Here is a 144,179-nt window from a genome sequence, read left to right on the forward strand (position 1 = left end):
AAAGGATTAGAATGGATTAGATAGGCTGAGGAGAAAATACAGGGAAAAAGAAAAATACTGAGATGAAAGGCTGTGCAATAAAATTTGGGAGATGGGAAGAAAAGGAGACAGAAGAAGCAGTCTGTGGTTTGCCACAGACGTCAGGAGAGGAAAAAGTGACAAGAAGGATCACTCTATGCCAGATACTCTGGGGTGAGGCGAACTGAGAGGAAGCCATGGGATTTGTTGACTAAGGACATTCCTACCCATACTCTTAGTTTGCTCTGAGCAAAAGCAGAGGTAGTTGAGAAGGTCTTATCCAATAATACCCTTCTCATCCAGCCTTTTCATTATCATTTGGTTCCCTTAGTATTTACTCTTATCTCAAGTTCTTCTCCAGGATAGCCTTGCCTAAAAAAGTTCCTGGGGACAAATGAGCCACTGCATTAGCCCTTCTCAGACATATTAACACAGGAAACCCTTTTGTGAGTAATGCTTTATTACTAATCTAGATTACTAGATGTTTGCTGTACCAATTTCTTTTACTCAAAACATTTCAAAGTCCACATTCTCTAGGAAGGTTCATTCTGATAAAGTCAGCATCAGACTGCTCCTTTCCATTAATTCTTTGTGTGGCTATTTGGAAGCCGGGGGTACTGGGTATGTTAGTTGGGATACTGGCTCTTGATTCTAGACAACTGAATCTCCCCCTCCCCCAGAAAAGGATTCATTCATTGAGGATTTCTGCCATTCACAAAATCATTGGGAAGTTGTAAGAAACAGGGCTCAAATTTCAGAAATAACTCCCCAAATCACAGTGTAGAACTGACTGACCAAGGGATATGTTGTTTCTGCTGTGGTCAGGAAATGGCAGAAGCAGGAAGCTGCTGCTCCAGTTGTTGGCCCAGAACCCCACCAGCTCTGCTGTAATCTGTGCCAGAAGTGGATGCTCCTCACAGGGCTGGTATCATCCTTCCAACCAGTCTTGAGTTGGGGCAACATGGGAGGGTTCTAAGTCACCTGCCTGCCACCGTATGGCAAGGAGACTGAGAAATGGGGTGTTTGAGTTCTTTCTTAGGAAAAGCATTTTACATTTATGCTTGTAAATGACACAATCTCTGTAACTTCTTTTTACACTTAGAGTATAAGCTCTAGGATATAAAGAGTACTTTAAACTTTGTCTACCTGATTCTAGGTCCTCAGTAAATAGTAAACCAATCTCTATCATAGTTTCAGGAACTCTTAAATACCCAAGAATGCACACCAGTTTGAAATAATGGTATTTTGGACAGTATACATAGTGGTCAATATATAACAATAATTTCTCTATAAATGCAAGCTAGTATTGTTTTCTGAATATCCTCTCACACAAGTTATCTTGTTAAAGGTTAAAAATAAAAGTGAATTTTAATGAAAGCAGTTTTGACTTGAGACCCTCGGCAAGAACTCCTCATCTGGAATTCCAAAAAGAAGATAAAGCAGTTATTTATAAGTAAGTCTGCTATTCCATGGCTTTGTTCTTCTTTCATTTCACATGCTTGACTGCCACCACCTGCCATCATTTTAAGTTACTGGAGTCAGTCCTGAGGAATATAGCAGACTCTCGTGGCCAGACATCAGGCATTTACCACCATTGAGTCTGGGTGAGATGGCAACTTTGCTCAGCTTTTTCTGGTTTTAAAGAACAAACAGCGGACATGTTCAGAAACAACAAGCACAGATACAGAAAAAACTTGTTAACAACTCATATTAAAGTTAAAAGTTAGGAGATTTTTAATTGAATTGGAATGGTAAAAATGAAATTTTGGACTAGTTCTGGTGGGTAGTAGCTGTTACAATATTGTAACCAGTAACAAGAGGTTATTGGCAGAAAAGCATACCTAGACTACTGTGTGTGTAACATGGGGAGTCACCTCAATTTACTAGGTATGGAATTAAAAGTAAGAGATTTCTCTATATAGTTATATAACTTGTTAAGCATCTGATTAAAAGTAATGAGGTCCCTCAGACATTGCTGAAGGGAATATAAAATGGTACAGCAGCTTTGGAAAACAATTTATCTGTTTCTCAAATATTAAACGTTACATTACCAAGTGACCCAGCCATTAAACTCCTAGGTTTCTATCCAGGAAAAATGGAAATATATGGCCACATAAAGGCTTGTATATGAGTGGGTGTTCAGGACACCATCAATCACTCAAATGTTCATCAATTTGTGAATACATAAACAAAATGTGGTACATCCATACATGGAATATTATTTGGCAGTTAAAAGGAAAAGAAGCACTTACACATGCTACAACATGAACTTCGAAAGTATTACATTTAGTGAAAGAAGACAATCACAATTTTGATTCTATTTGTATTTATGTTGAATGTTCAGAAGAAGAAAATTTGTGGAGCCAGGAGGTGGATTATTGGCTGCCTAGTGCTAGCGTTGGGAATGGAGAGTGACTGTAAGTGAGGGTGAGGTTTTAGACTGACAAAAATGTACTAAAATTAGACTGTGGTGGTGGTTACACATCTCTGTAAATATAGGAAAATCATTGATCTGAACATGTAAAATGGATGAATTTTATGGTGCTAAATTATATCTCAGTAAAACTGTTGACAATAATAAAAAAAAGAACCTAGCAAGGCAGAAGGGAGCTTATATGACGTTTAGGAGGTTGGCTTATAATTCTCTGTTACTAAAAAGCCACAAAGTAAGCTGCAGTGGGTTTCCCTTTTCTTGTTCTGAATAAACTCAGAATTTTTTGAACAAATATAATGTGACAGAAGCCAGAAGGCTTTTAGAAATGCTTGATTCTGGCATGTCCAGCAGAGAGAACAACTAATTGCCTCATGAGGGTCTTTTTAGTAGATTTAAAGTAGAAACAGATGACTGTTAGCGATGGTGCTGGGCATTCCGGACTTCTCAGTGTCCTTGAGGTACATTTAACACTTTACTGCTCTTCTGCATGGGAACTGAAATTGAGGGATAATAGGAAATATTGAAACTAAGCCCTATTCGCTTTGCAGCTGAAGTCCTTAAAAGATGGACTGATTCAACATCACTCTTGTATATTAGGCTCTGAAAGAGTAAGTTCCTCTAAAATCTGTAACTGCCATGATCTCATACACACTTGTTTGAGTCAGGTTTTAGAATAGTAAACATTTTAGTCTTATTTAGTTTTTGTATATTGTATAAAAGGGGTGGTTTTGTCTTTAAATATCTTTTATAGCACAGTATGACTCAGATATGAAGGAGAATATTGCATCATTAGAATGTGTAGGGGTTTAAACTAGAGGCTTAAATTCATGAGATCTCCCTGAATAAGGAGGAAGATTACACTGTATTTTCTTCCATGAATTAGGGAATCATCCCAAGTATGCCTTCCCTGGTAGCTCAGTTGGTAAAGAATCCACCTGCAATGCAGGAGACCAGGGTTCTATCCCTGGGTCGGGAAGATCCCCTGGAGAAGAAAATGACAGCCCACTCTATTATTCTTGCCTGGAAAATCCCATGGTCAGAGGAGCCTGGCAGGCTACAGTCCATGGGGTTGCAAGAGTCAGACACGACTTAGCGACTAAACCACCACATCACCCAATTACAGCATCGAGGTGGAAAAGGCATACTTGTCTTTGACAGAGTTAGACCTTCCCAGGGAAGGTACAGTGTATACCTCTGTAAGGGGGTGGGGGTCATTTATGCCAAAGGACCATCACTCACCTGTTTGATTAAGCAGTAATGAGATTTTGGATGAAAATGTTAGTAGAGCAAGGTAATGCTGTTTATTTTTCAAAAAAATATATTAAGTCATATAGAACTCATCAACCTCAAATTTAAATAAGATATTAAATGCTATAGTTGAGTTGATAGAATTCTTTCCTTCCTGGTTCCTTTCTCCACAAACACAGGGTCATCCTTTCTATGTTATCAGGAGGGAAGAATCCAAGTTCCAAAGAAGCCAACTCTAAAGAGCACCTTTCTTCCTTGAACTTCCTTGAGCTAGGAGGTAGATGGGGATTGGGACCAGGATGCAGCGAGAGCTGGGGTAGTCCCATTTTGCAATACATACAGCAGCAATTGCTGATACCAAAATCTGAGCAGTTGGGAACAACTCTGTATGGCAGGCTTCCCAAAGACAGGAGGCAGTGGGCCATCCTCCCTAGCTTCTCCCCCTGCCAAAAAAGGGTGAGGGAGTGAGTAGAAGAAACTGAGGCAGGTTTTCCTGATTCAGGGGTATGGAGAGTGAGACTCCATGTAGTGCCTAATGAAGTGTCCTCTGGAGGGCAGACTGTATATTTCCCTAGCTCCCTCTCCTGAGTTTTTGCTCTTCTTCTACTCCTCCACTGTCTCAATCATCTCTCTACTATTTATCAGATACCACACTCAAGCCATGTCTCAAATTTTGTTCCTCTTAATTTAGCCAAGAAAGGCAAAATTTTTCAAAAGGACCATATACTAAAAGTAGTAAGGTTTGAAAAGTAAAAGTCCCCAAATGTAAATGTATGGAAATATAACTGTTCACCGAGCACAGATTTCTCGTCTAAGGTGACTATGGTTAAAGTTGGCGCCGTTTGACTCTTGTGGCCTAGCTACTGCTTCTAGGCCTAGGTGCTACTGCCCTTCAGTTCTCTTCTCTACAACCTGTGTCCCAAGTCTCTGGAGCGTAGCTTCTTTTAGGAGTGGATTGAAGAAGTCGCAGCCCATTTCCTCATCTCCCAGTTAGAAATCAACATGGAAATGGTTTGTTAGTCTGAGTCTACAGTCAATCTTTCTATTTCTGACTCTCTTTCTATTTCTGACTCTCTTTCTATTTCTGACTTCTTTTCTGACTCTCTGTTTCCTCACTCCTACTCCTAAAGGATAAGGGAGCTCCTTTGTTTTTTAACTAATTCATGATAAATGTATAAAAACTTAAATTTGTGGTCTCATTCCTTTTACTTGTCATGTTTTAATATCCTCCCATGTGCTTGCTTGCTCCTCAAATTTTAACCAGCACCTACTCTGAACCATGCAGTATTTGAAAGGCTGAAGACTAGAGGTAAACAAAACAGATAAATCTCTGATCTCAAGGAGCTTACATTTTGATGAAAGATGGACAATAAATAAGCAAATATATGATATCACTGAGCTAGTAATAAGTGCAGTGAGGAAAATAAAACAGGAAGTTGCTGGAGAACTACCCAACACAACAGGTTTTAATGGACAGTGAGCAAAAGTACAAGTTACTTTGTAATCAAACCTTACAAACCCTCCTTATGTATTGTAATAGTTATGGGTATCTTGATATAATCGGCCCCAAACAAGATTATTCTTTACTTTTGCACTTCTGCCCCTCTTCCTGTCAGGTTTCTCTTACTTCAGTGAATAGGGCCATAATCCAAGAAGGACCCCCAGGATAAAAGTCTAGGAGTCATTTTTTATTTCTTGCTTTCCCTCAGTTCCCGTGTCTTCTAGCTTATGTCTGTTAGCTTGTTCACTTCTCAGTTCCTCAGTCCTGCCACTGGTTCAAGCCACTGTGGTCTTACCATGCCTCTTGCACTAGCCTCCTGACTGGTCTTCCTTCTTCTGCTCTTGCCTCTGTATAATGAGTTCTCATGCAGCACCATAGTCTTTTAGAAATGTTTATTATACCAAAATTCTCCCCTACCCAAAACCAGGAATCCTAATGGCTTCCCTCACACTTTGGATTTTATCCTAACTCTTTAATGGGTCCTCTAACCCCTGTACGGCTGGGCACCTGCCTCCTCTCCACCCTTTATCACCTGCCTTTTCCCCACACTCACTGTGTTCCTTTTCTTGTTTTCCGGCACACCTTATCAGGCTTTTGCTTCTACCATTCTGTCTGCCTGGAACACCCCTTCCCCGGATCTCCCCATGCCTCACTCACTCAGATCCCTGCACAAATATCATCTCTCCCAAGAAGGCTTCTATGACTTCTCTACTTAAAATACCTCCCTCATCCATTTCTCTACCCTCCCTATCCCCTTTACCTGTGGAGAGGTAGGACCCAGGACTCAACTGGAGGTCAGGACAATCTCTCATTGTAAGAGGAAGGAAGGACACAGAATGCATGGATATAGATGAAGACACCTTGGTGAATTTTGTGAATGAAGACTGTTTACTTCTGTTTACTTCATTTTCTCAATGAAATCAGAAGGTCATTCATAACTGACAGTGAAGATGGAGGACAAAGATTTAGAGGTTTGAAAGGAGAAGGGACGAAAGGAACCTAGTATTTTATAAATCACAATAATCCTAGTGTAAATGAGCACTCCAGACATACTGACATCTGAAAGCGGGACCCTCAGATCATATCCCACATCAGTAATCTATCACACCTGTAATAGGGTTGGCTCTGTACTGGAATCTCTGTATGTTTCTGAATCCAGATGGAGTGAGGAGAGGCTGAGTCAGGAGGCTTAGAGGGCACCCTGCCTCCAGGCCACTTAGCTTCAACAGGAGGACTAGGCTTCAGGGAGGTCAGCGCAGCTAAGCAGAGGAATTCTTTCTGCTCTGGAAAGCCCCTCATCCCTATATCAGTCACACTTATCTCTTCTCTTCTGTCACTTTCAAAAGGTTTTAGCAACCAAGGAGTACACACCCTAGTCCTTGACTGGTCAAAGAGGACACAAAAGAAGGCTGCTTCAAAGGAAGCCATCTGTTGCAGGAAGCGCTCAGATTGAGGACCAAGGAAAGCACTCAAGAAATGCTCTCTAAGAAAAGCATCTGCAATGGACTTTGTCTTTGAGTCCAATTGTCTGTATGATAATTAAGAAATGACCGTACTATATATTGACAGTTACTGCAAATGTATTTCCCACAGGAGTTAAATGTTGCCTCAGAGATACAATAAAAATACTGTTGCCTTCCTTAGCATCCACCTCAATTCACTTGCTCTTTCCTTAAATTGTCAGGCACCCTGAAAATCCATACCCACATAGTCTCCCTAGATTTTCCCAACAGTCTTTAGAAAATTTAAAAACTCCTTTTGATTACTCACTCGCTGATTCTGGGTCTGCATGTCTGCCTCTGGCTCATGTTGAGTTTGACTCCTGCTCCCAGGAGCTCAGTAGGCAGGATCTGGAGCACAGAAGACAATGAGGTTTTCCTTGGGCAAAAGGGCCGCTGAAAATCTATCCTCGGCGCTTCTACTTGTAGCCCTAGATCATACAGGTAAATGGTACATTCGCTTTAGTAAACTTTACATGACCTACATTTTTTTATTTAAAATAAAGAAAACCTAAGGTGGACGGTCGGAGAAGGCAATGGCACCCCACTCCAGTACTCTTGCCTGGAAAATCCCATGGATGGAGGAGCCTGGTGGGCTGCAGTCCATGGGGTCGTGAAGAGTCGGGCACGACTGAGCGACTTCACTTTCACTTTTCACTTTCATGCATTGGAGAAGGAAATGGCAACCCACTCCAGTGTTCTTGCCTGGAGAATCCCAGAGACGGGGGAGCCTGGTGGGCTGCCGTCTCTGGGGTCGCACAGAGTCGGACACGACTGAAGCGACTTAGCAGCAGCAGCAGCAGCAGCATCAGGGTGGACGGTTGAAAGGACTGAACGGTTGAAGCCTGGCGGGAGTGGAGGGGCTGGGGCGGCGCGAGGCTGAGGGGTGGGGGGCCCGAGCTCCCCTCTTTGCTGACTTCCGGGTGGATAAGAGGCGTAGGCGGATTGAGGGAAGAGGGGTTGGGGTCTAAAAGAGTGCTTTAGCTTGTTTTTAGAAGGCGCTCCCTTTCCCCCTGCCAGAATGGTCAGTCCCCTGTGCCGGTTCCTGGATGGCCCTGAGCTCGAGGTCGGCGGCAGGGAGCAGCCAGGCCCGCGACCACTCCAGCAGCCGCTCCGCTGTGAGGCCCAGGCGGACCCTGAGGTGTTGCCTGGCTGGGTCTGCAAGGGTGTAGGTTGGGGAGCCTAACTAGTCACCCACTTTGAGAAACAGGTTTAGGGGCGCGGGAGGATTTTTTTGTTTTACTTAACCGAGACTATGAAGTGTTTAACCGCTCTCTGAACTCAAAAGACCTACACATTTTCAACTGGACTTGCCTATCTCCTCAATTTACTCTTTCTCCCCTCAGGGATGGTATTATATATGGCTGCCACAAAAATGTCCAACTGTGGTAAACATTTTGGGCCTGAACAATTAGAAAAGTGGCCAGAACCTGAGTCAGTCACGTTGATGGAGGTAAAATTATATGGCATTTAGGGGCCTGTCTTTTGGTGATGGGGCATAAATCCCTTGAAATTAAGATCTGTTGTGTCTTAATCACAGTTGTTTTCCCCAGAACTAGAACAGCACCTGGCATAGACTTGGTGCTTAAGAAATTCATCCAGTGGGAAGGGCAGGGGGCGGGGGTCACATTTGGCCCAGGGTGGTCGTCCTGTTTCCTGTGGTAGGCAGGGTGAGGACGGCCACAGGGCAGCAGTGGGTAAACACAGGGGTCCCAGAGCTGCCCTGCAGGAGAGCAGGGGAGGCCCGGCCTAGGCTTGCAGTTACTTCATGACACTTCAGGATCTGGTAAAGCAATGATTTTCTCATAAAGAAAGTTTCATTATTTTATAGAGAAGTTCTTGGATATTTCCTCTGTTTTACCCCTTTTACTGTGGTAGCAGTAAGAGTGGTGAGATTATGTGTGTGTGTGCATGCATGAGTGTACATGCACAGAAAATACAGACTTCAAACGTGCTGCTAGAAATCATTAACATCCTCCTCATATTTTCTGACAAAATCACCAAGAGGGAGCTGTTAAAACAAAAACTATTTTCTTTTAAAAAAAAAAGTTGGTTTGCAAATCTGCATATAACCAATAGTATGTATAACATTTGCTAATAGTGTTAATAGGATGGCTAAAAAATTGATTTCCCAAGATGATTGTTAGTGTATGTTTCTACTTCTTCAGATTAATAGGTTGATTATTCTAAATTTGTATTGTATTAGGGGAAAACATTTAATTGTGTTACATGATTTTTCAATTATCATCTTAAAATAAGTTTAAGAAGGCTTTATTTTAAAGCAAGAGTCTGTTCATATTATCAGGAGAGTTTTATTTTGGAGAAGACCCTAGTAGCTGTCCAAATATCATTTTAGATTTCATGCAAAGCTGTTAGATATACAAGTAAAAATACAACTGCCCCTTTCAAAATTTCTGTTATTCACAGAGTTGGTGTTTGAGTGTGGGGTTTAGTTCATTTTGATGCACTCACTGTGACAGAACTGAAAGCAAAGCCAGAGGTTGAATAACATAGTTTTAAGAATCTGTATCACTTTACAGTAGATAATTCTTTTAGGTAACAGCACTTCTCTTACAGACACTTAATTTTTATTGCTTTTCCATTTGTTCCTACTTACTTCTGTAAGAGTAAAGGCTGGAAGATCAGTTCATAGTGATCCAAATGAAAAGCCCTAGAGTAAGGATTTAAGTGCATTAACTTTACCCAGACTCATAATGGAAACAGCTAGTCCCTAAATGTAAAACCATCTTGGTCCTTAGCCAGGAGTTCTCAACTAACTGGCTCTAGTCCAGTCAAACTAAGTCAAACTTCTGCAGTTTTGATTTATAAGGAGGTTTTAACTTATAAAGAGAACTAGCAGAAGTCAGGGAACTTCAAGGGCTTTTAAAACATACCCACAGACTGCCTGTAAAGAGGCTTCATCTTATAGTTGTTGTTCAGTCACTAAGTTGTGTCTTATTCTTTGTGACCCCATGGACTGCAGCACATCAGACTTCCCTGTCCTTCAATGTCTCCTGGACTTTGCCCAAACTCATGTCCTTTGAGTTGGTGATGCCATCCAACTATCTCAATTTCTGTCGCCCTCTTCTCCTGCCCTCAATTTTTCCCAGCATCAAGGTCTTTTCCAATGAGTCGGCTCTTTGCATCAGGTGGCCACAGTATTAGAGCTTCAGCTTCAGCATCTATCCTTCCAATGAATATTCAGGGTTGATTTCCTTTAGGATTGACTGGTTTGATCTCCTTGCAGTCCAAGGGAATCTCGAGTCTTCTCCAGCACCACAATTCAAAAACATCAATTCTTTGGTGCTCAGCCTTCTGTATGGTCCAACTCTCACATCCATGCATGACTACTGGAAAAACCATAGCTTTGACTATATGAACCTTTGTCAGCAAAGTGATATCTCTGCCTTTTTTTTTTTTTCTCTGCTTTTTAATACACTTTCTTGGTACTTTAGAAATCATGGTGTGATGTAAGAGATTTGTTTCAAAATAATCTAGTAGGGGGCAGGGGAGTGAGTAGGTATTAAGATGAAATAAGATTGACTGAATTGATCGTTGTTGAACCTGGGTGATGGGTTCATGGAGAATTGTGTTTGAAAATTTCCATAATAAAATGTTACAAAATGTGTTTCGAGGTACAAATGTTAGATTCACACTCAAATTATTGGTAAAATACATTGAGTTTGTCACAGACTTGTTTATTCAGGATCCATATCTTAATATTTAATTCTATAATTTTAGGCATTAGCCAGAGAAGACATTGATGAAGCTGTATATGCAATATTATTTAGAGAAAATTGTATTACAAAGGTAAGAGTGGGCTACAGAGTGGATTCTAAGTGCGTTCTAGATATGCAAGAGTGATATAGAGCAGTGTGGCAAAGAGGATGTTACCATGTCAGAGAGAGTCATTTTTTCTGGGAGAATGAGCCTCCCTTGAATCACCCATTGATGCTACATAGATCTGCGCTGGTGCTCTCTCCTTGCAGGATCACTAAGAGGTCAGGTTTCCCAGATTTATTCTTAAGGGATCTGAGAGATTGTTCTAACTACTCCTCTGGTACTGAATAGAAATTTTTCCTAGAACTTACCTCTCTCTCTTATGTTCCCACATCACAGTGGGGACCTATAAAGCCACAAGAAATGAATTAATATTTAAGGGTAATGACCAATCACTACTGATCGTCACTATGGAATTAATAAATTTAAGGAGGTTTTCATCTCAATGAGAGGGATTGGAATTTGGTAAATAATACTTGAACATTTGTACTGTGACACAGTTTATAAAGGAGGTTCACATATATATTCTCACATGAGCCTCAAAAGACGAAGGTGGGTTTACCCTCAGAGAGAAAGAGAGGTGTTGAATCAAGTCCAGTGCTCTTATTCCTCTACCACTTGTATCACAGACTTTACTGATGATAAAGGCTGGAGATGAGGAATGGTGACCAGGCGATGCTTTGAATCCTGAAAAGAAGCACAGTTTCCTGAGTGAGGAAGTGTTTGGATGTGGTTTGGTCTGGAGGCACTGTTGTGGTGTAGAACTGTCCGTGGGTTCTGCATGCTCTATGCTCTCAGGTTCTCTTTCTGAACTTTATTCTGTTCTTTGATTATCTTATTCTATGACTTGACAGCCTAAATGTGCTGAGAGCTTAGGAGTGGGAACAAGTGTCCCCCCCAACTTATTCAGATTAAAATAAATGTAAAACCTCTTAGTAACTTGTTTTCTTTCCTTGTTTGTATCACTTCATTAGAGATTGGATGTGTATTTTCAGCATCTGGATGCTTTTAAGGAAAGAAGAAAAGAGCTGTTGCATAAAAAATGGACTGAGAATGTTGCAAAGCCTCTTCAGGAGAGAATTATGGAAAAAGTAATTTCATATAAAGCGTTGGAGAAAAAAAAACAAGAGAATTTTGAATATTTTTTAAAGCACACAAATAAAACGGTACTGATAATTTTTTTAATGAAATATTATTTGAAAATTTGGGCTGTTATTTTCATTGATTATGCAGATTCTCAAATTTGTTTTTGTATCTAAGATGAATTCATGGAACTGTAAAACAGCCTACTACATTTTAAAATCCAAAGTTTAAGGTAGAGGGAACAGAAGTGTTTACTTGGAACTAGATTTATCAGGCATGCTTTTTGGTGATTGTTAATAATATAACAGGGGCTTAAACCATAAGAATATTTATTGGTTACTCAATAAGAAACAGAAGGGTTGGTGGTCTCATGGTGGGCTCTGGAAGTCTAACAATGTCATTAATAACCCAGTTTTGTTTTGTTTTTTTCCTGTTCTGATATCCTGAGTATTTTCAGTCTGTGCCCATCATCCTCACATTTGTAAGCACGTTTGGTTTCTTATAGCTCTGGCATGAGGCAGGAAGAAAGGGTGAGAAATGATATCTGGGGGCCCTTTTCTTACATCTCATCCTTTGATCAGGAAGCAAAAAGTCCTCAGAAGCTCCTAGCCAATTTCCCTGGTTTATTGTCCATAAACCAGGTCACATCAGAAGTCCTAGCTAAAAGCAGAGCTGGGCATGTGTGTGTGGCTTTCCAGTCTCTTTAGTATGTTGTGGGTGAAGGAGAAGGGGACTGTTCCATGGCTATTGAGTTAGCAACTATTAGGTGAAGGGACCACCAGTTTCTATCCTCTGTTCTTCAATTTTATTAAATAAGAACAAATTTTGGCTTCTTCTATGGAAGATTTTTCTCTTTTTAACTTTGAAATCAGGACCCTCTTTTGAAATTGAGGCCCACCTAAATTTCCACGTATTCAGCAGAGATCTAGAGTAATGTGACTGGAATATTAGAGATGTGAACTGAACTGAAGTATATTTAATGAGCAGAATTTCTGGAGGTGTACATTAAATACATTTTCCTAAACACCCTAAGAGGCAGAGCTCAAGGGTAAATCCAGGTCACTTTGAAACAAAGTGCAAAGTCTCACAAGTATGTGCAAAAATGTGATTGCACAAGCATACGATGGGAAAGCCATGCCTTAGGAAAACCATGTGTTGAAGTCAAGTGATTTAAAATGACAGTAAATTCAATGTGAGTCAGCCGTGTGAGCTGGCTTCCAAGAAATCATCCAAGCTTTTAGGCAGTATTGAGAGGCACTGCTCTGAGTGGGAAATGTTGGGTCCAGCCTGTCCACCCACGGACAGTCACCAGTTACAGAACCTTTAGAAAAGGGTGGAGGCTTGACAACACTTCACAGGAGGAAAAGTGGAAAAAAACATATAGTAAGTTTAGCCTAGGGAAGAGATGACACGAAGGGAAATGAAATCTTTAAGTATGTATTGTAAAAGGCTGACATGTGGATGAAGAGTAGATGTATTTTGTGTTGCTTCATGGGGAGAACTGGCAGTGACAAGGCAGACTTCACCTCTGTTCTAAGGACAAGCTTCCTAGTGGTTAGAATGACCAAGAGAGTATCTGCCTAATGGAGCAGAGCTGTGCTGTGCTTAGTTGCTCAGTTGTGTCTGACTCTTTGCGACCCCATGGACTGTAGCCCACCAGGCCCTTCTGTCCATGGGGATTCTCCAGGCATGAATGCTGGAGTGGGTTGCCATGCCCTCTCCAAGGGATCTTTCCAACCCAGAGATCAAACCCAGGGTTTCCCACATTGCAGGCGGATTCTTTACCATCTAAACCACCAGGGAAGCCCAAGAATACTGGAGTGGGTAGTCTGTCCCTTCTCCAGGGGATCTTCCTGAAATTGAACTGGGATCTCCTGTACTGCAGGTGGATTCTTCACCAGCTGAGCTACCAGGGAAGCCCTCATGAAGCAGAAGTTCCTCAAATAAGGCTAGTGGGTGACTTGAGACCAAAGCTGGATGATTGCTTCTTCCAGAAGGTGGTGGACTCTCAGTGCAGTCCAGATTACTTCTAAAGTTTCTCTGAACCCTTTGAATCTATGATTTTATATAAAAAATGGAATAAAGTATTTCACTTTCTTGAATCTTGCAAAAACACACGTGTATGTAGTGGTTTGCTCTTAAGCGTACTTTTTTGTTTAAAGGAAATTATATTTGGAGACTTTTATGATCCTGAAGTATACAATCCTTTTTATATGACAAAAAAGGACCCAAATTATGGGAAGGTAAGTACATTACCTATTATTATCTATTTATTCTTAGAAGCTCTGGGGTTGGGGAAAACCCGGTTGTTTTAGAAGTCTTACAGTTTTTCTGCATTCACTTAAAAAAAAATCCACAAAAGCATTTCCCCTGAGTTTTAGATTAAGAATCCAAAGTAATTTTGACCACTTGGGAATGAACATTGTGAAAAAGGCACATGCATGTGTGTGATAATTCATTTGTTCATTCATTGCTCTATCCACTCACATTCAGCAAACCAGAAGCCCAGGAGGTTGGGGAGGGTAAGTGGACAGTGAATGTGACAGGAGTGTCACAGAACCAGCACAGAGAGAGCTCCTTCATAGAAGAGGTGGATGGAGGGATGCGGGAAAGGCTGTCCAGGAGCCAGTAGTTGAGCTTGTAATGCATCTTCACATTTCACACTGACAATATAGGTATTAACATTTTGAGATGTAGGTTTCATGTCTTTTACTCTTGCGTAGCAGAAGTGGCCACCTGATCTCTGAAGAGGAAAGTGATTTATTTTTGCTTCTCTCTGAAAATTAAGGCAGGTCATAGTTGTGAAGATAGGAAGGTCTTTTTGGCTCTGGGGGACTCACTGAGTATTCTGTTGGGGAGTCATTATGTTGTTCCCTCATTCAGTGGCTGTTGTCCTTGCAAATTGCATTGGGTCAAGATCAAGTGTCTGGGGAAGTAAAAGGGGGGAATAGTTTTTCTGTCTAAAGCCTATACTCAGGATGCGGAGGGAGGGAGAAAACCACCTTCCTCCATGGCCTCTGTAGCTGGCCCTTGACTTCAGCTTGTGCTGTTCTCCTGCCCTTCGGTTCTCACAAGCCCTTGGAGACCAGTGGCCAGCCCTCAAGGAGTGCCCTTCCTCCCAAGCCGGGTTAGAGCTCTGCCTTGTGCTCCCAGGGCTTCCCTGGTGGCTCAGACGGTAAAGCACCTGCCTGCAGTGCGGGAGACCTGGATTCAATCCCTGGGTCGGGAAGATCCCCTGGAGAAGGAAATGGCAACCCACTCCTGTACTCTTGCCTGCAAAATCCCATGGACGGAAGAGCCTCATAGGCTACAGTCCATGGGGTCGCAAAGAGTCGGACGTGACTTAGTGACTTCACTTCACTCTCTTTCTTTTTGTGCTCCTAAAGCAGCCAAGCTGATGCCTCTCACGACGAGGTAGTTGTCATGCTTGACTTGTCTGTTCTAGACTGAGAGGTTCCTGAATACAGGACCCCACTGGGAGGCAGCCACCCCTGCAGTTGCATCAGCAGATACTTGTTGCCTGATGCATTGATACTGTAGAACTCTTAACAGGAGTGTGTGTGCCTTCTCCTTGGGTGGCCCTTGGTCCATTCAGCCACTTAAGGCCCAGTGAAATATTCTTGGGTGAGGTGGGTGGCATTTATGCCTCCCTTGCTCTGTATGACATTACCCCTGGGTCCTTGTTCTCAGCTGCTTTAGTGTATAGTAAGGCTACACTCAAATGCTTCAGACAGATTTAAAACAAATTGTGCTTGGGTCCTCAGAGAGTCATTTTCTCGCAGGTCGTGGTCCCACCATTCTGTGATCCTCTGTTTAGAAGACAGCAAGAGATAGATGAAGAGCAGAGAGCTATTTTTCAGTACACGACAGGTACTTTGTGATCAGGCGGCTTCATCTTTAGAGACTTCAATTCTTGAGTGATCTCCTACCCCAAGGGTGACTGGAGCTGACCTTAAGGGTGTTGATTTAGATTTTTATCTTCCTATAGGAAAACGATGTACCTTAAAAGAATTTAAAGAGCTAGAGAAGGCCAGGCAGTATGCCAGACTGCCCCAGTTCGCGTTCAGTCTCCACAGCATGGTTTCAAAGGAGAGGCCCAAAGCCTCTGCGAGGCCTGTGGGAAGCAAAACACATAGCAAACACAGGTAAAGGTCTTTTTGCTGTGTCCGGAGTTTGGCCTGTACGGCATGTCATACAGCTGGAGTCACACAGCATGTAGCCTTTTCAAGATTTTACTTTCATTTTTAAAGGCTGTTCTCACAGGATTAAGAATGTTAGGTTGGCAGATATTTTCTTTCAACATATATCCCTGTCTTTTGCTCTTAAAATTGCCCATCCTACTGTTGTTCTTTTGGAGACAGTTATCTTTTTATCTGGATGCTTTTAACACTTTCTTGTTGTCTTTGATTTCCAGTAGTTTTCTATGATGTCCCTAGGTGTGGATTTTTTTTTTTTAATCTACTTGGCATTTATGGGTCTTTTTGTATCTGTAAAGTGATGTCTTCAGTCAGTTCAGGGAGGTTTTCATTCATTTTCTCTTTGATTGTTACCTCTGTCATATACTCTGTTTTCTTTCTGGAATTCCAGTTAAATGTATTTTAGATTGTCTCACTGTAACCTCCCTGTCTCTTACCCTTTCTTGTGTTATTTCCAAGTTGCTCCAAATTTAATTCTAGGTATTTTTACTCTTTATCTCTTCAGTTGTATCTAACCATCCGTTGTTAAATCCATCCACTGAGTTTTTATTTTCAATTTTTAAAATTTTATAGTTCAAGCATCTTATTTTGTTCCTTTTCAGGTAAGTTTTGAGGAAGGCTGTGGAGATCCTCAGGGCCTGGAGGATCTCCACCCTCGATGGGGGAACCTATTTCCAGTGCCCTGGTTTGACTTTCCCCTATCCCCAGGGAGGGGATTTGTTCAGAACGAGGTTAACTACCCGCTTTCCAGGACAGCACCAGGCCTGAGAGGGAAGATCTGCCAAAGGTACGCTGGGAGCATGGAGGAATCAGTCTCTGCTACCTGATGCTGAGCAAAGCTCCCAGGGGAGAAGTAGCCAGACTGAAGGCTCCCTCTGAAAGGACTGTTTCCTCTCTGGAAGAATCGTTCCACTGCTGTCCAGCGACTTTAAAATAGGAATTTTGTGGGGCTTGGAGGGGGTGAATTTTTTTTATTTTCTCTTAAGTTGTTGTAGTAGGAGCATTGGCCTTTGCAAACTTTCTACAGAAAAAGGAAAAAAAAGCAGCTGCCATGTCTGTCATGTTCTCTTGGTGTTTCCTTTTTGTCCCCCATCCTGAGTTTTGCTGGAATGAACAACACTGCTTTGTTTCTGCTTTCCTGTGATTTGAAAGTTTTGTGTTCTATTTCTGGTTTCATGGTTTCTTTACAAATTTTAGCGAATATTTTTATTTAAACATCAATAATTATATAACTCCTTATCCCCTAGCAAGGCAAAGCCTTTATATTGCTTTATTTCCTCATCTCCCCTCTCTGGCTCCTCAGCCTTTATAGACGGTCATATTTCTTTAGTTGATATTCTGCTTTTGGGTCTGTCTCTTCCGATGGACCCTCCCACCTCATAGCCGGAGGAACCTCTTCAAAGTGATCAACCAAACTGAAAACCTTTAGTAGATTCCCATAACCATTCCAATAACATCCAGCCCAACTAGCACATAAGGTGCTCTCTGGGCTGTGTTACCTTTTCTAGCTTTGTCTAAAAAAAATCCCCTCTCTCTAAAGAAAAGAAATATGACAAAGCACAGAAATATTTGGATCAAGTCAGCACTTGGCGGATTATCACCTGGCCTTTTCTCTGCTCCCCTTCCTGCCTCTTCTCTCTGCAGCAAGCTCCCTGAGGGCCCGGGGTTGCTAATGTATCTTGGTATTCCCAGCACTTAGCTGGAAGATAGCAGATGAGGAGTCAGTACTTGTGGGATGAATGAATGAAGGGAGGGGTGGAGGCAAAGGTGATTTCCCTAGAGAGGCCTTGGCTTCCCGGGCAGGAATGAGACAGCCCTGGGAAACCTTCCGAGAGGATGCACCTGCGGGTGCCTCAAGTTGCTATTCAATAAAGTAATAAAAGGACTTAAGAGTGAGGTAGCTTTGTTAGTCAGAGACAGTTTGATCACAAAAAGCGGAGTCCTTCTCAACTTGATAAAAAAGGGAAGGGGGCCTGGGTATGTTAGAAAGCACCCATCTCTCATGGAAGCCAGTGTCTCCATCTGTTCAGACTGCGATAACAGGAGCTGAGACTGGGTGGCTTATAAATGACAGAAATATATTTCTCTCGGTGGAGGCAGGGAAGTTCAAGATCAAGGTGCTGGCAGATTCAGAGTCTGGCAAGGACTGGCTTCCTGATTCAGACACTGAATCTTCTCACTGGTGGAAAGGGTGATGGAACTCTCAGGCCTGTTTCACAAGGTCATTAATCCCATTCAGGAGGGCTCTGCCCTCATGACCTATCATCTCCCAAAGGCCCCACCTCCTAATACCATCACTTTGGGGGTGGGTTTCAACATATGAATTGTGAGGGGACACAAACAGACTACAGCAGTCAGAAGGATAGCCAGGCTGCTTGAAGTACCACAAGGTCGCTCCTTGCTTCTCTGGGACTTGATGGCTGATGGATGTGTGTCATCTATCATAGCTTCTCTTTGTGAACCTGCTTCATTTCTCTTTCTCTGCTTTCTTGTGCATGTCCTGGAAAATGGATGCCCTGGTTATGCCTTTCTGGTTTGAGCCCTCTGAGGCTGCCTGGAGTTCCTCTGTCCCAATTACAACTCTGGGGACTGAGGCTCTGGGTCTCAGGCCTCAGCTACAGCCGCAGAAGGTCACATGACTCACTGCCTAAGGATGGAGCCGGCAGGGGTGTGGGTGGGGGGCAGACTGATCAACAGCCACCAAGTGATGTTTTCTCAGTCTCTCATTTTCATAGAGTGAGTGCTGAGTTCACTAACTTAATTTTCAGGCAATTATTGAATGATACAATTCTATTTATACTGAGTTGAGATCATTTTCTTCTACTATTCTTTACAGTCCTGAAAAGCTTGTCTGTGCAGAAGAGAAATTTCCACCTTATAAGGTGAAAATGACTAGTGATGTAAATCAAACTGTTTTTGAAAGACGGTTTTATTCCTCGAAGATCAGCCAGGAGAGTAAAAGGCATGAGAAGAAGGGCCTGGTGAGCAGAGACTGGGGGTGGTGCAGGGTGGGGATGGTACAGCTGTGTAACACCCGCCAGAGAGCACTGACAGACCCCTCCCTCTCAGAGACTCCAAGGGCAGAGCAGGCAGTAGCCAAAGAAGGGGCTGAAAAAGAGGCGGCAGAGGAAGTGGTAGGGTCTCCCCGAGCTCAGTTCTGTTGCAGAGACGGGTTTCCTTCCACAGGACAGCCTTGGGCGAAGGCACTCAGAAAAGGGGCAGGTTGCGGGGCCCTGGACCCCACTGTCGGGGGTCCGATTGTGTCCTTCATAAGGGGAGAGACCACCTGCTCAGACGGGATCCGCCCGCTAAGGTTTCCTCAGCTCTTTTTTTCTGAGTTTTTGCTCTCCTTCCATTTTCCTACCATTTACTACTTATTACATCCAAACTAGACCAGATATTTTTTCTTCATAGTTTAGTCACAATAGGTGGGAATCTTTTGAAATGAAATTTATACTTAAAAAATTAGGGCAGAATGATAGGTAAGATATATAAAAGGCATAGACAGGCAGGCGAGTTCCGTGCGCAGATTTCCTGCCCAGAGCTCGCAGCCCCAGGGCACAGCTGAGAGCTCAGCCTATCCCCCTGAAGCTGCCTGGAAGATGTCAGCTGGGATGGGCCGGGAAGTTCCTTCCTGTCCTTCCCCACCCTTCACCCAACTCTTCTCTTCTCCCACAGGCTTTAGGAACCGGACAGCACAGACTCCACTCCTGGGCGGCAGGAGAAGGCTGGCAGAGGCGCAGGTCACAGCCCGTGGACAGAAGAGTGATGACCGCAGAGGTCCTGGGGCAGCACCTGGCCGCCTTGCAGCTGGGAAGGCAGGTGAGGCAGCCAGGACCAGTGCCCGGGCCATTCGTAATAAATGGTTTCCAGTATCTGTGCAGCAGTTAAAATGCTGCCAACATTTTTTCTCCAGAAATGGAATATTGCGAGGAATGTCCAACTAATAACAGTTACAGTTTATCAAGCTCTGGTTGTGAATCAGGAACTGTGTACTTTGTATTCATTTAAAAGTGTTCCCAGCAAGGTAGTTCCCCTTATGTGAAGTTCAGAGCTTCAGTAACTTGCTCAAGGTCAGCTGCACAGTTTGAAGGTGGCAGTGTCTTCTAGCCCAGGTCTAGTCCCTCAGGTGCCAAGGCACACACTCATTCCCCAGGGCACACGCTCTCCTCGCAGCCACTCAGACTGTGTGATGTCAGTCAGGCGGCTCAGAACCTGGGTCCCCTTTCAGAGGGCACGGCTATCCCGCTTGTCTGCAGGGTACCGTGATACTGAAGAGCACAGGAGGGGCTTTCTGGGCACTCCTCCAGCGTGTGCCCAGTCCTTTCCCGAAGTGTAGGTAATCTCAGGGTGCACCCTCCCTTCCTCGCCTTTCAGAAAATCAGGCTCCTTGTTATCAGGCGAGAACGTGATTTCTTAAGGAGCAGAGCTGGGTTTCTTGGTCAACAGGGGCTACTGGAGTTGCTGGAAGTACTGACATTAACTTTCTGTAATGTCACAGTCATCTGACTCACCTCCTGCAGGCTCCTGTGTCCTAAATCTGACAAGAACATGGTTCATGTCAGCTGCAGTTCATCACAGTGATAAAGTCCCATAGTCCCAGCTATAAAATTATCCTATAGCTGTAGTCACAGCTTTTACACCTGCCTGACCCATCAGTGGCAGCCTTAAGATTTGAAAGTTGGCTGAATATCAACCCACACCTGCTTTCTGATCCAACACAGCTCGACTCCCAGAACCCTGTAAAGATCAGCAGGTTGCTCTGTTCAGTGTGGCTGAGCCTGACCAGCCCAGCTTTCTCTGAAGTAAGCAACATACTCAGTTGTCTGGGTTCAGGTACTGAGTGTCTCTTCCTCTGACACTGGGGCATCCAGGGTCAATACTGGAATGATGGATTTTTTTTCACTTGAATATTCTGAATTATGTTGTCCAGTTTTTCTTTGTCTGTGATGTTCAGGCAGAAAACAGAGGCTGTGATGGAGGCACATCTGAATCCTTTCTTTCTTCCAGCTTCCAGAGAAGACCTGCTCCCCGAGAAATCAGGCACGGCTCCTGCAGCCCCACATGACTCCTTCCAAAAGGCAGCTCTTTTCCCGGCTGTAGTCAGTAACCCAGGGATTTAATGTATAACGCCTTCTTTGTTATCAATGTTCAGGACAGATTTTACGCTTCAGAATCCAGAAGCCAAGTAAATGGCTGTGGATGTGGCTCCAACAGGACGGGGAGCAGGAGGAGAGAATGGCGCTTTAGAGTTGGACAGGCCGGGGGGCCTGCTGATGATCCTTAATACTTATGCATTCCCTTCATGGCTGAGTTCCCCCTGAGGTTTTTACTCAGCAAAGCAAGCAGAGGAGATTAAAAAGGGACAGTGTAGCTCCCAGAGACTCAGCCGTCAAAAGAAACGAAACCCTAGAAACAGTAGGTATGTTGACCAGAGTCATACAGCAAGTCAGTGGCAGCCAAGACGAGGCTCTGGGGCTCCTGCCCGCTCTCTCTGCACATTCTGTCCTGGGTGTGTCTCATTGTTGCAGGAAGGAAATTTGGTTTCGTTACAAGCAGACCCTGAAATCACCTTTTAAAAAGGCCTTTCACATAGACAGTAAATCAGTCAGGCTTTGAAGCTACATTCATAAACTTATATTTTTATTCTCTTTCTGTACATATTGGCAATGATAAAGCTTAAAGATGCATGTCCTATGACATAACACAAAACAAGGGATTTACATAAATAATTTATACTTCAGAAAGTTAAAGTTGAAAAATATTTTCCGCATCATTAAGAGTTCACAGTATTTAAAGTAGATCAAGCTTTCTCCCTTAGATTTCAAACTATATTGTCTCAGCAGAGAATGATAACATCTAGTCAGGAATAAAATGCTCAAGTTTCTTTTCCAGTCAGTGCACAAGTGGACACTGTTTCCATAGCAGGCTGTTCCCAAGCTGAGGCTGCAGCGTTTCTTTCCAGTCCTCCTCCTCCTGAGTGGCTGTGACCCAGCAGGGGCCACACGGTGTGGAATGGTTACAGCGTCACCCAAACCACCCACAGTGGACACATTCAACCAAGTGGTAACGTCTGGTGGTCTGATGCCTCATTTCCACATAATACTTTGTATAGCCCTGAAAATGGAAACCTTGGCATCCAAACACAGCCGAACATGTTAACACTAATACAAGGCACTGTGCTATGGGGTTTGGTTTATTTCTAGGAAAGATCGTGTTTGCATAGATTGCGAGCGATTTAGTGTGCAATAAAACAGAGGCCCCAGTGCGCATGGCCTTGTGATGGATGAAGCTGCATGGTGCTCCTCCGGCTCAGGGGCAGCACCGGTTGTCTTCTCCGGCCCCAGCCCAGTGGGCAGATCCCTGAGGCCCCTACAGGAGAGTTTTCTGCTCAAAAAGCTGCAGGTCAAAGCGGACCCAGACCTCCCCAGTGGGGACCTCGTGCAGCAGGAGTCGGCGGGTTGTAGGGCCTTTGCTTTCCTGTTCTGTTCGAATTTTTGCCACTGGAACTTCAGTGCGACCCAGGAAATCTGGTGAACAGACACGAGTGTCAAAAGTCTTCTTTAAAAAACTGTTAAAAAAACTATCCCAGAAGGAGTGTCTGAAGCAGGATTCATAAAATGTTCACATCCAAAACAAGTAACTCGTTTTGGTTAATGGCTGTTGGAGACTCAGTGGATGGATACGTGCAGAACAAGGGGTCTGTGTGAAGGAAGCTGCCTGTGGGCACCCCAAGCCTCATTGGTCAGGGAGTGTCTCACCCATTCAGCAGGTGCTAGGAGCACAGCGTTTCCATTAGGTAAGCATGGGTGATGGGATGGGGAGACGACACATACCTGAGGCCACCCACCCCTTGCCCCTGAGAAGGGGCCCCACCTGTGGCCACTGAGAGCTCTTGAGGGCCATGGGCTGTATCACTGCCCTTAGGCATCCAGACCCCGGATCCTAGTGTATGTGGGGACCTTCATACCCCTCCCTGAGTTATACTTTACCGTCTGGTGAAAACTGATCTCTGTCGAACATGGTAAGACACAGCACATCCTGATAGAGGTCCTTAATGAAGAACTGGCAGTTAAAATTCCATTTGGGATTTAGTGTGTCCTGGAGGGTTCTGGTGGTGTAGCTCTGGGAGCCCATGCTGATTTCACAGTATGGATTGCTCTTTCCTGAATGAAAAAAACAAAACATGTGGCATGTGATGGAGGGGCCTTCCTTGAGCAGAGCGGATATGGTGTTTCTCTATAGACCATGGCCTGTGGTCTCCGTTCCCAATGCTGAGAGCATCATAAACCTGGGGAGGAACCAACTGTGCGGGCTTGAGCAGGGCCACTCCCCACGAGCAGGTGTCAGTGCAGCCTGCTTCCTGCTTTCTCCACTCAGAAGCACCGAGGAAGGAGGCATCAGTACCCTCTGGGGAAACAGAGGAAGAAGAATTTTGGCCCAATAACCATTTTAGTGGCATTGGAAATACCGACTTTTAAAAAGTGTCCCATTATTCAGTGTACAGAAGAGTCATAAGCAAAGAGCAGGGTTGTTACCACATCTGTTGAATGAAAGAAGCATTTACCATTTGGTTTACAGGCTTTCAGTTCTGTAGCTTCAATGACATGCACCATTAGACGCCCGATGCCTGAAGACTTCTGAGAGCGGGCTACAAAAGAGGAAGATGAGTGACGTTAATGTCTTCTCTGAGAACACAAACAGTGTAGCTATGGTGCTAAGGTGTACATACAGTCTATCTTTCTAACCAGCCCCAGCACTTCCCAGCCATGCCTGCCACCTGAGCTGGAACTGGCAGACCAGCATGGGCCTGCTCTGTGCCTCCGCCCGGGCTGTGTCACCTGCTGGGGCACCTGGCAGCCATCTCTGCCTGTGGGCAGCCTACACACTCTTAAACATACAGGTCCAGTCTCACTGTGTATCACAGGCTGCCCGGTTTGCAATTCTGGGTCAGTCATCCCCTCTTCCAGGGCCCATGGTGGAGTGCAGGTTTTTAAAATTCATCCTTGTGTTAACCCCTCAACTGGCTGGCAAGTAGTGATATTCATAACATCATATTATATTCATTCAGCACTTAGAAGCAGCTACCATTTATTGGATACTTACTTTGTGTTGGGCATTTAAATAAGTTATATTATTTAAACTGCAATGTTTACAAGGTAGCTCTTTATAACTGCCATTGTCATATATGAGGAAATGGCGTCTTAGAAATGACTGTAACATGTTTATGTCACAGAGTCTCTAAATGGCAAGGTCAAAACTTAAAATGTCAGGCACCAAAGTCTACTTTCTTCGCCATTCACCATAATTCCAATTACATGTAAACACTTTAGCTTATATCTTTTACTTAAGACCTTATTCTATTTAAGGAGGTACTCAAAAACACTTCTAATATGGGGATAAATGAGTTAGTGAACTCAGATTTTCTTGGTAAATGTAAAGATAGTTAAGCTGGGTTTGCTCGTAGGGGTTTAAAAACTAACAAGAAAGCTGCTTGGTGAGCTCCTGACTTTTCAAAACTCAGGGCAAGCAGAACTTTCTCTGTGAGAAGCAGCTCATCCCCGCTGTGTGCCCTCGGCCCAAGAGACCCTTGCATTCAGTCTCCTTGAAGGCGGGGCTGGGCTGTATTCATTTGCAGGCCTGGTTAAGCCTAGCACAGGGCCTGGCACAGAGTAAGTAATCAATAAATGTCTAAGAATTGAACACATGGAGAGTGCATAAACGTACATACAGATATTGCTGTGAAGCAAAACTAATAAAAACTTTGATTTATCTTTGACCGATTAAGAGATCATTATACGCTTTCTGAAAAGCTTCAATCATTGATTTTTTTCAATAGCAAGACTTTAAAGTACCATTAAAATAGGATTCCGTTAGCAGAAGCCAATTTACACATACCTTTCAGGAGTATGTAACAAAATAAGGGAAACCTGAATAAAAAAACATAAAGAGCTGCAACTCCAGCAGCCAGGAACCCAAGTAGGAGGACTCGTCAGGGAAGGGCCTCGTGCCACAGCCTGGTGGGAGATGGGGGTCTTACCAGGGCTCTGCCACCAGGAGACGACAGGACCAGACAGAGAACCATAGAGAGGACCACAGAGAGAACATGCGGGACTTGGCAGCTGACTAGAGAGGCCTGGGGGAGGGGGGTCTCGGGGGCACGTTTCCAGTGCGTGGCTGAGGACAAGAGCTGTCCCCTGAGAGTCTCTGGAGGAGCTACTTCTGGCGGAGGGCTGTGAATTAATCCCACGGGAGGGGTGCAGCAGGCGTGTCAGGAGAGCATGGGCTGGAGAGAGAGCAGGCCAGCTGCAACCACTGAAACCACCACAGAAACATGGTGACGTGAGCTGGGGAGGCCCAGAGCCAGGGCAGGACTCACGGGGCACAGTGGGAGGAAGCAGGGCTCAGAGGGAGCCCAGGGACGAAGACTGGGTGCTGGGAGGAGCCTCAGGGTGTCACGGGGGCCTGGGGAGGGAGGGACCTCAATTTCCTGCTGTTGGTTGGGGGGGGGGGGGCGGTCACTGGTGTCACGTGAGCAAGTTGTCTGCACAGGGTGAGGGGACAGCGAGTGAGGGAGAGGGGGAGACTCAAGGTCCACGACCGGGTGTTGGGAAAGGGAGGATGGGTGGGTCCCCAGTGGGGGCAGGGATACAGGCTGGGCCAGGGAGGAGGAGCAGGGTGCGGAGGAGCTGATGGGAATCTTCACAGAGGTGAAGTCTGATGGAGCAAAAGGGACCAACAGGAGGGGGGGCTGGTTATGTGAAGGTCAGACCCTTCTGCCTGGAAACAGAAGTGAAGAGTAAGTATGCAGGCAGGAGGGGCAGAAACTCTGTATGCCACAGGGGCATCCCGGGGCTTGTGCCGGACAGCCCCTATCTGTGCAGTAGGCACTGGCGGGGCTCAGGAGGCCCCCTGGAGTTTCGAAATGGCTGTGGAGGACGTAGGGGGAGCAAGTCTGGTCTTTCAGGCTGTCCCTGTTTAGCCTCTCTCTGCAGCCTGGGCTCTGAAGTTGGGACCCCACCCAGTCCCCAGGGCACCCTGGTGTGGTGAATTACAGCCCTCCAGGGACCGCCGACTACCTTGATAGGCCTTCTCCCGCTTCTTCTTTTCCGTGTCGATGTACTGCTCAGACGCGGCCTTGATCTTCTGGACCCAGGCTGTCCTGGAGGAGAAGCAGAGCGCAGCCATCACACACCTCCCTCAGGGTCACTGGAAGCCCCAGAGCTCCACACTCGGCTTTGAGAGCTTCCTAACCGTAGACCTAGCATGAATGCAACTGAGGGGCTCGTTTGCTTATTGAGGATCAAGCTGAGAATTTCTAGACAGTTCTTGGTGGCACCAGGCACTTGTCAGGTGCTGGACGCACGGAGATGGAAGATGCAGTGACAGTGGACAGCGGGCGAGGGCAGGCATCCCAGACGGAGTACAGAGGATGGGACAGGGGCCTCAGCAGGCGAGGGAGCACAGGCTGCCCCTGAGGGGTCGCGCGGCGGGAAGTGAGGTGTTGGTCTCCCCCTTCAGAAGATCCAGGACAGACCGGAAGCAGGGAAGCGTTAGGGGTGTTCACGGTCACTGGGCAGTCTAAAGCCAGGCCTGCTGGTGGGATTGGTGGAGGCGGGGATGAGTAGGACGGGAGCACAGACAGGAGGTGGGTTATGGCAGAGGTAGAGGTCAGGCTTTCTCCTGGGCCTCAAGGCAGGTCACACACATGGTCGAGACTGACCTCTCGTTAATGTTGTCTGTTCGGAGGGTGTAGACCCGGTCAATGTGAGAGATGTGGAAGACAGGCTCATCGCTGGAAGGGTCTGTGGGCAGTTTCACCAAGGCTTCGTTCAGGAAAATGGGCTGAAAGAATAAGGGCCAAAACACAGGCTGTGAAATGGGTTGGAACCCTCCACCCACCTATGTCCAGAGCCTTGTCTGTCCCGAAGAGTCTTGCTGAGCAGTGGAGAGGACTCTAGCTTCCAGAGTCTTTTACTCAGGAGAAAAGAAACTGCCTCCTGTTTCAGGAAAGTAAATATCTGGGGTTTATCAGCTGTTACTGAAATGGGGACAGGAGCACCGAATGTCCATGACACTCACGTGACAGGTCTCTCCACAGGCCCTAACACTCGGCCCTTTGCGTCAGCCTTGGTTTCACAGAGAGACCTGATGCTGAATGTGGACGGAGGTGGGACTGCCCGTTGTGTTTGCTGGGGAAGAAGCTGGAATCCACAGCTGGGATCTACGGAGGCTATCAGAGGGCAGTGAAGGCCCAGCCACTCTAGGCTTCCTCCCTGGGAAGTGACTGACAATGGAGGCATGAGCCATCTGGAGGTAGGTGAAGAGTCCCCTGAGGATGGGAAGGGCCCAGGCCAGGAAGGAAGCAGGCCCTGGAGGGAGAGAAAACACCTCATTATGTGCCTAACGCTAACTGCCAGGACACTTACCGTCTTATACATCTTGAACTGAGCGTTGGACTTCGAGCTGAAAAGCTTCTCGGAGGCCGAGGAGACCGCAAACTGCTTGACCATGTAGGTGAGAAGCAGGAAGTCATTGAAGAGGAACCCGTGCAGCTCCTTGTTGCTCTTGGTCTTGTACAGCTTTCCGCTGTGCAGGAGCTTCCGGGGCCCCAGGCAGTTGGTAAGGGAGTTGAAAACCAGTTGCTTAAAGAGAGAAGAAGGTGTCACTTTGCAAGCCCCAGCACCCCTGGCAAGGTCCTGGGCCTGAGGGAGGGGTGGCAGACCTCTCCAGTGGGAATGTGGCTGTAATCATTTACCTTCACACAGAAGCTCCTTACACTTATTTCTCTTCAGAGTTCAGACTGGCACAGTGAAAAAGATTACTTAGTAACCCACAGAACACTGATTGTACCAGCTGAATTCAAAGAACGCAAAACATAAATCTCTCTGTGAGAAAGGACAATGACAACCCAAGAAGGGGGCAGGATGCTGAGTCTGTATGGGCTGAGCTGAGGCATACTGTCTACACTAGGAGAAGGCATGAGCCTGGTTCCCCACCCAGAGCTTGCCGGGTGGCACCCAGCTCAGGCCTGCAGCCCTCACCTCCGCGAGCCCATCGCACTGCACATGCGTCTGGATCCACTCCAGTCGGTCTGAATTTTCCTTCTCCCGAACGCCTTCATTCACTTGAGAGCAGAGCTCCTCTGCCCGCTCGAGGGCCAGCTTCAGAGAGGAGTGGTCTACGTGATTCTCTGGGGTGTTCTCCAGAATCTGGAAGAGAGGGGCTGTTTCATGCGGGATGTCTTAAGTCTTCCACCTGCCCCACCAGCCCAGGTGCTGGGTGCTGGGAATACAACAGTGAGCAAGACAGTCATTCACCCTTGAGAGGCTCAGGGGCCCATGAGTTCTTGGGGAGACAGGTGACTCAGGGACAAGAGGGTGGGCCAAGTGCTACATGGACCAAGTGCCCTGCACTGTGGGTCTCTGTTGGCTCTCTGGCTGGGTCTGGGGGTGGCGGCGGTTAGGGATGCCTCCCTACTTCCTCCCAGTAATCCAGGTGAACCCTCCAGTATAAACTGGCTGTACCTTTGATAAGTGTGTTAATTTTCTGCAACCATTCATTATGTTTTTGGGGTCACTGATCTTTCTGAAAAATCTGCTGAAAGCAGTGAATCCCCTGCCACAGAATAAAACAATAAAACCATGATGTCAGCATGTAGGGAAATGCACTCATCTCATTCTGAAGTGACTCTACACTCCTGTTCTGAAGGTAAAAGGATAGAGAATGCATCTCTGCGTGGTTGCTTGGAAAAGGGCGGGCCCACCTGTAGACCACTGTTGTCTGGCTTTCTGGGTTCACGGTCCCTCATTCACAGTCCCAAAATGTGAAAAACTCTGAAAGCCTAATGCTTTTTTCATTACTCATTTGGTGGCAAGACCTGACTTAAACTGAAGAGGTGTACTAATTAAGTCTATGTCTAGTGATTATTCATTAATTTCACTTCAGACTCTTAACATGTTAGTTATCAGTGCTGCCCAGGCTTTGCTGGGGTATCATGTAATGCACAGCATTTGAATTATATTCTGTATTTTGAAAAACATCTGGCCCCAAATATTTCAGGTAAGGGCTTTTGCTTTTCACTTTCATGCACTGGAGAAGGAAATGGCAACCCACTCCAGTGTTCTTGCCTGGAGAATCCCAGGGATGGGGGAGCCTGGTGGGCTGCCGTCTATGGGGTCACACAGAGTCAGACACGACTGAAGTGACTTAGCAGCAGCAGCAGCAATGTGTATTAATGGGTCCGTCTGGTATCAGAACTGTGACATTAGTTCTGTATTAGTTTTGATGTGGCTAATTAGTTCTGACAGGGTCTAACATGGCTTACAGACTGGTGGTCAAGACATAATCAATAAAAGCAACAGTCTTTATGTTATTTCTACTGTGTTTCTTTGTAAGATGACTGAAATTACCTCAATGATTACTTGTGGAATAATCCTTCGAAGGTCTGCCTTCTCCTTTAGATGGTTTATTGGCTCAAAGGGCCTACATGGTGTCAAAAAGGTGAATGGAATTTTAGTAGGACTGTGTGGTCAGCAAGCTGAGGTGGGAACCTCAGCGAGGGGACGTGTCTAGGAAACTGAGTTGGAGACTCCTTGGATGACCAGGTTAGGCATTTAGTTGGTAGATGACTGCAGATCTTGGGGGGAAGACTGGACCCCAAGGTTGTGGGACTAACAAGACACTCTGTCTGGGCTCAAGATGGGCTCCACAGCTGGGGACCTAGAGGGTGTTGTTCTGTCTAGACAACATACACGCACGACCCTGAGAGGCCAGAGGCTTCCTGGCAAGGGGGAGGACAGGCAGCCCAAATGACCCTGGATATGTCTTTTATTTGCCCATGTCCAGGATTTATCCCTGCAGACAACATGTGTGTGTGTCTGTGGGCACACCCACACACACTTGGTGCCTGGTGCATCAGACATGGAGTCAGACCATGTGGCAGGCGGCTGGCGTGCTTGGAGGCTCCCTGACCATCAGCCTTGAAGGACCCTGCTTCTCCCCACTGGACACTCACGCTTCTGATGAGGAGTGGGTAGCGGGTGATCCTCTGCATGGGCTTCAGCAGGAAGCTGGAAAGGGGCATCCCTTTACACCGAGGGTCAGATGCCAACTTCTGCAAAATAATTGAGAGGCTTGTGAGGAAATCAGAGCCTAAGAAAAGCAAGGGAACACTGGAACTACTCCTCACTTTGACAGCTTTCAGGTTTTGAATTTCTTTTAAAAACTCAGGATCCAAAATGATACCCATCAATTTAACAGTAGGAATATCCCACCTCGTGAGCCCGACCCCATGAATACTTTCAGCTCTTTCTTAAGGCGGTTTTGACAGGCTGTGCGAGCCTTCCCTCTGTTACTTCCAGGACCATGCTCTCTCAGCTGTCTTCCTCACTCCTGTCTTCTTTCCCCACAGTCTCCCACAGCTGAGTCCCACAGGGTAGCCCAGACCCTCAGTGGAGCCGAGTTATTCTCCTTTTCATCTGATGTTCCAAAGGCACCTCAATACCTCAGCATACCTCAAAATGAAGTCCTCGTCTTCTGTCATAGAAGCATCGTCTTCTACCTCTATTCCTGCTGGAGTTGGTAGCATCATTCTGCACCCACCCGCCTCCTCCCCACACACCTAGGAGTCAAGACTGACGTCAATCTGTCTTCTAAGCAGCTCTTGCTCTCCCCCACCTCTGGCTGCGCATCACTGGGCTTCATCAATGACAATACCGTTTACTGAGCACCTGGCTGAGTCAGGCTGACACTGTCCTACTGCTTTTTCTTCCCTTGGCTAATTCACACTCATCTCTGAAGACTCAGATTAGCCTCCTCCACTCCAGGGTCTCCCCTCCCTTCCCGTGATCCTGTTCAAGCCCCTTTGGCTTTCTTTATCATCACGCCATATCTGGACTGAGTAACAAAGGCAGAGGTACCATGTTTGAGTGTCTCTATGACCTCGCATTCAGACTGTAAACTCCAGGAGGCCAAGGACCATACTGATTTGATTCTACACCTAGGAGTAGTACAGGACCTAACAGAGTGGCTAGTACTCTAGGATGATCATTTTTAACAACTGAAAAGGAACACATTTACTATAATTTACCTGATTATTCCCCACTTTAAAAATCACCCCCTCCTTCTGTTTTTGGATATTCTGTGTTTCTAAGATAAACATCCTCAAGCTATATATTTCGATATCTTCTGAGTGTTTTTAAAAAGCAACATTTTAGAACACAGCTTGTTAGATCTACTTTTAATGTAATCAACACCATGCCTTTTATGAAAAGACTAAACACTTTATTTTTGCTATTGTTACAATTGTGGTGATGCTGATGTCCTATTTACACTGCTACTTTTATCACTATTTGAAAAAAAATCAAATCTTTTACTATGATTTGGACAGCAAGGAGATCCAACCAGTCCATCCTAAAGGAAATCAGTCCTGAATATTCATTGGAAGGACTGATGCTGAAGCTGAAACTCCAATAGTCTGGCCACCTGATTCGAAGAAATGACTCATTTGAAAAGACCCTGATGCTAGGAAAGACTGAAGGAGGGAGGAGAAGGGGATGATAGAGGATGAGATGGTTGGATGGCATCACCAACTCAATGGACATGAGTTTGAGTAAACTCCGGTAGTTGGTGATGAACGGGGAGGCCTGGTGTGCTGCAGTCCATGGGGTCACAAAGAGTAGGACATGACTGAGCAACTGAACTGAACTGAGAAGGTAAATGTCCTATATTTAATACAATTGATAATTTTAAAACATTCACATATACTCATAATTCTACATTTATCTAATTATTCTGATGAATGTCTGTTTCTGTGATCTTGGGTTTCTTCCTGTGCTTTTCTTCTAGTTCATTTCCAGGCAACCCCTTGTCTCCCACCGGTTGAAGGGTTCTGTCCTCAGTGCTTTATATTGAACTATTTTTGCATTCCTGAGATCATAATAAGATAAATAAATACAATTAGCATTACTATGTGCTGGTCTCTGTGCTAAAGTACTTTAAAAGTAATATCTGATTATCTCCAGGTTACAGATGAAGGGACTGAAGGCACCAAGTGTTAGGAAAGTTGCCCCAGTTCCATAGTGGACTGTGTTGGGGCTGGGATTTCAGCCCACACAGCTGGAAGTCTGTCTTGTTACAAGCATGATATTGTATTGCCTCCTGGAATGATCCGATTTATGTAAGCTATTTTATATTCTTCCTTTGAATAAGATGGGTATAAAATAAAAACAATTTACAAAATTAAGAAAGTAACATTCTGGATGCTTTTTGGAGTAGAAAATAGCTGATTTACATTAAGTAGGCTTAAAAAAACATGCTATTTAAGATGGGCAAAATAATGGTCCCAGAGCCAAGAAAAAATTCAATTCAATAGGAAAGGCAACTCAAAGCAGTCAGAAAATTCTCTGCCATATTTGTGTCTCCCCCCGTGGACAGAGGAGCTTGGTGGGCTACAGTCCACGGGGCTGCAAAGAGGCGGACACGACTGAAGCCACTGGGCACACACAGAAAGTGATGGTCATACCCGTCTCTACCCCTGAGGCCTCCCAGAGGCTTCCACACGCCTCTGCCTCCTGGCTCACAACAGGGCTGGCCTGCCTACGTTCCCGGGATGGAGTTACCTTTAAAAATTCTTTGAAGTCTGCGTGTTCGTCTGTCTTCTGCTGTAACAGGGCTGCTCCATTAAGCTGACAGCTGCAGAAGCGGATGTAGGCCTGCATGTGGGACAGCTCAGCGGCCAGGATGTCCCCGATCATGTGCACAGGCATCTTCTCACCCCCGGTCTTCTTCCGCACCCGCAGCGCCCTGCAACCAACACACTCTCTCTCACTTCTTGTTTAACTGAGTGTCCGTCACCAGTGAACAGTGGATATCCTGGGAGACTAACAGTAATAACAACCAGCGAGTTACCTAAAGATCTCTAGCACTATGGGGAAAAAGTCAGGAGAAGGAGGCAGTTGGGACCTAAAGCTCCACCTGTCCAGCCAACCTGGGTGAACTGTGAGCAAAGAAGAAAAAATGAAGACTCTGCGCTTGGGTGTTCCTCGGTCTTTGGAACTGTTTTGGTTTCAGCCTAGTTTCTTAGCAAAGTTTCTTTTGAAAGTTTTCTAACTTGTTTTCAGCTGAACCAAGAAGAAAGAAATTTCTATTCTCCGCAGGAGAAGTAAGGGAGCAAGAGCCCGCAGAGGCCGGGTGTGGAGGTGAAGGTAGTGGTGGACATTGTGCCCAGAGAGCTGTTAAACCTCACGGAGTGGGGAGAAGCAGCGAGTGTGGGATGGCTCAGAGCGCCCCCAGGAGCCTGTCCTCATGGGCATAAGGGATAGAATTTCACACTGTGCTTAAGAGGACTGCTGGTCCAGCTGCTTATGTCTGGGACATAAGCTGTGGCTTCTCTCCTGACTCTAGCTGATACAGAGTCAAGTATGGTTTGGAATCATGTGTTAATGTATTGTTTAATGACTTCATTTTTTCTTTACTTAATCAAATATTTTGTTATATTTTGCTTCAATAATGATGTACTTTACAGTACATTACAGTTAGCATTTCATAAAATAATAATAGAAAGCCTGAGGGAGAGGAAAGCAGTGGAAGTTCTCTGTTAAGCAGCTCAGTTGCAGGGAGTGAGGTGGGAGTTGTGGTCCTAGGGCTGGGGTGGCCGCTGCCACCAAAAGCGGTGCTCACAACTCACTTCAGCAGCTTCGTGTTAGCCATGATGAGCTCCTTCCAGTTAACAAAGATCAAGGCCATCTCTCCTTCAGTGAGAAAACCTGGCTCTGTTATTCGTTTCTGAAAAACCTAGATTCAGAACAAGAAAAGGAAGTCAGCTCTAGGGCAGTACACAGCCTGTGTGGTCTAAAGGAAATGGTATCTTCATACTCAGAAACCAGGAAGAGCAAGGTACTTTTATATAAACATAGACTGTTGAATTTTAAACTGCAAAATTTTCCCTATGTTTTGCTATTTCGGCTCCTCTCAGGGCTGATTCTGAGGACTGAATCCAGCAGTCCCATCAAGGAGAGTCTCATGCCCACCTCCTAGAGGTCTTACACAGGTTAATTAAACCATGGGCATAAAGCACCCCACACCAGGAGGGCCTGCAGAACTGAGGGAGCAGGACTGTTGTCAGACTGCACCATAGGAGTCTGGAAGCATTTAGTGAGAAGTGCAGCAAGAAACACCAATGCCTTACCTCACCCCCAATGCTGACCACCAAGCACATGTGGATTTCAGAGGCTGGCTGACCAAAGGGGAAGTGATAACACTTTACACTGGTAATCCATAGAACTTAAGTTTTCACAAAGTTCTGATATGCACACACATGCATATGTGTGTGTGCATACATGCACATGTGTGTGTAGGTTTCTCAGTTAACTTCACAGATGATGATGTAGGTCATGCTGAGTCAGGTATTATTATTCCCAACTGACCCACGAAGAAATGAAGGCTGAGAGTGATGTCCTCAAGGTCACAAAGCTAGTTTCCACTAAACAACTAGGGAATGACTTTAAAAGTCTTAAGGAAATGGTGACATCATCTGAGACACCTCTGCTCATGTGTAATCTCTCCAAAATACATGTGACATTACTCTGTTGAAACTGTTCTAAACTGATGTTTATCGAGTTGAACCTGGAGTCCAAGAATTCGGATAAAAGTCTATGGACTGACATCTCTAAACCTCTATGGTTTCAGAGTCAGACGGAAGATGTCTGGATGCTCCTATGAGAGAGAGAGGCCTGGAAACAAGGTCACCCTGCTCTGAGGCGCTCTGGAAGGACAGGGAGAGCATCTGATTGTCCTTTCATTCGCTGACTGACTTGTGTTACTGCTTGTGCCTTCTGTTGACCGGCTCAGTGTCAGCCTCAGTGAGGAGAGCAGAGGAGGATGTGGTGGCCAGGTCCTTTCGGGGAGGGAATGCTGATGAGAATGCTCTCCACTCGCCTGTGGACAGTGCTTTTCATCCTAAACCCTGACCCCAACTTGACGCCTCTCCCCTGAGAGGGTCTTATGAGGTGGCAGAGTGGTTTTCAAAACTGATACACACATTAGATGAACACTCCCACTGCCTCACAACTCCATTGGAAACAACTAAACTTCATGAAAATGTCAGAAATGTCAGGTATCTGACTGGCAGTGCAGATGTCGTGAGAGAAAAGTCTGAGGCAGCACATTTGCTTCAGGCCTCCCCACCCACCCTGTACCCTTGTCCTTCCTGACAAGGCCACCTCACGGCCGACTGAGGCACCGAGCGCCTCTTCTCTCCTCATTCTGAATGGCCTAATCTGACGGCAAGAGCTGACTTGAGACCGTCAAGGCCCCTCCAACAGGCAGAGGAAGCATTCTGAGGGTGTGAGAGTGCCTGTTGCTGCTGGTGACTCCACTGTCAAAGGCAACACCCCGGTACAAGCCCCCACCCCGTAGGGAGCCCGCAGAGCCTGGCGCCCTGACCTCCACGACGAGCTGCAGGTCATCCACATAGCGCTCCTCCGTCTCAATCAGCTCATGGATGTAGCCCTGCCTCTTCCTTTCCACCGGCTGCATGGTGTCCAGTGTTTGGAGATCAGCACACCCTGTGGAAAAGCAGGGTAGAGTTTCAAAATATTATTTTCTTCTCCTGGAAGGAAAGGGACATCTACTGGCAGGATGCACTGAGTTTACAAATATTGCCTCCCAAGAATCCCATGGCCAGCCAAAGGGCCCTCGGACCTGGGAGAGCAGAGCAGTGTACACCTGCGGAAGCTGGATTCACCATCGGCGCCTCGGTGCTCCAGAGCCACAAATTAGCAACGCCTGTAATGGCTCAATGTGGCCTGAATGTCTTTCTAAGGAAGTCAAGACAGTGTGAAGGATTTTCAGAAACAGCCTCAAAGAGGCTATAAACTGTGCTGAGCTTGTGAAGAACCTATGCTATTCTTGCCATCTCAACACATTTTCAAACTATTGTAATAATTAAAGGAATCAAATGCTTGAGAACAGTGTTTTCCAAACTGCAGGTCATGAGCCATTTGTGAGTCATTCTATCAATTGATTTTTTAAACAGAAACAAAACAAAATTAATAAATGAATCAAAGCTACCATGTATACAGGGGGCTGCCCAAGTGGTGCCAGTGGTAAAGAACCTGCCTGCCAATACGGGAGACATAAGAGACACGGGTTTGATCCCTGGGTCATGAAGATCCCCTGAAGGAGGGCATCGCAAAACCCACTCCAGTATTCCTGCCTGGAGAACCCCATGGACAGAGGAGCCTGGCGGGCTGCAGTCCACAGGGTCACAAAGAGTCGGACACGACTAAAGTGACTTAGCATGCACCACGTAAACAGGATCGGTAAGTACTTCCTGAGAAAATTTTCCGTTAGGTATGTATTTGTGGATGTAAAATGTAGTTCTTACTGTGAGCTGCGGTTTAAAAAGTGTTTGAGAAACATTTCTCTAGATTTCCCAAAGTTAAGTGCTCAGTGAAGAAACCTAAAGTGCCCAGAACCCAGCAGTTCCCAGCAGGAACACTACCTCAAACCGAGGGAACGAACTGGTGGTTCAGGCTACTCTGCAGCCACAGAGCTTGAGGACGGCCCAGGGCAGTCTCGCATGGCGTCAGGGTGAGAAATACCGCATTCACTTCAGATCAGTGTACAGGCAGAGCTCAGTGTCTAACTGAAGTGATGTTAATCTCAGTCGTTGGGTTAGAAACTGAAGGCTTGGCTTACGTACAGGAGGTGGGAAAAGGCCTCAGAAAGCCCTTATCAGACAAAAAGAAAAAGCAGGTAGGGGCCCCGCAAGTGACAGCAGTAGGCAGTCGCAGTGTGTATCCGGGAGGCAGACAGGAGGGCAGCAGGAAGGTCTGGGGAGTGAGGCCGCAGGAGCAGGGGCAGCCGCCAGCGGCCTCTGCAGATGGCGGAGCTTGGATCGAGGCAGACGCCCGCTCGGGGACAACCGCACAAAGCTACAGAGGTGGAAAAGGCCAGACCAGGAGGTTCTCTATCTGGCTGCTTCGGGATGTTTATGTGTTTTGTAGAGACTGGGCCTTACAGAGAGTTGTGAAGACAGCTGTTCTACTTTCTGCACGTGCTGCTGACAGCTTAAAAGAAATTACTCCCACGGTTGAACAAAAATTGATTTAAGGCAGGTTCCATTTGGTGGTACCAAGCAGAGAGCACGGTGCCACGGTCACGTTCAAACTTCTCAAGCTTTCTGGGGACTGTGTTTCACCCTGTTCTAGCAGGGAGACCTGCAGGAATGAGCAAGAACTGGGGACAAGTCCCTGCCTGCCCGGCTCTGCAGCTAGGAGGCTGGGGGAGGCTGATGCCTGGGACAGTTGCTGATCACCCACCACCCAGCTGGCTCTGGTGGAAGCAGTGACAACAGTTTCTAAGGCTGCTCCACCTCTTCGCTGGTGGTTTACAAATCTTGGTCATTCATATTCTGCCACATTCACATTCCAGCTCTACTATTACTTAGATAACATTTTTGTCCATGTTTGAGCTAAATACCTAGGGAAATCATGGGTTCGATGTGCTGTTTATGTTTCTTCTAATAGTCACCACCATAAACATATAACCATTAACATAAATTGAATTTTCCTGGGCCCTCTTTTTGCATGCCATTGTGTTGGGCACCAACAGGATAGCACACTTTAGGAAAGAATGATATATGATAAAACCTCCAAGCATTGGCCTGTCTGTTCAGTGTCTGTGAATAACAGGAATTGTCTCAGGTAGTTTATTGTTTCTAACGCTGGAACATACATGATGTGAGCTTCATCAGGATGACTGTGGGACAATCCTTGTACTAACACCCTAGCTGACATTTGTGCATTTCATTACTTATGGTTCTTAAATGTTTATCCTCAAAATTTCTAAGCTGACCCCTACCATCGCTTTTAGATGCTCTTATCTCTGATGTCAGGGGGAAAAAAAAATGCAGGCATGATGCCCCTTTAACATCCTGCCTGTCTCCCAGCTCACTTATCCCTGTACTTCCTGCCTGTGTCAGGGGCCAAGAGGATCCTGCTTTGTCCAGAAGCAGAATCCCAACCCACCCTCTCTGGCAGGACCCTTCCCCGCCCTTCCACTTTCAGTCCCCAGTGGTCCCTCCAGTCTATGAACACAGTCCTGTGTCCCTCCTACCACAGTATTTACCACACACACACGTTCCTTCGACGCTGCTCCCTCCTCAGACACCCGTCTCTAGTCTTATTGCCAAATGGCTCTAGAGGGGTCTGTCATTCACTCCCCCCAACCCCGGCTCTGTCACCTCTCCAACTTAGAGTCACTGGTTTCTGTCCCACTGCTCCACTGACACTGCTTTTTCCTTTTGTTTTTTAACTTTTTATTTTATTTTGGAGAATAGCCAATGATGCTGTGAAAGTTTCAGGTGAACAGCTAAGGGTCTCAGTCATACATAAACATTGTATCCATTCTCCTCCAAACTCTCCTCTCATCCAGGCTGCCAGGTAACACTGAGCAGAGTTACCTTGCTACATAGTAGGTCCTTGTTGGTTATCCATTTTATTAATAAATATGGCAGCAAGACACTGCTTTTGTGAAGGTAATGACGACTCAGCATTGCCAGTCCAGAGACCCCTGGGAGCTCACATCCTCCTGTACCTGCCCACAGCCCTGATACCTCTGATGAGCTGCTGCTTCCAGCCCTCCGGTCTCTCCCTCAGCCCGTCACTCTCCTCTTCCCGGTGTGTCCTTTTGCATTTCTGCTTCTGCCTGCCTCCAGGCTCTCTGCTTCCCCCAGTCCAGCAAACACTACAATGTATTCCTGGCATTCCTGACCTGCAGGGTCAAATGAGTGTGGGCTAAGCTGTCTTTCTCTGCTGGGGTCACAAGGTGCATGGACATATCAAGGCTCTGAGAAATCCTGCTCTAAAGAAACATTCAGTTTGAGTGAACTCAGAGCTCCCCACACTTACTTGACCAGAGAACCTTCTGTTTTGAGGGGAGAGTGAATCTGTTGAGAACTGAGGAATTAGGGTTTATGGATAGAATACACCCCTCTGCCATCCTCTACACCTGCACTGTCCAATATGGTACCCATTAGCAACACGTGACTACTCAGCACTTGAACCTTGGCCAGTCCAAATAGAGAAGTGCTATGAATATGAAATACACAGCAGACTTTAAAGACCCAGTACAAACATCCCGGAAGGTAAAATAACGCATCAGTACAGAAACTGTTACACCAATCACATACTGAAATGATAATATTTTGGATAATGCTGGGTTAAGTAAAAATAATTATTGAAATTAATTCCATCTGTTTCTTTTTACTTTTTAAAATGTAGCTGCTGGAAACTTTTAAGTTACATATGGGCTTGTATTTGTGACTTACATTATATTTATATCGAACAGCTCAAGCCAGCCGCTACATTTTTTTATCAGGTTTCCTCCCTGATGGAAATGTTCAATGGCTGCTGTTTTTTTTGCAGAATGAGGTCCTAACTCAGGGAGAGCACGAGGCTCCGGAGTCTCCTGAATCCACCAGCAGCCTGCCTCTGAGCGTGCCGCCCACCTTCTGGCCAGCCTGGCCTGTGCTCAGTGCTCATGGTGACCTGCATGCACTGGCCATGCCTTGGCTGTTTCTGCTTCTGTCCTGGGCTCTGTCCACAGCCCATCTCCACACAGAAGCCATCTCATTACCCCTTCAGGGGAAGCTCACAGGATCCCACTCTGGGGAAACCTCTCACATCCCCTGCCCCACTTGCTCCCACACTGCCTCTCCTTCATGTTTCCGTGATACTGGTTTGCATCTATATTATAATATTTCACATAACGTGACTTGTAGTCCATCTGTATACAGTTAGTATGGCCATCTCTCCCAGTGGAGGTTAGGGACTGTGTCTGACACAGTCTATAATATAACACTTGGCAGTGCTTTTGCCCATGGAGGTCAGGAAATACTTACTGAACGGAAGACTATTTTGTCTTCTCCAGACCCATTTCTCGTCTTTCCCCTGCTCTGCTCCGTCCTTTTGTCTTACTGAAGCACATCTCTTAATGGTTCCTTTAGTCACATCTATTAGTGGTAAATACTTTCAAATTTTGCCTGAAAATGCCTTTATCTGCCCCCCTTTCATGAATAGTTTAATTAAAATTCTAGTTTGACAGTTATTTTTTCATAACACTGCCTATCGTTGAGTTGTGTGTAGTCAAGTCTGACTGCTGTTCCTATGTAGTTATTCTGCTCTTTCTTGCTTACTATTTTCAACATTTTTTTTTTCTCTTTGGTGTTTTGCAGTCTAGGTATGGCTTTATTTTTTCCCAGAAGTCACTGTTTTTCCTGAATCTGTGAAGTCACATCTTTCATCACTTATAGAAAATTCTCAACCTCTAAACAGGCCAAACTCTAAGGCTACTTTTGTAAGCTCCTTCCTTACTTGGCTTCTGCCTGGATTTGGTTAACGAGAGGAGGTTCCATCAGGATACTGAAGACTATTAGGGTAGACTAGGAAAAGAATCCTCCTGCCACAACAGTGAGATGACAAGAAAGCATTTAGTCCCCGCTGGGTAAAGAACAGAAATGCCTGGGCTGCATCTCACATAAATGTGGAGTTCAAGAACTCCTGAACTGATGAATTAACACAAAAATTAGTTTCTGGCTGGTGATACCTTCAGGGTGCTTCCCAGAGAAAACGTACAACTGGTCTGGAGGGTCACTCTCACAACCTTAGTTCCACAGGATTTACATAGAAAAACCAAGTCTTGCTAAAGCTGAGTTCATAGTAAAAAAAACAAGGACAGACTCCCCATTCATTCTGAGGATTACAGCTGCAAGAACGTTAGAACAAAAGGGGGTATAAAATATGTATGTTTAAAATAACTCAAGACATATATAATGTACTTGAAATCCTAAGTAGGGTCTAAAAAACCAATAGGCAGATTTGAAAAAGAAATGAACAGAAAGGTAAATATTATCGTAATATTAATAGATGAGATAGCCGATCAAACACATCTGAGGAAACAATCAGTAAATCTGAAAAAGAGCTGAAGAAATTACTTAGAATAGAGCCCAGAAAGACAAAAAAATGGAAAACATAAAATTAAGGTTAAAAGATATAGAGGAGGAAATGACAAGGCCCAACATACATCTAATAGGAGTCAAGGAAGGGAGAATAAAAAGAATGGGAAGAGATAATACTGAGAGAATGATTGATAATTTTCTAGAACTGATGGAAGTTATGATTATACAGATTCAGGAGGAACAATGACTCCTGGGAAAAAATAAAATAAACCCATACCTAGACTGCAAAATACCAAGGAAAAAAAATTGTTGAAACAGTAAGAAAGAAGGGGCAGAACAATTACACAGGAACAGCGATCAGACCTGGCTGTAGACAACGCAACCCAAGAATGCTGAGAAATGGGAGTGTCGGGAAAAAGTAACTGTCAAACTAGAATTCTAATTATACTATTTTTCATGGAAGAAAGAAAAGAATGAAGTCACTCAGTCGTGTCTGACTCTTTGCAACCCCGTGGTCTGTAGCCTATCAGGCTCCTCTGTCCATGGGATTCTCTAGGCAAGAATACTGGAGTGGGTTGCCATTTCCTTCTCCAGGGGATCTTCCCAACCCAGGGATTGAACCAGGGTCTCCTGCATTGCAGGCAGACGCTTTACCCTCTGAGCCACCAGGGAAGCCCATTTTTCATGGAAGAGGGGGATATAAAGGCATTTTCAGGCTAAGTTTGAGAGTATTTACAACTAATAGATGAGACTAAAGGAACCATTAAGAGATGTACTTTGGTAAGAAAAAAATCAAAAAGAGAAATAAAGAGATGCAAAGGGCAGTGGGAAAAAAAAGAATGGTGAGCACAAATACTAGTAATGATGTGGAAAAAGTTATTTATATTAGAAAATAATAATAATGACTACATGGGATAAATTCAATGTGAATTTTTAAAAAAGAAGCAAAGCAAATACATGGTAAATAAAAGGTCAAAAAAGATAGATATAAGTATCAGACAGTTCTAGTAAATGTAAATAGCTTAAAACTATCAGTTAAAAGAGAGATTCTAGACTGGATAAAAAAAAATTCAGCTAGATGCTATTTACAAAGATACCTAATATGTAAAGTAACAGAAATAAAGGACTGGGAAAAAACTATCCAAATGCAAAATATAAAAGAGCAGTGTGTGGGGGGATTTATTAGCAACAGACAAAACAGGATTTCAAACACTGTATAAGAAAATATCATAAACAACTCATGAAAATGTAATAATTCTTATTTTATTTGCAACCAACAGGAGCACCTCAAAATCTAAAATAAAAAGCTGACAGAATTACCTCCCCCAAAAAATAAAGAAAAAAGAAAAACTAAAAAATCTATCATTGAAGTAGTATATTTTAATATTTTTCTCTTAGTGAAAATTAGTAAGAATATGAAAGATTTGAACACAATTAACAGGCCTCATATAATGAGAATATAAACAAGAGAATACACATTATTTTGCTCAGGCAACCAGAGACATCTTTGATACTTCTCTTCTCACACTTCACATTCAGTCCACCTATAGCTCCATCTTCAAAACAGATCAGAGTGGTCCATAATCTGACCACGTCCTACCTCATCCACCACCATCATTTTGATCCCCCCTAACCCCCAATGTAGTCTAGCAAGCCAGAGCTATTCTATTAAAACATAGCAGGTCATAACACTCTTTGGATCAAAACCCTTCAATGGGGTGTTCTCACTCTGAGCAAAAGTCAAAGTTCTTAAAATCAGGCCACAAGAAAAAATCTCCCCCATCTCCGTGGATACCTGTCCTCGCTGCCTCCTCCTCTTGCTCCTTCCTCATTCCAGCCACACTGACCTCTGTGTTGCTCCTCAAGCATCACAGGCATGCTCCTTGCACGTCATGTTCCTTCCACCTACAGTGATCTTCCAAGTGTCCACAGGGCTTCCTCCAGATACCCATCACATCTGTCTAGTCTTTGCTCACATATCACCATGTCGGAGAAGCTTCATCTGAGTAGTCCGTTTGAAACTGAAATCCCTCTGCATCCACTTCTCCCCACCCAGCACTTTCTTTCCCTAACCTGCCTCAGTTTTCTAAGATTTCACATACTTACTCGTCTTGTCTGCTGCTGCTGCTAAGTCGTTTCAGTCGTGTCTGACTCTGTGTGACCCCATAGACGGCAGCCCAACAGGCTCCCCTGTCCCTGGGATTCTCCAGGCAAGAACACTGGAGTGGGTTGCCATTTCCTTCTCCAATGCAGGAAAGTGAAAAGTGAAAGTGAAGTTGCTCAGTCGTGCCCGACTCAGCGACCCCATGGACTGCAGCCCACCAGGCTCCTCCGTCCATGGGATTTTCCAGGCAAGAGTACTGGAGTGGGGTGCCATTGCCTTTTCCCTGTTTTGTCTTACCCTACTCAAATATCAGCTTCAAGAGGACAGGACTTTTTATCTAGCTTACAATCTTCTATGTCTCCAGTGGCTGACACATAGTAGTAGGTTTTACAAGTATTTATAAATGATGATATGAAGATAGACTCTGAGCTGCAGGAGACGGTACATAGATGTTAACTACAGGCAGTCAGAAAATGATGAAAACATCCTGGGAAGTTCTTTCTGATAGACAAGAAGAATGGGAAAGCAGGAACAATGAGAGATCATGGCTACTATCAGGTCAAAGTTCCCAGACAAATAATGAGTGGTAGGCTGGGCCACAAGACCCCCCCAACCATGTCCCCCCTCCCCACATACACTTGTTTTTTAGGATGTGGAGACTGAGAGACAAAATATGAATAATGATTATGAAAACTCTGTGTCCCACTATAATTGGGAACCACTCTTCTAAATTACAGCGCAAGCAAGAAAATGAGGCATCTTCACAGATAGCTGCCAAGATTCCAAAAAGTGAAGGACAAAAGGCAATCTGTGATGACTGACACAAAGAGGGCTTGTTCAGATGACATCACAAAGTCCCAGAAAGGTCCTTGCCCATTCTGAGGAGAGGAACGCCTCTGAACAATGCTGTTCTCTGTGTCCCCAAGTTCAGCTGCCAGGGTGTCACATAATGGTTTTCAGTCTCACTGTGTGGAAAATCAGTGAAAAGATGAGATTTTAACAGTAAATCCAGATGACTGAGCTGGGTGCATTTTCTGAAGGCTGCCTTTAATACTGAAGCTTTATCAAGGCAATAGGAAATTACTGGACATCTCAGTTTGTAAGAGAATAGCCTTTTATCTGCTTGGCAAATATTTACTGAGTGCAAACCATGTGCAGGGTAGCATGCTCCCACCATGAAGCCATACACATTTGTGGTTTTGCTTTTGGAAATTTAAATAATCCTTGAACCATTTTTTAAGCTCTTGTGTGGTTTTTTGAGCTTGTCAAGTTCTGTGCCATCAGGTGTTATGTCGCTTAAGTACAGAAAGGTCTGTCTGTGTATAGTCTAATGCTGCAGACCATCAGAAAGCAAAATATTTGACTATCAGAAAACAGACACATTCTAGAACTGCCAAAAGCAGCTCTAATGATAAATGCAAGTGGATCTGCATTTACCAAAATAAAATCAATTTGGTGTTATTTTTTAATTTACAGGAAAATATTATAAGCCTAAAAGACAGCAAAGACCTCCCCAAAGCAGACAGAAGTGCAGATTCTGGCCTCAAAAAGCAGTTAGTTGAAGCTGATTTTTGCATTATCTTCTAGTCTCCCAGACTGGATTCTATATCACTGACTTAACTGAGGGAATTAATGTACTATTCAGAGTACAGAATATTATGAAGAGATGTCATGAAAGAGTAGTTTCATGTCCACGCAGCACAGAACTTCCAATTTTAACAGTACAAATAACCAACATGTGTATCACTATTTACAAACCTCTGATCAATCCTCTGATTAACAAATACAAATTTGACCCCTACATATAAGCATATGGAAAATCTGAGGCTTAGTAGTTAAGGGACTTACTGTACGATTTAGAACTACTAAATCCCTAAATCTAGGTGTGTTGATCCAAGTCTTACACTTTGAAATTCCAGGCCCTTTTAAATGGTGCTTACATGGCAATCCTATTTGGGGTGAAACACTGGCAATAGCGTGTACGAACCTGACCTGGCCTCAAGCTTACTGAATTCTTGAGAAAAAAAAGATTTCAGTAGAAATAGTTGGAATGCCAAAAAATCCAAAGGCACTGAAGAAGCCAACAGGGTCCTTATTCACCTTTAACTCTTTTTATATCTCTGTGACATCATTGGTTCCTTTACTAAACTTCTATTCGGTTACACATACATAACAACGTGTATCTAACAGCCAGTTTCAAACAGACTGTGTTCCCTTCACGCTCTGTATTAGATCGTCCATTGCTACAGTACTGACCTGGGGCAACAGGAGTTTCATCTGCACATATAGTTTTTTCTTGTTATTACTAAGCAGACTGCTACACCTCTAACTTTACCCAATGGTATGACTATACAGCCTGTGTTTTCCAGCTTGTTTCTGACTATATAACACTATGCCCCAAACTGCCAAGTTTAGAACACACTAATTCTGTAGCACTGCCTGACTCTGATTTCATGGTAGTTAACAGATGACCACTGGTGACAGGTTTCAAAGCAGCAGGTCCTTCCAGTACCTTGAAATGCAACTTTACCAGCCTCAATTCATTTAAAGCTGTTAATGCTCTTTACCCTCTTCTCACCTATATCTTGGAATTAAATGATGATTGTTCTAATTTTGTGATTTGAAGTAACAGCAACTCCAAGTTAGTGAGGGATGGCTAGAAGCACAAGCTCTGGAGTCAGATCTGGACACTAGTTATATTCCATCACACCCAAGATGTTTAGTTCATCACTTAGGATACAGCAAATGCTTGGTAAGCATTACCTGTTACTTCCAGTATCTATATGCTAAGACACTGGACTGGTGCTTCATAAATTGCTTAAGTCTCACCTGTAAGATAGATATTACTCTCTTCATTATACAGATGAGGTGAAGGCTCCTAGGGGTGAGCTCATAGAGCCATGATTCAAAGCAGCCACAACTTCCTATTACATTCATTTTATCATTCTTGGATTTTGCCTTTGATAACATCATTAAGACATCTCTCTTAAGCACATCTTTCAAAATCTGTTGTTGTTTAAAACAGTTTTTAAAGTGATTATAAAAACGATTTACTCAACTTAAAAATAAGCAAAGGATCTGAATACACACTTCTCCAAAAAAGACATACAGGTGGCCAACAAGCACATGAGAAGACGCTCCATCATCATTAGTCACAGAGGAGATGTAATTCAAAATCACAAGGAATCACTTCACACCCACAAGGATGGCTTTAATAATATGTCAGATAATAACAAGCATTGGTAAAAATGTGGAGAAACAAAAACCCTTGTATACTGCTGGTGGGAATAAAAGAAAAAATAGTAGCCATTCTGGAAAACTGTCTGGCAGTTCCCCTAAAAGTCAAGCCATTTGATCCAGCAATTTCATCCTAGGTACAGACACAGGAAAAATGAAGGTGTATGACCATGCAAAAACTTGTACATACATGTACATAGCATTATTTATAAGAACCAAAGAGTAAAAACCCAAATGTCCACCAATTAATATATGGATAAATAACAATGGACTATTATTTGGCCATAAAAGGGAATGAACTACCAATACATCCTACAGCATGATGTACCTTGAAAACATTATATTCATACAATGGAGGATTATTTAGCCATAAAAAGGAATGAAGTACCGACACATCCTATAGCATGATGTACCTTGAAAACATTATGCCAAGCAAAATAAGCCAATCAAAAAAACCCCAAACATTTTATGGTTCCATTTGTATATGTCCAGAATAGGCAAACATGGAGACAGAACACAGATTAGGGGTTGCCTAGGGCTGCATGGGAGGCAGGGTGCTTAGGAAGATATGAGGGTGATAACTAATGGATACTGGTTTCTTTTTGAGGTGATGAAAATGTTCTATAATTGACTCTGGTAATGACTGCATAACTCAGTGAATATACTAAAAACCACTGATTTGTATAGTTGGGGAGACTGTATGGAGTATAAATTATGTTTCAACAAAGCTGTTACCAAAAAAGTGATTATGTTCAATTTTATCCTTTTGAATATTCTTCTTAGAGATTCTTATCCTTGTTATAATATTCAGCCCTTGCTTCCTCATCTTCTCTGCATGTACATTTTACACAAACACTGCAGCCTTTGATTTTTCTTCTTTTCATTGGTTCAAGCTATGGTTGTACTGCAGGAACTTCATTATTATGAAAATGGGAGGCAATATTAGCACTGGAGAGTAGAAGCTAAGAGCATGGACTCTGGAGCCAACCACTTGGGTTTGAACCCAGCTCTACCAACTGACTATCTGTGTAACCTTGACCAAGTTATTTAACTTCTCTGTGTTTTAATTTCCATGACTATAAAAAGAAAACAGTAATAAGGACCTTAGAAAAATACCTAGACTAATAAGTACTCAATAAATAGCACATTTCCTCTTTTCATTTTATTGATATAAGCAATGGTTATATAGGTAGAATTTTATTATTTTATAAGAATGGTGATATTAGCATAACAATCTCTTTATTTTCCTAGAACCTTTGTTTCTTGTCTTCATGGGTTCCTTTCACTATACAACCCTTAACTCCTGATACCCTCAAAGTTCTGATTTTCTCCCCAGGTCACCTCATTTACTTTCACTGGCTCAGAAACTATCAATATGCATTCATGCCACCAGCTGATATACATCTGATGCTGTATATCTTAATTATATCTCATTACCTGCTGGACAATTCTATCTGGATGTCCCACGGGTACTTTGTAGTCAAAACCAAACTCATCTTCTCCCAACTGATTTTTACTGTAGCTGGTGGCACCATGATTTCTCCCTGTCACCAAGATACAAATCTGGGAATCAAACTGACCCTTTCACCTGCCCACACAATCCATAAATCCCCCACCTCCTCCCAGTGTTCCCTCAGAAACTATTAATGCTGCTTCATGGTTTTTTCTCCACCTTGGCTTCACGTAAGAATCATCTGAGGAGTTTTTAAAAATCCCCATGCCCAGGCCTCACTTCAGGCCATTTAAATCAGGACTCAGGCATCAATAGCTTGTCAAAGGCCTCCCAGGTGGTGATTCCAACGAGCAGCCAGACCAGGAATCTCTGGTTTAGCCCCTGGCCTGCTCTCAAGCCTCAACTTGTCTTGCTGGCTTTCCACGTCCACTCCAGCAATAATGAACTGCTTATAGTCACCCCTCTCCTCTGGCATCCAGGCTGCTGCTTGTCTCTATCACTCTCCCCACCACTCTACCCTCCAATCTGGCTTTCTCCTACTTATCTTATGCATCGAGCAGTTGCCTTATCCAGAAGTCTTCTCTAATTCACCAGTCTACAGATGAATCAGGCATTCCTCCTCCATACTCTCTTGTGTGCATGCGTGCTAAGTCACTTCAGTCGTGGTCAACTCTTTGCAACCCTAAGGACCATAGCCTGCCAGGCTCCTGTCCATGGGATTCTCCAGACAAGAATACTGGAGTGGGTTTCCATGCCCTCCTCCAAGGGATCTTCCTGACCCAGGGATTGAATCCACGTCTGCTGGAGGGGCAGGCAGGTTCTTTACCACTAGTGCCTCCTGGGAAGTCCCTGTACTCTCTTGGTGCCCAGTAAATCTCTCTCAGTGTATTTAGCATGCTGTTTTATAATTATCTGCTTTCATGCCTTATCCTCTTACAGTTAGGTCCTACCTGAGACCTGGACCACTTGTCACTCATTTTCATATTCTCAGGATCTAGTACTCTGCATTCGCTTATACAAATGCTCAACATACGTTAGCTGAAAGACTTTACAGAGATGAAGAAACGTTTTGTTTATATCATACATTGACAGATGGGTTGGATTTTGATCCACTTTTTTTTCACTCAAGGTGAAACCACCAACTTGATTACTGAAGTGTAAAACTGCTTAACTCTGGTGCCTCCAAGCATCCAGTGGAATTTCTTTTACTGAATATAGATTCTTATTATTTTGTACTAAAAACGTCTTAGTCTACATTTGTAGTGAGTATTAACTTGTAAATTCCTTCCAATCTTTTTAAAGTTGGATTTAAAATTATAAATAACATAGTAGTCTATTATTATCCTAGATATTTTCTTTTATTTTGTTATTATCCTAGAAATTTTCAAATCAAAATTTCTTTTGCTTTTGAGATACATACACTTATCTTAGACCAAACTATCTCAATCATTACCACTTAAAAATTTCTTTTGTCCCTTGTACTACAATACAACTTGCTGGTCTGGACCAAGAGACCACGTTAAGGGAAAAGAGAAATTCCAAAGAAATTCAAACAGGACTACAATATAAACAGTTAAAAATAAGTTTTAAAGGATGCTTCAAAAGAAATACACAATACAAGTAATGTAGTTTGTGTCCCTTTAATAAACACACTTGCATAGTTATATTACAATTTTGTAAAAATGAAAACGAATGACCTCATGCCAAGCGTGCCCAGCATTTGCACAATCTCAATACCTTTAATATTATAGTTTTCAAGACGCACAAAATAAAAATTTAAGGCAAAAAAACAGCACTTTGCAACAATTTAATAATTTATTACATTACAGTAGCATCACAGCAGCATCCAATAATGCCACTATAGGCAAAAATCTCTCAGTCTTTCCATTAGAGAGTCTATTTACAAGAATTTATAACTTGGTAAAATTCATCCTAAGAAAACTTGGCAAATAAACTTTGGACTGGAATTGGCATTTCTTTCTCTACTTTTCCTTCCCCTACTTTATTTTAAACTATCAGAATTCATATTATATTTTAAAACACTAATGTAGCAGTTATACTGTTTTAATAGCTGTATTATTTTAAAATGACTCCCTAGGGTAAAGTTTTAGAGGAAACTATACAACAGGTAGGATTGATTTAGATTTTCAAATTTTCTAAAAAAAAAATCAGCTTTGGTCTTAGAACTGATTTTTTCATTGCTGGAAAACCCATCAGGTTTAATCACATACTGTAGAAATGATTACAACATACTGCAATTTTTAAATAAACATGTATTTTGATTCTTCACCTCCCACAGGGTTCAGATTTGCTCAGTTGTGCTCCCATTTTTAAAATTCTATGTTCCTGATAAACTCCTTCTAATGTCTCTTTCTAAGTAAACTGAAGCTGCCTCTTATACTGAATGAGGAAGAGAGCAAACATGTGGCTGAATATGAGGTATTGCAAAGGACTGCATGCTCACTTAAGGACAAGTTATTATTATATGTCATACCATTTCCTTTACTTTTCACTTCCTGTCAAATATATGACAAAATACCGAAACAGAGAGAGGTATTTCTGTAAATACAGTAAATTTATTTCCCAGACACTCAGTTTAAATACGCCATTATAAGACTTAGTCCATAGTACCTGATGAATATATTCTTTTCATATTGATTTACAGACACTAGTCTCTACCAGAATGTCATTCTTTATAGTTATCAGTGTAAAAGTGAAGCAATTTGAGCTACAAAGATACCTTTGAAATAATTTATCAGTGTATTAAATAAGCCCAAATTCAAAATTATAAAGAGAGAATGTTATACTACACCATGTGATTAATTAAGTGGTCTTATTTCTAACCTCAGGGTTTAAGGTGGATTTAAAGTAACTGCCCTGAATTTGAACCCAACTAACACGTTCAGAAAATAAAAGGCAAGACCAAGTAACCCGTACAATTTAGAAGATCAGCTGAATTTACAAGGACCCAGTCTTTACACTGTACCCTTTAGTGACTGCAGGCAAATCTGTTATGCCACCTGTAAAATAATATTATTGCTTTCCATTTAATGTCATATTTTATAAAAGTATCATGATGATGCCAAATGCTAAAAGTTGAGGTGGTCTAGTAACTAGAAATCCCTGCCTCAGGGAGCATACATGCCTGTCACCATACATCCCAACGATGTGAAGTATTCTGGAACACAAACATTTAAATTTTGTGAAGTTCTAACTAAACTGTTGATTCTTCCTCAAGTGTTGCAAAGTTACGATTTAGGCAATATATGACTAAAATCATTCATTCATAATGTATAGGCACATTAACACAAATATTGCACAAAATATGCCTCAAGAGATATAAAAACACATTTCACTCTTCTTAAAGAACTCTGTGAGGAAATAAGACTCTGTGATTGTATGTACACTTTTCCTGATAATACTTGGACATTCAGAAACAGTAGATTGCACTGCAGTTTGTAAACAGTTTAAATTGCATAATCTTCTCATTGATTTTCAAATATGATTTAATACTATCCACTAAAAGTCAACTAAGTACTCTCACATTTATAATAATGTTTTACTATCCTTGCAGTTTTTGGCTCAAGGAAAAGAAGTAAAGTCCTATGCCAAAGTTACCAATGTGGCTGAAGAATAGATATTAGGTAGAGAATTCTGAATGGTAAAATCAGTTCTGTAGCCACAAAGCAGCTTCATGGTCACAGAGGAATGCCAGCTCCCACGCAGCTTTCCTTCACTCTAATTCATTCTCAACTAGATAGAGACTGTCTGCCTGCTTCAAGGGCATTTAAACTCTTCAAGCATTCCTTATGATCTTTACTAAATACATTAAGAAGAAAGTCAACCAGTGCCCCTTTGTGACCTGGGATATGGAGTCACCTCATTAAAATAGATAACATGAATTTCTGACTTTAAAATGTATAGATATAAATTCTCTGCCTAAGGTAGGGAAAGTTTCATATCTTATAGTCAATAATGGGAGCCTTTCATTCCTCAAAAATAAGCCATTTTTAGGTAATCAGTAAAGAAGTAACAACTGACTGCTGCAGCACACCAGCAGGATCTTCACGAGCCCAGAGGCCCCAGTGGACTCCTACGGTGCAGGGCTCATTCTGGGACAGCCGCAACAGATACAACCCGCCCTGCTTTGCACATATGGCTGGGTAGGGCGGGCCACTTCCCTCTTCTATGAGGTAAGAAGAGCTCCCTCAAAGTGTCATCACTCCCACACCAAAATACACAGAAAACAGAGAAACGGATATTTCCAATTCTTGGCCTTTTAACAAACTTAAATATTGGTACTTATAGTGGCATATTAGAAAGTAATAGAGGAAACAGTGCCTATCGGGGGACAAATCGCATATTGAACCAATTAAGAGCTCATTGTGATCAGGATTAGGACAAACGTAACAGCAAAACATAAGCAGTTCTGAATTCTGTAATGAATATACATGTTGCAATAACATTAGAAAAGCGTGGCAGCCCATTCCAAACCAGCAAGAACAGTTTGTGCAAATAGTGGGTCTTTGTGTGTTTGAACTCCCACCATGTAAGGGCAAACTCAGTATGCATGCTAATGACCTACAATTACCAAATTAAAAAAGGAGAAAAATGCTAAAGGATGCCAGAGTGAACAGCAGGGAAAGCCACACAAAGACCCACTATCCTTTAACTTGTTACAAATAAATTTTAACTGTAAATTAGAAACCCAGAGAAATAACCACAAATGGCTCTAACATTTGAGAACGAAGCTAAGGAATTGTGTAGGAGATATTTGATCAGGGCTGCCTGCCCTGTCTCCACGCTAGAGTCAAACTTGGATAGTGGGTCTCTGGGGTGCTTTCACACTGGATGACAACACTGGGTCCTATAAAAAGAAAAATGAGGGATAAAATGAACATAAAGCAAATCAAGTGGGTGAGAAAAATTCTACTGATTACATGCAACATCAACAAATTTGAACTACTAAAATTCTCAACCTTTAGAAAATATCCTAACTACCTAGTGAAATGAAAATTTATAAAGGCTTGAGAAACACACACGATAGTCTAAAACTTAACTAGTTTTCACTGACTCATATACTTCTGGCTGTTCTTCCTTTAGAACAGTTTCATTTTTTTCTTATATTTCTTATTATAAAAGACTTAAAAGGGAAAAATATGTTCCACCATTGGAAAATAAGATAACAACAAAACATTTGGAACATGATCACTTTACATTGTAGACACTATAAAAGTCAAATGCACTGACAAACCAGAATGCCTCCAAGGATCACTGAGCCCAAGATCTTCCAACCTAGTGGGTCTGAAAAGTACCTTCCTCTCAGGCCCAGGAAAGACACCTCGGGTATGTTTATTAACCAGACAAACTGGCAAGCCCTGAAAACTGCCAAACCATCAGCAGAATTTAAAAATGGTCTTTCGTTTAAGTAATCCAAGTTTTATAATTTTCCTTACTACCTCTTCTGAAACCCTGAGGTATTTTTAGGAATATTCAAAGCATAAAAAACTGGACTCCACGTCCAGACTGGGAAATTCAGCTGCTCTATCTAAAGGACGGTCTTCTCTCCAAATCACAATGATCTTTATAAGCTCTAAAGTGAAAATAATGCACTAATAATTTAAAATGATAGATACAGTACAAAGTAAATTCATAATACTTGCACTTAATTGTAAACACAGCTCAGCTTTGACTGGGTTACCATTTATATGTTCTTAGAAGCTAAGTTAAAATGAAAGGCTAAAGCTTTTAGATAATTTCACAAGAATGATAAAAATACAAATCATGATGTATTTTATTAAGAAGGACAAAAAGATCAAAAGGGTGAGGAAAGGTGACCTCTATTTTATGAAGCTAAAAAAATATTTCCAAGTACTGTTTATTCTCTAATGCTACATTTACTGTCAAGTGTAAGAAAGGTGAGGTAACTATCAAGAAGAAAATTTTATGTAATACCAAATCGTATACATTGAGATATGGATCCCTGCAGTAAAAGTAGTAAAACAGATCTTAATTCATATAGCTCTGTGGCATGAGTTACCTACCTTAAAAAAATCACCTAATGAGATTTTTGCAAGCACTTTATTTGTAAAATAAATTTTATAATTTTCTTCTAACCTGGTGATGTGTAATAACGTGGGAAATAAGGTTGCAAAATTAATAGCACCTCTACATTACAAGGGTCATTCTGCACAGCTGAACACACTAACTGCCAGCTAGTCTCTACTCTCTCTTAAGCTGAAAAAGGCTGGTGTAAAGAGAAGCCGCAGTATAGACTGTTATCACACCAAGGAACTCATGAAAGAACTAGAACTTTTTTTCAGATAAAGTCTAACAGTAAGGTCTGAAGCTAGGAAAAAAGAATTTGGAAAAAAAGCAATATAACTTTTGATTTTGTGGAAGTTTCTTATTATTTTTTCTTACTCTAAACATTAATAAACATTCGCTGAGAGTGCTCAGCTTAAGATTCTGGTTGAGAAAAGTAAGGAATGCAGTGCTGTACGCTAAAGCTGATGCACTATGAAGAAGTAAAGAGTCTGATATTACTCACACTGCTGACTTGGATCTGCATCCGTCGTCATCTTAACATAGTTCGAAGGGAAGAGACCAGTCACCCCACTGATTTCTCCTTGCCACCAGTCAGGATCATCCTTGTTTAAAACATTAATAAGCTGTCCCTTGGAGAAATTGAGCTCATCCTCGTTGTTTGCTGTGTAGTCATACATGGCAATCACCTGACATACTACCAGAGAAAGAACAACAAAAGCAACAAGCCAAATTGAGTAATTCTCCCTATTAGTATCATATGTTAAAATTCTGCTAACATTTCCCTCTAGCTGTTCTCTCCCACCCTCCTTCCTCTATTCCCTGTTTCACTAAAGCAAGAATTTCCCAAATGTAGTTTGGAAATCCAAGCAACTGCTTTGAAGTATGATGGTAGAGCAATTAGACAATTTCAAGGAGTGATGTAGTTCAAGCATCACTGAACAGCTGGCTGTTTCTAACAGAACTTTTTAGAAAGGAAGTTCTCACAGAGGTAAAGAAAGAACAAACTTTAAAATATTTTTCAAAGAATTGGCTAATCTAAGAAATGCTGAGTTTAAAAAAAAAAAGCTTCCTAAGATGAAACACAAGATAACCCATTTCCATACCAGGATGAAAGGCAGGTGTAGTTCTTTCACTACTTGGACCCAAAAGTTTAACATGGCTGGCAGGAAACCATCCTTTCTGTCGCTTTTTCCCTCTGGCCTAGAAAATTAGCAAAAAGAACACAAAAAATGAGACTAAAGACAATTATTGAGACAAACGAAAAATTAGAAAATCCAAACTGTGTAGTAAAGAATTTAACCTTGCCCAAAGAGAGGCCTGGCCTTTGCCTCTGGCTCCTGGAAGGTAATCTCAACCTGTGAAATGTCTTGACTGTTAAAAGAGTGTCTCAGTTTATGTGGGGGGCCTTAACGATGCAGGAGAGCCTAATGATGTGATGATTAACGGTGGGCCCTCTGGGTCATAATATGAACACAACCTCTGGAGGGACTGGAGACTGAGTTCAGGCATGCGAACAATCAGCCGTGTCTACTTGATGGGGTTTCAATAAGCACACTGGAACCCAAGGCTGCTGCTGCTTGGCAATACTCCATGTGTACTGTTGCCAGGAGATTTATGCTGCCCATGACCCCACGGGGAGAGAACAATGGGAAGCTCTGTGTTAGGAACCCTCCTGAACTCCGACCCATACATCTCTTCCCTTGGCTAATTTTAATCTAAATCCTTTTGCTGTAATAAATCGTAACCATGAGTATAACAGCTTTCAGTGAGTCCTGTGAGTTTTTATGGGAAATTACTGAATCTTGCAGTGGTCTTAGGGCCCTCCAAACTTACAATCTGTGTTAGGAGGGAGGGTATCTTGAGAACACTTGAATTCTGCACTGGCCTTTGAGGTCAACATTAAACAACTGGGAGATTCAATATGCATCTCAACACTATTTGTAGAAGTCTATTTGGAGATTGTTCAGTCTCAAAGTTCTCTGCATACTTCGCACAAATAATATTCATAAACTAAAAAGACCTTTCTAATGTTCTCCTAATAAGTAAATACCTCTTGGAGCTTTGTTAATAATCAATCAAATAATTATTAATTATTAATCAGTCAAATAAGACAAATTAAATTTTTATTAATCTGATGTTTCTAATGAGCAGGCATTACTTTTATAATAAAATTAACAAATGTTATTTAAAAGTTATTACCTGTAATTCCCCTTGCCACCACCCACTTGTGTTTTTCTTTAGAATTAGTATTAACTGTCCTGGTGCGAGGCTAAGCTGTTCAGAACCAGAAGCCGCATATGCTGATGTTACTTGAGCAATCTCTGAAAAGAAGAAAAACGAGGGACTATGAATTCAAGACTATTAAACACCCTAGTAGTTTGTCCGCGTCATCATGATACATATACGAGGTTTCTTTAAGAAGAAATATAAGGGACTATGAATTCAAGATTGGTAAACACTTTGGTAGTTTGTCGTCTTCATCATGATACATACCAGGTTTCTTGTTTGATGTTCCAGATTTGCTAGCACTCCCAAAACCCTATAAGGAAATGATACACTGTTTTATCATTTTTCAACAATCCAGGGTTAAAAGTACACAGGCTATTAGGAACTAGAGATTTCTAATTCCCAGGGTCCTCATTTCTTTAGCGGTCCTCATCTCTTAAGCAAAATAATGATTAACCTTATACTGATCAAATAAGTTAAGAATCCAATACTTATAGGGAAAGCTGACTCTGACAGAATACACTATATATAAGCAGCTGATGTTGGCAACTCAACAGGAACAGCTCGTTTTCCGAATCTTTTCTGAATATTAAATGTTAATACAAATACATTTCATTTCATCATTGGGAGGGTCAGAATTAATGTCCACCACATATAACACTTGTGCTCTGGGTATGTTAAGGGATATGTGAGTTTTGCTCCTGCTACATAAAAGGTGATGCTTTTATTTTTAATTGTTTGCCATGTTCCTCCTGAACCTGACCTAAGAACAAAGACTGCATACCAGCAACTATGACCTGTTTGACTTTACAGGATAAGTTGGGCCAATCACATTTCTTATTTTTAGGAATTGTTATTTGTAGACGTTTTAATGATGGCCATTCTGTCAGGTGGTACTTCACTGTACTTTTGAATTTGCATTTCTCTAGTAAGTAGTGATGTTGAGCAGTTTTTCATGTGCCTATTGGTCATCTGTATTTCTTCTATGAAGAAATGTCTATTTAAGTCTTCTCCCCATTTTTCAATTGGGTTTTTTTTTTTTTGGTGTTGTTGAGTTGTATAAGCTGTTTGTGTATTTTGGAAGTTAAACCCTTGTCAGTTACATCATTTGCAACTATTTTCTCCCATTCTATAGGTTGTCTTTTCATTTTGTTTATGGTTTCCTTTACTATACAAAAGCTTGTAAGTTTGATTAGGTTTCATTTGTTTATTTTTTGTTTTTATTTGTATTGCCCTGGGAGACTGACTGAAGAAAACAGTGGTATGATTTACATCGGAGAATGTTTTGCCTGTGATCTCTTCTAGGTGTTTTATGGTGCCATGTCTTATGTTTGAGTCTTTAAGCCACAAATGTAATTTTTAAAATATTATATAATCAAATGTAGCAATATAGAGAATATTTGCATAACTCAGTGATTCAGTATTTGCCAAATGATCAATGAATGATGTCATCACACTCAGTATGCAAAACAGACTGGTGAATTTTAATGTAACAATAAGGAATGTTCACTGATTTGGCTTCAGATTCTGCACTGCAAGTAATCTACAAGAATTTAGTACTTGTCAAGTTTTGGTACAGCAGTGTCAAAGAATATCCACAGGTATCTGAACACGTTCTTAAAACACTTTTGTTATCGCTCATATTTGTGTGAGGTTGAATTTTCTTCAACTACTTCAACCAAACGTTTTCATTAAACGTTTCTGAAGATGAAGAAGTACATATTTGTTTTCCATTAAAAGCAAGTTATTTAAGTCATCATATAATGGGTTGAATTTTGTTATTTTAAAATGAATTAGTAAATTTTTAAAAATTTCAGTCTTAATTTCTAATATGGGAAATATTGCTAGATATAATCCATATATTTTCAGAAACTTTGGAGTCCCCAATAACTTTTAAGAATGTGCCAAGTTCCTGAAATCAGAAAGTCTGAGAACTGCTGCTAGTGGTAGGAGCAAGGCAGCAGGAACTCTAAGAGTGGGCTGGGTCATAATAACGGCAGAGCCTTAAAGATGTACGGATTCCTTTTAAGCCTCCCTGGATCCAAACCATTCCCTAACTTCAGTTATCATGAGGCCTGGCCCTATCTATGGCTCTTGTTCTTGGAATTTCATAAAATCATTTCTCCTTTATCTAACAGGATCTCTGTGATAAACTATATTTTATTGGAGTTACCGTAAATGGTCTCCTTGTAACCAAAGCAGCCCAACCAAAACCATATGTAAGCATCCTTTATAAATATGAACCTTGAGCAACAGAAATGGAATGATTCTGTTTCTATACCAAAGTAACTCTACCTCCTGATCTTTTGGTTTGACATAATTTGATGGGAAAATTCCAGTTCTGTCTCCAATACTTCCTGTCCACCATTCTCCATCTTTCTGGGTCACCAATAGTTCTTCACCTTCAGTGAAAGTCAAATCTCCAGGTTCTACACTTGAATATGAATAAAGTGCAATATACTCTGTAGGGAATAAAGAAAAAAGAAACTAATTTTGGTTATAAGATAACAAAAGTAAAAAAAAAAGAGTGTTAATTTCCAAGATTTTAAGTAAATTTGCTGTAAAAGACATTGTGACTTAAGGAAACCTAATGTAAAGAGATGTTAAGGTAGAAAGTAGAATGAAGTAATTACTTAATAATTACTGGGATAAGACTGGGGCTCCCCAAGTGGTGCTAGTGGTAAAGAAACAGCCTGCCAGTGCAGGAATTGTAAGATACAGGTTTGACCCCTTAATCAGGAAGATTCCTGGAGAAGGAAACTGCAACCTACTCCAGTATTCTTGCCTGGAGAATGACATGGACCGAGGAGGCTGGTGGGCTACAGTCCATGGGACCACAGAGTCAGACACAACTGAAGCGACTTAGGATGGATGGAAAGCTTTATCACAGGTTTCTTTTTTCCCACTGTATCATCATCATGTCACAGAGAATAACCCCAAAGCTACAAATACATATCAGTATCTCTACAGGGTCAAGACAGGAAAAGTTTTTTTAACCTTGTTACATATAGTTTAATCTCTTAAATTCTTTTATATATAGTTATGCAAATGCCCACTCTTCAGCTGACATCAGTATGAGAGGCCAGTTTCCATCACAATGGTCCAGCTCCTAGTAGGTGCTTCGCATGGAATAGATGCTCCATAAATATTTGTTAATGAATAACCTTAAGGAACTATCTAAGTTTTCATATGTATTTGTTGACATGAAATTTGATCTGCAGATCATAAACTGAAGATGACCAGAACCATCATACAAAAACTATTTACTATCCACATTCCTATACTATTCAATTTAGCTGACTCAATAAAACAAAAGATGACTGCAAGGTTAAGGTATGTTGTAACAAGCGAGGTTCTTTTCAAAATGCTCCTCACCACTTTCCTAGCATCATTCCACTGCCTTTATTCCACAGTAAACCTCCGGCTCTAGGCTTGCTGGTAACTGGATTTCCCTAGGACTTCCCTGGTGGCTCAGGCGGTAAAGCGTCTGTCTACAATGAGGGAGACCTGGGTTCGATCCCTGGGTCGAGAAGATTCCCCTGGAGAAGGAAATGGCAATCCACTCCAGTACTATTGCCTGGAAAATCCCATGGACAGAGGAGCGTGGTAGGCTATAGTCCATGGGGTCGCAAAGAGTCAGACACAACTGAGCAACTTCACTTTCCTTTCCTAACCTTTCACAGCTGAGCCTTGGCTCACGCCTTTCCCTCTGTCCACCAAGCCTTCTTTTCCTTCATCACTAAGCAAGACCCTACTTATTGTTTAAGATGATTCAATGTGGCCACCTCTGTGGATTCATAGGTCTTACTCAAAACTGTGTTTTCATTTAGAATTTATTACAACTATATGCCTATCCTTCCCATTCTGCTGTTAGCACCTGGGAAACTGTTTTATTCATCCTTGTATATGATAAATAAAACATAATTCTAGGCTCTAGAATAGAATCTCTAAAGTAGTAGATAATAAATAAACTGTTTAACTTACTATTAAACTGATTTTCTTGAGCAATACAGACAAAATGTAAACTATTCAACTAGTTTTACAATGGATATATACAATTCATTTATAAACCTATATAACTATTACATAAAAACACTGCCTGAAATAAGGGTAGACATTTTTCAACACCTTTTCAAAATTAAGATAGTCAAACCACCCAAGGGACAACAAAAATTTCTTTGTAATATTTATGATTAAAGTATATCTTGATTTCAAATCCTACTTAATGATTTATGTGGCATACTGTAATTAAAATGCTCTCACTGCCAAGGGCCTGGGTTCAATCCTTGGTCAGGGAACTAAAAATCCCACAAGCTGCACAGTGTGGCTAAAAAAAAAGGCAATTCATAAACAATTAAATGTACTAAAATTTCCTTATATTTTAAACATCTATAATATATAATAAAAGGAAAACAAAAAATTTTATGCTATTTCATTGCCACACTTATCTATTTATTTATTGAGGTCATGGTGGAGAGGTCTGACAGAATGTGGCCCACTGGAGAAGGGAATGGCAAACCACTTCAGTATTCTTGCCTTGAGAACCCCATGAACAATAAGAAAAGGCAAAAAGATAGGACACTGAAAGATGAACTCCCCAGGTTGGTAGGTACCCAATATGCTACTGGGAGCTGACTCGCTTGAAAACACCCTGATGTTGGGAAAGATTGAGGGCAGGAGGAGAAGGGGACGACAGAGGATGAGATGGTTGGATGGCGTCACTGACTCAATGGATATGAGTTTGGATAGACTCGGGGAGTTGGTGATAGACAGGGAGGCCTGACGTGCTGTGGTTCATGGGGTCGTGAAAGGTCGGACACGACTGAGCGACTGAACTGAACTGATATGAACTTTTATAGTACTGATTTTTTTAAAGTGTCAAGTATTTTCAGTCATATATTTTCTATCTCCTAAATATTCATGTGAAATAGAGTGGCAGCAGGTTTCTCCTAATTTCACTTTAACACTGAAGACACAAAAGCAATAAGAGTAACAACTGTGGGAAGTCAGTTATATAATCAGTCAGTAGCTAATTTGACCTCCACCTAATTTACGAATTAACAAAAGCTCACCTTCTCCCACTGTACAGGCTGCAGAGGTAGGTTTCTTGTTTACAGATGCATACAAAGCTTCTGGTCTGCCAAATAAACATACAAAACAGATAGAAAACAATAATAATACAATAAAAAAGGCATCATCACGTAAATAAAAAAGAAAGATGGTTTGATGAAGACAGCAGGTTTTTAGCAGTGTGCTCTTTTAAGGGCTAAAATTAACTGAAATATTGTCTCAGTACAGAAGCTAGAAATACGCTCACACACAAAATCTTAGTGGATTATAAACTGCCTACTTACAAACTACTAAATTTTTTAAATCTATTTAAGTAATTTCAGTATGATTTATAAATAGTTCTTCAAATGTGAGCTATTTTGCTTTTCTAAATCTAAAAGACATTAGGCACTGGTAAATGGGCAGTTATTTGGTGAAGCACATATGGGGCTGGATTTGGTTAGAAAAAAATAAGGGCAATTATAAATTTTACTACTTGTTTAGAGCACAGTACATTTAAAAATATATACAAATAACAGCGCTTTATTTTTACATATGGGAACATATATAGCTTTTATTTTCAATTTAACCCAGGAAACTAAGAAATCTAGAAAACTGTGGCAGTAAGAAGTAGACATCTGTATATATATCAGAGGTCCCCACTTATGTGACTAAATTGTATAGTGAAGCAGTTTTCAGGTTAAAAATGGACTCTGACTACAACTCATGGGCACACCAAACGGACTGCCTGGCTGAATTCTCCATTACTGCAGATTTTCAAGTTGCGTGCCTTATGTTAGAAAGATCAGTAATCGAATGAAAAGTTAGAAGAAATGTCTTTTTAAGCATTTAAACTTAACCTGTTTGTGCTTATGTGTTCCTTCTCTGTAAAACGTTATGGAGTTTAAATAAGATAATTACCATAAAGGGCCTAGCATAGTGCCAGCACACATACCAGCTCTCACTGCTGCCACTGCTATCACACACTCTAGGATTCCATGTCAGGTTGAAAAGTGAATGTCTTCTGACATTTGAACTAAAAATTAATGTACAGAACCTTAGCACTGAAAGAATTTTTAAAGATTTTTTAGTTATTTTCATTCAATCAATGAAAAAACTCGAGACCAAAAAGGCTTACCTCATACAGTCTAGCAAAAATAGTAGAATCAGAACTCAAAGATCTTAATTTCCATTGACCCCATTCCTTTTCAATAAATCATTTTGCTTTTCTTTTTAGACCAACTTCCACATAAAACACAAGTGATAATTACCCACAGCTACATTAGAGTACTTGGTTCTTGGTAGTAAAGATGTTTGATGACCTGACTCCTCTAGAGACTGGGAAATAAAGGCAAGAGGCCCCATCTGGTTTTGTTTTTTGTTCATGCAAAAGAAAGTGTGTTCTTTCATTAGCTCCTCTCTTCACTAAGCAAGTATGACTGAGCAGCTACTAGGCATTAAGATCACACTAGGGATCAAAAATCTAAAAAGCAAACAAAAAAAGACATGAATCCCACCTCCTGGAGCTTATGACCTAATAAGGAATATAGGTAAGAAGGGAAATAGCTACAACACAGTGTGTCATGAGCACCAAGAAAGGTGACCTGCAAGGAACTGTGGAGATCCAGAGATGGGAGAGGCAGAGGTGAGGCCCTCAGTAAAGATTTATCTAAATATTGACAGTTTACAGTAACCAACAAGGGAAAAAGCTCCAAAGGAAATGAAAAATAACTTCTCTAACTGACCTGCTGGTACAAAGAAAGCAAACGATCTAAAATTTTAAGCACTTCAAAAACTTTAGGAATCTGAAATAACTAGAATAAAGGATATTCTAAAACTGGTACAGATACCTTAGGTATGATTTTGTTTCACTCTAGGAATCACCATTCTGATATTCAGAGTTAAGTTTAAACTTCTAATTTTCCTGCACAGCCAGTTGGACTGTGGCTGACTCATCAGTGAAACTGGCAACATCCACATCTCATGGAAACACACAAAACTAAGTGCTTACTCTTCCCGCTTAACTTCACTCCCAGGAATGATTTTGACGTAAGATTTCGGAAACCATCCTCTTCCTCCATGAACCTCCCCAAACCACCAATTTTCTTGCTGCTCCAAGACAGTAATGATATCATGCTTTGAGAAGTTCAAGTGGTTTTCCTTCTTTGCCGTCCAAGAACAAAGGGCCTGTGCTTTCAGGTTTTCCACAACTTGTCCCTGTGAAGACAAAACCACAAAATCAAAAACACACAGAAAACAATGACAACTGTGATTTCTGTTTCCCAGGATATAACATACTGACTGCTCTAACAGCAGACTGGTTTGGTATGGCGGTGAGTTATTATCAATGATGACTTAAGATAATCTACTAACTGATTTAAAATTATATACGACAGATGACCATCTGAATAAAGACCCAACACTTACCATTCAAGGAGACCCCTTGGCATTAAGCACCATGGGTAGTCACATAACAAATGAAAAGGGAAACCCTTTCTTGCCCCACTTCCAAGTCTCCGCACTGCAGTGGGTCCAGTTTATTCCACTAGGAATGGAGATGCAGCTCTGCTTGACCTTCCTCCACTTTTGTTTCCTTCTCGTAACTTCTTCATATTCTGATTTCTCCTTTCTTTTCTTCTCTCAGAGGAAGGAGTGTTTCTGTTTTGTTGATAAGGCTAACCCCTCTACCTGGGCTCTAAACTTTCTACCAGGCCCTCCCATCTTCTAAAAATATTTTGTAACATTGTGAATTCTCTCTTTTGAATCTTTAATTTCTTTACTTCTCTACTTAATTCTACCTCTAACTTTTTAAAGAAACAGAAATCTTGCACTTGCTTTCCAATTTCACCCCTCAGTCCATTCTAATTTAGGTTCTGCAACCGTTGTAATACTGAACTTCTTGACAAGATCATTGATAATTTCAGAGCCAAAAGCTTCTTCAAACCCTTACTTTCCCTGATCTCTGATTGGTGGTGACATCACTGAAATCCCTCCAGTTTCCTGAAGCTCACTGTCTGGTGACTGACGGCTCCTCTTTGGTCCAGCCTCTTTCTCTTCCTGTTTCACATGATTTCTCTTAAAATCTTATTTACGCCTGCTGCTGCTGCTGCTGCTGCTGCTAAGTCGCTTCAGTTGTGTCCAGTTCTGTGCGACCCCATAGACGGCAGCCCACCAGGCTCCCCCGTCCCTGGGATTCTCCAGGGAAGAACACTGGAATGGGTTGCCATTTCCTTCTCCAATGCATGAAAGTGAAAAGTGAAAGTGAAGTCGCTCAGTCATGTCAGACCCTCAGCAACCCCATGGACTGCAGCCTTCCAGGCTGCTCCGTCCATGGGATTTTCCAGGCAGGACTTCTCAAATCTGTATCTTTTCAAATGTATATACTTTCGTTTACTTATTTCTGGCTGGGCAGGGTCTTCGTTGCTGCTCAGGCTCTTCTCTCGTTGCCGGGAGCGGGGGCCGCTCTCTAGCTGTGGCGCTCAGGCTTCTTGCTGCAGTGGCTTCTTCTGTTGTGGAGCACAGGTTCTAGGGTGCGCGGGTTCAGAAGGTGAAGCTCGTGGGCTTGAGAGCACAGGCTCAGTAGTTGTGGTGCACAGGCTTAGTTGCTCTGTGGCATGTGGGATCTTCCTGGATCAGGGATCAAACTCATGTCTCCTGCATTAGCAGGTGTATTCTTTACCACTGAGCTACCAGGGAAGCCCTCAAATCTATATTTTAACTGTAACTTTATCTTTTGACCTCTAGACTTGTAAATCAAGCTGCCTGCTGGGCCTGGCCCTCATGCTTAGGTATACAAATACCTAAGTGATACATCTGAAATGTAATCACTTTTAGAACTCACCAAACCCATTCCTCCTACACTGCACAATGATACCACCATCCTCTCAGTCACTTGAGCTAAAGACCCTGAAGAGGTATCTTTAACTGCAACTTCTTCCTCATTCCTCCTGTTCAATGGATTGCCAAATTTGGGTTGACTGATACTTTTTTAAGTCCCTCCCCTCTTCTGTGTATTTTTGCTACTGTGACACTGGTTCACAGCATCACCTGTTACTACTGTAATATCCACCCTTTGGTGGTCTCCTCCCTTTGCTTCCTTCTACCAATCTGGCCTCTATATGACTGCCAGAGTTCTCTCTCTAAAATACACAACTTAACTCTCCTTTTGAAAACCTTCACGGGCTTTCCACTGGTAGCTCAGATGGTAAAGAATCCGCCTGCAATGTGGGAGACCTAGGTTCGATCACTGGGTTGGGAAGATCTCCTGGAGAAGGGAACGGCTGCCCACTCCAGTATTCTGGCCTGGAGAATTCCATGGACAGAGGAGCCTGGCAAGCTACAGACCATGGCGTCGCAAACAGTCAGACACGACTGAGCAACGTTCACATGGACTTTCCACTGCCAGCTGCTTAGCATGGCATTAAATGCTTCACAAATAAATCTCAACCTCTCTCTCCAACTACATTTTAACCCTTTCTTTATGAATCTGGTAATCTAGCCACACTATAAACAATACTTATTTCCTATGAACTCCTGTGTTAACATGCCTCAGTGACTTTCCCCAAATTGTTCATTCATAGGAATAACTTTCCTTCTCTGTTAAAAGCTTGCTCATTTTTGAGGGTTCTTAACTATTGTGAAGCCTGCTCTGATTCCCACTGGTTGAACTGAAATACTCTCTCTGCTGTATACCCTTTAGGATTTCATAAAATATCTTTATTACAACACTTCTCATACAGTTATTTATTTGTGTCTTCATTAGCTGATGACTTACTAATGACAGAATTTTCTTTCATTAAATTTCTAGCACAGAATAAATGCCTAGGACCTATGGTCACACAAAAAACATTTTTTGAGTAACGTGAAATTTGCAGGACTCTATTCTGATAAAGTCTGCAATTTCTTTTTAATAATGTTAATGTAACAATGGGCTTCCCTCATAGCTCAGTCTGTAAAGAATCTGCCTGCAATGCAGGAGACCTGGGTTCCATTCCTGGGTCGGGAAGACTCCCTGGAAAAGGAAATGGCAACCCACTCTAGTATTCTTGCCTGGACAATCCCATGGACAGAGGAGCCTGGCAGGCGTCCATGGGGTTGCAAGAGTCTGACATGACTTCGCGAGCAATGTAAATGCTTGCATCTTGGTTACATCTAAACCAGAGGCTAAATACACATACAATACAGTTCTCACACAATGACTTAATTAAGGAAAATTACAAACAAACAAAAATCCCCCCAAGCCCACAGCTCTTCTTATAATAATTACAAATTAAGAATATAATCAAATTTGTAACGATGATATTTTGAGTTTAGAAACCTTAGCTGGTAGGAACTTGTTACTAAGAGAATAAATTGTTGCTGCTGCTGCTAAGTCGCTTCAGTCGTGTCCGACTCTGTGCGACCCCATAGACGGCAGCCCACCAGGCTCCCCCGTCCCTGGGATGCTCCAAGCAAGAACACTGGAGTGGGTTGCCATTTCCTTCTCCAATGCATGAAAGTGAAAAGTGAAAGTGAAGTCGCTCAGTCGTGTCCGACTCTTCGTGACCCCATGGACTGCAGCCTACCAGGCTCCTCCACCCATGGGATTTTCCAGGCAAGAGTAGTGGAGTGGGATGCCATTGCCTTCTCCATAAATTGTTGAGAAACCCCTAATAATTTCTTCAACTTTGTATCACACATGAACGGTTAAGGACCGAAACGAAATGCTACAAATGGTAAATGAATCAATGAAGCCTTTGTGCAAAAATCTTCATTCTATTTTATATGAAGCAGGAGCAATGTTAAAGAATAAAACACACAAAAATGAAATATACAAACCTGTCCATGAATCGGTGATACAGACACAGGGGACACAGTGCGAGTAAAAGCTGATTTTTTCTGCCATGATGTGTTAACACTTAGGTTTGAAAAAGATACATTTTGATAATCAGTCACAGATGCTGGTTGGTTTGAAGAAAGTGATCTATAAATATAACAATATGATGTAAGTATACTTAATTATTTAGAATCTAATGAAGTACTACCAATTTATCTACTCATATATATAATATACATAGTGCTTAAACACAAATTAATAAAAAAAAAGACCTATGTTTTTATTTACTAAACTTCAGTATTAAATTTGGAATAAAAGGTACTCTGACAGAGTCCAGTACAGATTACAATCTGATTAAATATCAGGTTGACACAAATACATATTAGGGATTCAAACATGTGCAGCGACATATAAATTCCGTTATTAGCTAAAAACTTACTCAGAAGTTGAGGTAGCAGATACTGTAGGAGGAAGTAAGGCCTTCTTAGGAGACACAGATTTTTCACTTGATGTCACTTTTTCTACATAATTGCATGGAAACCAGCCAAAATTTCCTTGAAAACCACCATAAAGCCAACCAGGTTCTCCTACAGTTTTTTCGTCAACCTATGGAGACAAAAAGAAGAATTAGCAGTGGTTGGAAAGCCACATATTTGCAAAGAGAAGAGATGCAGAACACTGTCCAGCAGCCTAATTTTCAGAATCAAGTCCATCTAACTACATGGTTAAAGCATTTTCTACAATAGGTTACTACCTCTAACAATTGACAAGGTGCCCTTTTAAACTTAAATTTTTAATTTTATCCAAGTTAATACACAAAAATAGTTCACAAAGACCAGCAGAATCTCCATGAAGGCAAGAACAACAAACCCCAGGAATTATACAACCTAAACCTGATTTAAATATTTGGTCTCAAGGTGAGGAATTACTGAAATGTATGAGTACTGGTGTTCAAATACTAACTTCCTCTTTTTCTTTCAAACTTTTAAAAGCATAATCTCTTTAATACTGTTTCCTATTATTTTCTGCCTTATGAAAAAGAAACTGCTGATTCATTTATTCTTCAGAGTTAGGCCAGATTTGCTTTGTAAGCAGTCAACTTTAATCAATTTTATACTTGTCATTTATGATTATAATTAATTTCTAGTTGGCAATTTACATAGAGACCTAAGATAGGAAATTTTACATAATTCTCACAGGCCTAGAGAAACTATAACTTCAAAAACAGCATTAACAGATAAGACTAGAAACATAGGTTGTGATGAAAAAGGTTGCCAGGGTACAGAGGAATTTCTAATTTCTTCCACTTTCTCTCAAACCTTCTCTGCCACTTTTTCGCATTAAGTTGATTAGATCCTGCCTCCTATCTTAACAACAATACAGAAGCCCTCAGCCTTGACTTCACCTCTACTTCAGCAATATTTACGATCCCATCCACGCTTTCATGCAGCCCTCCAACCACAAAGGAAAATGTACCCAGTCCTTCCACCTCTCCCTCTTCCTGGGCCCTCCACATTGTCAAGAACCTTTCTCGTCTCCATCCGCTGGTCAGAACAGACAGGTCTGACAGGGAGGCCTGAGGTGCCTTCCTGAGCGTTTGTGCTCTCTGTGTTGATCTCAATGGTGGCTTCAATGATTTACGTTGTCGTCGTTTTACTTGTGAAGTAGTGACTCTTTTGCGACCCCATGGACTGCAGCCCGCCAGGCTCCTCTGTCCATGGGATTTCCTAGGCAAGAATACTGGAGTGGGTGGCCATTTCCTCCTCCAGGGGGATCTTCTTGACCCAGGGAATGAACTCATATCTCCTGCACTGGCAGGTGGATCCTTTCACCACGAGCCACCTGGGAAGCCCCTTCAAAGATTTACATATGTGTATGAATTATTAGAGCTATTCACTGATGGCTGTGCACTTTACTAAATGTAAATTATAGCTTAATTGGAAAAAAATTCTCCCTCTATTAGTAATTTACTCTTTCTGGTATCATTAACCCTTTTTCTCTGCAGACCCTTTCTATCATTAGACTTGCTCAAGCTTCTGCCAAGTTAAAAAAACAAGAAAACAGAACAACTTCCCTCAATCCACATTTGTCATTATTTTCCACCTTCACTTCCTTCTCCCCTTCAGAAGCCAAGCTCCTTCAAGATTTTCATATATTCACTGTCTCCTCCTTCCTCCCCTCCAACCGTTCAACTCACAGAAATCTGGCTTCTTCCTCCACTATCCCACTCAACTAACACTCTTCTCAGGGTTAATAGTAACTGTCCTGTTGCTGATACAATGGTTATTTCTTCTAAAGCACTGTCTTGTTTTACCTGTGGACCCCTCTTCTCAGACTTCCCTGACACTACACTCTATTTCGTTTCCTCCTCTAGTCATTCTTCCCCGGCTCCCCTTCCTCTGACAATCCCTCAGTGCCCATGCTTCCCAGCGAGTGCACCCTCAGCCATCTTCCCCCTTCTTTATTCCCCCTTAGGGGAGCTCTGCCACGGTCACATCTTCAATGACCATCACAACACACTGATGACATCCAAACTGGCCCCCTCTGACCTTTGCCAGAGATCGCTTGAGATACCTCTGGATACGCAACTGCTGCCTAGAAATCTGAAATTCATCGCAAACCGAGCTCATTATAATTCCCCTTTAAATGTCCTCCTTCTAATCCTCCTCTCTTAGTGAATGAACACCATTATTAACTAAGCTGTCCAAATCAGGTGTGTGTATGCATGCTAAGCTGCTCCAGTCATGTCCAACTCTTTGCAACCCTATGGACTGTAGCCCACCTGGCTCCTCTGTCCATGGAGATTCTCCAGTGAGAATACTGGAATGGGTTGCCATGCCCTCCTCCAGGGGATCTTTCTGAACCTGTGTCTCTTGCATCTCTTGCATTGGCAGGCGGGTTCTTTACTGCTGGTGCTACCTGGGAAGCCTCCAAATTAGATATCTGACAGTAACTCATGACATTCTTTACAGTAGTAACTCATGACATTCTTTACATCAATGATTCGGCAGAGAAGATAAGCACTCAAGAAACTCCAGCTCACCTTATGTTCCTGCTGTCACCACAACCAGATTGGCCCTCTGACTGTGGGAGAGGTCTACTCTAAAGTGGGCAGCCGTCCACACCCTTCTTCTACTTCTTTGGGATGTCTATCTTTCTCAATAACTGTAAACTTATTCAGAGCAGAGACTGTGAATTGTTTACTATATCCCTAGCCTAGTATAACCTCCAACAAGAATTTGCTGAAACAAAAGACATAACCAAACTTTAAGTAGGCTCTTGGCCAGACATGCCCAGACAGGCTATATTTCTTCATTCTTGGACACCACCTCATCACCACCAACTAGACAAGGAGGAATGGCGGGGCCAGGAGACTGGGGACTCAAGCTGCCTATGTAATGGACCTCCCTCAGCTGAGGAGCAGCTACGCACGGCCACTGCGGCAATGGCAACAGAAGCAGTGTGCAGCTGTGGAGGATACTGAGCATCTGAAGAGTCGGTTCTTGTAAACCCTAGTCCAAGTACCATTCAGCTTTTGCTATTCAACTGACAAAATACACCAAACTGGTGACAACGCAGGTTAAAAAGAAAACAGACACTGGCTAGGTAATCTAGGTAATATAACCTTTATTTTCTAAGAGGAAAACTGAAGTCGGGACTAAAATCCAAGTTGCTATGCTTCTACAGCCTGTATTCTTCCTAATGTATCACAATAGCTCAATCAACGCTATTCCTTGCATCTTCTCTTATTCATCCATTTTACATGGCATGTGATTATACAATAAAATCCTTTTTGTTCTGCATCTAGTTAGAAGTTAGAACTATAGAACCTAACTCCTTCAACTCTTCTAATGGTTGTCAGAAAATAACTAGTTCTCCCAAATGTCATTGGTAATTTATTAAAATAAAATCAGTGTCACTTTTTACAGCATAAAGCAGCATGGCCTAGTGAAAAGAACACTGGGTTTAGAAATGAAAAGACATGTACTCGCACTCCAAGCTGGCAGCGTGCCGCTGAGGATTACAGCTTGTGTAAGTATTCCCTACCTGTAATGTCGTCTGCAGATCTGTAGTATGTCTTAAGAACAAAATGAGGTGATGCTGAAGATGTATTTTTAAAATGGTAAATTACTGTATAATTCTTTACCGTCTAAGCCACCAGGGAAGCCCCATAATAGTATACTCAATATTATTATTGAAAGTAATATAGTACAGTGCACTCAGCTTATTCATGAGAAAAAAGAAAAGGCTTTGTTTCCAACCTGTATTATATCCCCAGAATTAAAACTCATTTCATCATGGTTCCTTGCTTCAAAGCGATATAACGCTCTGTAATTCACCAAAGTACCAGCCGGCTCACCTAAAGAGAAGATTATTATCATTATTTGCTTCTTTCATAGATACACATCTTTGGTATGACTCAATGAAGAGCTCAAAAAGAAAAAAAACAAACTGAGCATCAGACAGTACAATGAGAATCCATTTGATATAGGCTTGTTGGATTTAAGTATTTCTAACAGTCACAATCAATATAAAAAACAAACAAGGATATTTGTGTTAAGCAGGAGGCAGCAAAACAGAGAGACGACTGGCAGGATGTGTCACAGGCATGGATAAGGGAAGGTGAGGGCTGGGGACTGAGCTGTGCCAGGTGGAGGGAGGCTAAGCTGCAAGAGGCTTAACTCGATCTGTGGAGGTCAGACTATCACAGGGAAGACGAGCACAAAAGGGAGGTCACAAGTGAGGAAGTGAGTCAGTATAAACAGGGTTAATTACAGATTCATCAGTATGGTTCTAAAAACAAACACAGCAGAAGGGCTCACAAGCATACTAGACTTACTAGATTAAAGATATTTTACTTTGTTCATTTGTAGAATAAATGCTTAAACTTAAAAAATTTTTAATACATTGTCATTAATAAGGATTCAAAAATATGTGTATCCAGAAAAAATACAATAATACTTAAGCTGTTAATATTTTACAAATACGCTGGGAAGGGGTACTAAAAACAACGTATATCATCTGAGAAAATTTCACTGTGCAAAGACTTAACAGTTTACTGTTACTTCATTAAAAAAAACAGTTTAGTTACACTAGTGAAATAAAGTTTTAAATTACTTCAGTTATGAACACTGGGTCCAGGTTTATGCCTTGGTAGTGACGACTACTTTCTTTTCTTTGTGTCATTTTAAGATTTCTACCCTCAATCTGTTTTAGTTAAGACTACATACTTCTCATCCAAGTTTAATTTAGAAAAAGAATTAGCATCCATTTAAATTTTCTTCTTCTTTTTGCCTCATTAGAATTTTTTTTCTTGTTGCTTCTGTTGCTCTGTTTCAGAAAAATCAAACCAATTGTTTTTATCCTTATCCTTACTTTGTTTCTCCTCAGCTTTCCGCTCCACTTCTTGAACTTTTTCCTGTGCTTTTTCTTCTTGGAGTCGTTTTTGTTTTTCTTCTTCCTCCTTTCTAAGATTTTCTTTCCATAAGTTTTCTTTTCCTTGTTTTGCTTTCCTTTATAAAAAAGAAAAAGTTTGCATAATGTCCTAAATTTCTTTTACGCAAAATAAAAATATAATAGATCTTCTTCCTAACAGAAGAAAAATTAATATTTCTTATATAAATATAATTTAAACATAATTACGTATTTATTACATACAGCAAAGACAGGTCGGGGGGGAGTGGAGAAACCATGGGGAATCAGGGCTGAAGGAGAAAACCAATTAGTCAATCAATCAAGAGAGAAACTATGGTCAAAGAGATGAGCTGAAGTGTATGACTAACAATTTCTCACACTCTCAGATTTCTTCCTGCCAGCCAATCTCCCAAACCCAAGGGAAAAAAAGTGGAAAAAAATGGAAATGGAACTAATCAGAAAACAAATATAAAAACTGTATTTAAACTTCCTTCCCTTCTCTCTAGATTCTCCACCAGGACTGCTGTCAAACTCTTACTCTCACTCTCCTAGCTAATCCCTGTTTTCGGGATTTAGTCATTGCTACGAAAATAGGAAATGCTTCTGGACAGACAGATTACTTCCTATATTATCAATTAAAAGTCTTTTTCATTTGTTAGATTTTGGTTAACAGATCATTTTTCCTTGAGAGGTCTACGCTTCTGTACAAGTTTCTATGACATTTGATACAGCTGCAGCTTGGTTTCTAGCTAGTCAAGACGACCTGTGGTCATACAGAATTAATGCTCACCACAGTTCTTCCTGCACATACTTTTGACGATCTTACTGAAGGCAGGGCAGTCACCACCAAATTTAACACCTTCTTCAAGCCTCAGCATACTCTCTCAGCGGCTGTGATGATTGTGACTGATGCATCCTGGGTTTTGGGGGACACTTATGCCCCACGAAGGTGAAAGTCTTGGCTTAATTCTGTATCTCTATTCCTATAAATCCTGGAAGAATTTGGAAATCCTAGATAATTTTAAAAACTGTAGACCCACTTAGTCATGAATTCTCCTCATCCCCCAAATATCTTACACTTCATACTCCTGGTTCATTATCACACAACTAGCTTCCACTCAACCCTCTGCAAACCCTCCTACACCCTCTAACACTTTGCAGAGTGCTTTCTCTAGCATTTTCTGTAACTGACATCTACCTCTCCTTTCAGAAGTATGCGTCTCTAGCAGTCTTGACTTAATTCCCACCAATATTCCCTTTCCTAGTTCCTTGGTAATGTTCCCTGACAGACTCTCATGTCTAGGATGACGCAACCTACCTTCATTTAAACTGCCATAGCATTATGAACACCACTATCAGAGTACTTGCCAAATGTTTATTGAGATAAAGAAAAGACGTGAGAGTTAAGAGAATATAAAATTAAATTCTGGTAGTTTCTAAGTTTGTGGATGAGAAACTGGTCCAGGGCCAGAAGATGCTTCAAAAGTTGGATGAAAGGCAAAGAGACCAGACCTACAATGGGAAAACCTGACTATGACCAATAGCTTTGGGTGAGAAGGCAACATAGCTGGGCAAGTGGCCAAGAAGTCAAGATACAGTACTAAGACCCAGCTCTGAACCAATCCTACATGTTCTGATTGCTTCCCTCTACTAAACTAGGGTAACGTGTGAAGATGGTGAATAAAATGAAAATGTGTATTGCCGATATGGTCTACTGGGCTGAAAGGAACCATGAGCAGTGATGGAGAGATATCAAGGTACTTGCCTGTGTCAACAAATCCTAGCACAGTGACTAGTGGTGCACCCATTGCACAGTTCCCTTGTGGCACACAATGCGGCACAAGTTAGGTGGCAGATAAAAACCTCCTTAATTTAAACTTGACTGCCTCTGCTGCTGCTAAGTTGCTTCAGTCGTGTCCGACTCTGCGCGACCCCATAGTCCCCATGTGACTACCTTCCATGGAGACTATGCGACTACCTTCCATAGTCGCATAGTCCCCATGCGACCCTGTGCAGCCCACCAGGCTCCACCGTCCCTGGGATTCTCCAGGCAAGAGTACTGGAGTGGGCTGCCATTGCCTTCTCCAGCATCTCTTGCTAGGGAGTCACAAAAGTATGAGTCTTGGAGTAAAAAATGTTACAGCTATTTGCTTAGCTGTCTGAATCCCCTACTAGAATTATGAGGAATCTAGAGACAAGGAGTAACCCAGAGTTTACCTGCATCACAGTCAACAGTGACCACTAAATAAAAATGTGCTGAGGTAGTTATTCTGAAGTTAGTAAGAAAAGAGGCCTGCTATATGGTAATGTGTCTTTCTTGTCTTCCCAGTAGCTGTTTTATGGACATTACTCTTCTACTCTTCTCCAGGGTAAAGAAATGCTGGCGTTGTTGATATTTGTTAATTATAATTTCTGACACTAGAGAACTTAGGAGAAACATAGGAACGTATCAGAAGTAGAATCTTACCAATAGAAAAAAAGTCATGTGAAGTCTCTAAATGAATGGCTCTATGCTTCAGATATACAACTGTCTCACTTTTCTTTGCTACAAATGTAGGCAGGTGATGTAGCCCAGATATATACAAAGAAAACTGTATCAACATGGTATTTCTACACTCAGTATTACAATCTATGAAATTAAGTATTTGGTTTTTATGATTTCTCAGGAAACAGTAATAGATTTACTATGGAGAGACAAAAATAATGAGTGCTTATTACCTGCTAAACATTATACTTGGCTCTTGAATCTTATTTAATTCTGAATTAGCTATGAGATATGCATTACTGTTTCTATTTTTCAGATGGTAAAAACTGAGGTTCCAAAAGGTAAAGTGACTTAACCAAGGTCATTCAGATGGTAATTGGTAGATCAAGATAACCCAGGTTGAACTCCAAAGCCTGTAGTTTTCACTAAGGGGACATTTACCATTGGTTACTATAAACTCAGTCCGCAAAAGAAGGACTAAACTTCTAAACTTTAGAATCTAATTAGCATCTTAGGATAATAACTTTATTCACTGTATATTATTCATAGTCAAACTAAAGATATGGGCAACAATAATTAGAATTTTAGCAGCAATATAGTATAATAAATTTATCAATTACATTACCTTGTAGCCTCATCTTCTAGTTTCTTTTTCTGTATTAACTCTGATCTTTTTCTTTCAATTTCCCTCAGTCTGTCACGTTTGATCTTATAAAGCTGTTCAATGGCTAACTGCTGTGTATTGTAGCTTTCTCTCAGTTCCTAAGGAGAAAATAGAAAGTTAATATGGCATGGATTTAAATACTTTTGCCTTACATAAAAATGTGGCAACTGCATTTAAAGATAAAAATCATAAAGCAAGTTAAACTAAAGTAAAAAAGATTAAAAGTCTTAAAAAAGATGATTTAAAAAAATCTTGAATACATTAAGTACTGAAGGTATATAGCCACTGAGGACAAATGTATGTTAAAATCAACTGCTTTTATACTAATTCATTCCTAAGGAACAAAAATCTTTTACAAGCCAAGTATTTGATTTGGTATTTCATTTTCAATAGAAAAGCAATCCAATAAAAATCCAGGGAAAACAGTTTGCTTGTTACAACATTTGAAGAGGAATTTTGTTCAGTCAGTTTTGAAATGTGTAGTTGAACCAAGTTACCTATAACTTTTATCTGGTCAGATATTGAACTAAACACAGAAGTAATTATTTAATAAACTATGCAATATTTATTTAATTTAAATAATTTAATAACTAAAATAGAAAAGATAACATCTACCTAAAACCATGACTAGAGTGGGTCAAAATAATGAAAAGTATTAAACAGGAATTAAATGTTTATTGAGCATCTAGTTCTGTGCAAAATGCTATAAAGATTCACAGGGGATCCAATCCAAGACCATCTGACTCCTGAGTCTATAGTCCTTGTCTTCAAAGAATTAAGCCTCAAAGTAGAGAAAAGTGCCAAAATCTGGAATATAGTTGAGTGTCTTAGCAGAAACCTGTGATTATCCACTCAGCACCCCGTCCCCTTCTCTACTAACATCCTCTTCCCCCTTTGGGGAAGTTGCTTCACTCCCTGGAAGCCACCCTTCTATGTGGTTTTTGAGGAGTCTCTCACCCTCAGTGCTCCTCCCACTTGCACCCAAGTGTGGTCACGTGATCTTAACAATCACAGCACCTCACTCCCCTGGTAAGAATGACTGGTGCAAAGGACATGCACGTGATCCAAGCTGGGCCACAATCCCTTCCCAGGATTCAGATATACTGAGAAGGGGAGAAAGAAGCCTTTCCCTCACTAAACTCATTAAAGTGAGGGTAAGGTAAACCTGGGGCTGCCCCATTTCCTAGTGAGGCCATCAGGGGTAGAAATAAAGTCAACACAGGAAAGAGAGAAGCAAAGATTAGAGAGAGAGAGGTCGAGCAAGGAGTGCTGGGGAACCAAATCTCTGACTTCACTCCCATGTCTAGGAACTGCCCCTTCTACTGATTCAGTTAGCGGTCCTAGTATTCTTCCAATTACCACTCTTTTTAGCTTAACTATTTTGTTTTTTTGTTTTTTTTCCCTAAGTAATAAACACAGCAAATATTTAATTATCACTTGCTTTACAACACAATATTTGCACAAAAGATCTCTGAGGAAGATACAATTATCATACTTGCTTTAAAAATACGGAAACTGAGGCACAGAGAAGTTTTGTATGCCCAATATCATAATACTAGTACGAGACAGAACTGGGATAAAGTATGCTTTTATTACTTAATTAAAGGTAAAAATAAAATATCTATATGTAAAGAATATTGTCACACTGCTTTATAGATGGATGAATATTGAAACCATCTTAAGTTCATATGGAATTTCAGGAAAGCCATATATTGTAGTGGGACTCCACAAACATACTTTATTTTTTTGCATTAAAAAAAATTTTTTTATTATAAATTTATTCAATTGGAGCCTAATTACTTTACAATATTGTATTGGTTTTGCCATACATCAACATGAATCCACCATGGGTATACAACTGAATTTCTTTTACTTGGAATCTATAGAATCCTGAACAAGATGGTAGAAAAAGGCTGGGATAAGGAAGAAGAAAAAACGGCAAAAACAAGGAAACTACCACAAAAACCTAAAGTAAACAAAGAAAGCTTCACAGCAAAGGTGGGAGCTTAGACCACATTTAGATAGAATTTTTTGGTAAAAGATGTCTTGGGGCATCTATCTGTACACAAAAACAAAAACTCCAAGTCATAAGCAAACAAAGGAAAGCAGCCTAAGCTCTATTTCTTTTCAGAAATAAAAATATTTTATAGATGAACCCTTTTAACTAGACTGAGTAAATGTGGTATCCAGAGAGTATGTCCAAAATGTCTAAGATCAAGACTTAAGGCAATAATAATACAAATACCACCATTCACAGCAAAGTTTTCATAGCTCTCAGCTCTCTCTCTTACAGATCTCAGTTCTCTCTGTTGCACCTTTCTCTAGATTCTACTCAAAAGCAGAAGACTACCGTGGTTACATGCTATGGAGAAGTAGCCTGGTTTAGTGAAAGGACTTCAGGAGCATTGGTCTGGAATAAGACCCCCAAGATCTGAATCAGGCTCTGGCAGTGACTGGCTGAGTAACCATAGGAAACCTCACAGTCTCCTCATCTGTACAATGAGGTTAATTACAGTACATGCCCCACAGCATTGCTATGAGAACTGAATGGGTTAACACACATAAAGGGCTTACAATAGTGCAGGGCACTGAGTGCGTCCTTAATAAATATTAGCTATATTACTGGCTGAAGTTGTAAAAAGGAGAATTTTAAGTTTAAAAGCAAAGTGGAGAGGAGCCAAATAAATGTCTGATCTTAATACGGTTGCAAGGCTAGCCCTCTAACTTGTCCTTTAAAATGTTGTTCCAGGGAGTACTCTGGTGGTCCAGAGGCTAAGACTCCATGCTCCCAGTGCAAGGGAGCTGGGTTCAATTCCTGATGAGGGAACTAGATCCTGTATGCCAAAACTAAGACCAGCCAAATAAATAAATAAAAGTTAAAAAAAAAATACTGGTCCAAGTCTTCCTTCATCAGCCATTCCTCCTGTGTCAGAATTAACGAGCTTCTTCGCACTCTGCAAGGCATTATGTGCATTCTCCTATCACAGGCAGCATCTTCCAACGGTATGACTGTCTCTCCACTGGAGTGAGTTTCTTGACAACAGGACTGTCTTTCATTAAGATAATCCCAGCCAAGAGAGAGCCTGGTAGACTACAGTTATTTAGTTAGTATTTACTGGGTGAATGAAAATACATAAACCATAGGTAAGGTAAGGTAAGTCACTCAGTTATGCGTGACTCTCTGTGACCCCATGGACTATGGCCTGCAGGCTCCTCTGTCCATGGAATCCTCCAGGCAAGAATACTGGAGTGGGAGGGCCAGGCCCTCCTCCAGGGGATCTTCCAGATCCAGGGACAGAACCCGGGTCTCCTGCACTGCAGGCACTCTTAACCATACATAAACCATAGTCTATGCATATTAGTAAGATGTGACAAGTACCACGGGGCTTGCCAAAAACATTTCCTCTACCTGAGTTACAATGATCCTAGAAAGTATCATTAGACTCACTCCTCTGAGTTAAGTTATGCTTCTAGGAGGTCCTGGTTAAATCTAATAGTTAACTATCACTTTGTAGGACAGCATAAATTAACACAACACTGTAAAATAAGTATACTTTGATTTTAAAAATAATCTATCAATTAACTGAAAACAAGTGAACAATTTGCATTTACGAACAGAGCTGTTCTCTACCTTAACAGAACAATAGCTCATTCTTTTCAAGTTAAGGAAGTTTTCTTGTGTTCCTAGAATGCTAATTGGAGAAGGCACTGGCACCCAACTCCAGTACTCTTGCCTGGAAAATCCCATGGACGGAGGAGCCTGGTGGGCTGCCGTCTGTGGGGTCGCACAGAGTCGGACACGACTGAAGTGACTTAGCAGCAGCAGTATGCTAATAACTTTTTCATTTCTTAATCATAAATAGGTGCTAAATTTTATCAAATACCTTTTCTTCATTTAGAGAGATGAGCAATTGTTTTTCTCCTTCAACCTGTTTATATGGCAAATTACAGTAAAACATTTTACATATCAAATCATCTTTGCCTGGATAAGTTAAATCCCACTTGGTCATAGCTGAGTAGCTGTCTTATAAATTTCCATATTCAACTTTTCAATATTATTTAGAATTTTTGCCTCTATGCTAAATTGATCTATAATGATCCTTTCTCACACTATTACCAAATTATGAGGTTTATGATAGTTTCATGTGATTAAGTTGGGAATACTCTCTCTTCTATATTTTGAAACAGATGTATAAAATTGGAGTTATTTATTCTGTCAGTAAAATTCCAGGTCTGGACTCTCTCTCTTTTTTTTTTTTTTTTTGTGGACTCTCTTTTAGAGGAGATTTTACACTACAGAATTAAAATATTTCCTGACAGTAGAACTACCTGTTTTTTTTCTTGAATCAGTGTTAACAAATTATAATTTGTTCATTTCACCTGTTTTTATATTTATATGCAAAATCTGTCATAATATTCCCTCTTATTGTTTGTAATGTATTCAGTTATTTTTCCTTTTTACTCCTAACTTTATTTTTACTTCCTTTTAAAAATGTCTTGCCAAAGGTTTGTTAATTTTTTTAATCTATAAAAGTAAAAATTTGGTTTTATTAACTCTATTAAATATATGTGTTCTATTTCACTATTTCCTTCTACTTTTTTCCTCCTTTATTATGCTAGTCTTTTTTTAGCTTCTTATATTGAACACTTAGCTAATAAATTTTCATTTTTTTCCTAACATAACCATTTAAGGTCAAATCCTGACTCTCTGGGTTGAATTTCTTTTTGCTATCTGTGTGACTCTGGGCAGCTTAATTTACTTCTTTGTGAAATGTGAACCAATAATAGAAGGTATATCACAGGGATAATGTTAAGGATTAAATAAATTAATATAAGTAAAACATTTAGGACAATGCCAGTCACAGAGAAAGCCTGTAATAATCTTATCTATTATTAGTACAGCTTGATTTATGAATTAGAAAATAATTATTGACTCCTAGTATGAAATATGAGGAATCTGCTCATTTATACTATCCCACATCTCCTCTTCATTTCCCAATGTTAGGCTGTAACTTAAAAATAGACTTAAACTACTATTTCATTCTCATAAACATTTGACAACATTTTGCAGCTCTAAATTTTTCCTTTTGAAAATTTTCAGATTTACAAAAAGTCTGACTAAGTTGCACACTGATGCTTTCAGCCCCTAGAACTTCATTATTCCACATAACTATTGTCAATGTTGATAGTGACATAGTAATATTACTTAATACAGAACTCTTATTCCAAAAATGTCCCCAATCATGTAAACACTGTCCTTAATAAGTCTTTTTTTTTTTAGATCCACTATCCAATCAAGGACCATACACTTTATTTCATTGTTGTGAGGTCTCCTCCATTTTTTTATGAGATTCACATTTCTAGTGTGTGGGTTAGTATATTATAGACCAAACCACAATTTGGGTTTGCCTAATTATTTCCTTACATTTACACAGATGAAATATTTTTGGCAAAGGCAGCACAGAAGTGATGTGTCTTTCTCAGTGCATCCTATCAGGAGACGCGTAACGTCAGTCGTGCCATTCTGGTAATAGTCAATATGACTGCCTGGCTGAGGGCTGTTTGCCTGGTTTCTGGCCTGAGGTAATAGTAAATATGACTGACTGGGTTTCTGGCCTGAGTATTCTCGTTGCTCTTCATTGCCTTTTTTGAGATGACTATTTCTCCTCACTCGTACAAATTCCGTGCTTCTGAGGCTCAGAATACCATCCAGCAGTTCCACCCTCCCCTTCCTCTTTACTGTCATCTATCAATCACCTGGTCACTGCTCCTCACTCATTCATTTTCATTATTCTCCCAGTCTTCGACATCCACATAGATGACCCCATCAAAACCTAAATTCAGGCTGATCTCCTCAATGATGACCTCTTTTTTTTTTGGGGGGGGTTCATTTGATCTATCACTTGCATTATTATATCTTGTCATCATCTCAAAGAAAACTACCATTGATCAGTATCCCATTTTCCAAACATAAGTTCTTATCCTTCAAGCTTTTCTTATATCTGATGCATCCATTTCAACAGTTTTTCAACCTCTCTGGGACCTCTGCTCTGCTGACCCCATTACCCTCTCTTTTCTATCACCAACCATTCCTCTTTTCATATCCCTTCATGTTCAGAACATATGTCAGAGTTCATTTTTATCATAATTACTGTGTTAAGATCTGTAGCTCCCTTGTTCGTCCCTCTCTGCCCATGTCTATTAAAACCTCAAACCTGTTTAAATCTATGAATCTATGTCATTACCCTTTTCTGTGCTTACATACAAGCAGCTGAACTTTGGTGGAGAGAAAAAAGACAATTAGTCATGCTGTTTCTTTTTTAAACTCATGAACTCCAACTGTGAATAGGCATTCAACATTGCTCAGGATGTGGACTGCTTTCCTCTACTAAACTTGCACCCTCTAGCCACACTGAGATGTATTATTTCATGGCTACTTTTCTCTCCTGAAATTTCCCAATCTTCCATTCATTCTCCTCACTACCAGCCAATAATCTTGCTACATTAAGCCAGACTGGATCTCCCTCATCTTTCCATCTCCAAAGCATTAAACCTTCCTACATCTGATCCATCTCCTTTTAGTCTTGAGTTATTCCACGTCCTCAACTATTCATGATTTCTTACAACGATCCAACTTGCTTCTGATTTTAAGTTTTGAAGCTGTCAGCTTCCTACTCTCCACCAACAAATTTAACTGACTTCATGCCTATCTTATCCCCATATGCTATACTGGAAGTATTCTTTTTATCTTGAAGAACAAGATTATATCTTAATCTGCTTCCCTGGAACTTTATTCCATCAATTATCACCACTTTAAAAGTCTCAATCTCTCACTTTTCTCCTCCCTCCCTTCCTCTCTCTTTACTATCTCCTTCAAGTCTTTCCTTTCCTTTTTTGAATTAAAAAAGTAGCCTTTACTTAAAAGAATAAATTACATGAAATGAGAAGTGTTCTTAAAATCTGGGATATATGGTTTCCTACTGGTTTTGACTAATTTCTTTCTACTTTTTTCTTATAAACTCTATACCAATAATAACTCTAAATGCTGCCTATCTTCTGACTGAGAACATTCAAAACCATTCATCCATTCAGCAAGTATGTACTGCCACCCATGATGTTCCATGCCCTGTTCTAAGTGTTGAGAATTCAGCAATAAAATATTTGGCTTGAGTAGGCAATTAAGACCCTCTGATGGATATGGTTAGTTACCCCAAAAGCTCAATTTTCTCCATTTCATGCTTCTGTCCTAACAAAAACTATCCATTCCTCATGTATCCATTTGCTGCACAAAAAGGTGATACCACTTTCAAGCGTGGCCCCAATTATTCTTTTACTTTGCAGCTTTATTATAAAGTATAACTGGTAAATAAAAACTATATATTTAAGGTATACAACTTATTTTAATATACATATACACTGTGAAATGATCACCCTAATCAAGCTAATTAACATATTCATTTCTTCATATAGTTACCACTCCCTCTCCTCATTTCCTCCCTCCCTGTCTTCTCTCCCTCTTTTTCTCTTTCCTGAGAATGTTTAAGACCTATCCTCTTAACAATACTGTATTGTACAGTTCAAATTCCCTAACTATAATTCATAGTCACTATGCTGTGCATTGGATTTCACAATTTTTCCATCTTGCATAACTAAAACTTTGTATCCTTTGTTATCTTTCTTAAACCAAAAAACCCCAATGCTCTCTTTTTAACTAATGCTTTCTTTTTCTCCATGCTCTCTTTTCACTCTCCTAAAGCTTTCCCCACTCACTCCACCCCTCCTCGGCTCCCATTCATTCCTGATCTACAGCAATCCAGCTTCTGGTGGTCACTCAACTGAGATGACACTCTCAAAAAGGTCTTCAAAGGTCTCCTTGTTGGCAATTCAATGGATAGTTTCCAGTACTAAGTTAACTGACTACTGCTAAGTCGCTTCAGTCGTGTCCAACTCTGTGTGACCCCATAGACGGCAGCCCACCAGGCTCCCCCCGTCCCTGGGATTCTCCAGGCAAGAACACTGGAGTGGGTTGCCATTTCCTTCTCCAGTGCAGGAAAGTGAAAAGTGACTGACTGCTCTGTATCATTTCTAATGGCTACAAAAAGCCTCTTTTCTTACTTTCCGTAAAGACAGTCACTCTCCTGACCACTCTGACAGCATAGGTTTCATCTCCGTTTAGATTCCTAAATTGCCTCTGATGAAAGCATCAACAAGCAGTTAAAGGTTGGAAGGCAGGAAGCGGAAGGAAGAAAGTAAAACAAGGAACAAGAATAATCTGCAGGCCTGTGGAGAATCAAATGCTAACTCAAAGAATCAGACTTGTGTGTGTGAGCATAGTCCACAAACCATTGTCAAACTTCACTGTGTACATGAAGAAACAGGTTTAAACTTGTGTGTGACCTAAAGCACACATTCTAAGGTCAGATAATCTGGCCATTCACGATATAACCATAAGGGAAAGGCTGATATCATCTTTCCATCTACCTTTTTTCAGGTAACAATTGAGTTCTACTTCCTGCCATCACTGTATATGTACATTTACGTGCTCTATTGCCATCCACTTTAGTACTGAGTAGAATGGATTTAAAAATCTACGAGGCTCAGCTAGTGGTAGATATAAAGCAACTCTCTTTAAATTAAATTTAAATAGAAATTCATTGAGTATTTTAAATATTCTTTGTGCTATTTACACATGAAAAAGTGAACTGCTTATTTATGATTTGAACGTTTTTCTCTGTGGTGCAAGTGTATCTAAATATGAGACCTGATAACTAGACAAAACCGAAGCTGCACCTACATTACCGGTTCTTATCATAGTATTGGGAAGCAGCCTGATACATACATGACATAACCTTGCGCTAGATCTCAGAAAGTATTTAAGTTTTACTTTAAACAGTAGTTTTCAGTGATATGGGTAAATAATTTAGTCTCACATTCCCTTAGTTTCCCTTTTCATTGAATCAGTAATCATCCCATCATTTAGCCTCACTCACAAGGAACCAAGTAATATTTCTAAGTGTCATGGGCTCCTCATGAGAACTCTGGGCAATCTTACTGATTCCTGGCATTAGACTCAAACAGGCAGTGAAACAGCAGAAGGATATTTAAGCAAGCAGAAAGAAAAATGTTTATATTGTATAGGTTATTTCAAACAAAGATACTCAGATAAATGCAAAGAATAGTCCAGTGTTTAAAAAAAGAAACAGTAAGGTAACTCAAAGAAAAAGAGCTAGATATTAGAAAATAACCTTAAGTAAGAGGAAGAGGTTGTTGAGACAGCTTAGCAGAGACAAAAGGCACTGAAGAACAGAGTCATCCACATTCCCACACTGTAAGATAAGGCAGATAAAAAGCCAATTAAACTACGTACAGATTAAAAAAATAACGCAGGGAAGATAACTTGGTTGGTTTGTCTGTCCATCAATGACAAATTATTTGGTTTTCTTTAAAATTTTTTCTACAGAATATATGCTGGTGTAGAATGTGTCATTAACATTATTCACCTCAAATTTTCCCTCCTTTACTGAAGCCACCATGGTTTCTTTTCTTGATCATACTGTTTACTTTATGGTTGGTGTAACATTATTTTAAATAAGTTAGTCAAATGAAGTGACAGATTTGCCTGAAAAACCTTGTAATACTTTATGCTCTGAAAACTTCACGCTTTGTTAGCAAAGGAGTAACTAAGACTAGTCCCAAATTTCCATCATGTGCCATCAGTCTGATTTTTAGCTTTTAATATTTTTTTCATAGATATGGCTTCAGCATACAACTAATACTGCACAGAATGAGAAGCATATGGTATATGTTTTGGACATCTGCTCTTCCGCTGTAGCAAATAATGAGTCACGAATCTACTTTTCATGCAAAATTTTTAGTGCCAAATTATGCTTTGGATTTCACTGGTTATTGCATTATTTCACAAAGGTTAATTAAATTAGAAAAAAAGAATTTAGCGTGTTAAAAGAGCCTCTACCACCTGGACTATTTAAAATTTTCCATATTTCCCATTTTCAAATTTGCTTAAGATCATTCTGGCTGAGATCCATACTGACAAATCTAATGTAATACTAATACTGACAAAGGTAATTATGTTTTAAATGTATAGATGCCAATAAAAACAGTCATCAAAAACTGGAAACTATGGTAAATTGTATGTTTACATGACTTAATGTTTATAATATATATGGAGAACATTAAAAACAATCTTGCAATTCTGGTGTAGCTCAAATAATAAAATAAATTATGTAAATAACAAACATAATAGCTTTAGTTATTCATTCAATTAAATCAAAATAAGGAAGGTAAAGAGGCAGCAAATTAAAAATGAATATAATAGAAGATAAATACCTTCAGTTCACTGTTAAATGAATCCATTTCTGAAAGCTTGGATGCAGTTTCTTTTTCAAGAGCATCTAATTGTTCTTTAAGTCTTTGGCATAATTCTTCCTTTTCTAATGATTTTTTATGAAGTAAACTGATTCCTAAATCTGAAATACAAACATTACACAGTTTACTTTTTCCACAAGTTCTTGCACTTACCAGTAATTAATGGTTATTGTCTAGTCAAACTGGTATAACTAGAGAGACAAAAGGTGTACACACATACTATGTTTCTAGATTCTCTATTTAGTTCCAGTGTTTTGTCTAGTTTTGATCAAACATACATTATTTTAGGTATTATACCTTTCATAACTTATGTTTTGGTATTTGATAGGGCTAGTCTCGTCCTCCCACTTTTTCATGTCTTGCCCCATCTTGCGTATTTTCTCTTCTAGGTGAATTTGTGAATTATTGTGCCAAGTTTCATTTAAAGAAATCTGAATTAAACTGAATATATAGATGAATTAGTAGAGAACTAAACAACATCTTTAAAATGTTGAGCTAGTTCATTCAGGAGTAGAATATAATATGTAGCTACTTATCCAGGAATCTTTTATGTTAATCAGTAAAATTGTATGGCTGTGCCTTTCTTTATTAATTTAACAATGAGAATGCTAATGTGGGACCTTCCTCCATATTTTCTGAATAAATACTTTTGATATATAGTAAAGTTACTAATTTTTATATGCTGATTTTATATCCAGGCACCTTGATAAATTCTTTTATAATTCTGAGAGCTTTCCAGTATTTCAATAAATATTTAATCATTAAATTACACATCTGTTATATGCAAGCCCCTGTTCTTTGTTCAACAGTAGGTAAAAGTGAAAGATGAGCACGGGTCCTATTCTAGTGGGAGACAAGCATTGGGAAAAATAAAAGCCAAAGAACATTCATTCTTAGTATTCAAACTCAGCAACAGTAATAATGGATGCTTTTATACCGAATGGGATCATATCCATCTACGAGCTCTGTGTTGGATAACTGAAGAAGGCAACACCGTAGTGCAGTGAGCTTTAGAGTCAGACACACAAGAATTTGAACCTACTATTAAATGATCTTGTGTGTGTGCGCGAAGTCGCTTAGTCACGTTAGACTCTTTGAAACCCTATGGACTGTAGCCTGCCAGCCTCCTCTGTCCATGGAATTCTCCAGGCAAGAATAGTGGAGTGGGTTGTCATGCCCTCCTGTAGGGGATCTTCCTAACCTAGGAACTGAGCCCATGTCTCTTTCATCTCCTGCACTGACAGGCAGGTTCTTTACCACTAGTGCCACCTGGGAAGCTGAGAGGATCTTGTTTATTCCCTCTGAATCTCAGTTTTTCCATATTGAACAATGGGAATAACAACAACTACTTCACAATGTTGTTGTAAAGATGAAAGGAAATAATGCATGAAAATTGTCTAGCATGGTGCGTGGTGCGTGGCTGATAATTTTAAATGGTTACTCTTATGGAGAGAGGAATCTAAGGGATACTGGGTACTTTGCAAACTCCAAATAAGAGCTTCCTATTCTGGACTGGACTAGAACAAAGATTAATAAATTTATAAAAGCTAACCTGAACAAATTAAGAAATAAGGCAAAGGAACAAGACATGAGAGACCAAAATACCACTTCATTATTAATAAAGCTGATGTTAGATAGCATGGTTATCTATGCTCTACCAGAAGCACAGCTCTACTGGGTCCCTAACAAGACACAGTCTGCATCCTATTCACAATTCAGATACTGACAGTGAGGATGACAACATACTTTGTACTCTGCACCGATCAGGAAGGCTGTCTTATGTTGCCTCTGGAATGCCTGTGAGGGGTGAGGTGGGAGCTGATACAGTTTAAATAACCAAGAAAAGAAAGCACCCTGTTCCAGGAAGATGGTCTGAGAAGAGACATCAATGGAAGGTGAGGGACACTGTAAGAGTAGTTCACAAGATTGATTTTTCTATGCCTGGTGTTTCTTCCATGTAAGGGAACTTTGATGAGAACAGCAGTCCCAGCTTCTTTCTAACTCTTACATAATTGGTGAGATCAAGATAAGGACCCGGGCATATGTGGCCCTATATCTTTCCTATCCCTTGCTTTCTTGAGGTTGAACTGCCCACAGGAATCTGCATTCTATTCAATATCTTACCTTGGGCAGCTGTACTGCTCACAGATAAACCATGCTATCTAACATCAGCTTTATTAATAATGAAGTGGTATTTTGGTCTCTCATGTCTTACTCTTTTGCCTTATTTCTTAATTTGTTCAGAACTTGGGCAAAGAAGAGGGATAACTCTACTTAATTGGACCTCCTCAACAACCAGAAGTGTAATAAAGAGCCGTAAAGTGAAAAACTGGCACTCACTGGGAGACATTTAGGATACTTTAGCTAGTTTTAACACATTTGCAGAGTTACTTTTCTTTAAATAAATCTTTCTTCTGCTACGCTATTCTTGGCATGCTATCCAACATAGAGATTTTTTTTTTTTCAGTTTTCTGGTTGAGACTTCAATCAAGAGAAATGTTATATTCTTATAAATTACACTGGAATATTTTGTTCCACAGATGTCAGAGGGCCAAGTTGGTAAAAATTCTTCTCATGAACCACAAAGTTAGATGATTTAAAGTCCCAGGAAGGGCATGCCAGTTGCTTAGGCCTATCATTGCTGTACACTATTACCCTAGAGTCCAAAAGGTTTGGCTTCCTAGAAAAGTGTCCTCATACACAGTTCTTTCTACAATTAGCGAAGAATCTTGCCAAAATGCACAGATAGCATTGTGTTCAAGCCAAACTGAGGTCTTGTTTAACTGTAATCTAACATTTTATTTGATTAATATTTAAAATAATAAATAAAAATGGTGTGAAGACAGGAAGTCAGATCACAATTGTTACTTTATTTGCATTTACTTTTTATTGCTAAAAATGACCCAACTTGTGATCATTTTCACATTATTTAAAAAAGTTTTAACTATTGTCAAAAAAATGTTATTTATAATAGAATGATGCTACTTTTTAAAAGTAGCAGAGTATGCCTGACACATTCAGAAAAGAATAAAGAATAAAAGAGGCAAAACAAACCTTAGAGACTTACCAGGTGTGTTACTGAGCTGCATGTTTTTAATTCTTTCGTTTAATAACTGCTTCTCTGGCACCAAATAGATAAGTTTATTTTGATACTCCTTAAAAAAGAAAAAGCAATACCTGATTAAAACTCTGTAATACTGTCTATGAATTTTTTGAAAATGTAAAAACATGATTTCATCACTCGTAAAACTTAGTATGGGATTAATATGTAGAATAATATATAAATAGCTTACAACTTATAGATAAACTAGAATGGGATCACACATGATTTAAAATACAAATATTTACACATTAAATCCATTTACGAAAGACTGGCTGAAAATAAAAGGTGGTGAAGAAAGGTTTGCTAGTAGGGTATGTCGAGAAGTCTGACAATTTCCCATGTCCTAAAGGATGAGAACAGGCACAGCCTAAGAGGTGCCTTTGGTATCTGCTCTGAATGGTATGTAGAAGCAGGCTATGATACCCCAGGATGAAGAACAATGAGGGGCCAAAAACTCAGGGATAAGTGGGAAAGCAGGTGTAAATCAGACAGGAAATGTTATTTGGCCTCTTGTCTACGTCTGCTGTGAGAAGGTAAAAACATTATGTTAATTACTGTTAGTCCTTACAGAAAAACACATTTGATTAAGAGGACTCGAGATGCAAAATGCTTTCAGGGTCTCTTTTCTGCACAAATAAAGAGCAGAATTACCAGGTCCCTGAGGGCATATTTAGTAATAACATTCTCACCACAATTCTGAAAGAACAACATTAGGTCAAAATTTCCTAAAAGTAGTCACAATAACCTTAGTTTAATATATATTTATGTATGTATTTATTAAAGATTTAAAACACAAAGTGGCAAATGCCCAGGTAACGTATAAATATTAAGCAGAATTTAGCCAGGTATCAGGCAGAGTTTTAGGGAGTCCATGAGATCCTGATATTCCACAAGGTTGTGTATGTCTACTATCCTTTTACAAAGGAGGTCACTAGAGGCTCCAAGGGGTTCAGGACCCCAAAAACAAGAAACCGCTAGATTAGGAAGAGTTATTTATTAGTAACTGCTCACAGTGAAGGACAATTCACCTGAAGCTCCTGTTGAAGCTGCTTGATTTCCATGATTTCCAGGTCACACTGCTTATCCAGAACTTCCAGCTCGGTCTTCTGAGTTTGCTTTCTGAGTCGGACGTCTTGAAGTCTGCCTGAGATCTGCTGATGTTTGCCATTCTACGGGAAGACCATATAAATACACAGTTACATAAAATGCTACTAAGAAATGCTCCCATCAAGAGAATAATATTTTTATTTAAACTGTAAATGTCATTTGTCATTTATATTCACTCTAGGATAAATGTCTAAAACCAAGTTAACTCAAGAGAGTGATTAGCAGGAAACTCTTCTGTCCATGGAGTTCTCCAGGCAAGAATACTGGAGTGTTGCCATTCCCTTCTGTGGGGGATCTTCTTGACCCAGAGATTGAACCCAGGTCTCCTGCATTGCAGGCAGATTATTAACCGTCTGAGTCACCAAGGAAGTTCCTAAGATAAATGTCTAATACCAAGTTAACTCAAGAGAGTTATTAGCAGGAAATGTACCATTCTGAGTATAAGAGCCTTAGATGTTAAATGAGAAAGCACAGACACAACACACTGAATTTTGTTTTCTGAACACAGCATTCAGACACTAATTTTTAATAATAAAATATTAAAAAGTCTCAAAAAATAATGAGGAGGAGAGGGTGTTAGTATGTGACATTTAGGGTTACCTTCTCTGAACTTCTATTTCTACCTTCAACACTACCAGCTAATTCCTCTAACTGAACAGTGTCCACGACTTCCCTGGTGGCTCAGAGGGAAGCCACTCTCTGGTTGGGAAGATCCCCTGGAGAAGTGAATGGCAACCCACTCCAGTATTCTTGCCTGGAGAATCCCATGGACAGAGGAGCTTGGCAGGCTACAGCCCACAGGGTTGCAAAGAGTCGGACATGACTGAGCAACTTTTACTTCATTAAACAGTGTCCAGGAGGGCCTCTTTGGCCATGATACTCTTCTCCTATAACAATATTCTTTTACCCTTCTGAGAAGAAAAAAAAAAGGAACAAAAAATAGCAGAGATTCTCAGTAGAAGCTAAGAAGAAGCTAAAGGTGTTATGGGCTGAATCATGTCCCTTCAAATTCATATGTTGACTGTATTCTCAGTGACCTCAGAATATGACCATATTTGGAGACAGGACCTTTAAAGACTTCACCTTTAAAGAGGCGATTAAGATTATATGAGGTCAGATGGGGGCCCTACTCCAATCTGATTGGTGTCCTTGTAAGACGAGAACTTCTGAACAGAAAAGAGACAGCAGAGACGCACAGGCAGAGAAAAGCCTGCGTGAGGACACAGTGAGAAGGCAGCCATCTGCAAGCCAAGAAGAGAAGCCTCAGGTGAAACCAGGCATTCTGACTCCTTGATCTTGGACCTCCAGCCTCCAGACTGTGATAAAATTAACTTCTGTTGCTTTAGCCACCTGGTCTTTGGTATTTTGTTATGGCAGGCTTAGCAAACACAGTGGGGTGAGGAAAAAAGAGGCCACTGGTTAAAAATCACCAATAATGAGGTTTTTACTGAAAAGTCTGTTTCATATTTGAGAAATATATGTTGAAGGGAATATGCTGTGCCCATCCTGGAGTTCATGTTATTTTCTTCAGCAAATATAAGAATAGGCTCTGGGCTTTTCCAAACTCTGCACATTAATCTGTGCTACTTGCTACTGTTTGGTGTGTTACTCCAATTCTTGGGGGGGATACACAGTCTTAAGGATTCCTCCCATTGTATTTTGAAGAAAAAATATATAGTCAACACAATGGTTCAGACAGATATCCAAATAGCTACACAAAGAAGTTAAAGTTTTCAGGACTGTTCTGTGGTACTATGGCATGCTTAATAATTGTGGTATGCTTTTCTACCTATTTGAAGGTAAAAAAACAGTATCTTTTTGATGAAAGATACTATGACTTTTTAAAAAATGTAATTCATCAGCCAAATAAAACATCAGATTACAATTAAACAAGATGCAAATATGGTTCTACTATACATAGCTACATATGTATTTTTTGCAAAACCCTACTATACAATCAGGTCAGGTTTATGGAACTTCAGAGTTGTAGTTGAGTAGCATGCCTTACTCAGAACCTTTATATCTTCTCATCCTGCATTTCAAACGAAGTCTTTTAACACTTTGATGCCCCAATATCTGATGTGTGAAAACTGATAAGCATAATGGCCAATATTAATTAACAACCATAGTCTTAGAGAACTGAAAGAAACTGTAAGAGATCATTTAGGTCAGCAGTTTCTGATCATTTTTTTTTTCTTTTTAGCAGTAGAATCCTTTTTTCCCAATCAAAGCTTTTTCCCCAATAAAAGTGCCACAGATTAATGTGGCGATTCTCTGTTGTGAAGTGTGGGTAGAAGTGGGAGAGGAGACACTGTCCTGCCACCGTGGCTCCTCTCTCCCACCTCTCGCTTATCCTTCTGTAGACCATTTTCCAGTGTGAAAAAATGAAAATCACTGAACCAGCACAAAGTTTTACTTTACAGATGCACAAAGTGAGGTACAGAAAAGGGAAATGTCTTACCCAAGAGTACACTGCCTATCCACATCTAAACTAAAACCGTAACACAATTCTCAAAGTTTTGAGTCACTATCCTTTTTTAGTAAACTATACTGTCTAGACTATTAAAAAGCACATATAAAAATATGACTAATTATATTAAGATGTAATATATTCATGAGGTAGATTTAAAAAACAGTAATAATTCTCAACAAGTAACCTTTGCATCATTCAGATAAATTTCACTTAAATCTATAAGCATACCAGTGCTTCCAGCTCGAGATGGAGGCTCTTCTTTTTAGAGTTTAACCTGACAATTTCTTCCTGTTCTCTATTCCTTCGACTGAGAAGCTCCTGCCTACGAATTCTCTCCCATTCTAAACGACGTTGTCTTTCAAGTTCCTGTTTTGCGGCCTGAAAATAATGAACCAAAGTTAATTTTAGAATTAACACTTTTTGCATCACTCAAAAACTGATGAGAGGAGAAAGTAAAGCTGAGGCAGCATTTAGCACTGAGTGGACTTGCAGTCGAAGGGTAACTGGGCAAACCCATTGCTATCAATGGACCTAAAGACGTCCACAAAAGCAAACTCATCCACCAGACTATCTGACTACTTCAAGCACCATCTTCTTGCTGCAGTTACTTTTCCCTTAATAAACAAAAGGACAACTCCATACATATAGATGTTAGTAGGAATAACTGCACCTTTCTTCTGGTATCAGGGAATAAAAAACTTTTATTGACAATTATTTCAGTGGCACTGCAATTTACATGCACAGTCCTTGAAAATACAGCCAGGCCTCCCAGGGACCCCACACAGCAACATTTATCCCAAGGATCTGTGTAAGCTCACCCTCTTAATTCCTCTCAAGGCTTTCTTTCTGCCTCTCCAATTACTTGACTTTTTACTCTGGATCCTAAGCTTAGTTTCATTTAATGACCTGATCAACTGACTTCTTCTGGCTCCTCACTCAACTCAGCTTTGTGACCAATCCTGCTCTGATTGAGATGCCACCTACAGATATGCTTTCTCTACCAGCTGTCAGCCCTGGAAACCCTTCATAAGCAAGTACCCTCTTGTCTTCACAGGGGAAGGAAGATTCAGATTCATACAGGGTAAGAATGAATGAATGAGGCTGAGAAAAATCAGAACAAAAAGTACCCTCTTTTATCAAATGAAATGTAGCCACTTATTAAAGGAAATGATTTCCCTGGAAATAAAATAACTTAACAAAAAAATAACCTCTCGTCTTTCTATCTCTTTTCTCCTTTCTTCTTCCCGTTGTCGCTCCAATTCCCTCTGCTTCTCCAAGCGTTTTTCTAATTCAAGTTGTTTCTTCCATTCTTGTTCTTGTAGCTCTCTCTGTTTTCGTTCCCATTCTTCCTTTTCTTTCTGGGCTTTGCGCTCTGCCTCCCTCTGCTGCTGCTCCATCATGGCCTGGCGTCGCTTCTCCAGTTCCATGTTGCCCCGCTCATAGTTGGCTTTCCGCTTGTCCTCGAACGTAACTGAATAAGGTACAGCGTAAGCACTCTTCAGCATGAAGCACCTACCGAACCTATAATCTGGTTTCAACATCCTCATGCCTTGTGGTCATGTGAATGCAATTTCTCTTTGGATACTTCTAAGGATAATCTTAACTCAAACATAAATAATACAATATTTATTTTCTTATAAGAATATTCATTTGGGGAAAAAACTCATTCTGGGAAAAACAAATCACTAAGTTTGAGTCCGTCCAAGAGAAAAATAAATTTACTATTCCTGCCAATAAAAATACTTTTCAATTTTTTTCTCAGCATTTTCTTCAAGGATAACCAAAATTGTATGGCTCTATATTTGTTATATGCCCATAACTTTTTAGCATTTTTAAATATATACACATGTATATTTTCAACCAATATTTAAACTTTTTTTTAAAGCTCAAGATTTCATCATAAAGCTTGCTGTAATGCTTTTTCCAAAAGTGGGAGGCATTTTAAATTGGACATCTAATACATACACTCTTGCCAAATACATACATCAGACTCTTCTTCTCAGTTTTGACCGTATTAATTTTACTGATGTCAAAATCCATCCTATTCATCAAATAAGTTTCTCATATAGCATTTAATATATTAAGAAAGTTAAAATTCTAAATATTCATTTCTACTTCACAGTTAAATTTAAGAGCATTCACTATAAAATATACAACTTGGACATTCAATGTTACCTGGTAATTTTTTCTGAGGTTCCTCTTCTTGTGTTTTCTGATATGAAGGCAGAGTTCCGTTAATGGAATCAATCTGCTTTCCTCCTCTAAGAAAGGCAAACAACAAATAAATTTAGCATTATGAGATCTGAGAATTTTAGACCAGACTATATAGACTACCAATGACTATAGCAATTTAATATTTAGCATATAATATTAAAGATATTTAAAACAGCATGGTCTATAGTTACACTGAACATCAGTATATGAATTATCAAGCCAGACAGATCTGGATTCACATCATGGTTCAACCAGTTGCTATTCTTGGGTAAATTTATTCTTAATCTCTTTAGGCATTAGTTTCCTTATCTATAATGTAGTGAAAACACATACGTACTTCTTAAATCTACTCTCTTATCAGTGTAACTCACTAAATACCAAAATCAAACAGCAATGTAAATGCTTGATTTTTCCACAAAAGTAGAGCAGAGACCTCATGAAATCCCAGAGTAAAAATTTTGTCTGTCAAAAATGATTGAAACAACACCCCTTAACCTTCAGAGACACTCACCTAAAAGATGGAGGGACAAGCTCAGGAGGTAAAGCCAGTGGCAATGGCTGTCCAGCTTTGGCCATATCAGTGAGGTGCATTGCAAGGATGAACTCCTCAGCTTTCAGCTGTCCATCACCATCAATGTCAGCCAGAGTCCTAAAGAAAGTATAAAATTTCACAACTCAGAAAGCCTATTTAGAGTAAAATATTTTCAGAAGAGTTCAATTTTTTCATTTTTAAAGCAAGAGTAATGACAGAAAAACAGCTGGGTTAATATATTTAAGTAAAAAGTACGTACAGAAAAGTGAGCTAATTTTTGCCCTTAATTTCCATATCACCAAAGAGAGGAAAGAAATTTTGAAATGAAAAGGGAAATATTCCCTTCAAAAAGGTAGCTTGTCTTGGTTCATGGTTAATTCACTTATCAAATCACCTCATGCACAACAATGAAAATGAGATACTCTCTAATTCTCCACAGAAGGTATTACATAAAAGCAAACAAGTTTTACTTGCAAGATAATTAAATGCCAAATTCTCAAGGGTAACATTTTACAAAGCAATTTTATTTGCTTGCAGGTTTGCATTAACTGTCACACAGTTGCTTTTGTGGAACATTTTTGAGTCACGTTTACAGAAATGGTTTCTTTCTTATGTCTCATTAAAAATCATACAGAATGTCTAGTTAAAAATCATAATTAACGGGCAAACTCACCATATAGTAGCTAGCTGAGTTTGAGAAAGATTTGACTGAAGAAGAGCATTTCTAGCTTGAAAACCTGGTTTAGTGGGGGAAAAAATACATAAAAGAAGATTCTTTAGCCTCTTAAAGTCATGCAAACTTAAATAGCTGTACTCGTGAAATAACACTGCTGCTATCCTAGGATTTTACCATGCACGAGGCACTGAGCATTCAGTAGTCATCAAAATAAACACATCCCCTGGACCAAGGAGCTTAAAATCTACAGTCAGTAGAAGAATGTGCTCCCATGTCCTTCCAGAAGATAATGGTCCCCACAAGTGACTGACACAAAGGACTATGCCAGTATTAGAGGCCAAGCTCCCAAGCACAGCTTTGCTTAGCATTTTCAGATCTGCTCTTATCTCTCTCATCATTTCTTTGTCTCTACTCTTCCTCTTATAAATAACATGTAAATCATTCTTCAGGGATCTGTCCTGGGCACTCTGTTCTCTGCGCAGTCATATCCATTTCTATGACTAAACAGAACCTTGAAGCAGAGGATTCCCAAATGTACATCCACAGCCCAAGCCTCTCCTTTAAGTTTAGACGTCTATATCCAATCGAAAAATTTATGTATGTATTTCACAAGCATATCAAACTAAGTACATACCAAACTACTCTTTCAATCCCCAACTAGGCCTCTCTTCCTAATCTTCACCCCAATCTTCTCTGTGAATGGTATCAAAGGCCATCCAGTAGCTCAAGCCAGAAATCAGAGTCCCCTCTTAACCCTCCCTGTCCTGTACAATCAGGTGCAACATCGAGTCCTATAGTCCTACATCATTGTATGTCTAGGTCCTTCTCACCTGTGAAGTCAAAATTTAACGTCACCTTCTCAGAGAGGCCTCTGTCCGTTCTACCATTCAATATATTTCCTGCTTCTATCCTGTATATCTCATAACATAATCTGTAATGTAACATTTATTTGCTTGTTTACCTGTTTGTCTGTTTCCCCTATTATGCCAAGTTCTATGAAGACAAAAGCCTTGACTGCTGTGTCCATTAATGCATAACTCATGCCTAGTACCTAGATGCTTAATAAATGTTTGTGAAAGTAATGAATAAAATTGTAACCCAAAGTTTTCCTCTATCTTAGCTGCAATGGGGGCTTGCTTATATAAGAGCATCTGATAATAAAGACAGCTAACATTCATTGAATGCTTACTATGTATGGTAAACTGTTCAACTTCTTTTCTCTTCTCTAGTAAGACAAAACAAAAACATGTTTCCGTTAACAGGCTCCTGATCTTCAATGAATATATTTCAGAACAGAAAATCCCTCTTGGCTTCAGAGGAACACTCACTCCTGGTAAGCCTGTCTGTGGCTTTTTGACCATGATGAATCCAGAGGCTTCTCTGGTGAAGGCCTCCTAGGTGGCAGAGCAGGTGCCACACCTCCCACTCTCGGGTGCATAAGCCACAAGCGCCAGAAGAGTCAGCCCTACCCTGCGTCCAGCCTGAGTCAAGGAGCACCCGAACAACCCCACACAGAAGGCATACAACTGCCAGCTCTTCCTCAGCAACCGCTTGCACTGCAAAGCCAGCACAGATGCTGCTAAATCCACAGCTTCACTCAACCTTAAACACAAAGATCTGGATAATCAAAGCAACATATTCTATATGGAACAGACTCAAATATACCACATACTGTGACAAGCAATCAAACGTTTATATAACTTTAAAATCTTTTTCATTCTTTTTTAATAGAAACCACATACAGGAAATACACTGGAAATAGCTTACAGCCTCACTCAATTAATTAACAATACTCAAAAGACTTCATATAAGATGTGAGATTTGTGGAGGTTTTTTTATGTTAAAAGGAAGATTGTTTTACAATGTTTTTTACAACGTCAACCTCTGCTGTACAGCAAAGTGACTCAGTTATATACATACAAACATTCTTTCTCAGTTTCCTTTTCCATTATGGTTTATCACAGGATACCGAACATGGATGTGAAATACATCAGGACCTTGTTTATCCATGTAGTAGTTTGCATCTACCAACCCTAAACTCCCAATCAACCCCTCTCCTTACCCCCTCCTCCTCAGCAGCCATGAGTCTGTTCTCTATGTCTCAGTCTGTTTCCATTTGGTAGACAGGTTCATTTGTGCCATATTTTAGATTCCACATATAAGTGGTATCATATCTGATAAAGCTCTACTATAAATACTTTACTCTGTCTAAACTCTAAGTCGTTGCTGAGTGAGGAGAGAGGGGCCAGTGAGAAGACCAGAATTCTACTTGCCTAGTACCCTCTGTTTATGTCCACTTCACCATTCTCAATTAGTGAATTTGGATGTTTGTTACAGCATGGACTCAGACGTCCTAGGGGGATCTCAGGTTATCTCAGTTTGATAGCCACACTTGGGTTGGAGCATTAAAGGGTGAACAGTGTTCACGTGAGGTGTTTGGAAAGACAAGCAGAGAAAGACCCAATGAGGAAGGAGACTCTCACAGAAACTGAGCTGAGGCTTAGTATCACACTCTGGTCACAGGAAGACAAGGAAAATGAGGTTTGACTTTCTCAAGGGAGAGGTCTTCTCAAAACATTGGGTGTGTATCTGTGTGTTTAACTTGATTATAAGAACGTTGAACTCCTACATAACTTAACCATTATTTGTATTTATCAAATGACTGCTATTTTTTTTGGATGTTAAAATTTTAAATGAGCTACAAAATACAGCTTCAAATAAAAGTTCTTCAATAGAAGTTCACAGAAAATCATAACTTCCTGACATTCTTAAGCACCGTATGCCACTTACCTGAGAGGTATCCACTCATGCTTTTGTCAAGACTGTTAAATTTTTGCCGATATTTTAATCTTGAAGGCTGAGGAACTGCCCACTCTGAGGTCCCAGTCTTGGGTGAATTCCCTGAGAGGGAAGCAGTTGAGGAAGTTGAGCTGTAACAAAATGTATTTAAAATTTTTGTTACTAAATAAAATACATTTAAACTTTATAAGTGAGACACAATTAGAATCCTTCCTTCTATAATATAACAGTAGTTGCTTTTGTATATGATATTGAAAAAACAATCTATCTTTACGGTATTTTAGGAAAGTAAATACCATACAAAGTTTCGAACTACCATATACCAAATACCTATCATGTGGCAGGCCCCACACAGTGCTAGGGCCTTTATAAATATTATGTATAATCCTCATCACAAACTTAAAAGATTATTACTGTCTCCATCCTTCATATGGGCAAACTACAGCTCAGTGATATTGAGAAAAACAAAGTTACACAATCAGTGAGTGTTTAAGCAAGGATACAGACATTGTTTTCCTGGGTCATTGTTTTAAAGAGTATTATTGTGATTTATACGAGGAGTGATGAATGAACATTGATGCTTTTGTGCCTTCTGAAATTTAAAGGATACTCAATTAGTAGTTTTTGCTCAAGAAATAATGTGTAATGATCATGAGATGTTTTGAGAAATTTTTTGAAAGGAAAAATATGGAGCTTTGGGCAAAAGATTGACTGATTAAAATATAGCAGGATATTTTTAGTTTACATAAGACAAATTTTTCAGAAGTAAAATACCACAGACAGTTAATAATTCTAAAAATAAAATTATTTTATGTGAATTACAAATAGTAGATTTACCTATAGCATTTAGATTTGGCCATTAGAAAGTAAAAATTGGGTAGCTCCAAGTTTAAAAAACAAACAGTCATTTGTTAAATACGCCTTTGTTTGTTGTTTAGTCACTAAGTTGCATCCAACTCTTTTGCAACCCCATGGACTGTAGCCCACAGCCCACCAGGCTCCTCTGTCTATGAGATTTCCCAGGCAAGAACACTGAAGTGGGTTGCCATTTTCTTCAGGCGATCTTCTCAACTCAGGTATCAAAAACCTGTTTCCCCTGCACTGGAGGTGAATTAGGCAAATTCTCTACCACTGAGCCACCTGGGAAGCTCTTATTGAAAGCCTAAAAAGTTGGAAGTTTTAAGTATTCATACCTACTAGATCCTAAATCAATCAGAGACTGGGCTTTCTGTATATTAGCACCACCAAATCCTCCCATCATCAGACTGTAAGATGACGTATGAGGCAATGCTAAAAAAAAAGAAAAAGGTTCACATTAAACAATTTCACAGAGTATGAAAAAAAATCTGTATCTACTGGGATGCAAATATAACAGTTTCTTCACATAAAAATACTGACTCATTAGACACAAAGCACTTACTTGAAGAAGAATAAGGAATGGATAAAGGCTGAATGAGACTGGTGGTTCCATTTGGTAATGATGAAGTGCTAACGGAAGGCACTAGGGGAGCAGGCATCATTAGGGGAGGGAGGGTGGTCCCTGAAGTCGCCGAGGACAAGGGTGTTGCTATGGGTGCAACTGGAGGCAATGACTGAGGAATGGACAGATTGGGCATGCTTCCCATTCCTAAGGACAAAACAGAACACATTTTCTGGTACTGGTAAACCAATTTTAAAACACAGGACAGAAAACAAATTTACAGTACAGTGAGCAGCTGCTATGTTACAGAAACACTGTGGGCAAACTATCAATGGATTTAAAAACTTCATTAAAGCAAGCTGGATCCAGCAGTGTAGGAGGTAAGCTACTAATTTTAATATCAATATTCTGACCTGTGTGAACTGAGGCAATGTCTATTAAGAAGCTAAAATTCTTTTCTAGTATCATGAATAAAACTAAGTAGGCCTTTTCCAACTACCCATTAGTATTCTCAATGAGAGAATGTATCACCTGATTGAATGTGGGTTTTTGTGTAGCGATAATAAATACAGTGCTGTTGAGTTCACATACTCACACACACACATACACACACACTCTCCACAAACTCTTCCCTCCCCCGCAAAGGATGTTCTAAATTCTATATACTTAAGGAGACCCATTTAATTATACACATTATGTGCAGGAAAAAAAGCATGCCATCTGTTTCATTTTTCTTATATGCAACACACATATGGATTCAAGGACAATTATTTAAAAGGGACAAAGTGATGACTAATTTGTTTACTAACTGCAGAATACAAAGTATACTGTATTAATATGATTACACAATGATTTGGTATTTATCTCTAGAATTCAGTGCAAGAGTGAAAGAATTTAGCATTTTAAGATCTAACATCTGGAGTGGAAGACCACGGTTCAGATATAAAGAGATTCTACTTGAATGTTCCAATGAGTGCTCCTCACAAATAATTAGTAAGAAAATGGTTAATCAAAATTAATGGAAGATTGGTGATCTCAGATGAATATGTAAATTAATTAGCACAAAGTTTCCAACTTTTAGCCCTAAATTTGTCTGCCAAATTAACCTTTAAAGAAATTTCTACTAATGTATAATTTTAAATTACTCCCCAAATTAAACCATTTTGAACTTAAATTGTTCATATTTTTTGTTATGCATACAAAGTATGGAGGAAACTAAGTAAGAATAATATTTAGGATCAGCTATGACTAGCAGGATCATATAATCTATCATCCAACCGGGAATTATGAAAGGGAGAACAAACCAGACTAGATGCCAGAACAACAGGCATAAATCACACTGTCCCTGGGAAACCGGGACACGTGGACTCCTGAGCTATGACAGCGACCTTAACATTTCTAATCTCAGACTTGAAAGTTAACTTGGGAGTCTGGGGACTGTCATTTTACACCAGCAAATCCTTCTCTGATTCTCAAACATTATGCCTAGGAATCAAGTTTAACTATCAGATATACTGAACTAAATTAAGAAACACATACCAAAACGAGCAGAAATTAACGGAGAGAACATAGGAGGTTGTTTCATAATAGGAGGAAGAACCACCGGCAACTGTTGGCCTTGAAGCTTTAGTTTGATGAGTTTCATCGCTATGGAGAACTCCTGTTGATCCATCTTCCCATCCTTGTTCAGGTCTGATAAAGCCCTAAAAGGACGATGCGGCCGATGGAGTGGTAACATAGGATCAGCATTACTTTTGTAAATGACATTGTATTTACACATAGATAATCACTTAATTAAATTTGAGTGTATAACAAAAAGCTAAAACCTGTACAATAATACTGACCAAAGACAGTATCTAATAAAATACTATGAGTCTATATAGACCCTAGATACCTTTGGGATGAATTCCACTGGTGCAAATGTAAAGAAACTATACAAGAGTATAATCATTCTAAACAATTTGTTCAATATTTACCAAATGCCTGCTAAGTGCCTGGCCCTCTGCACTGGAGAGAAGGGTGGAATAGGGGTTGATGTTTACTGTAAATACATTAGAAAACCAAAACCTTAGATATTATAAAGAGCAATTTCTTCAAGGTAGGAACAAGGGAAGGGTGAGCTAATCTGAGGCTTAAAGATGATGAAATAAATAACTACAAAATAACATAATGAAGGTGGAGACTCTTGCCAAATTACAAAGACATGTTTTTCAACAGAAATGTATACATCTCCTTTCTTTACAAATTCTAAGGAAATCAGAACTTTGTCCTACAGAACAAAACCCCAATTGATTTTCAGTCATTTACTCACTAAAACTTATTTTCTAAAAAGCTGAATACTCTTACTTATTAACAACAAACTACAGGTAAAAACAACTTTATGTTAACACTAAGTATTAAAAAGTTAAGTTCATCTACAAAAGAACATATTTTACCATATTTCAGCTAAAACGGGAGCCGGCAGGCCTGACTGTAAGAAAAAGGTACGGGCTTGATCACCTGAAGGCAATAAAAACAAAATAATCAAACAATGTATTAGTAAATGGAATTACTTTGATGTCTCTGAATAACAAAAATGGCCACTAGTAACAATTCTATTGATTTAAATTCCAATTATTAAAGAAAAATTATTTATATTACTTTAATAAGACAGGAAGTATTAAAACAAAAATGTCACAACTGCAATATATGCATTAATGAAATGCAAGTGATGAAAGATCACATTATTCATCTTAGTTTTCCCTCCTAATTGGGGTCTTACTTGATAATAATCCTATTTTGTAAAATTTATAGCTAAAAGCACTATTCCCCAGAAGAACTCTAAATAAAAAAACACCAGGTTTGGGGAAGGTATTCCTCATGGGTATCTGACAATCCTGTATCTCCTGCCGTGTAAGCCAAGAATGTAAGGTCCTAACAGCTCTCTGCCTGGATCAATTCTCAGAACTGGGTTTGCTGTGAGCAGTTTTAAGGGAGGAGGTAATGTTTTCCACTGGGATAGAGAACAAGTTTGCTTTCTGCTTGCTAAAACATGGTGGTTCCGCGAGGCTGAGTGTTCCTCTTCTTTAACACAGCCATGGCATGTACAGCATCCTGGGCTCCCCGCATAGGCCCTGTGTGAACCAGGGGACAAGGGAGACAGAGAGAAATGTGCCGATGCTCGGGCTGCCAGCTGTGCTATCACAAAGAGTGTCCTGTGTCTCTGACTTAGGAATTCCGGGTATTCTGCCAGCATTCAAGAGACAGTAACAGACCAAATTATTATCTTGTAAGCAGGGTAATCAAATCTCTACCGGGAAACAAGTTAAGGTAGTTATTATTACAGAAGTACAAATATCATTACACTGTAATGGTTGACCCAGATAATCACGATGGTGTGATCACTCACCTACAGCCAGACATCCTAGAATATGAAGTAAGGGGCCCTTAGGAAACATCACTACAAACAAAGCTAGTGGAGGTGATGGAATTCCAGTTGAGCTCTTTCAAATCCTGAAAGATGATGCAGTGAAAGTGCTGCACTCAATATGCCAGCAAATTTGGAAAACTCAGCAGTGGCCACAGACTTGAAAAGGTCAGTTTTCATCCAAATCCCAAAGAAAGGCAACGCCAAAGAATGCTCAAACTACCACACAATTGCACTCATCTCACACGCTAGTAAAGTAATGCTCAAAACTCTCCAAACCAGGCTTCAGCAATATGTGAACCGTGAACTCCCTGATGTTCAAGCTGGTTTTAGAAAAGGCAGAGGAACCAGAGATCAAATTGCCAACATCTGCTGGGTCATGGAAAAAGCAAGAGAGTTCCAGAAAACTATCTATTTCTGCTTTATTGACTATGCCAAAGCCTTTGACTGTGTGGATCACAATCAACTGTGGAAAATTCTGAAAGAGATGGGAATACTAGACCACCTGACCTGCCTCTTGAGAAATCTGTATGCAGGTCAGGAAGCAACAGTTAGAACTGGACATGGAACAACAGACTGGTTCCAAATAGGAAAGAGTATGTCAAGGCTGTATATTGTCACCCTGCTTATTTAACTTCTATGCAGAGTACATCATGAGAAACACTGGGCTGAATGAAGCACAAGCTGGAATCAAGATTGCTGGGAGAAACATCAATAACCTCAGAAATGCAGATGACACCATCCTTACGGCAGAAAGTGAAGAACTAAAGAGACTCTTAATGAAAGTAAAAGAGGAGAGTGAGAAAGTTGGCTTAAAGCTCAACATTCAGATAATGAAGATCATGGCATCTGGTCCCATGACTTCATGGGAAATAGATGGGGAAACAGTGGCTGACTATTTTTTTTGGCTCCAAAATCACTGCAGATGGTGACTGCAGCCATGAAATTAAAAGACGCTTACTCCTTGGAAGGAAAGTTATGACCAACCTAGACAGCATATTAAAAAGCAGAGACATTACTTTGACAAAAAAGGTCTGTCTATTCAAGGCTATGGCTTTTCCAGTGGTCATGTATGGATGTGAGAGTTGGACTACAAAGAAAGCAGAGCGCCGAAGAATTGATGCTTTTGAACTGCGGTGTTGGAGAAGACTCTTGGGAGGCCTTTGGACTGCAAGGAGATACAACCAGTGCATCCTAAAGGAAATGTATCCTGGATGTTCACTGGAAGGACTGATGTTGAAGCTGAAACTCCAATATTTTGGCCACCTGATATGAAGAGCCAACTCATTTGAAAAGACCCTGATGTTGGGAAAGATTGAAGGCAGGAGGAGAAAGGGACTACAGAGGATGAGATGGTTAGATGGCATCACTGACTCAATGGAGATGAGTTTGGGTAAACTCCAAGAGTTGGTGATGGACAGGGAGGCCTGGTGTGCTGCAGTTCGTGGGGTTGCAGAGAGTTGGACACGACTGAGCAACTGAACTGAACTGATAATTGTTGAGAGGATGTATTCCAAAGTCAGACCTAAAGGTTTCCAAGCCCTGGTATTGTTCAGTTGCTAAGTTGTGTCCGACTCTTGGTGATTTGATGGACTATAATACACCACGCTTCTTTGTCCTCCACTATTTTGGGGAGTTTGCTCAAACTCATGTCCATTGAGTTGGTGATGCTATCTAACCATCTCATCCTCTGCCTCCCTCTTCTTTTGCCTTCAGTCTTTCCCAGCATCAGGGTCTTTTCCAATAAATCTGTTCTTTGCATTAGTTGGCCAAAGTACTGGAGCTTCAGCTTCAGCATCCGTCCTTCCAATGAATATTCAGGGTTAATTTCCTTTATGATTGACTAGTTTGATCTCTTTGTTGTCCAAGGAACTATCAAGAATCTTCTCCAGCACCACAATTCAAGAGTATCAGTCTTTGGAGCTCAGCTTTCTTTATGATCTCTCAGATCCATACATGACCACACTCAGTCGTGTCCAACTCTTTGCTGACCCCGTGGACTGTAGCCTGCCAGGCTCCTCTGTCCATGGAATTCTCAAGGCAAGAACACTGGAGTGAGTAGCCATTCCCTTCTCCAGGGATCCTCCCGACCCAGGGGTCGAACCCAGGTCTCCTCCATCGCAGGCAGATTCTTTACATTTTGAGCCACCATGGAACTTATCATTAAATAGTACAAATTGGTGGCAGTCAAATTAAAACTAATTATAAGATATTTCATGAAAAGGAGCATAAAATCACAAATAAAATAAGAACACAAACCTGTTATATAACCTCCTGAAGGTTTGAGGTTATCAAACTGCTTGTCATGCTTAGTCCGTTCTTCAGAGGTAATAGCCCACATGTTTGGCCCTCCTGAAACATAAATGAAAGACAAAGATATTATATTGCATATATGAGAATGCTTAAATACAATTCCAGAATGTAAACATGAATCACAAATGCTCCTTTATTGACAGTCCTAATACTGGAGTGACACAAAGGAAAAACCTCTATTCATAACCATACCTAGTATGGTCCTGAAGCTTTTCATTCATCACCCAATTAACATCTACTTGAACAACTGCTGTGTACCACTCACTGGAAATGGGCAACAAGCTAAATACTAGAAATAAAAAGAGGAATAAAGTATTGTTCCATCCTCAAGGAAGTCTTACTCTAGAAAATGACTATCAGCACTTACAGTGTTAACCTGTGAAGCATCCTAAGCAGAAACATATACAAAAAGCTGTGCTAATCTTGAGTCAGAAGCATCAGTGATGAGCTAACAGGAAAGGTAAGACTGAGGCAGAGCCTTGAAGCTTGGCTTGAATTTTGCCATGTGAAGAGGCGGGATAATGGTATTTTACAAAACAAGGTCAGAGCATGAGGAGTCAAGGCATGTTCCAGACACTGCCCTGAGTAGACTGATGGCTAAAGCACCACGTGAGTGTGGGAAAGAGGTTAAGAAAGAGGTAGGAAGGACTAGCTTTAAAGGGTCTTAAATAGCATCCTTAGCTGACCTTTACTCTGGAAGTTATGGAGTGTCCTCTGATACACTTTAAAGTAACCTCCTTATTTGAAATCCTTTTAGACTTACAGGAAAGTTGCAAAGATAGTACGGAGCCTGCACCCAATTTCCACTAAGTTAACAATTTACATAACCATAGTATATTTGTTAAAACACATAAATTAGGACAGGTATACTACTACTAGCTAAACTAAATACCTCCACCAGCAGGGCTAGCTGGTAAACCCCAACAAATTAGACTCTCGGCACTGGAAACAGCACAAATCTTTTTTACTGAAGATTCTGCCGAGTGGAAGCTTTGGCAAAGGGAAGGAGCCTACTCTGGGTCTGAATGCTTGACCTATGCAGGCCCAGTGACTCTCTGGCCTGATAGCCCCATTTAAGGGTGGGTCAAACAAACGCCACAACTAACAAGGTGAGAAGGACCCTCAGAAGCCTTGCTTGTCAAACAGAAATGGTATATTCAAGAACAGAAGACAGCCTGGCCCCAAAGGCCTTTGAGCGTCACATGAAAAAGTGGAAGCAAATTCGCTAAGCGGAAACTTTACTGGATCAGTGAAAGTCCCTGAAATGCCACAGCCTAGTTCACTTAGGGGTCACAGCAGCTGGAGTTCTGATAGCGCCCACTGGGCTGCCATCACTCTTCAGCCTCAACGCTGAGCAGAACCAAAGTGAGGCGCATTTTCTTCAGTGGACAGAACTCAGATTCTTGGAATGTTGCCAATGGCCCAGCTGTTTGATTTGCCACCTGGAAAATTACAACTGACAGATTAAAGATAACCTCTTTAGGGCTGCAAGATGGAAACAAATTTTAATTGCTAGTTGAATAGTCTGGGTCACGACGGATGGCAAGGGCCCATTCTCTAACTTAGACTGAAATCAAGATTCTGATGGAAGTCTGACTGTTTCTGAGGCAGAGGATACCAATGCATGCCAGACTTAAGGATTCCTGTCTGGGGAGGGGGTCTCATTACACAGGGCATTGCTCTCTTTTTGGCTCTTGCAGATGGACTACATCAAACTTTTGACTGCCCTCTAGGGTTACTGGTGGTTCTTCAAACTGTTGACACTTTCTAGGTTACCAATCAGCCTGCTATGTCCATACTAGCATGGCCCTTAAAACAAACCTGTGTCATGATTTTAGCTCTCTGGTCTATCAGTACTCTGATGTTAATGAATCATTTATCAGAAAAAACTGTTCATAATGCACTGATCAAGGCTGAGTCCACTTTCATAATCTTCTCCTGGTTCACACTCCTTAAAGTAAGATAGTTTGGCCACTGAATGTGCTGTCCTGAGAAAGGGATCATCGCGTCCCCTGGCTGTTTCCTGGCTGATGATCAGGACTAAAGGGGTTGGGGGAGGGGTCACAGGCGAATACAAGTCTTAATGTGAAAGTTGAGGATTCTACCCTGATGGTTCTTGGACATGATGCATCTCTCTTTCTCCTAGAAACAACTGTGGACAGGCTGTTAGTATATCCTTCAGCTTGGCTGAATAGGAACCTAAAGCATTCAAAGCTAATTCTGGTTAGGGTTTACAAAAATGCCCCTGTTCCTCTTGCACCTAACCCTTCTGGATCATTAGAAAATAGTGAACCTAAAGCAAAACAGGACACTTAAATCTTGTGGCAGTGGAGAGCCCCAGGCAGCATCTGGAGAGAATACCTTAGATGCAAGAAGCACTGGAGGGGAGAAGCATGACTTTTTCTCTTTCAGAGCTGGCCGGGGAGTCTTCTTCCCCAAGGAGGATGCCCTGCTGAGGCGCTCCTAAACTGCTGGAAGCACCTTACAATGTAACTGAGCCTGCCATCCCCCACCAGATGGCTTTGACTGATCCACTCTCAGTCTTAGCCAAACCCTGCACACCTGAGTCCCAGGAGTATGGACTTCTCTGTACACAAAACAAAAATTGAGGACCACGAGGAGGTTGGTACTATATCTGTATCTCACAAAAGGAAATTCTTACAAACCTCATATATCAATATATAACAACTGTCTTTCTCATACTGTGACATGTTCCCTTTACTTGGACTGCCATTCATATAACCCTCTTCCATTTCAAACTTTACCTTTCAAGGTCCAGGGCATGGGTCATTTCTTCCAGGAGGTCTCTGACACCTGCAGGTCAAATTAATTGCTTCCTCCTCTAGGTTCTCAAGGGACTTCACCATGCTTCTATAGGGCACTTACAAAGGTTCTGTAATTGTTTTCTATCCATCTGTTCTACCACACAATGAGTCCTTGGAGGACAAAAGCTTTGTGTGTTTATCTTTCTATCCTCAGAACCAGCAGAGTATTACAGAGCACACACTTAAAATGGACTGAGGAATAAATATCTGAAAAAATTAGGAGTAAACAAAAGTCAGAGAGGCAAGATCATGATTTGGAAAAAGACAAATTCATTTACAAATCTTTCTGGTGTCTATCCTTCACATATAGTTATATTGGCCCTCTGAAGAGGTCTTTAAAGCTATATATTCAAGAAGCACCAACTCACTGGAAAAGACAACGATGCTGGGAAAGATTGAAGGCAAAGGAGAAGGGGACGGCAGAGGATGAGATGAGACAGCATCACCGACTCAAAGGACATGAATTTGAACAAACTCTGGGAGACAGTGGAGGACAGAGGAGCCTGGGGTGCTGCAGTCCATGTGGTTGCAAAAGTTGGACATAACTTAGCAACAGAACAACAAAAAATTCAACAGGGCTAACAGTCATTTACACTTCACTTCTGATTACCCTTCCAGTTTACTCAGTTTCCACCAATAAGTGAAAGAGGAGAGTGAAAAAGTTGGCTTAAAGCTCAATATTCAGAAAACTAAGATCATGGCATCTGGTCCCTTGGACTGCAAGGAGATCCAACCAGTCCATTCTAAAGGAGATCAGTCCTGGGTGTTCTTTGGAAGGACTGATGCGAAAGCTGAAACTCCAGTACTTTGGCCACCTCATGTGAAGAGTTGACTCATTGGAAAAGACTCTGATGCTGAGAGGGATTGGAGGCAGGAGGAGAAGGGGACGACAGAGGATGAGATGGCTGGATGGCATCACCAACTCGATGAACAAGTTTGGGTGAACTCCAGGAGTTGGTAATGGACAGGCAGGCCTGGCATGCTGCATTTCATGGGGTCACAGAGAGTCGGACACGACTGAGCGACTGAACTAAACTGAACCAATAAGAAACCAAGTATCTTTAGGTATGTAAACTCACACATGTTTGCTGACTATAGTCCATAAAAATCTGCTTTACAAAGTTGTTTCCTCAGGCTTGCAGGATCTCAGTTTCCCAACCAGGGATTGAACCTGGGCCACCACAGTAAAAGCGCCAAGTTCTAACTACTGGAACACCAGTAAATTCCCTGTTTAATTACAATCTTAAACCTTGTCTTTATGAGAAGATATTTATAGATTAAAAAAAAAAACAGTCATTTGGGGATAAGAAATATTAGATCAAATCCATGTAGTGTTTAAAATTACACTGGGCACCTATATTTCAGTGATATACACTCCTGGAAACAACTCTATACACTCGTCAAAACATATCAAACTATATAAAAAAAGGGTGGGTTATACCTCAATAAATCCAACTTAAAAATATAACACATCAAACACATGCCTGACACATGATGTGTGCTCAATAAATTAGTTTCCTTACTCAATCCCAGGGCTTCCCTTGTGGCTCAGGTGGTAGAGAATCCGCCTACAATGTGGGAGACCTGGGTTCAATCCCTGCGCTGGGAAGATCCTCTGGAGAAGGGAAAGTCTACCCACTCCAGTATTCTGGCCTGGAAAATTCCATGGACTGTACAGTCCGTGGGTTGCAAAGAGTTGGACACGACTGAGCGACTTTCACTCATTCAATCCAATCCCAGGGAATGGCATAATTAGGCAGAAGGCAGAGCGTTAAACCTTTCATAGGCTCTTTTTGTGATAAAGGTATTCTTGCCAGAAAAATACTGAATGTGACACTTTTTAGTCAGAAACCTTAAGACTATTTTAAGTTTGAACAGTCTGGTTGGGGAAGTCTGAGCGGCTCTAACATACTTCAGTGTACATCCCCAGGCAGAGACAGTCTGCTATCCTCGGACTACAGAGAGGTCTGCTGCAGCAGAAGGGGGCAGTGGTGTCAGTCCCATCACATGGTACTTTCAACTTTCTTTGGTACCTGGCTTCACAGTGGTCAACTCAATCTATCTGATAATGCTTACTGCTTAGTTCTTCATGACTCCAACCAGAAATTTTGATACTTTATATACATTCATGCAACTCACATTTACGGGGCAACAATGGTATAAAGAGGAATAAAATGAATGCCTTAAATGAGCTCGGAGACTTTCTAATACTCAAAGGGGCTCCACAAGCCAAGAGAGTCATACACAACAATCATGATTAAATATTGTCATGATTAATGTTACTAACAGAATAAAAATATTCTAAGTCAAATGAGAAGGAATAAATTTTAAGTAGCATTCAAATAATATTCAAATCTGGACACTAAAGCTATGAAATATATATAATTCAAAGCCAACTTTGAAATAGTTGATCCAATTCTGGCTTTCTTATTTAGAATATATATACTAAAATAACCTTCTAAAGAGTCAACAGCTTATTACTTTGAACTTCAAGTAAAGCATATCTTAATCTATATTTATTCATAAGTGTTACAGAAAGGCAGGAAAATCTAAGTTTTGGAGTTGATGTTTCCAATTATTTCCTTAAAACCTAAAACCTTTTACATTCTCTGATGATTACTTTATTTATTTATTTATTTTTTTAAAGGTTAATATATTTTATTTTATTATAATTTTTTTAATTTTAACATCTTTAATTCTTACATGTGTTCCCAAACATGAACCCCCCTCCCACCTCCCTCCCCATAACATCTCTGTGGGTCATCCCCATGCACCAGCCCCAAGCATGCTGTATCCTGCGTCAGACATAGACTGGCGAGTCAATTCTTACATGATAGTATACATAATAGAATGCCATTCTCCCAAATCATCCCACCCTCTCCCTCTCCCTCTGAGTCCAAAAGTCCGTTATACACAGCTGTGTCTTTTTTCCTGTCTTGCATACAGGGTCGTCATTGCCATCTTTCTAAATTCCATATATATGTGTTAGTATACTGTATTGGTGTTTTTCTTTCTGGCTTACTTCACTCTGTATAATCGGCTCCAGTTTCATCCATCTCATCAGAACTGATTCAAATGAATTCTTTTTAACGGCTGAGTAATACTCCATTGAAAGAGACACATGTACCCCAATGTTCATCGCAGCACTGTTTATAATAGCCAGGAGATGGAAACAACCTAGATGTCCATCAGCAGATGAATGGATAAGAAAGCTGTGGTACATATACACAATGATGATTACTTTAGAAATATATTAAAATTCTATCCAATTCCCCCAACTCATCACTAAATTGAGAAAGTGGTATTTTCATAAAGATTTCTGTTGCTTAGTCTCATCTACTGGCTCTGACAAATGTATTCTTATAGTCTATGTAGAAGGAAAAACACACGTTTACAGAACATCAGCCATATGCTAGACCTCATGCAGTAAGTAGTGTCATTCCTGTTTTACATCTATGTACACCCTGCTTATTTAACTTATATGCAGAGTACATCATGAGAAACGCTGGGCTGGAAGAAACACAAGCTGGAATCAAGATTGCCAGGAGAAATATCAATAACCTCAGATATGCAGATGACACCACCCTTATGGCAGAAAGTGAAGAGGAACTAAAAAGCCTCTTGATGAAAGTGAAAGAGGAGAGTCAAAAAGTTGGCTTAAAGCTCAACATCAGAAAATGGCATCTGGTCCCATCACTTCAAGGGAAACAGATGGGGAAACAGTGGAAACAGTTTCAGACTTTATTGTTTTGGGCTCCAAAATCATTGCAGATGGTGACTGCAGCCATGAAATTAAAAGACGCTTACTCCTTGGAAGGAAAGTTATGACCAACCTATACAGCATATTGAAAAGCAGAGACATTACTTTGCCAACAAAGGTCCGTCTAGTCAAGGCTATGGTTTTTCCAGTGGTCATGTATGGATATGAGAGTTGGACTGTGAAGAAAGCTGAGTGCCGAAGAATTGATGCTTTTGAATTGTGGTGTTGGAGAAGACTTTTAAAGTCCCTTGGACTGCAAGGAGATCCAACCAGTCCATTCTAAAGGAGATCAGTCCTGGGTGTTCTTTGGAAGGACTGATGCTAAAGCTGAAAATCCAGTACTTGGCCACTTCATGCGAAGAGTTGACTCATTGGAAAAGACTCTGAAGCTGGGAGGGATTGGGGGCAGGAGGAGAAGGGGACGACAGAGGATGAGATGGCTGGATGGCATCACCAACTCCATGGACATGAGTTTGAGTGAACTCCAGGAGTTGGTGATGGACAGGGAGGCCTGGCGTACTGCAATTCATGGGGTCGCAAAGAGTCAGACACGACTGAGCAACTGAACTGAAACATACATATGTGTATGTACACATACAAACATAAATAAGTTTCATGTGTTTAAGCCACATAGCTGGGTAGTGGCAGAGCAATATTCTAATACACAGTTCTGAGCATACATGATTCAGATACGTTACATCCCACCTGTACAGTGTAAAAATTAAATGATATCAGAAACAGTCTTCATTGGTATATTTGCTCATTTCAAAATAATAATCAAATGATATATGCTGATCCAGTACTAAGTTAAATCTCTAAAACACAACTGGAATACTGGTCTAGATAGAACAAAAGCCTAACTGTAGGGACTTGAGTAATAAATGCTTGGGTTGTTACATATGCAGTTCAACACTACAGCTGATTCTACAGGTCCAATGTTCAACAAAAATTTCTTAATTACAGAAAGAGTAAAGAGCTCTAAAATTCTAAAAGGTAATAAAATAAAAGGTTCTAAAAATAAAAATGGTATTTTTTCCCTCCTAAATTACTAGCTGTTTCTTTTCTCTCCTTCTTCCTTTTCTCTTCCGTCTTCCCTGGTGGCTCAGACAGTAAGGCATCTGCCTACAATGCGGAGAGCTGGGTTCGATCCCTGGGTTGGGATGATCCCCTGGAGAAGGAAATGGCAACCCACTCCAGTACTCTTGCCTGGAAAATCCCATGGCTGGAGGAGCCTGGTAGGCTACAGACCAGGGGTCCAAAGAGTCGGACATGACTGAGCAACTTCACTTTCACTCTTCCAGGTTTTAGACGGAACCACTATCATGGGCTCCAGAATTTCATACTCACATAACCAGCCTTTAGTACCTCCACAGTTTTGAGGTTGAAACAAGCCACGACACACTATGATACCAACTGGCAGCAACATGTATCTAAAGTGGCCTCTTGCCTATCACTTATGGCTCATGTATCATGCTCTCTGTATTTATAATTTCATTAAATTTCTGAAAAGCAGAAAACAAACCTATCATGACTAAAACGGTTTTGGCAAGGATGAGTCTGCTCATGCAGAAGACACCAGAAATAAAGTTGTAAGTGGTAAAAATATGATGCAATGATCTTTTAGTTCTGTAAGCAAATGGTGAGCACACAGACAAAGAAAGAATACCCTTTCAACAGAGCTTTCTGAGACGTATCTGCACTGTCCAATACAGTAGCCACTGGCCGAGCACATGTGGTTCTGAGCACACTTGGCTGTGTGACTGAAGAACTGAATTTTTTAAATTTTACTTAATTATTATTAAATAGTTAAATGTACTTAATGGCTACTGTATTAGACAATACAGCTCTAAGAACCAAAAACGTCTTAAAAGTCTGAGGTTAGTCTCAGGATGATAAAGTAGACATGGCAAAATTTGAGGACTGTGTCAGAAATATTTAGACAAACAGCTTGGTCCAGGGAGGGCAGTTAGAGACAAGTTCCAATAGTACTGGGCATCAAAAAGGTTTAACTCAATCTATAACTGAGAATGTATTGAAGGAGCAAACACTGCTCTTGAAGGTTTGTGCTATACATGGATGCTTCTTTCAATAAGATTTTAAACCCTGAACTGGACTCATATATGATTATCTTCAATCTTCAGTTACTTTATAAAGTAAGTAGGAAGGTACTACAGTCTGCATTAGCTATCATCTCTTCAGAAGTTTAAAAAATTACTATCTTTATGCTTATATACTATTCCTAAATTGGAGAAGGAAATGGCAATCCACTCCAATTTTCTTGCCTGGATAATCCCTTGGACAGAGGAAAATGTCCAAGGGTTACAAAGAGTCGGACACGACTTTAGCGGCTGAGCATTCCTAAATTAATTGTCCAACATTTTAGACAATTATTCAAATAATCTTTTTGTTGCTATTATTGCACATATTGTTTGTTTCCAATATTTTACATATAATGGAATAAGCTACAAAGTGATCTGTAAATGTTCAGAGAATGGAAAAAAAAAAATGAAAAAAGACCAAGTCTACAATGATTTCTACTATGCTTCTTTTGTTTATAAGCCTGCTTAACACGTAGATTGAAGTTTATAACTGAACAATGTATTTACAGCAAACTCCTTAGTATGTGGCATAGAAATTCTCAGATCTGAGTAGAGCACATTATTACCACAATTATTACCCTCATTCTAAACTTACATTTAACACTCATTAAGGAAAAAAAATTCATTTTAAGAAATAGTCCATGGCATCAAATAATCTTTATAATCTCAGACCATTTCCAGAGAAGGAGCAATGTTCACATCTGAAAAGGCAAAAAACAAAACAACAAAACCCTTATCTCAAGTCCATCCTTAAATGATAGCGTTCTGCTGCTGCTGAGTCGCTTGAGTCATGTGCGACTCTTTGTGACCCCACAGACGGCAGCCCACCAGGCTCCCCCGTCCCTGGGATTCTCCAGGCAAGAACACTGGAGTGGGTTGCCATTTCCTTCTCCAGTGCATGAAAGTGAAAAGTGAAAGTGAAGTCGCTCAGTCGTGTCCGACTCTTTGCGACCCCATGGACTGCAGCCCACCAGGCTCCTCCATCCATGGGATTTTCCAGGCAAGAGTGCTGGAGTGGGGTGCCATTGCCTTCTCTGACAGCGTCCTACTACATATTGAAACTTACTTTTGCTTTTATGAAAATATTCATTTTTCTGAAACTTTTCTAAATGTCACAAGATCAATCCTGAGTCTTAAAACTTAAGATACACAACATATATTTTCTTTATTAACAATGTACTGATTTGGCCCTATGATTGAAAACATTTAAAAAAAAGGAATTGATCAATTTATAACATTAACACAATCCTATGTGAAGGCTGTGGAATTATTAGTGATTTTTCCCTCTTTTTTCCCCTAGTATTCTTTTCAATTACAGTTTTCAGTTCAAGTGTTAGAAGAATTATTGACTGGACTCTTTATTTCCTTATATTTATAATTAGCCAATAAAATCTACCTCATAATTAAGAACTCAGCATCTTTGATTACCTTAGTAATTTTAAAACATAATGCATTTTTTCAGTTATGAATGATACACAGTTTAAAATGCCTATTAAAGGTAGGTAATATATATCTGAGAAACAAAACAGAAAAACAAAATCAGAAAAAAAACTTTAAAAACTTTTTATTACTGAAATAACCTAAACATGTCCTCTAAAATGTTTCCTATTAAGTAACTGTATGTATAGGTATATACATAACCCTTTATAAAAGGGAAAACAAACTAATTTTATGTGTATATTAATAAATGAATCTTTACTGGTTTAATCAGTTTACAATCATCTCATGCTATCAAAAACATCTTTAATATTCTCCACTTATGGCACTATGCTTTCCGTCTTCCAGTTTTATGCTTTAAACACAATGGATGTTTAGGTTACTCTTAACTGCTCAAAGGCAAGCACACACTCCAGATGATACTACAGACCATGCTTATATTGAGCTTTGGGATTTACTGCATAATATTCTAATAGAAGACACACACAGTGTTTTGATATAAACTATCTAAATTCTTTCAACAAGAATACTTGAAATTTTGCATTTATAAATTTAAGGGAAAATATCTAAATGAATATTTTATAACTTCTACCCAAAATCTCATAACCACTTTATCTCACCACAAACATGAAACTACTTACCATTCATTGCTGTGGGAAACTGAGCCATCATGGTCCTGAATTTTCCTTGCTAATGCTCAGCCATCTGCAACATGAAAACATGGTGCCATTAATAATACAGCAAGGGCAGATTGCAGCTTAGTGCACCCGTTAAACACCAGGAATGCCTGGCCCCTTCAGCTCACACTTCCAACAGAAAACAGTGCAGAGCTTCGGCTGCTGCTGAACAGGCAGAATTTACAGCTGGGGAAGAGCAGAAGATTTTGTTGGGTAACGGTGCTGCCTTTAAAATAAAACCATTTAACAGAAAAACTGTCATATTTAATGGTAAATACTGAATAAAGAACCTTTGGCATAAACCAATTTTGTAGAAACTAATTTGTGAAAGAGGAGGGTTGCTACAACCAGCCAAGAATTTATTCCAGAGAAATCAACTCTATAAATTAAGTGTACAATAACATGGGAAGTCATAATATTCTTCTCCTTCAAAACAAACAAACAAACAAAAAAACCTCGAGCAAGAAAAATATCCAAAATAAATGTAGCATAGCTGTTTAATTCAGTTCTACAGGTTTATAAAAATGGACTAAAAGTAACTATTAAAACATGTATGTTTATTTATACATAATAAATGTACTAAGGAAATATTCTGCACTAGGAAGAGAAGGGAATTTGGAAATTAACAGCTCTGGGTCCAAATTCCAACTTTATTTTCCTAGCTATGATCACAGAAGAGTTATTTAATCTTACAGAGTCTCAGATTTCTCATCTGTAAAAATAATTGGCATGAGTTTTTATTTTTTTAAGTATTAAATGTAACCCAGTACACTGCCTGACACATTGTGGGTGTTTTTAAAATGACTTAAAAATGGTTTCCTGGGTGTCCAGGAAGGAAGAATACGATATAACTTTGAATCCTGAATTCATCATATTATTACAAATGAATTCAAAATTTATTCCAGGAAATCTTGAGGGTAGGACCAATTAGGGAGACTGAAGACCTAGCAAATTCATAGTAATGCACTTAATTAAAACCATGGTTTATAACACTGTAGGAAAATACTACTTTATTAAAAGACTGCTCAGTAACTCATCTATTTACCCAAATCATTCAAATATTAGTATTTTTAGATGCCTGAGAAAAAATGTTTGCACAAGCCATCTGAATAAAGAAGGCATAAAGAGGTGTGCTTCGTGGTGGAAGGTGCCCTGAGAGGAGCTGGCTGACTAGCTGCCAAGAAGTGTTACAAGGCATCATATCCCAGTGAATGCACAGTGCTCAAGGGGAAGATGACGGTACCTGTATAACCACCAAAGTCAGTCACACTAACAAAACAATGGTATATAAAATCCAGTTTATTAATATGCAATGAGTTTTAGTCTTCTGACTCCTAACTTTTCTGTATGTTGCCACGATATACCATCCTCCCTCTCAGAGTGCACACTCTTTCTCTAGATGCTAGTAAGCTTCACTGCAATGGAACTTGGAACCTTTTACCACACTTAAGACTTCACCTGTCACTACAATCTTTTTAGGTAGGAGAAAATTTTACTCATGTACAAGTTGGTTTTCTTCCCTCTTTTCTCAAAGGTAGTGTGAACTCTACATTTGGAGTTGCAGAAAAAGATTATCTAAACTGTGGTGAGGTGGTCAAGAACTCCTAGAGGAGGTACTGTGTTGAGCTTCACAGGTGAGTAACAATTAGTTATAGCTGTAAAGTTAAGAATTTTGGACTTTAACCTATGACTGACAAGTCTTAAAAGGTTTTAAGGAGGGATAGAGCTGAAGAAAGCTGAGCGCCGAAGAACTGATGCTTTTGAACTGTGGTGCTGGAGAAGACTTTTGAGAGTCCCTTGGACTGCAAGGAGATCCAACCAGTCCATTCTAAAGGTGATCAGTCCTGAGTGATCTTTGGAAGGAATGATGCTAAAGCTGAAACTCCAGTACTTTGGCCACCTCATGTGAAGAGTTGATTCACTGGAAAAGACTCTGATGCTGGGAGGGGTTGGGGGCAGGAGGAGAAAGGGACGACAGAGGATGAGATGGCTGGATGGCATCACCGACTCGATGAACGTTGAGTCTGAGTGAACTCCGGTAGTTGGTGATGGACAGGGAGGCCTGGTGTGCTGCGATTCATGGGGTCACAAAGAGTCGGGCACGACTGAGTGACTGAACTGAACTGAACTGAGAGTCCTATTTCACGTAGACAGTCAATTGTGAAGAAAAGGCCACGCCTGCCACAGGGAGCTCAGTTAGACTATCTGGCACAGGGAAGAATGACATCTGGCACCTGATCTAGAACCCTGGCAGCAGAAAGGGAAGAGACGGAATGAACTGGAGGAACAACAAAGTGTTCACAATAGGTGGAACTTCTATGAGATATGAGACCATGGACTCCCAGAATTATAGTTTGTGACTGGATGAAGCATGGTGTCAGGAGCTAAATAAAGTCAACACAGAAGGAAGTTCCATAAATCAAGTTTTGACTACAACATCTCCAAATATAGAAATTCTACAAACACGTAGAACACTTTCACTTCCCCAATTTTAAATTATCACAAGTAACGTTAAACCAAAATAAGCCAAATCTTGCAAAGAAACTACTGACAGATACGCAGTAGCTAGAGCCCCTATTTTTATTAAGTCTCTGTGAGAAAATTTTTTTATGTGGCAGAAATCCTCCAAAAGCATTACCTACGATGCATGTTTTAACTGCATAAAAATGTGTGCATTACCAAAGACAGCTTGAAGGAAAAGCACAGGCTTACAAAAGACAAAAAAGGTATAGGATCCCATAGCCACAAAGCCTTAATCAATTAGATTTGGGTGTAAAAGTTTATAGATCATCTATCTAGGACGACTGGTGAGTCATCACGTACTCTGAATATAACAGATGCTCAATAATCACAAGTATAATCCTGAAATAAAACCAAAAAGTGAATCAAATAATGTGAAGGGCAAGGAAGGCAGGCAAATCCCCTTTGGGAAACAAAAGGTACTGGTATTACAGAATATTCTTCACCTGGTACATGGGGGTTAACCACCTGTGCATACAGGTATCACATTATTGTATGTATGTATGTAACATCTGATTGACTATGGTAACATCTGAATAGAGAAGCATCATTTGTTGGAACCAATAAGCTTTTTTTTTTAACTTTATATATGCTATATTCAGGAATTTTAATACAAAATATCATGTTTGCCCAACTATATATGGATTGTTCAGATGACATCTTTTTAAATTATATATGTGCATATATATATTTCAGATTATTTTCTGTTAATAGTTTATTATAAGATATTGAACATATATACACTAAATCCTTGCTGCTTATCTATTTTATGTATAGCAGTTTGTGTCTATTAACCCCATACTCCTGATTTATCCCTACCTCCTCCATTTCCACTTTGGTAACTGAAAGTTTGCTTTCTGTGTCTGTGAGTCTATTTGTTTTGTATATAGATTCATTTGTGTTATTTTTTTTAGATTCCACATATAAGTGATATCATACAGTGTTTGCCTTTCTCTGCCTTACTTCACTTATTATAATATTCTCTAGGTCCATCCATAGAATCATTAAACTTTTAAAGCCTACTATTTCATATTTGTTAGGTTTACTAATTCTGTCTGACCTGCTATAGAATAATTACTTCATAATCTATATTTGAAGAGAAATAGTACTTGAAACTTTGAAAATGCAACAAATACATGATTTTTTATCTTACTTTTATTTTTAATTAATTATTTTACAATATTGTATTGGTTTTGCATACATTGACTTGAATCCGCCATGAATGTACATGTGTTCCCCATCCTGAAACCCCCTCCCACCTCCCTTCCCATCCTCCCCCTCTGGGTCATCCCAGTGCACCAGCCCCGAGCACCCTGAATCATGCATCAAACCTGGACAGGCAATCTGTTTCACATGTGATATTTCACATGTTTCAAAACCATTCTCCCATATCATCCTGCCCTTGCCCTCTCCCAGAGTCTAAAATTCAATACATCTGTGTGTCTTTGCTGTCTCGCATACAGAGTTATTGTTACCTTCTTTCTAAATTCCATACATATGCATTAGTATACTATATTGGTGTTTTTCTTTCTGGCTTACTTCACTCTGTATAATAGGCTCCAGTTTCATCCACCTCATTAGAACTGATTAAAATGTATTCTTTTTAATGGCCGAGTAATATTCCATTGTGTACATGTACCACAGCTTTCTCATCCATTCGTCTGCTGATGGACATCTAGGTTGCTTCCATGTCCTGGCTATTATAAACAGTGCTGTGATGAACACTGTGGTACACGTGACTCTTTTGATTCTGGTTTCCTCAGTGTGTATGCCCAGCAGTGGGATTGCAGTTCTATTTCCAGTTTTTTAAGGAATCTCCACACTGTTCTCCATAGTGGCTTGTACTAGTTTGCATTCCCACTAACAGTGTAAGAGGGTTCCCTTTTCTCCACACCCTCTCCAGCATTTATAAAAAATCAACAGTTTTACTTTATGTAATCATAATTGTTACCATTTACTAAATGCTTACCACAAATTCAGTATACTTTATTATCTATTTGTCATGCTCAATATTCATTGAGAATCTAAAATATTTCAGGTTCTGTACAAGGAGCTTCACACATAGGAGTTTCTTTACTAGCTGCCAGCCAGACAAAGCCAGGCACCTTTGATAATGCTGGCAAACCTCACAACATCCCTGCAGGACAGATGATACTGGGCCCATTTCACACATGAAGAAATGAGACGATTAAATTACTTGCCAAAATTCAGTTATGTGATGAAGCCAGTAAGTGATGAAACCTGTTTAGTTCTAAAGTCCATGAACTTTCCGTGGACTTTATCTGCCTTTTCCTCTCTTAAATGGGTATAATAATTAATGCTGGGTGGGTCACAGGTTCCTGTGTACCAGATCAACTCATTCTTGCTACATTTATAATAAAAGAAAGAAGAAAAACAAGCCAGCCAGAGATGCCTTCTAACACTCAGGCCTACATCAATCACATGCATAAATTAGGGAATGCTAATTATTTCTTCCCTCTTGGTATAACCCTTTGAGAGGAAGAAAGGGTGATCAGCATCTCCCCAGTTACAGGCCTGATGTCTGCTTCAGGCATGTATGACTGAAGTCAGCATCCAATAAACATCACTCTCTACTCTTCAAAATGGATAACATATAATGATAGGCAATCTTGGCAGTTTGCATCTATCATATAATTTGAACACTGTGTTAATTATCAATGGTTTCAGAATATTTATGTGGAGATTTTCCTGCTCATTGTTTCTTTTTCAGAAACCAAGAAAATGTGTGGCAGATAACAGACATAATGCAAAAACCACTGCTTCAGTTTAACATAATCCAAACACCATTTGGAGTATGTGGGAAATTCATACTAAGGCAGAGAAAACCAGAAATACTTGAATAGGAGTAGGCAATCTGTCTTCTTCAAAGGGTCAATACGACACAGAAGGAAAAAAAATTATAGCCATTATAAGTAAAAAGTAGTTCAATTAAGGTTGGATTTGTTTAGAAGCACAGAATTATAGAAGGAAACAATTACAGTAATTAGTGTAAAACCCTCAATTTTCAAGATGGAAAAACGAAAAGACTTCCATGAGCAAAACTGGTCCCAGACAGCACATTTCTTATGTCCCATGCTTTGTTTTTAAGCATCCCAATTTGCCTGATCCTATCACCTCAGATACTTTCTAGTTCTACAGATTCCCAGGCCTATCCCTGGGAAACTGTGACTTAGTAAGTGGGTCGTTACATGAATCAGGGCATGAACCTCCTAAAATGGTCTTCCTGCCTTCCACAGAACTACCAGTCCCTCCCCGCCCCCATTCCCCCCCCCACCCGCCGCCGACAATAAACAAAATGCCCTTCTCCTGCTTAAACTCCCCTACTGATTACAAGTTAAAGTCCAAATTTCACAGTACGAAATATGGCACCCTTCAAAATCCCACCCCAATCTACTTTATCACATTCACTGCTAGACACGTCCCCTAGATTCAGATGTCCTAGCTATACCAACCTTTCCTTTATCAGAGGGGCTTTTTTCACTCTCCTATTCCTTTGTAAAAAGCTGTTCCCCTCTGTGACATTCGCCACACTTTCTTCTCATTCTTCAACCCCCAACTCGTATGTCACCTCTTCTTTGGAAGATTTCTGTCCTCTCAGGCAGTCAGTCATCATCTCTTAGGTATGCTCATAACACCTGTTCATCCCACGGTAACTTTACTTATCATACTGTATCCCAATTTCACGTTTGCCTGTTTCACTTTTTCTGGACAGAGAATTTTTTTTTATTTACCTCTATGCCTACTGCCTAAACCAGATCTCCCAGAGAAAATGTTCAATAACTATCTGCTAAACAAATAAGCTGGGTAAATGAATAAGATGGTTGAGATATGGAAAAAAATAAAAAAGCAAGGGAGGCATGGAGAAGAGTAATACTGAATTGAAAACATACACAGAAGACAAACTGGTAAGAAAGCAGAGGAGGTTTCAAACTACTTCCCTGAAACCCTACAGGCATCAGAGCTATGGATCTTAGACAAAACTATCCTTTGTAATATGGACCTTCTGCAATTTTTTTTCTTCTTGTAAGTACACTTTTAGAGATAAAGGTTTACTTCCCATTGAATTCTAAAGGCTTTTTATTGGAATGAAGAGAAAGCTTTGGGTTTCTCAACTATACTTTGAATCATGTTGATTAGTATAGATTTGACTGAAGGTCTGACATTCAAAAGCAAGATCATCAAATTCCTGAAGGCATATCATATAATCTTTCTCCAGTGCCTCCTCCACTTCACATGCTACATACATAAAAGGGAACTCTCTAAACTTGCTGATTAGTTGGGGAAAATGTTCTTTCCACATCTGATTTGCAAGGATATCAAGGTCAGTTCCATGCAAGAATGATTAGAGCAAAATACCGACTTCTTTATAGTTCCTGCAGTAAGATGAAATTTATAGGGTGTATATATATATTCTCCACACCTGTTCCCCATCTACTCATTCATTCTTTCATCCATATACTTATTCATTCAAATATGAACAATGAACTATAATAAAAGGATATGAAGAATGCTATGAGAATCAAGAAGATAGAACACTACTTGGGAGGTAAATCAAAGTGCCGTACATATCACAAGGAAAGCAATTTTTATATAAGAATTATCTAGGGGACTCCTTGGCAGTCCAGTGGTTAGGATTCCAGGCTTTCACTGCTGAGATACTGGATTCAATCCCTGGTCAGGTAACTTCAAGCCGCATAGTGCAGCCAAAACACACACACGCACGCACGCACGCACCCACACACACACACAGACACACAGACACACACACACAGACAGACACACACACGCACGCACACACATGCACACACACACACACAATTATCTAACATGAGGTCATTGTTAAAGTAAGCGGGTTTAATGGTGCCCTCATAGTAAAATCGGAGAAGGCAATGGCCCCCCACTCTAGTCCTCTTGCCCGGAAAATCCCATGGATGGAGGAGCCTGGTGGGCCGCAGTCCACGGGGTCGCTAAGAGTCGGACACGACTGAGCCACTTCCCTTCATAGTAAAATACGTTGTACCGGTCTGTTGCTAGGCACTATTACAAAGAAAGGAGACGTATCTGAATCTACGAGAAGGACTTGCTAAAAGAAGGAAAGAACACAGCCAGTAAAAGAGCAGAGCCTTTCCTACCCAGAGAATATAATCTGAGAGTGATGTGACTTCAAAGAACTCATTCTTGAAACTCAATAGTTTCAAATTGCGCACCTTACAGTTCTAGAAATTTCAAGAAGATACAGCAGAGCTGTTGAGGATACCAATTTTAATGAAAGTAGCTCTGTTTTTTGTGTTTTACATATTGAGGTTTCTCTATTTTATCTCATGATTTTTTTTTTAAAGAATTAAACACATACCGGATCCTCTTTATTTAGAAACAATTACAAAGAGGTCAAAGACATGAAGTAACTTGCCAAGATCTCAATTAAGGAACAAAGTATGTCATGTTATTGATTTTGAACTTCACTACACAAGTCACAGAGAGTTGATATTTAAAACATAGCATATAGGACTTCCCTCGTGGTCCAGGGGTTAAGACTCTGTGATCCCACTGCACGGGGCACAGGTTTGATCCCTGGTCAAGGAACTGAGTTCCTGCATGCTGCAGCCTCTCAAATAAACAAACGAAACACAGTATATATCTGACATAGAGACCCAGATTTGGTAGTCCCCAGGGATTGGGAAATTGTTGCCATGTCAATGAAGGACATTATCCAGGGTAAGCATATATAAGAAACAAGAGAAGAACCTGGTCTTTTAAGGGCAGAGAGAAAGAATTCTGACAAATAATACAGAAACTGAACTGCATTTGAATATCTTGAGGCAAGGACACTGCCCCTAGTATAGTCCAGACAGTGAAAATCTGAACTTGTGCAGAGGTAGAAGAGACAGGATTTTCTGATCAGCTAATGTGGATGATGAAAGAAAAGCATCACAGATGAGTTTCTACCTTGAGCAACTGCAGAGTGGTAATATTCACCAACAGAAGCTCTGAGAAAACAGGGATCTGGATAATAAATTCGTGAGGTAAGCAACAAAATGTTCCATTTTGAGCATATCTAATCTGACATACCTACGAAGACATTTAGGTGGAAACATACAAGGAACAGTTAAGAATTTTGTTTAAGGTAGAAACCCAGTTTCGGTAGTCCTTAAGGCTTGGGAGTAGCTGTCAACATGTCAGCGAATTACATTATCCATAGAAAGTATGTACAGGAAACAGGAGAAAAACAATCAGAACAGAGGCTGAGAAAAAGGAGAGAAATTGAGATACAGAGATGAGTTTCAAGAGGATGATGGTCATACTGCCAAATGTCACAGAAGTAAAAACTAAGCCATTCGTTTTGGCAATTTCTTGTGAAGACAGTTCCAGGACGGTGAGCTGACTGTTAAAGGCAAGCTGAAGCAATAATTTGGAGGTGAAGTGTAGGTAACTCAACAAGTATGTGTTGTTACAAGAAGGGAGAAAAAGGGTAGGAGGAGAGATAAGCTTTAGGAAAGAGGAGAGGTTATAAGTCTTTACTTTTTTAGATGGGAGAACAAAACCTCTATAAGAGGAAGAAGGAGAGATTTAATTTTGAAAAGGGAAAAGGAAAGGTTACCTAATAAGTCTGGGTCCAGAGAAAGTAGAAGTTGACAGCTCTAGAGTATAAAGTTAGAATCTGGGACAGAATAAAAAACAGGAAAAGCGGTAAGGATGAATGTACCTAAGCTGGAAGCAGAGGAAAAAGAAGTTGAGAAAAGGAGAAAGTACAGCTTTTCTTTGTAACTTTTTATCTTTCCTTCAGGCCCAGACAATAGTCCAAAGAGTCAGACTGAAAACAGGCTGTTATATCCCAGCCCCCCAGGAGCCCAAACACAAATTTCTCTCCTCTACAGGCCAAAAGAAGAGAGGGAGACATGCAAATCAGTTCCCAAGAATCAACCAGGCACATGCATTTCAGATTGTGTTTAAATTAGTTTATGCCTTATACATAAAAACATGTGTCAAATGAGTGAATATGGGGAAAAAACTTTCTGGGCAAAGGTAACAGTACATGCAAAATCAGAGAGAAGAGCATGGTCTGGGAAAATAGGCAGCAGCTTATTCACATGATATAGTGAAGAGCTAACAGCAATGCAAGGAACTGTAACAATAGCTCTAAGAGTAGGTACTGCACCAATTCCTAGCTAATATGCACTACAAAAATGATCCCTGAAAACATAGTCTTAATACCTAGCTAATACAAGTGTAAATCGGCACCCCCTTTCTGGAAAGGAATTTCAAAATGCATTTATATCCTGCCTTATCACAAAAGCCCCCACAAAAATACAAGACACATTTAAGTAAAAAATAGATTACTAGGGACTTCCCTGGCAATCTAGTGGTTACAACTTTGCCTTCCAATGCAGGGGGTGTGGGTTCAATACCTGGCTGGGGAGCTAAGATCCCCCATGCATTGTGGCCAAAAACAAAACATTAAATAGAAATTATACTGTAACAAATTCAATAAAGACTTTAAAAAATTATTTTTAAAAAATCAACTACTAAATGAAGGCATACAGAAAATAAGTGATCACAGTACTTCAAACTTCTGTATATGTTTGACATTTTTCATAATAAAAGTGGAAAAGAAAACTAGCTTTTGACTTTCAAGCATCTGACTTGACCACTGGCTCTCCTCATTCACTGTTGTCCCCTACAATCACCAGGATAATTCCTTGACTGCTCACTATCTACTCTCCACCATTATTCCCATAAGAATTCCTGGTGATGTCAATGTTCTTACAGATCATCCTACCCAGAGACTGGCTTCTAAGTAAGTCTTTGACGTGCTGGCATGCTGCAGCCATGGGGTCGCAAATAGTTGGACACAACTTAGAGACTGAACAACTTAGAGACTGAACATAACAACTGAACAACAAGAAGTCTTTGACCTCCTGCGTTCCAAAAATTTTATCCTCCATCTCATCTAAGGCAGCAACTTCCAGGTCGCACCCAAGGCCTTGTTATTACCGGTAACTGCCCTCTTCTGTAATCCATTTCAAGTCTCCCAAGCCCCTTTCACCAGCACCATCTCAACAACTGAATCTCTCCAGTTCCCTAACGCCAACAATTCTTTAACCCTACCTGGACCTACAAACTATTGCTCTTATCACCTTTTAACTGTTCCTCAATCTTCCTTATATCCTTACACCCTTCCTCATGTCCTAATATCCCTCCTTACCCAAATTAAATATCACAGCTCACCATTATAAGCAGTTTGCTGTAAACATCCTCAGCTTCCCTCTCTCCCTACATACTACACATCTGGCAAAATACCAGTCTTTTGTAAATACAACTCTCTTGTTATTCCATGGCTATATAAATGCTGCCTAGTCTCACTTAAATTCCTGACCACTAACTCAAGTGCACCCTACGCCCTGCCTGACAAGTCCACACTCCCCTACTTCATTTGCTCCCCTACTCTCTTAGAAGACTACTTCACACTCTGCCCTTTCAGTCTCCCAGACTTAAATGTTACAAACACTATTTATCCAATCTGTTGTTATACCAACTTTGTTCTTTTTATCAATCTTTTCCTTTATGACCATTGAGTATGCTCTCATGCTAAGAAAGGTCTGTCTCATATCAGAAACTGCCCAAATTTTCTTCTAGTACCTGTACATTTAAAAAATTTTATATATTTCATTTATTCAGAATTTTTTATTTTGGAATGGAATGATACAGATATGAGTCTAAATTATTTTCTCCACTTTTCCACCACTCATGATGTCTACCACTTTTTCTGAGACCATTTATGAAATAATTTAGCTTTTACTAATTGGTGTAAAATGCATCTCTCCTCTTATACATTAAGTTTACTCACAGCCTGCATTTATTTCTGTTCAGTGGGTCTTCTTGTGTACTCCTGTCTTAGGCTCTAACTACCACAGTGCTAGAATATGCAAATCCCTCTCTACTCACTGTCCTATTTTTTTCATAATTTTTGAGACTATTCTCAGACGTGTATTTTTTGCATCCTTCAGTAGAGTCCTACTCTTGTTTCATTTACTTCTAGGTATTTAATGGTTACAGTAAAAGGGATATACCAACTTTACATATTTTGGTATACAAGAAACATATTCATCTTGGCAAATTTACGTTGCAATGTACACATCTGGTTCATTTGCCTGCTTGGTCCATGGTTGTCTGTCTTATGACAAAAACACCAAATTCCAACAGAGGAACATTATAATATACCTAACCAGTACCCTTCAAGACAGAGTCATCAGAAACAAGTAAAGTTTGAGTAACAGTCAAAACTAAGAGTAACAACAATCAAGAGGAGCCCGGGGAGCCATGACAATTAAATGTACTGTAGTACGGGATCCTGGCTCAGAAAAAGGTCATTAGGTGAGAACTAAGGAGAAGTAAGTAAGCATGGACTTTAGTTAATAACAATGTGCCAACACCGGTTAATTAATTACAATAAATGTACTGTACTAACATGTTACTAATAATAGGTAGAAGGGTGTATGGGAAATTCTGTACTATCTGCTCGATTTTCCTGTAAATTTTAAATTATCAAAAAAAAGTGTATCAAATTTTTAAAGAAGGCAAATATCACAGAAGTAGAAGGTTTAAGGTAAAGTTTGTGCCTTTAAATTTGACAACATTCATCCAAAACAAAATGCCCACTTGGCCCATTTATAAGAATTTACCTTAAGAAAATTATCCAAAGGAGGAAAACAGAATGCAAAGATGCGTATCATAGTGTCATCAATAGCAGAAAAGATACAAATAAGGTAATTTATCTAACGAAGAAAGGAACAAGAAAATAAGGTTACATTCACTTAGAATAAAATGCATCTATTCACAAATGATAATTTCAAGGTTATAGTAGATAGGCAATGTTTATGATATAATGGAAATTTTTTTTAAATATAAAATTCTGAAATAGTATGCAAATATTCAAAATTGTGAATTTATGTACATAAACAGAGGTTCAAACTCTAACACTCACCTATTTTTCTTGGAGGTTAGTGGATGGGGCTGAAAATTCCAACCTTCTAATTCTCTAAGTCTTTCTGGTTATCTAGCCTTACACTGCGGAGAAGGCAGTGGCACCCCACTCCAGTACTCTTGCCTGGAAAATCCCCTAGATGGAGGAGCCTGGTAGGCTGCAGTCCGTGGGGTCGCGAAGAGTCGGATACAACTGAGCGACTTCACTTTCACTTTTCACTTTCATGCACTGGAGAAGGAAATGGCAACCCACTCCAGTGTTCTTGCCTGGAGAATCCCAGGGACGGGGGATCCTGGTGGGCTGCTGTCTACGGGGTCGCACAGAGTCGGACACAACTGAAGCAACTTAGCAGCAGCAGCAGCAGCAGCAGCAGCAGCAGCAGCAGCAGCAGCAGCAGCAGCCTTACGCTGAGGCTATCCACAAGTACCAACCACTCTTAGTCACCTCATTAACATAAGCTCAGGTATGATGGAAAGCAACTTTCCTATCACTCAGGGAATTTCAAAGGTTTTAGGACCTCTGTGCCAGGAACCAGGGACACAGACCAAATATATTTGTATTATACTATAACCATCCTTTAACCCTATAGTCAATATCATCCAGAACCTCACCTTGTTAATTTTTTTTCCCCTTGACAATTTCTTAGTCTATTATAAACAATATTAAGTAACAAGTCTGTTTTATCAAAAACACTTAACTGAAATTGCCAGTCTCATGTCTCAAATCCAACCATGCTGCATATGATGGTAAAACAGCTACAGAGAAGTATACTTCTCCAGCCACACTGTCCTGAAGAGGCCTTGAGAACCCGATATCCAAGCTGATGCCACAGCACCCAAGCAAGGCCTGCATGGGAAGAGCTTTCACCGGCTACTGGTACTTTCCAATCTCAACCAAAACACAGAACAAGAGAGTAAAGGAAAAAGAAACTAGAAGTCAATGGGTAGAAAAGCATTCATTTTCTTATTCTATCAAACCATTTTTTAAAAATACCAATTCATTTCAAGTAAAGCATGCAATCAGGGCAGCAAAAATAACACCTTGAATAAAGAGCAATCCAATCATACAAGAAAGTAAATATAAAATAATAAATAAGTATTACTTTAATAATAAAATATAAAATAGTAATAATAAATGTGCAGTGAGGACTTTCAAGGCAAACTCCAAGTTCTGACAGAGACAAAAAATTATCAGGAAGAATAAAAGAGAGCTATTCTAACATGGAATGAGTCACCCTTTTAAAAGACATGTATCCAGAAAATATCTATCGCTGAGAAGCAACACTTAACCAAAGCAAGGTCCTCACTTCCCCCAAACATCCCAAATCTCAAATTTACAAATTCCCTTCATCCATCTGAATTCTTTAATTTTGAGGGCCATGGACTTCTTCTTTTAAAAAGAAATTTGGCAAACCCAGTTTCTCTCTCTGGAAAAAACACAAAGGCACAAAATGTGGTGAACAATTTCAAAGCTTTCAGACTTCCAAAGCCAATTTGGGGAGAGCATGTACTCCATAGTTAAAACCCTTAATTATAACATACATTAATTTCCACTTTAAAAATGTATTAGACTGGAATATTACAGTGGGAAAGAAAACTTCCAATTATGTAATCCATTCATTCTCAAACTATTCTAACTACTGCCTACCTATGTGGAACAAGAAAGAGATTCAACCTACCTACATGCTCCTATTTTTCAGTAGAAAAATAACTCTATGATAAAGAAGTTATAGCAATGATATAGTTATACAAACGGTCAACAAAATTAAAACAACAAAATTCTGTGACTGCAATCAATTTAAGAATAGCAGAAAGGGAACCAAGTCAAACTCAAGACAACCCAATGATACACTGAAACAGTATCCACTGTTGTAGGAGTGCATAGTAGGAATTTTTCAATCCAATCTGATGCTGCCAAAGTTTTGTAGAGTTAACAGATTTCTTAGAAAAAAACTGAATTAGGACACTCAGTAAGCTCTAGAAATTGGTTCATTTTAATACATAAACACTAAATTTCAATAATCCTTAATAACTCAGATTTTAAGTAGCCCACAGAATTGAGGAAATGATTTGCATTTTAGTTCCATTCATTAGAAAAAGGCTTCTGACCTATGTCTTGAAAGACATTGGGAAGCAGGAACAGAATCCAACAGTTTTCAACCACTGTGATTGTGCTCACCAATAGTATAAAATCTGTTGTTTACTCGCTAAGTTGTTTCAGACTCTTTTGTGACCCATGGACTATCAGGCTCCACTGCCCATGGAATTTCCCAGGCAAGAAATACTGGAGTGAGTTGTCATTTCCTTCTCCAGGGGATCTGATCTCCTAAACTGGATCCTTCATACCTTGCTGGTGGAAAAGTAAAACGATTTAGCTGCTTCGGAAAACAATTTAGCAGTTCCTCAAAATGTTAAGCAAAGGTTACCATAAAACCCAGCAATCCCACCTTCAGATATGAACCCAAGAGAAATGAAAATATAAACCTATGTTCATATAAAAACTTGTACACAAATGCTCACAACAGCACTGTTCATAATAGCTCAAAAGTGGAAACAACCTAAATGACCATCAACTGATGAATGGATAAACAAAATGTAGTATACCCATACAATGGAATATTTGACCATAAAAAGAAATGAATTACTGATACACGGTACAATATGGGTGCACTTTAAAAACAAACATTACAGTAAGTAAAAGAAGTCAGTAACAAAAAGATCACGTATTCTATGTCTCATTTATATGAAATGTCCAGAAGAGGCAAATTCATAGAGGCAAATTCACGGGTTAGTGGTTACCTGATGCTGGGAGGGATTGGGGACAGGAGGAGAAGGGGACGACAGAGGATGAGATGGCTAGATGGCATTACCGACTCGATGTACATGAGTTTGGGTGACCTACGTGAGTTGCTGATGCACAGGGAGGCCTGGTGTGCTGTGATTCATGGGGTCGCAAAGAGTTGGACACGACTGAGCAACTGAACTGAACTGAGAGCTGGGAAACGGAGAAGGCAATGGCAACCCACTCCAGTGCTCTTGCCTGGAAAATCCCATGGATGGAGGAGCCTGGTAGGCTGCAGCCCATGGGGTCGCGAAGAGTTGGACACAACTGAGCGACTTCACTTTCACTTTTCACTTTCCTGCATTGGAGAGGAAATGGCAACCCACTCCAGTGTTCTTGCCTAGAGAATCCCAGGGACTGGGGAGCCTGGTGGGCTGCCATCTATGGGGTCGCACAGAGTCAGACATGACTGAAGTGACTTAGCAGCAGCAACAGCAGCAGAGCTGGGAAATTGAGAGGATGCTAATGGGTATAGAGGTTTCTTTGGGATGAAGAAAATAACCTAAAATTAGTGATGATGCTTGTGCAATTCTGTGATTGTAATAAAAATAACAGAATTGTAAACTTTAGAAGGGTGAATTTTATAGTATATGAATTATATCTTGATAAAACTGATATTTTCAAAAATATCTAATTTTTTCCACATGGCATATGAGGTATTTTAGGGTTTATCCTCTGCCTACATTTCCACTGTTAGAATACCTTCCCCCTCCACCTCTATGCCATATTATTCTATTACCCCTCTCTGAATCTGTGACACTTCTCAGCGATACTTCCACTTAAAAACCTTCTTTTGCCACATCCTTATTTTATCTTGTATATATCTCCAATAAACTACATACCACCAAATACTGTGACCTTTGTTTTCATGCCTGCCCATCTCTATCAGACTGGGAGTTCCTGTGAATGTCTCATCTTCAGATACACAGTGCTCAGCCACAGGGTAGGTACTAAAATATCCTTTAATATGAAAGCTTTGACACGGAGAGATTAGCATCCTTTCAACTGCACTGAGGACAACCAAGCCAACAATCTGGAAGTTGAACTTTGAAAGCAGATCAACCAATTCGAGTTCTGATCCCAGCATAGCTGCTGTTATTCAGGACACTGGCACATGACACAGCTTCAGTTTCCTAACTTATAAACGTGGCTGATGGCACCTGAACGCCAGGCTCTTTTAAGGCTCAGGTACCATGTCTGTAAAACATCTGGCACACAGATGGTGCTCGTAAATGATGGCTATTACTATTACTTCATCTTCATTTTCAACCATTAAGAATTGGCTTAATTTCACTGAATTGGTATGACAAACCGCAGTTGTGCCAATTACTAATAAAAAGGATATGTTTTTCTTACAAATATTGATTACATTTGAGTAAAAGGTGATTATTATTTCTACCAAGAGGCTTAGGGCCCCAAATACACAAAGCATGTTGAGACTCAAAAGCTTCAAAAAGAGAACTGCTCTACACATATTTAGTTCTCAGTCTAGTTCTGCAATTTAACATCTTCAGTTTAAGATGTCTGAATATAAGCTGTAAACTTGGACTTCTATAAATGTTAAGTTTAGCCCACAAAGAGTCAACCAATAGACCGGGCAAAAAAAGAACAGAAATGGTAAACTAATAACTGAAGTAGCTAGTGCTCCAATTATATTGGAGATCTAAATTAAACCAATTTTAGAAGAATTAGTCAACAAGTCTGAACAAGACAATTCACCCACATAAAAGGGGAAAAAACACCTACGAATAGCTTGTGACTCAGCCTGCACTGCTGTAAGGGGTGGGCTGGTGGGAGCTGGCTAGTTGGTCTATCCTCTTCTATCTCATATTAGGACTAAATATTAAAGCAAAACTATTTACTTGACTTGATTAAGAAGTATAGAAGGAGGGGACTTTCCTGGTGGTCCAGTGGTTGAAGATCTACCTTCCAGTACAGGAGACATGAGTTCAATCCCTGGTCGGGGAGGTGAGACCCCACATGCTATGGGGCAACCAAGCCTGTGGGCCACAGCTAAGACCCCACACAGTCAAAAAAATAAGTAAATATTCTAAAAAATAGTATAGAGGGAAAAAATTCAGGTAGATGCTTTACCTTCAAGTAAAATATCACCTCCCTAAAACAATGATAACTAAGTCCTGAAGCTATTATTTATGCAAAAGAAATAGTAAAGATTTATCCATACAAATATTTTTAGACTTCTGCTGAAAACAGAAAGATATACAATTGGAGAAAAAGCAAAACAAATAGTCATTTTTAATGTATAAAGAACTACTTAGATAATGAAAACACTAAGGCTTTAAACAGACAATTTCCAAAGAGGAAATAAAACTGGCTAATAGATATTAACATTACTAATCAATTGAGAAAATGCAAATTTTTATTTTGTTTCTCCTTATAGACTTACTTTAAAAAAAAACAACAGACCCTAGGGCTAGCAAAGGTGAGAAGAGGAGGGTTACAGACATACTCATGGGGGTACAAACTGTCAGAGCTCTTCAGAAGGTAGTATGAAAATATACAGCAAGAATCCTAATAAAGTTTTTATCCTGTAAGTCAATGATTTCATTTCTGGAAATTTGTCATAAGGAAACAATAATAAATGTGGGAAGTGCTTTACTTACAGTGACATTTACTGCAGCTATTATTAGTGACTACAGAAAAATTGGAAATGATATGAGTATCCAATAAGGGGAGAACACACTGAGCCAAGTATTATGCTGCCATTTCAATCACATTCATAGTGATACGTGAATTATATATCTAGATAGATAGATCTATCTATATATATATAGGTAGGTAGATTGATCTATCTAAATATACAGATATATCTGTATCTAGATAGATACCTCAATAACCTTTTAAAAAAATTTCAGTAAGATTATGTAATAATCTGGAAACTGGTTATGCTTTTATAATTTATCAGTTCAGTTGCTTAGTCATGTCTGACTCTTTGCAACCCCATGGACTGCAGCACGCCAGGCTTCCCTATCACCAACTCCCAGAGCTTGCTTAAACTCATGTTCATTGAGTCAGCGATGCCATCCAACCATCTCATCCTCCGTCGTTCCATTCTCCTCCCGCCTTCAATCTTTCCCAGCATCAGGATCTTTTCCAATGAGTCAGTTCTTTGCATGAGGTGGCCAAAGTATTGGAGCTTCAGCTTCAGCATCAGTCATTCCAATGAATATTCAGGACTGATTTCCTTTAGGATGGACTGGTTGGATCTCCTTGCAGTCCAAGGGACTCTCAAAGTCTTCTCCAACCCACAGTACAAAAGCATCAATTCTTTGGTACTCAGCTTTCTTTTGGTCCAACTCTCACATCCATACATGACTACTGGAAAAACCATAGCCTTGACTAGATGGACCTTTGCTGGCAATGTCTCTGCTTTTTAATATGCTGTCTAGGTTTGTTATAGCTTTTCTTCCAAGGAGCAAGTGTCTTTTAATTTCATGGCTGCAGTCACCATCTGCAGTGATTTTGGAGACCAAGAAAAAAAAAAGCCTCTGTTTCCATTGTTTCCCCATCTATTTGTCATGAAGTGATGGGACCGGACACCATGATCTTCGTTTTTTGAATGCTGAGTTTTAAGCCAGTTTTTTCACTCTCCTTTTTCACTTTCATCAAGAGGCTCTTCAGTTCCTCTTCACTTTGTGTCATAAGGGTAGTGTCATCTGTATATCTGAGGTTATTGATATTTCTCCCAGCAATTTTGATTCCAGTTTGTACTTCATCCAGCCCAGCATCACACATGATGTACTCTGCATATAACATTTGCCAACATCTGTTGGAATTTATAATTTATAACATACTATAAATGTGTATTTATCATTATTTAAAAGAACAGCTAACAATCACTGAATACTTACCAAACACCAAGCCTGATACTCAGGTCTTTACTTGCCACTGTCACTGCAGTGTCATCGATACCATCATCATCAGGGCCATCCTAGAAGTCTGAGGCCCAGGGCCACTCACCCACTGTGAGGTTAGGCCAAGATAAAAGTCATATTTTAAAGGAGGTCTCAGTGTAAACATTTTCATAGGCCCCTTGAGAATGTTAAAAAAAAAAAATCTGCAGTTGAATATTAATTATTTCAGAAAAGAAAGGTACAGTACCCTGACCCACCTCCTCTCTCCAAGCACAGCCCAGAGAAGCACCCCTCGATGATCTAACCAAAGGACAGCCTTGATTATTACTGTTACACTTATTGAAAAGTCATTATGAGATGGTCACACTGAACACGTATTATTTCTTCATCCTCATAAAAACTCTAGGGATAGATATTTTATGAAACTGCCACTTTTTAAAGAAAAGACAACTGAGGCTTAGTGAGACAGTTGCACTCACAAAGCTAATAAAAGGCTAAGCTGTAACTAAAACCCCAGACAGCACAAGCCATGTTCCTAACTACAGTGCTATACTGTAAAACATGTACAAAAATACATATGTAAAAACAAAGAGCAAAAACAGGGTGGTGGGAGACAACAAAATGCGGCTGTAATTGGTTGCTGGAATAACTTTTCTCTTACTTTTCTTTTTCTCTATTTTACAAAGTTTCTTCAATCAGCATGAATTATTTTCATAATGAAAAAAGTTTTAGTTACATGATGAGATATAAAGAGGAGGATTTGAAAAAATATCAAATTAAATGACAAATAAATTATATTGTCAATCTGTAAAGTGCTCACTTGTTCAAGACCAGCAGTCAGTATACCTCAAGACTAGAGCCAGAGAAGAACGTCTCTTAGTCTTGTATCAAAGCTGGAAGAACAGAAACGTAATGCAGGCCAGAGAGAAAAGACACTGGTGTCTCGTGCCATGTGCTGACAACCAGGAAAGGGTGTGCAGGAACCCAAATCTTCACAGACAGGCTGCAGGGTTTCCTCTCCCCCCAAGCCCAAGGCTTCCACTTTCAGCAAAGGCTGCCAGCGGGCCTTCCCCACCAAGTCACAAAACTTCCCTGGGCATTTCAATATCTTATCAAGATTATACCAGGACCTGCCAACTTCCCCCACTCCTGTCACACTGAAAATATGAGGAAGTCAAAGAAACTGAGCTCTGTTTTATAACAGAAGAGATCCAGAAGAAAGACTGAAATATTCTCAACACTAGACCAGGTATGCTGGGTGAAGGAGGGATTTATTACATCAGGCTTTCCCAGAGGCAAAGCTGATAAACCTCAAAATCACTGTAAATCACTTGTTGTTCCCAGAACGGGAAATTCCCATGTGTGTTTGCACTCAGTCTCTAGGCCCCCCTCTTTCTGCCTCCTTCCCCGCTGGCCTTTAAAGTTGAGTTCCAGTGTTAACTTCCTTAGTGTAAGTTTCTCTATTTTACATACTGGGAAAGTTGATTTCTTTCTTATATCACCAACATTATCATGAGCACCTTCAATTCAAATCCACAAATATTTACAGAGTATTCAGATGTACAGCATCTGTATAAAATGTATAACAGCAGGGAATACACAAGAGGAATAAGACCATGCAAGTGCAACAGGTATAAAAAAAAAGGACAGAAGATGGGCACCTAACTTTGCCTTAGGGAACTAGAAAGTTGTTAGATGAGTTATCCCAGAGAAAACAACCTCTAAACTAAGTAATGAAAAACTGAACAAAAGGTATCACCCATTAGGCTAGGAAAAGAGATTCTAAGGAATTGAGAAGAGAAGTGGGCAAGGACACAGAAGAAAAAACTGTTTGAGAATTTAAAACATACTGTCAGAATACTTTGTAAATGGAGCTAATAACTGCACCTACCTCATAGAGATATTATAAAAATTAAATGAATTCATTAATATAATCAATTAGTATAGCAGGAGATGCAAGAGACACAGATTCAATCTCTGGGTTGGCAAGATCCTCTGGAATAGGAAATGGCAATCCACTCCAGTATTCTTGCCATGGAAATTCCATGGACAGAGGAGTCTGGTGGTCTGCAGTCCATGGGGTCACAAAGAGTTGGACACAACTGAGTGACTAAGCATGCGCGTGTGCACACACACACACACACGGTGATTACTATATAAACCCTAGCTATTTATCATTACGATTGATAAGAATTCATTTACAAAACTAAGATACAAACTTGGGGAAAAAAATTTATATCTATAAGCAAAGAGTTACTATTCTTAATATTTAAAGAAATCTTAGAAATAACCAAGAGATGAACATGTCAATGAAGTGGGAAAAGGACAGAAACAAATATTTCTCCAAGAAAAAAACTTTTAAGTATTACCTTAGTATTAGGGCTTCCCTGATAGCTCAGTTGGTAAATAATCTGCCTGCAACACAGGAGACCCCGGTTCGATTCCTGGGTCAGAAGATCCACTGGAGAAGGGGTAGACTACCCACTCCAGTGTTCCTGGGCTTCCCTTGTGGCTCAGCTGGTAAAGAATCCGCCTGCAATGCGGGAGACCTGGGTTCAATCCCTGGGTTGGGAGGATCCCCAGGAGAAGAGAAAGGCTACCAACTTCAGTATTCTGGCCTGGAGAATTCCATGGACTCTATAGCCATGAGGCTGCAAAGAGTTGGACACGACTGGCCGACTTTCACTTCACTACTAATATTCAGAGAAAGAAAAATTAAAACAAGGGTCTTTATCAAATTATTAGATTTAAAAAGAAGTGTTCCTAAGGATGTGGGGAATCTGGTTTCATCTGGTTAAGAGAACACTTTGGTACTGACAAGTTTTTCTGGAAGACAACTTGGCAATACATTTACATGGGCCTTAGAAAGCATCCACACCTTTTGACCCAATACTACTACAACTACTAGAAGTTTATTCTAAGGAAATAATCATAGATATAAAGACAGATATGGTTACAAGGATGTTAGCTGTGGCACAACTTAAAATAACAACAAAAACAACTATAAACTACCTTAATGTTGAGAAACTACATGAGATAGTGATACGAGCACAGGCTATGGAGTCAGAATAAGTTCATAATCTATGGCTGCCACTTACTGGCTGCGGGATCTTGGGAAAATTACTAAACTTGTCCTTGCTCAATTTTCTCAGCTGTAAAATAAATAATGATAGAACAGCTCTTAAAGAGAGACTAATGACTAAATGAGCAAAAGTATGTAAAGCGTCTCAAAAGTAACCAGGATACAGTAATATCAATAGACGTTAGACATTATTAACATCCAGCAGAATCAAGACAATATTATTTAGCCAATAAAAATTTTATTGTAGATAAATATAAAGTAGAACCATGGTTTTGATAAATGCTAATAAACTAAAAAGCAGATAACGAAAGCAGAATATATAATTCCATTTTTCCCAAAGAAAAATTTCTAGATGCGATCTACCAAAATATTAACACTCAACACTTCTCCGGATAATATGATTATTAAGGACTACAATTTTCTTCCTTCAATTTCCCTGCAGCTTTCCAGTTTTACACAAGGAATCTTATGTTACTCATCATAACAAAAATAGCATAAACAAAAAGTCTATAGAATTTAAAAACAAACAAAACATAGCACTTTTAGAAAAAATCAAATTAAGGTATCTATTCTATGCTATTTGATAAATAGTTTTTCTGCTCTAGGTTCATGTTGTACCTGAGGTTTTTTGTTTTCTGGCTTAAGTTACTAGAAAATAGAAATATTAAGAGATCTACTGGGTCCAAACCAGATAGTGAATGATAAACATTTCTGTTAAACACAGTGATCTGAAATACTATTAAATTAACTCATAAAATGTGTACGATAATCCTCCCAATTTTGAATTCTTTAATAATTTTGAATGAGGCAAAGTCTTACTTCTCTCCATTCACCCCCACCCAACTGCCCACACATTCCCTAGCCCCATTTCCTATCTTACTTTTCTCCATAGCACTCAGCAAATTCTAACTCCTAGACATTTTTGTCTCTACTCCCCATTCCTGAATACAAGTAGCCCAGGGCAGGGTTTTTGTGTGTTTTGTTTACTGTTTATACTCTCAGTGGTTGGATCAGTTCCTGGCATAAAGACACTCATTATTTGCTAGAAGAACGAATGAATTCAGTATCAAAAATTATGAGTGACTTCTGTTAGGTTTAACTTTTTAAAGAAGAAAGAGGCTGAGAATAAAAGTTAAAGCAGAGGGCAGAAAAAGAGGAAAGAGGAGCTTTTTTTCCCCCATTGAAACCCCTAGGAAGATAAAGTTGGGGTAAAGTCAACCTAACGAGGAAAGCAATAGTAAAGATGGGTATAAGAGGGAGCTGTAGCATGTACTTTTTCAAGATGGGATGACCACCAGGTTATAAAGACTATAAAATCCAGGGCCCGGAAAGGAGTGGTCAGAAAGCTTTGAGTTATCTATATCTATCTCAAACCTAAATGGCATGGCTCTTTCCATCTCAATAATCCAACTAACTCAGCTTTCAGGCAACAGTGGAACCGTAGTTCCTGGATGTAGGAACTAGGATGCTGGAAGGAGGAAAAAACTTCAGTGAGATTCATGGAAGGAAGGGACTTCTCTGGCAGTCCAGTGGTTAGGACTCAACACTTCCAAGGCAGGGAGCATGAGTTCAATCCCTGGTCAGGGAACTAAGATCCCACATGCTGCACAGCCCCCCCCCCAAAAAAAATAAAACATACATATATATATACACACACATATATGGAATGAAGACCAGACATCAGAAGAAAGGAGAAGTGGGGAGGGAAAGTCTTCTAATACAGGTTGTCTAAGCATTTCACTGGAGCTTTAGCAGAGGTATAGCCTAAAATGCTTCTAGTGAGAAGAGGAGAATAAAGGGAAATTAAATCTCAAGTCTTCCTTACCATTCAGGTTTTCAGGGCTTACCGTAAAGTTAGAGAATTAATGCTATGCAAGCATTCCTAGTCTGCTTCATTCTCAGCAAACTTCATTAATCTCTAAGTTCTCACTTATATTCACCAAAAAGTATTTCATACTCATTAAAAGGGCTTCCCACGTGACACTAGTGGTAAAGAACCTACCTGCCAATGCAGAAGATGTAAAGGACACAGGTTCAACCCCTCGGTCAGGAAGAGCCCCTGGAGGAGGGCATGGCAACCCACTCCAGTATTCTTGCCTGGAGAATTCCATGGGCAGAGGAGCCTGGTGGGCTATAGTCCATACATAGCATTGCAAAGGCACAGTCCATAGGGTCACAAAGGGTCAGACACGACTGAGGCAACTTAGCACACACTCACTAAAAGTAAAGTTCTCAAATGTTGCATAAATTGTGAAATTTATTAATTTGACCTACTTAATTCTCATATATAAGCAATCACTCTTAAGTGTGAAGGAGGAGTGGCAAGGTGGTGAAGAAAGTGTCCAAATACCTATTTTTAAGCAAAAATGAAATGATACAGCAAGTTATCAGTGTCCTCCAAACTGTCCAAGCAAACCCTACTGGGTCCTTATCTATGTGGGCTCTGCAGTTTGACACTGTTCTTGGTCATTCTTTCCCATTATCAACCTCATAGTAGCCAAATACTCCTCACACTGAAAAGCAGAAGTTATTTAAGCATGTGGATTCAAAGACTTCGAAGTAATAAACCAAAACAGTAGCTTCTTTTCCAGATATAGAACATTTGCTTCTTTTAGGCTAAGCCTCCCACCCTCCCCCAAATTAAGGGGACTAAAAATGCAGATTCTTTGTTGGGAGAAAGGATTGTGGCTAAATTCTCCTCTATTTTCCAGCCTTCTTTTATGGATTGTTTTGATGGTGAGATTAAACATTAAGAGCAAATTTTAAAAACAAAATAGAAAGAAGACTAAGTTCAGTTTTGAAATTTCTCTTTGAAATAAGTTGGAATAATAATATGTAACATTTATTAAGCACTTATACCAAGCAGAAATCACTGTGGCAAGGACTTTATATTACATACAACAGCACTATGAGATAGGTACTGTTATTTTCCCCATTTTACATATGAGGAAAGAGAAGCTTAGAGAATTAAAGCAAGTTGCTCAAAACAGATATAAGCAGGAGGCTTAACTTAAAGGCCTGTACCTTTATCCAGACCAAAATAAACAAAATTTTTATTGAAATACATATAATTTTTCTAAAATTAATATGCACTAGTGAAAAAAATGATCTAGAAAACATAAAACAGTTGCTTAAATAAAACAAGTTAAAAGTCTGCCATCTGGTTATTAGATCTCTAAATGTCTACCATAATCACTGCTGAATAACTTCACAAACAAATCATTCAGTGTCCTGATATAACTGTGAAATTAATTTTTAAATTAATCTCTCAGAATATTTGAAAATGAAATATGGTGCCCTCTTAGAGCTGTAAAAATACATTATTTCTTGATGTATTCGCTCAGATGTGTTCTTTTTCTGCTCAGTTTCCTTCCCCCCTCCCCCACTTCCTCTCTGCCTGTAGATCATTTAAGACCAGTTCAGTTCCTCCTTCTCAAGAATACCTACATGCACACTACCCAACAGGACTCTAATTTAGTTGCCGTGTTCTGTAGGTAGAGAATGGTAAAAAGTAAAAAATAAACTCAAGTAAAAAATACAGCGTTTCTGATGCAGCTTCATCTATAGGACTATTCTTTTACAGAGCTAATCCTAAACATTATTTTTATACTTCACACTTGGAATCCAGCCTTTAACAATTGGCACACAAAAACGTCTGCCTATTTTTAGCCTTTCTTCATAAATATTAATAGTTATTCCATACATTTTTCCATAAATAAGGTACTGAAAATATCAGAATATAAAAAAAGAAAAACAGGCACACGCACTGTTGTATGGTAATAAGATACCACCATATTTTGAGTAAGGTAATTAGCTTATTCTGAATCATTTCTGGAACTTGTTAATGCTTTACAAGTAAATATAGTACATAAAAATGCTACTTATTGATGGAATAATACGTATCAAAACTTTCATTCATTTACTCAACAAATACTGAATACCCAAATAACCTTTTGTTTAAATTTCTGGACCAAGATGAATGCTCCAGTTAAGGAACAGGTGCTGAAGTTAGAAGAATCTTGGTTTGAAACCTGGCTTACTAGCTCAGTGACCTAGAGTAACTCAGTTAACCTAAAGAAGCTCTGTTAACCTCTAGGTTAACATGTCACTTATCTATTTGATGGGTGGGAAAGAACTACTCCTTGGATCTCTGTGAGCCTAAATGATTATATAACACAACACAGAGCCTGGGAGGCAGTAAGTGTTCAATAAATGACAAAAATGGTAAATATATTTTAATACTGAGGAAAGAAGTTGAAGTAGATACCCAATAAATGGTCTTTTCGTCTTACTAGATAGAAATTTCTGAAACTCCGCATTAAAGATAAAAACCTTAAGGTTATGTAAGAAAATTTACACTTTAAAAAAGAGATACGGTAAGTCTATAGAGTGAAAAAAAATACAGGAAGAAAGAGATGGGCAAAGAAGGTCTTGAAAGCTGCTGAGTTTGGATGATGGATGTATAGAAGTTCCTTTTACTATTCAGATTTCGTGAAAATACAAATTTTTTAAAAACTATAATTCTATTCCCAGCAATTGTATAACACATTTTCTCATATTCTAGTGAGATCTGGATTTTAGCCATGAGATATGCTGAACTAACAATAGTACCTTCCTCCTCAATAATTCAGTACAGGTCAAGTTTTCTCAAACAATTCTACCTTTTGTTATAAAGGTAAGCAAAAAAACAATTACATGCATTAAAGTATTTTAAAAAATGCAAGCTTTCGTGAGGCTCATTACTACTACATTAAATCAGCAGCCATGCACATCTTTTTCCATGGCCTCCAAAAAAACACAAAATTCTGTTTGTCCTTAAATGAAGCTTTTAGAAATAACTTTCACCTTACCTACTTTTGAAGTAATAAGGAATATATGTCAAGCATATCTCAATAAAGCTGGGGGAAATAAATTACAAGGGAATCGTAGGCACAGCCAAAGAAACCTAGCACATCAAAATTGCTACTATCTTTAAATTTTGAGAGACGTCATTATTAATTTGTGTAAGGGGTTTGCCTGATGTTTCTAGATTGTATTTAGGTTTTACCACTGATTAACAACATAGCAAAGCAGCACAGGCAGAGAGGCAATTACTTTTCTTAAGAGGCTTAAGAAGCTTAACCTGGAGTCTATGCTACCTAAATTAAGCTGACTAGGACAACACAAAATTTCAAGGCACACTCGCCTATTTCTGGGTAAGCAAGTAAACCCTAGCAAAAACAAACTAGTGCATTTAGCAAAGCAAACATTTTTGTGTTAAGTTTAATTCCTATCACAAAGTATTATATCAAAAATATTCCTAATTAATACAAGTCTCAAGTGAAGCATACTTGCCATCAGCAATCACTCGACTATAACGCACAGGATTAATAAATCCAAATACATCATCTTTTTACAAAATGCACAGCCATC

General features: G+C 40.1%; 3 protein-coding genes across 4 annotated transcripts in view; 2 read left to right on the forward strand and 1 right to left on the reverse strand.

The window, feature by feature from the left end:
• Window positions 1-1,475, forward strand: part of FAM228B (family with sequence similarity 228 member B) — a 24,611-nt gene extending 23,136 nt beyond the window's left edge. The window contains exon 7 of the mRNA XM_068982336.1: window positions 1,367-1,475. Coding sequence (XP_068838437.1) covers window positions 1,367-1,475 — 109 coding nt within the window. The remainder of the gene's footprint in view (window positions 1-1,366) is intronic.
• A 6,600-nt stretch (window positions 1,476-8,075) lies between these two features.
• Window positions 8,076-20,862, forward strand: LOC138074472 (protein FAM228A). The gene is made up of 9 exons (XM_068966623.1): window positions 8,076-8,153; window positions 10,442-10,510; window positions 11,455-11,646; window positions 13,726-13,806; window positions 15,346-15,433; window positions 15,552-15,708; window positions 18,596-18,740; window positions 19,438-19,581; window positions 20,770-20,862. The coding sequence occupies exons 1-9, from the start codon at window positions 8,076-8,078 to the stop codon at window positions 20,860-20,862; spliced, it is 1,047 nt and encodes a 348-aa protein (XP_068822724.1).
• Window positions 20,863-21,439: 577 nt separating this feature from the next.
• Window positions 21,440-105,688, reverse strand: ITSN2 (intersectin 2). Of its 2 annotated transcripts, XM_068965954.1 has the most exons (38): window positions 105,595-105,688; window positions 102,365-102,428; window positions 101,469-101,632; window positions 99,930-100,136; window positions 99,703-99,799; window positions 98,501-98,640; window positions 95,708-95,771; window positions 95,014-95,151; window positions 94,464-94,549; window positions 93,497-93,759; window positions 92,517-92,666; window positions 89,737-89,877; window positions 88,673-88,760; window positions 85,567-85,706; window positions 84,465-84,545; window positions 75,181-75,317; window positions 72,032-72,168; window positions 70,918-71,015; window positions 67,095-67,261; window positions 66,658-66,802; window positions 62,852-63,057; window positions 60,864-60,928; window positions 58,087-58,253; window positions 56,059-56,104; window positions 55,765-55,886; window positions 54,669-54,765; window positions 54,068-54,259; window positions 35,206-35,327; window positions 33,449-33,555; window positions 32,382-32,565; window positions 29,777-29,875; window positions 27,804-27,971; window positions 27,189-27,404; window positions 26,483-26,604; window positions 25,839-25,921; window positions 23,327-23,410; window positions 22,752-22,925; window positions 21,440-22,289 (listed from the first exon to the last, which is right to left on the reverse strand). In XM_068965954.1, exons 1-38 carry the CDS (start codon window positions 105,674-105,676, stop codon window positions 22,132-22,134), a joined length of 5,001 nt encoding a protein of 1,666 aa, XP_068822055.1. In that variant the 5' UTR covers window positions 105,677-105,688; the 3' UTR covers window positions 21,440-22,131. The 2 variants fall into 2 exon arrangements, with proteins under 2 accessions (XP_068822055.1, XP_068822063.1); XM_068965962.1 differs by lacking the exon at window positions 84,465-84,545.
• Between the last annotated feature and the right edge of the window lie 38,491 nt (window positions 105,689-144,179).

The sequence above is a fragment of the Capricornis sumatraensis genome, chromosome 1, assembly GCF_032405125.1.
Source record: "Capricornis sumatraensis isolate serow.1 chromosome 1, serow.2, whole genome shotgun sequence".
NCBI lineage: Eukaryota > Metazoa > Chordata > Mammalia > Artiodactyla > Bovidae > Capricornis > Capricornis sumatraensis.

Bases quoted from the DNA above. Each gene is read 5' to 3' on its own strand.
- LOC138074472 (XM_068966623.1), top strand. From the start codon at position 8,076: ATGTCCAACTGTGGTAAACATTTTGGGCCTGAACAATTAGAAAAGTGG. The intron at 11,647-13,725 runs GTACTGATAATT...TTTTGTTTAAAG, and splicing joins TAAAGCACACAAATAAAACG to GAAATTATATTTGGAGACTT. The intron at 13,807-15,345 runs GTAAGTACATTA...ATTTTCTCGCAG, and splicing joins AGGACCCAAATTATGGGAAG to GTCGTGGTCCCACCATTCTG.
- ITSN2 (XM_068965954.1), bottom strand. From the start codon at position 105,676: ATGTGGGCTATTACCTCTGAAGAACGGACTAAGCATGACAAGCAGTTT. The intron at 95,772-98,500 runs GTAAGTGGCATA...CCACTAAACCAG, and splicing joins CATGAGTGGATACCTCTCAG to GTTTTCAAGCTAGAAATGCT. The intron at 85,707-88,672 runs GTAAGTCTCTAA...TTTGTATTTCAG, and splicing joins GCAGCTCAGTAACACACCTG to ATTTAGGAATCAGTTTACTT.